At 31.4% G+C, this 144,179-nt stretch overlaps 9 protein-coding genes and 1 long non-coding RNA gene across 11 annotated transcripts in view; 8 read left to right on the top strand and 2 right to left on the bottom strand.

Moving 5' to 3' along the window:
• The first annotated feature begins 49,838 nt into the window (after window positions 1–49,838).
• LOC108453583 (G-type lectin S-receptor-like serine/threonine-protein kinase At4g27290) lies at window positions 49,839–53,397 on the top strand. The gene is given in 6 exon segments (XM_053027730.1): window positions 49,839–51,353; window positions 51,430–51,534; window positions 51,636–51,853; window positions 51,923–52,133; window positions 52,227–52,464; window positions 52,570–53,397. Coding segments are annotated over 6 exon segments (2,688 nt in total). The 5' UTR covers window positions 49,839–50,005; the 3' UTR covers window positions 53,138–53,397.
• Window positions 53,398–59,370: 5,973 nt separating this feature from the next.
• Window positions 59,371–60,802, top strand: LOC128292790 (uncharacterized). Of its 2 annotated transcripts, none has more exons than XR_008282702.1 (2): window positions 59,371–60,326; window positions 60,520–60,802. It is a non-coding gene; the product is annotated as an uncharacterized LOC128292790 (long non-coding RNA). The 2 variants fall into 2 exon arrangements; XR_008282701.1 differs by having other exon boundaries at window positions 60,559–60,802.
• Window positions 60,803–61,135: 333 nt separating this feature from the next.
• On the top strand, window positions 61,136–64,498 carry LOC108451644 (G-type lectin S-receptor-like serine/threonine-protein kinase At4g27290). Its single transcript, XM_017749309.2, has 7 exons — window positions 61,136–62,486; window positions 62,567–62,671; window positions 62,773–62,990; window positions 63,061–63,271; window positions 63,360–63,597; window positions 63,702–63,849; window positions 63,978–64,498. Exons 1-7 carry the CDS (start codon window positions 61,175–61,177, stop codon window positions 64,275–64,277), a joined length of 2,532 nt encoding a protein of 843 aa, XP_017604798.1. The 5' UTR covers window positions 61,136–61,174; the 3' UTR covers window positions 64,278–64,498.
• Window positions 64,499–68,069: 3,571 nt separating this feature from the next.
• Window positions 68,070–71,456, top strand: LOC108453584 (G-type lectin S-receptor-like serine/threonine-protein kinase At4g27290). Its single transcript, XM_017751774.2, has 7 exons — window positions 68,070–69,478; window positions 69,556–69,660; window positions 69,756–69,970; window positions 70,042–70,252; window positions 70,348–70,585; window positions 70,699–70,846; window positions 70,976–71,456. Exons 1-7 carry the CDS (start codon window positions 68,140–68,142, stop codon window positions 71,273–71,275), a joined length of 2,556 nt encoding a protein of 851 aa, XP_017607263.2. The 5' UTR covers window positions 68,070–68,139; the 3' UTR covers window positions 71,276–71,456.
• A 6,383-nt stretch (window positions 71,457–77,839) lies between these two features.
• On the bottom strand, window positions 77,840–80,812 carry LOC108453585 (hypothetical protein At1g04090-like). The gene is made up of 2 exons (XM_017751775.2): window positions 80,549–80,812; window positions 77,840–79,572 (listed from the first exon to the last, which is right to left on the bottom strand). Exons 1-2 carry the CDS (start codon window positions 80,658–80,660, stop codon window positions 78,020–78,022), a joined length of 1,665 nt encoding a protein of 554 aa, XP_017607264.1. The 5' UTR covers window positions 80,661–80,812; the 3' UTR covers window positions 77,840–78,019.
• A 984-nt stretch (window positions 80,813–81,796) lies between these two features.
• Window positions 81,797–86,694, top strand: LOC108451645 (G-type lectin S-receptor-like serine/threonine-protein kinase B120). The gene is made up of 7 exons (XM_053027731.1): window positions 81,797–84,606; window positions 84,690–84,791; window positions 84,893–85,107; window positions 85,179–85,389; window positions 85,472–85,709; window positions 85,815–85,962; window positions 86,088–86,694. Exons 1-7 carry the CDS (start codon window positions 83,274–83,276, stop codon window positions 86,376–86,378), a joined length of 2,538 nt encoding a protein of 845 aa, XP_052883691.1. The 5' UTR covers window positions 81,797–83,273; the 3' UTR covers window positions 86,379–86,694.
• Window positions 86,695–89,224: 2,530 nt separating this feature from the next.
• On the top strand, window positions 89,225–102,918 carry LOC108451646 (G-type lectin S-receptor-like serine/threonine-protein kinase At4g27290). The gene is made up of 10 exons (XM_053027645.1): window positions 89,225–89,532; window positions 89,772–91,058; window positions 91,142–91,258; window positions 91,385–91,581; window positions 93,174–93,384; window positions 93,631–93,865; window positions 94,007–94,154; window positions 94,399–94,689; window positions 99,882–101,142; window positions 102,728–102,918. Exons 1-10 carry the CDS (start codon window positions 89,478–89,480, stop codon window positions 102,916–102,918), a joined length of 3,993 nt encoding a protein of 1,330 aa, XP_052883605.1. The 5' UTR covers window positions 89,225–89,477.
• A 929-nt stretch (window positions 102,919–103,847) lies between these two features.
• Window positions 103,848–106,351, top strand: LOC128292731 (G-type lectin S-receptor-like serine/threonine-protein kinase SD1-1). Its single transcript, XM_053027646.1, has 5 exons — window positions 103,848–103,949; window positions 104,117–104,327; window positions 105,194–105,431; window positions 105,526–105,608; window positions 106,068–106,351. Exons 1-5 carry the CDS (start codon window positions 103,848–103,850, stop codon window positions 106,265–106,267), a joined length of 834 nt encoding a protein of 277 aa, XP_052883606.1. The 3' UTR covers window positions 106,268–106,351.
• Window positions 106,352–121,193: 14,842 nt separating this feature from the next.
• On the top strand, window positions 121,194–124,572 carry LOC108449984 (probable NAD(P)H dehydrogenase (quinone) FQR1-like 1). The gene is made up of 4 exons (XM_017747392.2): window positions 121,194–121,364; window positions 123,244–123,337; window positions 123,767–124,029; window positions 124,106–124,572. Exons 1-4 carry the CDS (start codon window positions 121,342–121,344, stop codon window positions 124,335–124,337), a joined length of 612 nt encoding a protein of 203 aa, XP_017602881.1. The 5' UTR covers window positions 121,194–121,341; the 3' UTR covers window positions 124,338–124,572.
• Window positions 124,573–142,839: 18,267 nt separating this feature from the next.
• The window catches only part of LOC108488746 (transcription factor bHLH123-like), a 3,459-nt gene continuing 2,119 nt past the window's right edge, over window positions 142,840–144,179 (bottom strand). Inside the window, exons 4-7 of the mRNA XM_017793030.2 lie at window positions 144,138–144,179; window positions 143,620–143,685; window positions 143,309–143,365; window positions 142,840–143,147 (exon numbers count right to left, since the gene is read on the bottom strand). The exon at window positions 144,138–144,179 is cut by the window's right edge and continues 24 nt beyond it. Coding sequence (XP_017648519.1) covers window positions 142,998–143,147; window positions 143,309–143,365; window positions 143,620–143,685; window positions 144,138–144,179 — 315 coding nt within the window. The 3' untranslated portion in view covers window positions 142,840–142,997. The remainder of the gene's footprint in view (window positions 143,148–143,308; window positions 143,366–143,619; window positions 143,686–144,137) is intronic.

Below are 144,179 nucleotides of genomic sequence, written 5' to 3' on the forward strand. Positions count from 1 at the left end.
ACGCGTTTAACTTTTGTAAGTCTTGCGATAAATGTCAGCATACAGGTAATATTGTATGTGATATTTTTGATGTATGGGGCATTGATTTTATGGGGCCCTTTATTTCTTCGTTTGGAAACGTATATATACTTCTTGCGGTAGACTATGTTTCTAAGTGGATAGAAGCAAAGCCTACTCGCAGTGATAATGCTAAAACTGTTGTGGAGTTTCTAAAACGAACTATTTTTTCTAGGTTTGGAACACTTCGAGCTTTGATCAGTGATCGTGGTACCCACTTTTGCAACAAGGTCATAGAGGCACTATTATCAAAATATGGGGTTCATCATCGTATAGTAACAGCCTACCATCCCCAAACGAACGGCCTAGCAGAGGTTTCAAACAGAGAGATCAAGTCAATTTTGGAAAAAACCACTACAGGAAAATAGGGCTTTAGCGGCGTTTTTAGCGGCGTTTCATCAAAAAACGCCTCAAAAATTGTAAAACACAGAGCAATAGCGGCGTTTTTGCTAAAAACAGAGCAATAGCGGCGCTTTCTGTAAAACGCCGCTAAAAACCAGAGCATTAGCGGCGCTTTCGGTAAAACGCCTCTAAAAGTCATATAACCCCTAAAACTCTAAACCCCAAAAAAATTATCAACATTAATCTATAACCCCTAATGCACTAAACCTCTGAACCTTAAAAACGCTAAACCTTAAACTATAACTTTTAAAACCTTAAACCCCAAAAAATATCATATGGATGTTGATGTGTATATACATTGATATTAATGTAAAAGCTTATGTTCATAATAAATTATGGAAGAAATACTTAATATTGATTAAATTTATTTTTGGGTTTAGGGTTTAATATTTAAGGTTTAAGGTCTATGGTTTAGGGTTCTATGGTTTAAGTTTAATGGTTCGTCGTAAACCTAATTGGTTCCTTCCAATTACGTAAATCAATAGTTCAAACCGCACTCAAAGGTAGGGCATTTCCATTTTATAGGAACTTCGTATGCGAAACAATGGTATCTCCAATTATAGCCCCTACGGGATGTAAAATATATCTCTTCTCACCATCCCCATAGTGTATGAGACAAATGTATGCATTTCGATTAGGGTCGTATTCTATGGTTACGATTCTACCATATATGTCTTTTTCATTTAAATGAAAATCAATTTTACATGTTAATCTCAAGTGAATCATATTCAATAATTAAATCTTAAACCCTATAATTAATTATTGTTATCGATAATAGATATCTTGATTTTGATAAAAAATATTTTTATATATTAATAAGGTGTTATATTGTTTAATGGATTGAAGGGATATTTTGTGGAAAACGTTTTAAATGATAAGTTTACCTTTAAATTTTATTAATAGTTTTTTGTTTATACGATTTTAATATTTATCTATCTTGACTAATTAAAATATATATTTATTTATCTGAACGAAAATCCTCTGCACTCATTTATGTCTCCACATTTTTTAATTGTAACTCATTTTCTTTTTATAAAATAGTGAATTTTCCTTTATTAAGTAAATCAATCTTCTTATTAAAAAGTTGCAACCCTTTTTTGTTTTTGTTTTTAAATAAGTGTTGTTTTAGTTCCAACTTGTTTTATAGAGTGTTTTTTATTCTTTTAAGGTTGATGGTTTATGTTTTATGATTTAGGGTTTGAAGACTATAATTAAGGGTTTAAGGTTTAGATAATCTCTTATATATTAAATAAAAAGCTTAAAATTTAATATTTAATATTTTAGTCCATATTTCAGTTAAAAGTTCAATATTCAAAATTTAAAAAATCCAAAAATGATAATCTCAGCACAAAAATTTTGAAATAAAAAATAGAAAAAAAATATGTTAAAAATGAAAAAAAAATCAAAATTAAGCAATAGTGGCGTTTTTAGGTAAAACGCCACAAAAAATTAAACTCTATAGTGGCGTTTTTACCAAAAACGCCACAAAAGACCATTATTTTTTATCCTTTTTTTTAAAATCCTGCTCACAATTTTTTGGTTACCCACTTCTCATCTTCTTCTCATTTCCTTTTACTCTTAAAATTTGCCCCCAAATATCCCATTTCCAGCAACACCAATTCAATACACCTACACCAATCACACTTCTTTTTCCTTTTCATTTCACTGCACTAAATTCACCCACCATAGCTACTCCTTTTCATTTTGCACTGAATTCACTTTCCCACTCTTCGATTTAGAGCTTTCAATCAAAATTGATCTAAGCATAAGTACCCATCTCCGAATAGATCTGCTTGTTTATCGCCTCTTGCTTTCGTCTCTTGTCACCAGAAAAAACTATTCCTCATAGTCCAAAGCTTAACAACGGAGGTTTCTTGAGGTTTGAGTTCTTTTAAAAGCTATATTTAAAACCATTTTTTTAGTTTTATGTTGATTCTTCTTAAAGATCCCAATTTGTTTTTTCAAGCATTCGATTTTTTTTTAGTATTCATGATAGATTCCTTTTTTAATTCAACGATTTTGGTTGTTCGGATCCGGTTTTGGAAGTTTACTTGTTTCCTTTCAAAGAACAAAAAATGGGTTATTGTTTGTTTAGTGAGAAAGTTGAAGGGAAATTATGGGATCTCATGTTCTTTTGGGTAACTCTGGGTTTTAGTGATATGGTGGGTTTAGTGTATTTTTTTCAAAATCTCAGTTTTAAGTTTCAGATCGTGAGATTTTAAGCATGTGCTTGGTAAACAAACATAGAATTAGGGTTTTGAAGTGTTTATTTGGGAACTTAAGGGATCTTTGTGCTTAGAAAACAAACTAGATTTTATCCAAGAACCTTTAGTTCTGTTTCAACTATTATCTGAATTTTTATTTTTTGCATTATTTTACTCATGGGCTTTGTCATTCCCTATCTTGTTCATTCAGTTTGTTTTTCTTTACTTGTATATGTTTAAAAAACACTATTGGCTGAATGGCGGAGAGTGCCGTAATTTAAACTAAAGTCATTTCGTTTGGATTTGTTGTTTTACAAGTCCAAAAAGCTAGATTTCTGCAGGGAAACTATTTCATATAAAATTAACCCAACTTGTTGTGGGAATTGCAAATACTGATTTCCATGTTGGTTTGGTGTAGGCAATTGTTGTCAGATATTCTTTGTGGTTATAATACTTGAGGCCATGCCTGCTACAAAGTAGGTTGCTTTACATTTTTCTACCTGCTATAGGTTTCTTTAATTCTAGTAGTTCAGGGTTTTCTTTTTCCTTTTTTTTTAATTGTTTTTCTTTTTGTTTGTTAAAACTTTTTGAGGTGCGTGCTATGAAATTTTGTCTACATTGAATAATTTTGTTTCTTTAGAAGAATATTTCTCTTGTTGAATATATACTAGTCAGTGTTTTTATAATGCAATAGAATAGTTTGAATGTGATCCTATGGTGTCTGAGATGTATTGTATTAAAAAATCTCTCTTCTTTTTCCTGCTCTAATGGTTCTGAATTTTTGTTTTAAACTTTAGTGGATTTACTTTTTACAATTTTTCTTGGGATTTGCGATATTGAAAGTGCTTCGATTAGATACTTATTTTTGTTTTCCTTGTCATTGTTAAGAAGAACTTACAGGCGTGTAAGAGTTACAACGTTTACTTGTATTAATCTTAGTCGATACATTGTGGTTCTGTACATTTTCTCTTGTGATATCTAATTTTCTATTGGATTTTTATGCAATTAAATTGATTGTTTATTAAAACCTTTTGTTGTACTAACTTGTATTAAGGTTTTAATCTTTTATATAAGTATGGATATGTTTATTAACCTTTAGACTTTCTCGTTGACCTTCCTGTTTCTTATATAGTTTTTGATAAAATGTCAAGAAAGCTTGTGATCCGGTTTTCGGTTATTCTATTCGTAGAATTTTTTAAGATATGTTGAATTTTCTTATTGGATTTTCCCTTTACGAGTTACGATTGCAGTCACATTGGCTATGCATTCAACAAGTTGATGAAGCAAATTGGACATCCGGATGAGTTTGAACCGCCGATTGCTTTAATAATTGACTTTCTGTTCCTTGTGTAGAGATGGATGAATTTGCTTTAGGATCTTATTGGTCATAGTCATGGAGAAGCTGAAACTTTCGTAGCAATTTCAGAAGAGGTATGACAAATATGCTTACGTTTAAAAGAGATTTGCTTTTCGTACTTTCAAAGATTTTCCTAACCTTTCATTGCTGCTTTTATGATTTTTTTCACATAGTTGGGTGTATTCAAATTGCTTTTGATTTGCCAATGAGGTTTAATAGTGTTTTCACCAAATTTATTTTGGTTTAAATCTTTTTCTGTGCCCTTTTTATAAAGTTATTTAGATTTGGTTCAAGATAAATTCTAATTACTATTTTCATTGTGCTTTGTGATGCTTGATTTTGATTATAGTCTATTCAGATATGTATAATTTTATAACTATAATTGTACTTGTGAACTTAAAAAAAAATGATTTAGATGTCTTCCTGCTTTTCGATGCGTATATCCCTCCAAATGATTTTTCTCAAAGACTATGGAATGTAGACAAGTTCATGCTTTGAATGGAAAAAGAAATACTTGATACCAAAGGCAAAGTCAAAAAATTATTTTAGGGGTTACAAATGAATGGAAATTTTAGTGGACAAAGTGCAATTATACCATTATACTATCTTTTAATTTCTTAAAAATTAAAAATTAAAACTAGATTGCCGTGTTTAATGATTTAAAGGTTGGAAGTTATATATGTCATTTACCTTGATTATGGATTATCATCATTTACCTTTCCTTGAAAGCTGCGGATTGTATTGATTCCTTAATTTGGTTAATTTTCTTTTAAGTAGGTTATTGGCTCCTATATATCTTCGGCATATTTTTAGAAATTTTCAAGCTTTGGATAAAAGGTCATAAGGTGATCGTTCTAGACATTCCGTTGTTCTAGCTATTCCAAGTAAAGCTTTTGATTTACCCTTTTTTCATTTCTTTATTTTTGATTAATGATTCGGTGATTTGATATTTTTTTGAATTTTTGCAGTCATTGATGGATTGAAGGAGAAATTATTTGAGGCAACGAGGTGAAACGATGTTAAAGCTATTGTTCTTCTGATGAGTCTCGAGTTTTTAATCGAATCATCATTTTATTGCATGTTGAGTCTTGAATTTAGCTCGTGACTTACATTTTTGTTTTTGTTTTAATTGGTTGTGAAGGCAAGGGAGGAAGGTTTTCGGTGGTTTTGATATCAATGTTTTCACGAAAGTTCATGGAACCGGTATGAGTTTATTAGTTAGGCAATTTAATTTGAGTGTGAATTTAGTGATTATCGAGTTAATTACTTAAATTTAGTGATGAGTGGAAATTTAAAATCTCTGATTGTGTATTTGATTAGTGGTTAAATAGGTGATGTGTCGGTCATGCATGATGTAACTGTTGATCTTGTCACTAATGCTATAGAAGGTTCCTAATTCCTTTTCTTATGTTGATTTTTTTTTAAAAAACTTTTGGCATTGCGTTAAACATATTTCTGCTACAGGTGTTTCTAGCCCACGGACTACAGCTTGAGAAATTAAACAAAGCTTTAATATTTGATTGTAAATTGTCTTGCAACGTTTAGATGTTTTGTTGTTTTTATTAATAAACAAGATCTTGTATTTGGACTTCTTTGTTAGTAAAAGACTTGCTGTATTTTATTTATATCTTTATATTTCATCTAATTTTTATTATTTATTTTAGTTTTGATTCTATATTTTATTTTTATTTTAATATTTAATAACTTGAGTTCTAACTTTTGAATTTTAATTGTGTTATTAATTTATTATTTTAAATTCTAAATTTGAATTCATCAAATTTTATATTTAGTTTTAAAGTTAAAATTTTCATAGAAAATTTAATTTGATAATGAATTTTAATAGAAAATTTTTATATTTATATCATGGATATTATTCTCCTCAATATTTTGATAATAAATTTTAATTTTTCATGACCTTTATAATATTTTATAATATATATTTTTTAAAATTTCATGACCTTTAGCGGCGTTTGGAGAAAAAGTGCCGCTAAAGGTTATGATCTTTAGCGGCGTTTGTGAAAAAAGCACCGCTAAAGGTCGTGGTCTTTAGCGGCGTTTGCTAAAAAAGTGCTGCTAAAGGCCATGGTCTTTAGCGGCGTTTTTTTATGAAAAACCGCCACTAATTTTTGCGGCGTTGCATATAGCGACGTTTTTTGCGGCGCTTGGGAAAGCGCCGCTAAAGGCAAAAAAAAACGCCGCTAAAAGTCTATTTTCCTGTAGTGAACGGTTCAACCCAACCGTAAGGATTGGAGTCTTCGGCTCAATGACGTGCTTTTGGCCTATCGGACGGCGTATAAGGGACCAATTGGCATGACCCCGCATCGACTTGTTTTTGGAAAAGCGTGTCATCTACCAGTAGAGTTGGAGCATAAAGCTTATTGGGCTATTCGACAATATAACATGGAGTTAGAGCCCGCGGGGAAGGCAAGGAAATTGGACATTCAAGAATTGGAGGAAATTTGCAATGATGCCTACGAGAATGCTCGAATTTATAAGGACAAAACAAAGATGTTTCATGACAAAAATATAGTTCAGAAGCATTTCTCATTAGGACAAAGAGTTTTGCTTTATAACTCCATATTAAAGCTATTCCCAGGTAAGCTTTGATCTACGTGGCAAAGACCTTTTATTGTGACTGAAGTATTTACGCATGGTGCAGTTGAAATAGAAAGTGAAGAATCAGGAAAGCGGTTCACAGTCAATGGTCAATGACTGAAGCCATTTTACAAGAATTTCCAGGCCCACACGGTCGAGAAAATTCAATTAAAACCACTATAAAACTGTTCAAGGCGTCGAGCTAGCGACATTAAACAAGCGCTTGTTGAGAGGCAACCCAATCTTTCTTTTTCTTTTTATTTTTATTTTTATTTTTTATTTTCCTTTTTATTATTTATTATTTTATTATTTTATTTTATTTCAGTTAAATATTAATAAATTTCTCTTCTTCCATCTAGGTGAAATGGAGCGAAAATACGAAGAAAAAAAAAAGACAGAAAGTGTGCACCAAAACAACCCTATCCATGGTACCAAACAGTTCTATTCCAGCCCAAAATGCCACATCTCTGCAGCCAAACAGTCCTATTCTAGCCCTAGAATCCCCAAAACCTGCAGCCAAACACCCCTTTTCAGCAAATAAAATCCCTAAACCTTACATTTTTTCATCAAATTTCTCCATAACCGCGGACTCTTTTCTCCTCCACCACCCACCGCCGATTTCTCAGCCACCATGGTAAAAACCCGAAGCCAGAACATTTGTTGCACACGTCACCCACCGTCTTCACCTCTTGCCGCTTCTCCATCTTCTTCTCCACTGTAATCGTCAACCGACCAGTAACTACATGGGAGTTTTTCTAAACTTTTTTCTCCACCTATTTGTTTTCCTTTTACTTTCACATTGAGGACTATGTGTTTTAAGTGGGGAGGCATTCTTCGTTATTCTTGTTATTATCTGCTATTTTTTTTGTCATATTGTTGTTCTTCTTTGTTTTGTGCTCGTTTACGCCCATTTATTTTAAGAATATCCTGCCGCTTTTCATGCCCAAGATTTTACCAGAATTGCCTCTTGTTTGACCTACAAGCATGATTCTTACCTTCTAAGGAAGTTATGATTTTCCCATAATTGATGCCATCTCCACTATTTTATTTTTATTAGGTTAAAAATAATTGTGATTAATAGGGTTAATTCTATCTTGCTTTTCGTAAAATTGATCAAGTTTAATATAAAGTGAACACTTAAAATGATTGCATGCTTAATTAATGTTCATGGCTATTAGGTGATTATTGAAACTTATTTTGACACTTAAATTTTTTCTTTCACGAGTTCTCAAGAATTTTAAATATCGTTTAATTTTTAATAAAAGTTTTCCATGGTTATGAGTACAGCTTAAATCGTGACTGACTGAGTAACCGGGGTAGGGTGCTTGGGTTGTCATTTTATTTCGCGTCAAAAGGTTGTGTGACGTGACAAGTAAAACTCCGCTAGCCGAGGTTATAAGTATGGCTCAAATCGTGGTGGTGATGAGTAACCGGGTAGAGTGCTTGGGTTGTCATTCTACTTAGCGTCAAAAGGTCATGTGACGTGTTGGGTAAAACTCCGCTAACCGAAATAAATAATTTTAGAAGTATGTTGAATTGAAATGTAACCGGTGGGGTGCTTGGGTTGTCATCTCTCTTAGCGTCAAAAGGTTTAATATATTCAAGTAAAGAAATAATAATAAAATTTAAAAAAATAAAAAATCAAAAAAGGAAAAAAAAAGAAGAAAAAATAAGTACTAATAAAGTTGCACTTGGGGACTAAAGGAGGAAATAATTAAGGTGTCTTAGTAGGTTTGGTAATTTACCTAAATAGCATAACTTAAGTCGATCTTAATTTTGTGTGAATTAATTGGAATACTTTTTCATTTTACTTAAAGCAAGCTTAGAGGTCTCTTTATTTTTCATATGCATTTTTAACTAATTTTATGAAACTTTGGAGTGATATTTCTTTTATGGTAGAATCTAGCTTCCGCAGTCGATAGGAACCATACTTGAGGGCAAGTATGGGCTAAGTAGGGGGAATTTGATAATACTCTAAAATGACGTGTTTTTATATATTAATCATGTGTTTATTTTGAGCTTGAGCCTACTAATTTGAGCTATTTATGTCTTTTTATCTTTTAGGGACTAAATTGGAGGCGAAAAGTAAATTCAAGGGAAAAAGCGTCAATTTGGAGATTAAATGGGCCAATATGCAACGTGGGACAAATATGGTGCCAAAAGTGCGAACATGGAAGGCACAAGGACTTAAATGCAAATAGAAGAGATTTTATTTTGGAAGACTCTATTTTATTTTATTTTATTTATATTAGGATAATTAATATTAAAGATAAATATGAGGATTATTTAAATTTTAGGATTTTATTTTAATTATCTTTATTTATCTTTAATTAAATGTATTTATCTTTTTTAAAATTTAAGTTAAATTAGACTATCTCCCTAGCACTATAAATAGGGGGTGAAGTGACTCTATTTAGGGGTTCATATTTTCTGTAAATACTCTCCCCTAAAAGTCTTTTGTTCTTTCCATATTTTTTCTTATAATAAAATTTCTTTTTCCATAATTTTATTTTCTTTTCCACCATTATCATGAGCCACTAAAACCCTTCTAGCCAAAAGTCGTCAATATTTCCCCAAAAGGGTTCTTGAGGCCTAGAATCCGTGCTTAGCCTTCTTGCCAAGTATTCATCGTTTCTCACTTTTCTGGTGGCGCTTCCGTCCATGGTCCTTAAGAAGTAAGCTTTTCAGCATATGCAAAGGCGGCCGCTTTGTATGTTTTGGAAAGATTGCATAGTCGGTTCGTTAACTCACTGCGTCAGAGGTTGGCGAGCCAAAGAGACAAAATGGCGTGGGATTCGCCATTGAGAAGCGTTGATCTAGCATCGATTACTGGCTAGAGTCAGGTTCCCTAAAAATCGTAAGTCTAATCTTTGGAGCTGGTGGTCGTAGGCGTCCTCTTCCACTATAACTGGCTTATTTGAGTCGAGAAGGATCATCCAAAATCCAAAGATTGAGCCCAAGGCGGAATGAGACAACCGGAGGCTGGAACTTTCCCATAAGAATTTATTTTCTCTTAAAAGTCTCTTTATTATTTTTATTATTTTCGTAATCATAATTTCAGTAAACTTTAAATTCTGTTTTTATTTTATTTTTCGCTTTCAAAATCAATTATTAAATTCTGTTTTTATTTTTTTATTTTTTTCAGGAACGCAGGTTTTCTTGGGCACGATTCTCCCCAGGATTTCGAGAAACAAGTATTTGTATAATCCGGTCCCTGAGGATTTGACCCTACTTCTCCTTTACTATTTCTTTTTCGTTATTTTACAGGGAATAGGATATTTTTGGTACTCTCAACGACGCATCATAAATTAAAAAAATTAAACATTTCAAATTAAAATCTTATTACGGTATAACTAATTCCATGTTAGGGCACATAAATTTAAAACCATATGTTAGAGTTGTGTGATCCGAATCTTATTTGATTTAGATTGAAAAGTTCGAGGTGCAACTCACTTGTTAAAGAAATAAAATAAAGAGGAAAAATTGGGGATCTGTGGGGGCGAAGGTCCGAATCCACCACTAAACTCGACCAGTATGAACCTTGCCACACAAGTTGAATCCGTATAGGACTATACTTCTTCTATTAGACTGGTTGTTTAACCCTTTAAAAACTGCGCATAGCTGAAAACCTCTTGTATTGTTATTTTTCAACATTAGTGAATTCTCCCCCTCTGCTCATGGTTTTTCCCGATAAGGGTTTTTCACGTAAAATCTGAGTGTTCTTATTTTTCCTTTCTTATTGCTTTGCGATTATTCATACTGTCATTATTGACGTATATTATAGCACCAAATATATTTTAAAAAATTTTCAAAGTAAAAAAAAAAAGGGATACATTAGTATGAAAAACTTAAATCATTAATTAGTTTATTTAGGTCCCAAAATTATTATTTTAGAAAAAAAATTAAAATTTTAACTTTCTTTATATACTCTTTAGAAATTATTTTAAAATTTTATAATTTTTAAAACTATTAGTTTTGAAATTTTTATAAATATTTTAAATTTTAAAAATTATTTTGATTATTTTGTAATTTTTGTTAATAGAGATTAATTTTTTAATTTTCAAAATTGATAGGGACCAAAGGGATATTTACACAAATCTGTTATTCGAATTGTAAAATTCAACCCGACTCGAATTTGAAACTTGAATTACTTATTTGTGTTGACCCAAAGAACTCGATTTAATTTTCGAATCGAATCAAATTTTATACATACTTAATTTATATACGGATTGTGAAATTAGCAGCCCACAAGGGAAAAAGAGATATCAAATCACACTAGCTATGGTAACTTTTTGTAATTGAAATTTTGTTTTATCTTTCCAGACAAAAGGAAGTTTCAATGCAACTTCCTTTTAACATTTCCCCTTCAAATTAAAAGTACACAAAAAAATATAGCAACAACCCAATTATTTTCATGATTTTTATTCCAATTGCCACCTCAATAAAAAGATGAAATAAAAGATTGTGGTTCTTAGTGCAAGATTTTGTTTGATATTTATAAGCTTCTTTTCATGGAATTTTCCATCACTGAAATTAACAAGCAGATGCTTCAGTTTCATCATTTTCCTTTTTGTTATCATTGGAAAGTTGATGAAATTGAGGACAGTACATTTAAAGGGACATGATTTCAGTGATGGTTAGAGAGTTTTGGTGGAGAAAGGACATCTTATTATTTATTGTTTTTAAGAAAAGGTTGGTTAAGTTTTGAACTAGGGATTAGGGATTTCACTTTAAGGTAAATATTTTATTATTGTACCATATATATGATGGATTGATTTGAAACCCAGATTCTAATTTGTTTGGATTATTTGATCGGTCAAGAACATGAAAAAAAAAACCTAGATAGATTGTTGAAGGAGGTGAAGGAAAAAAGAAAAAAATAAGTTCACTCATTTTTATTAATTTGGCTCTAATTCCTTTAAAGAAGACGAGTTAAATTTATATAATCAACGATTATCTCCGCTATTTTAAAACTCATGAATGTTTGAAAAGTGAGGTCCAATTTGAAATTTTGAACAAAGAACAAATCCGAGAAACTTTAGTTAGAGTTTGTATAATCCTCCATGAAAATCATCCTCACCTTGTTTGAAACACTAGATATCTCTAGATTTATAAAATCATTATCTGAAACAAGATCTTAAGAAAAATATAATTTATTTGAGTATAAAAAAAATTACTCAAATAAATTTTCCTAAATTTCGATGAGTAATGTACCGACGTAAAATTTTGCTTTTCGGTCGCTAAATGTGGCGATTTAATGAAAACTTGAAAACTGAAGTTTGATTTTGAAATGAAGAGGGGAGTCGCCACCGATCCTTTTTTCTAAGTGTGATCGGTCACCTAATAAATCATCTTTTTAGAAAAGAAAACTTATTCTTGAACAAAAATGAAGGCCAACTTTGGGTCTACGTCAAAAGCCAGAGAAAAATTAGGGTTCGGGAGTCGGTTACGCGCGAGGAAGGTATTAGCACCCTCGCGACGCCCAAAATTGGTATCTTGTAAAATACGTATTGTCTTGATTTTTAAAAAATACGAGTTCAATGTAACATTTAGTCGTGATCTGATTGAAAAGACGAGAAATTTCATTTTTTCGGTTTTTTAGAAGGGTGTACCATCTCTAACACGAGCCAACAAATTCCATCCAACATAGCGATGAAATCTACGGCAAATGTAGCACTCCAAACCTGGCCCAGAAGTTATGGCCGGATCCGGCATGCCACATCAAAAACGTAAAAAAAAAATTTCCTTTCTAAGTCCAGAAAATCGTACTTGATGTTCAAAAGATTAATTCATTAAGGGTTAAAGTGAATGGAAGCTATGCACCAGGTAGGAAACCGGAAAAGAGGTGGTGAGTCCATCGGACTGCTTAAGTACCAAGCTCCCTTCGGATCCAATCCTAGACATGCATACCGCCATTGCCACACCTTAATGTCATGGATATTTCTAGGAAAACCGATTTGATTAAGTCATTTTTAGGAAAAGTGATTAATTTTGGAAAAATACTTTCATTGCGGAAGCTTTGCTTGTTGTCGTGTTATTTTGAAATCAAGCTGTTGTTTTTGAAAAGCAGCTACTAAAGCTATCCAGTTTCAACGAGTTAAATATAAGTATTACCTATCTTAGTAATACATATTAAAACCATCAAAACTAATTAAGCGGCCTTATTACATTTAAAAGCCCAAAACTTCAAATGTAAATAAAAGGATGTCCATTCACGAAGAAAATCAAACTTTCAAAGCGGGTGGCCACTCAAATTCCCTCACAACTCCAAGCCCACTATGGTTGGGGATTTCTGCGTGGATGAAAATAAAAGGGTGAGTTTGGGGAAACTCGATGTGTAAGGAAAACCCTTCAAAGCCCAAGTCGGCTCAAGCCTATTGGGCCTAAGCCCATTCAGTAATGAGTGGTCTGGGCGAGCCCTTTCAAATTACAATAAACGGGCCTTAGCCCTTATTGAGATAACGATATGGCCTATAGGCCCATTTCAAAATACATGCAACATCAATAACATATGCAAGCCCATTTGGGTAGCAGTGGTCTTGGGCGAGCCCTTTTCAGATTACAATAAAGCGGGCCTTAGCCCTTATTCAGATAACAATATGGCCCATAGGCCCATTTCAAAATACATGCAACATCAATAACATATGCAAGCCCATTTGGGAGACTACTCAACCCACCAACCACTACACTCCACCCTACCACCATACACTCCATGTGGGAATAGCTCAACCCACCCATTAACACTCCACGATTCTGACCTTGCTTTGCTCAGTTAACGATAAATTGAGGCAAAGCCTCCAAGATCGTGGACAAGCCACTTTCAGTACTTCCTCCGTCAATATCCCAAATCCATGCATCGATAATAACAACATGGCATGCGATAAATAACAACGATCAAACATGCATTTAGGTAAATTTAACCTAGGGGTATTTCGGTAATTTATCTCCTAGGGGTAAAAGCGTAAAATTTCCACTTTTAAAGGTATTTCAGTAATTTATCCATTTTAGGGTTTTCATGCATATTCCTACCTTTCACGTACTAACGAATTACTACCGAGGGTTCTTACGAATTGGGCAGATTGGCCCATCATTCCAATTTTGGCCCATTAAGCCTAAAAATATCGAGGGCATAGAAATCATGCACTTTGCGGTCCAAACATTGCAGCTTACCAAAAACATTAATCGATTTACCTCACGAGCATTCGCACACGCAAATCTACAAAATACCGATTTTCGGCATTTCGCTTTTCGACTTTTGCCGATCTAGACTAAGAAAGAGGTGTTAGTTACACACATTTGCGACGATATCTTGACGAGATCCACACACGAACCGCCTACAATTGGATTACTAACACGTTAATCTAACTATTCAAATACAAACTACGATTAATCCCTTACAATATTCAGTCAACCACACCTACAGATCATAGTAAGCTTATAAGAAATCAATAAGCAACTCATTAACAAATTTTGTCAATGTTTACCACATAATCATAATTTCACTGCAAGCTGTCTTTCTGAGCAACAGTCACTAAATCATTTATAACTGGAGCTACGAAACTCCAAATCAAGTGCCGTTAATTTTCCTGAAAATAGACTCATATATCTTTTATCCATAAAATTTTCAGAATTTTTGGTATGGCCAATCAATACCAGATTTTTCTTAAAGTTTCCCATGTTTCACTGTTTGACTAATCTGACCACTCTTCATTACGAATCAAATTTATCATTGTACAGAATTTAAAATATGTTCTCGTTTATTCCATTTGAAACTAGACTTATTAATCTTTAATTACATAATTTATTCAGCTTCTAATTCATCTCCCACAATTTATGGTGATTTTCCAAAGTCACGTTACTGCTGCTGTCCCAAGTAGATTTATTACCAAATCACTCTTTCACACCTAACTTGCATGCTTGTTATTTAAACATGTATATCACCAATCAATCATCACATATCTATGATTTTACTTAAGTATAATCTCCATTTCATCATTTTAAAGCACAACATGTTAGCTGATTTTTCCCTTTAACATCTAAGGCACATGCATGCTCATTTGTTTGGCTCAACTTCACATATCTTCCATTTTTCATCAAAAGAACATGAAACAACAACCATTTCCTTCATTTTAATTCATGACCAAATGCTCACAACACTACTAAAAATAAAAATATACTTCAAGAGTTAAGGTAGAATCAAGAAGAACTCATGAACCTCAAAATAGAAGCAAGGTACCAAGAACTTACCTTCAATTTTCCTCCTCCTAATGACCAAATACTCAAGAGCTTTCTCCTCTCCTTTCTCTTCTCTAACTTTCAGCTATGATGAACAAAGATGGACAAAACTTTGTTCTTTTCACCCCTTTTTCTTTTAATAAAACTTCATATTTCATCCATTTAATTCTTTAATACAAAAGACATGAAATTCTTATCATGAAACATTTACCTAACCCATTATCATGAAACATTTACCTAATACATTATCATAAAACATTTACCTAACCCATTATCATGAAACATTTACCTAACACATTATCATGAAACATTTACCTAACCTATTATCAATTTGTATCAATTTGTACCATAAATTATGGATATCAAGTGTACATTTTGTCTACATTCAACATGATGGTTGGCCACTTCATGTAAAATGGGAGGTTTGTCATGCAAATCCTCTTATTTTGCACTCCTATTTATTTGGCCACTTCAATTTAGCCTATAGCATTTTCAAACATTTTCACATAGGTCCTATTTCATAATTTCACTCACAAATGACAAAATCAAAGCATGAAATTTTTTCAACATTCACAGAATTCCCAAAAATTGGGGCGTTACAGCTTAATGTTAAATCGATACATTGCCTTACTTATTAAAAACAAGAATAAGATTTTTGTTTAATGCAAAGCAAATTAATAAATAAATAAAAAAAATAAAAGACAAATCTAGAAGTATATTGAAGCAAATATAAGTGTGACAACAATATTGAAAACAATAAAGATATATGCGATATTGAACGTAATACTAGAATTAACATGAAATGAAAACAATGGATATATATATACATAATAATGATATTAAGAACATGTATGTAAAATATGTGTATATACATATAATAATAATAGTGTTAGAAGCATATACTTAAGATAAAAAATATTACTTGTAATGTTAAAATAAATACATAGTATTTACATATATATGTATAAAATAAATATTGAAAAATGTATGCACATAAGAAATATATACACCAATATATACACTAATATTATAACATAAAAAAAAACAAATAATACAAAATATTGAAATGAAATAATGAAAACTACTATATATACATATACACGTATATGATGAAATATATAATAGTATTAATAACAATAATAAGGATTATATAAAAATACATACATGAAATAGCATGAGGAATATATACAATTAATTAAAATATACATATACGTATTACAATACATGCATAACAATAAAAAATAAAAATACACCATTAAAAGATACATATATACATACATTAGCAATGATAATAATGTGATAGAAGGACTATTATTGACAATATTATATAAATAATATATTAAAGTAAATATATGATAATATTAAAACACATACATAATATATACGTACTATATATAAATACTATATGTAATATATATTAAAGTTGAGATATAATATACGTAGATAAATATATATATATATATATATATAAAATGTATGTAATATAATTTTAAGATACATGCGTAAGTGTATATTTATTTAAAGAATGCATAGGTGACGAACAAATATACAAAATAATAATATTAAACCATTAAAATACTAAATAACATATATAGGTAAGTTTTAAGTAAAAATGACAATGATAAAATACCAAAAATATAATAATAATAACATTAATAAAATATATTAGTATAAATAATATTGAAATTAAAACAAAATAATAAGGAAAAGTAAAAAAAGATAAAATCAAACAAAAACAAAGTATGGGTAATTTAAGAAGAAATAAAGAAGAAGGATCTAAATGCAAAAGCAGCGTAACCTAGGAGGACCAAAATAGCAATTACCCCTTCCCATCAAAACGCAGTGTATCAGTGGGGACTAAATTGAAAAGCGTGAAAAATCCCAGGGCCAAATTAAAAAATGAAAAAAGACTTAATTGTAAAAGCTTAAAAAAGCGGAAGGACTGCGCGCATAAATAACCCATTCAAACAAAAACATGCGGATCCTCTAGCGGGTCGGGTCGGACGGGTCGGGCATGGCCAAAACGACGTCGTTTTGGAGGGCTATATAAGGCCTAAATTTGACAAAAAAAATATTTGGTGAGGAGAGAAAGAAAAAAAAAGAAGAGAGAAAAAAGAGAGAAGGGAGGGGGAGGGGATTCCCGGTGGTAGACCGGTCACCGGTCCAGTGGCCGAAAATTCAAAAAAGGTTAGATTTTTTTATTTTTTTATTATATTTTTTGTATTATATTTTTGTATATTTAGAGTTTATTTAATATATATTTGTGCAAAAATAAATCTAAAACAGTAGTTAAAGTAAAATAGAATCACCTCGAGTTTTTACCACTTTTGATTCTCCGATCTTTGGTATTTGTTTGCTTTGATGTTATTCCTGTGTTTAAATGTTGATTGAATGGCTATTTCTCCTCTGAAATTGAATGTTTTCTTTTTTTTTTTTTGAGTTTTTAACTGCCGACCGATTTACATTTGTTTTCATGGCTTTTATAGCCTATAATTTTTACAAGTTATTTCCTTCCTTTTGCTGTTGCGTGTTCTCTTTGTCCTTGCAGGGTGGTTGAACAGTGGCATGGGGCTGACAGCAGTGATGGGACAGAAACGGTGGTCAGATGGCAGTGGCAAGTGGAATGGTTGGGGATAGAAGTGTTCGGGTTAGGGTTAGGGTGTGATTGGGCTGTTGAGTTTTTGGGTAGTGGTTATTGGGCTGATGTGTGTTGGGTTTAGGTATTGGGTTAGGTGGGTAGGGGTCTGGTTGTAAAAAGGGTTAGTTTAATGATTGGGGTTTGGGTTATAGAAATGGATTGGTTTAATTGTAATGTATTTGGGTTTATATTTAATGTGTTGGGTTTTGGGGTTTAGTATAAAGGGGCCAAAATTGGCCTACAACAAGTAATTGTTGATATCTAATGTTGTTAGTGTAGTGATTAAGTCTATATACTCATAAATTTTTTCTAGTTAGTTTAATATAAAACTCCATCATTATCATTAATATTTTTTTTAATATTATCCTCAATGGTTTTTGCAGACAAAACAAAATCAAAGGAAATATTGGCTCATTCGTTTTCTAACGTTTAACTAATGATAAGTTGCATTATGAGGTCGGATCATAATGCTGTAAGACAACTTATATTAGTAGATAACCTAAACTAACGAGCAAATCAATTGAAAGACTAATATGTCGTCTATCAAATCCAATTGGAGAAATACCTTATCTTGAGTATTGGAGCAGATAGCTTTTAAAAGATAGAGACATTGATGTGACTATTTAGACTGACAATACATTGGATAAGACCCAAGTAGATTAAATCTTAAATCTTTTTATGGATTTATTCACTTGTGACGTTTATAGTGTTACTTACCTCAATCCATAGTAAGTGATAGACTATGTGTGCGTGACTTGTATACTTTAATGTATTGGTAGCCTGAGTTCACTTGGTAATAGAGCCAAAAGATGGTATGTTAGGTATACGATCTCTACATGACATAATTCACTTACAATAGTGAAATTCATAGCTCGATAAAGGGTAAATGATATCATCTCATCGACATTACATGATATATGAAAAATAACATGGCCACATGTCATTTATCATAATATGAATGATTTAATTACTATTTGCTAGTAGTTGATTTTTCATGAAAGAAGATACAATGATTACCATGAGATAAAAAGAAAATTGTTCTTAATGTTTTCTTCTTTTAATTAATTTTTTGAAAAGAAAAGCATTACAGTTAACTTAAAATTTGTGGCTAGGATTAATCCTTTTTTTCTAATCTCAAATCTATGGCTAATATTGCCTCTCATTTCAACACATATTACTAATATTATAGTTCTAATTATAACTCTTAGGAAAAGTTTAAAATACCCTTATTATGGTAAATTTGCATCTTAGCCCTATTTCTCTTGTCAGCTTTCCATTTAATCTATATGTTGCTTTAATAAAACTTATGATACTCTAATTTTAATGGTTCTCTCTAACGCCTAAGTAATATTTCAAAATGTGAATTAATTAAAATTTAATTTCTCGAGAATTTTCCATGCACTTCTTAGAATATTACTAAATTATGGCATCAAAGTCTTAGGGGCGTTACAACTCTCCCCTCAACAAATTTCTCCCCTGAACTTTACTTGAATAAAAAAACTGTGGATGTTGTTATCTCATCACTTCTTCGCTCTTCCAAATTGTTTCTTGCACTTTATGATTCCTCCATAGCAGTTTTACCATTGGAATTCTCTTGTTTTAGAGTTTTTAAATTTCTCGAGCAAGACTCTTGGTTGATTCCTCCTTATAAGTTAAACCAGGCTATAGCTCCACATCCTTAGGTGTTATGACATGAGATTGGTCAAATCTATATCTTCTTAACATAGAGATGTGAAAAAATTATGAATCTTATCCAGCTTGGGTGATAAGGTTAGTCGATAAGCTGGGGGATCAATACATTCAAGCACTTTATAAGGTCTAATGAATCTCAGACTCAACCAGTCATTCCTTTAGAACCGAAGTTCTTTATTCCAAAGAGTCATTTTTAGGAACACTTTATAGCTAACATTATACTCAAATTGCTTCAATTTTTAATCTAACTTTGCATCTTCTCTTTGTGCTTTTTTTAACTCATTGGAGAAGTTGATCTAACCCTTAACTCGACCAAAATGGCATCATCACTCCCAAGGCCAAATGCACATTCATTGCATTCAATTATGACAATGATTTTCGACTCAGTGTGTCTACTATTGCATTTTCCTTCTTAGGATGAGAGTTTATAATGTAGCCATAATCCTTGAATAATTCAATTCATCTTTATCGCCTCAAGTTCAATTCCTTTTGAGAAAGCAATTGTTTCAAACTCTTGCGATCTGTGAAGATATGACATTGATCTTATAATACCCCACACCTGATTCAGTTGTTGACTCCAAATGTGTGATGTGACATTACGTTGCCAAAGCAACTCAAGCTATCTCATTCTTTTTATCATAATTTAATTCATAATTATCATTCAAACCAATTTAATCATAAATCATATTCACAATTATGCATTGATAATTTCTATGTTTCAAATTCACTATTGTAAGGAGTTATGAAAGGTCAAATTTAGAGTTAGGACTCGAATCCAAACTCAATTATCAAGTTCCAATGTTGTGTCTTGATAGAGGGGACTTCTTGTCTCAAGACAAACTTTTTTTTAATTTAGGGTTTTTTTGCTTCGAAGTTAATCTATCTCAAGACATTAGAAATTGTGTCTCGAGGCATAGTTCCTTATGTCTTGAGACCCCTTATTTTCTTATTTTAACTTTGGTGTTTGAATGTCTCAAGACAAGGGGTTCTTGTCTTGAGACCTAAAACATGGCAAAACTTAATTGGCTTCAATGTTTCCTTGTCCTAAAATAAAGGCCACTTTGTCTCGAGACCTAAATAGAATTGTCTTGAGACTATTTAAACAATGTATCAAGACATTAAACATATGGATAAACAAGCTAAAAAAAGAAATTAATATGGGCCAGGCTGTGTCGGGCTTAGTAATTTTATTTTGGGCCAGACTTAGACAATTTTTTAAGCCCATATTTCGGGACAGGCTGGGCCTGGGCCCAAAAAACGAGCCCAAAATTTTACTTAGTCCTGGCCCATGATCAGCTCTTCTTTTGGAGTAAAATTGAAATTAAAATGCAAAGAATTGGACCAAAGGTGAGAAGAAATCATGGCCAAGTCTCACTGAGTTTAGCTTGAAGCAACACAATGATGCCATGTGTGGCTATTCTTCTGATGAAATAATGTGAGAACATGGTGAAAAAAGCTCTGATCGTTGTTCACAAATGGAAGCTCGTCAATGGCTATTAAGCTCGTCCGTTTAATACAATCTTTTGTGTTTCATATATTTTGGCTGAGTATCATTTATGAGCAATAATGTTAGGAGTGGGATATTTATATAGCCTTTCCTCTCATCGTACAGATGCCTAGCTGTTGGGAAGCTAAATCATGAGGATCCCAGACATTTGCCATCCAGATAGGATTGAAAGATGTGTTGGATTGGTAAAGAATCCGATTGTGGATCTCGATGTACTCGGCAAGGGCCTACGTGTTTCTTTGTGCATGCATGCATGCAGTGCCCTATTATTTGAAGGGATTAGCTATTAATATCCTACAGTAGGGATAAGTTTGGTTGTGTATGATTGGGTGTTTTGGATTTTTTGAACTTTTTATATTTATTAAAGTTTTTTTTTTACTTTATTGTGAAAGAATAAGTTTTGTTTTATAAAATTTTAATATTATTTAGTAGAGTTTCAAAATATTTTTTATAATTTTGAAAAAATTTCAAGTAAATAAAAATAATCAATAATTTGCATATAATATTTTTTGAAAAATATTTTTAATTTATATTTATTATTTTAAATATAAAATATTTATTTTACGTTATAAAATTAAAATTAATTATAACTTTAATAAAAATATAAATGTAATTTTTAATTTAGTTCTAATATAATTTATTCAGATATTTTTATTTATTTTCTATTCCCTCAGTCCTTTCCTGTGGTTAGGCCTTAATTAGCGATGCTTTCTAATGTTAGGCCTAACAATAATAAAGATAAACATATAGAGACATTAATGATATTATATTCAAATCAAAATCTTATTTTAAATTAAAGTTTTATTTTGTCATATTTATCTCAATTAAAACAAGATAACCCATTATAATGAAATTGAGGTACATAGATATCAAAAGTAAAGATTATTATAATAAAATAGATTTCAAGATAATATATTATAAAAGTGTAAAATATAAAAGATGAATGGCTCTTTGCTTTCGACGAATTTTGTGGTAGGGAAGAGCCTTACAAGATCGAATAGCGGTGTGGGTCAGGCAAAAAAGAAGGTAAGGAGGAGGACAGATCCTTCACCGAACATGGATGATCTGATAGTGGATGAAAATGGTCAGAAGATTGAAGATGTGGGAGTGGATAAATTATTGTATAAATCTATGTTAATGGGCACTTCCCCGTATGTCTATTTGCCAGAGAAGTTGGAGGAGGAGTTTGTACGTCATGATTGAGATGTGGTCACGAAGTTAGTAGAAGGAATTTCGTCGATTACCTTTTCTGATCAGCTTCATAAGTTCATTGAGAGGAAGATGGCTAGGACTATTATTATCAAACATCTTTGTAGGAAAACTGGTTTCAATACTTTACTTAATAAGGTGATGACTTTGTGGAGCCCCTGACAACCTATACAACTTATGAACTTAGAGAATGGCTACTTCTTAGTTTGGTTCCAAGATGAAGAAGATTTTAATAAGATGTTGGTCGGGGGTCTTGGGTAATCTTTGGTCAATATTTCATTGTGCGTCCTTGTTCACGAGATTTTTTAGCATCAGATAATGAAGTGGATATCCAAGTGGTGTGGATAAGGTTTGTAATACCCTAAACTCGGTCTAGACGTCCAGACCAAATTTTGGGGAGAGTTACGTCATTCGTACTAAAGCTTCACATTGTCACATTTCAGTCAAGTTAAACCATACAATAGCATGTCATTCAACACAAAAAGCATAACATAAAGTCGTCGTAAATCCTAGAACATTGTAAAACATCGATCCCTACTAGTAATGCTTAAAGGAAAAAGAAAATTTTGACCGAGTTTTTGCGACCCTGGCTCGATCAAGATTGGGATCCACCTAAAACCAAGTCAATGAAAATGTGAGTTGTGAACTCAGTGCGTAAAGAAAATTAATTCTAATAGACTTCATTCATAGTGAAATTCCAGCGGGAACACTAATCCTTTGCACACTATTCCATAGGTAACTGGTAGGTGTTGGTTACCACTGGATAAAGGATGGATTACACTTAATATGGATGGGGTAGGGTCACCGAATGTCACTAACGCTTGTATTGGAGGAGTATTTAGGGACTCTGATGCAAACTGGTTATTTAGATATTCGATAGTAGTTGGTAAGGATTCAATCTTTAGAATTGAGGCGAGAGTAGTGTTAGAAGGACTGTGCATAGCTTGGGAAAGGGGTTTTAGACAAATTAATGTGGAGTGTGATCATGTCCTTCTAGTGGAAACTATTCTAGTTGGTGGAGCTGCTAGTAGTCGAATGGTGGAACTAAAATTTATCCATTTGTTACTAAATCGAAATTGGAAAGTCCATTTTCGTCATATCGTGAGATCTCAAAACAAAGTTACAGATCAAATGACAAAATGTGAGTTTAATGGCAATATGGGATTGTTCTCCTTTGAAGAACCACCAATTTTGGTGCGCAATTTGTTGTTGGTGGATAGAATTAATCCTTCATGAGTTAATTATGTGCTTTTTAAGGTAATCGCTTAAGGTTGTTTTTTTCTACCAAAAAAAATATTATTAATTAGAGGCATAGTGGCTTATTTAGCCCTCCAATTTTATAAAATAGTTATTTTAGCTTTTCATTTAATTTTTTGTTTCTTTTAACACTTAAATTTGCATTTTTTTTGTTAAATTACTCTAAAATAGATGGAAAAGTTAACAAATGTTCACCTTGTTGACATGGACATACACGTGGATGTCACATAAGAAATTAATTAATTTTCAATATTTTTCAATTTTAATAATTTTATAATAATTTTATATTTTTACATTTTTAATAGTTTTAATAACTTTCTTATTTTTTAGATTTTTAAAAATTAATTAATTTTAGATGTGAAATCTACATGACAATCTACGTGTATGTCCACATCAACAAAATTAACATCTTTTAATCTTTCTATTTATTTTATGGTGATTTGACATAAGAAAATACAAATTCAAAATTTAAAATAAACAAAAATTTAAACGAAAGACTAAAATAAATTTTTCTATATAAAGTTGATTTGATGTCACTTTACTAACTTTTCTAATTTTTTTTATTAAAAGGGCATTCTTCTTTTTATAATATATAAGTACATACATTATCGTAGCAAAAAGAAAAGAAAAAGACTTTAATTTTGTATATTATATTAGGTAGTATGAATATGTAATGGATATGTAAGCATTGCATCAAGTAATGGATAGATACTTGGATCAAGAGATCTTCAGTTAATAGAAATATGATCTTATCTTTCCATCTTGTCAACTTGATCATGTCTTTGATAAATTTCTAAACTAAAATACAGTTCAATCTCTACGATTGTAAGCAATGCTTATAAACACAATAATTTCTAACAGTTGATTTTTACTAATTTATTATAAATAAATTGTTGAACTGTTAATTTTTAAATGAGTGATTTAATGTTAAAGTTTAATAGTATTATCCAATTAGATTAAATTCTCGATTTTCATCTAAAAGTTGTGGAAAATTAAAATAGAGGGGCAACTTTTTCACTTTTGTAAAGTAAAAACATAAATTCAGAATTAGATCATAATTTTAAAAAATTTAGCTAAGCCTAATCATTTTAGGATTTAAAAGCTGATTTAAGTATGTTTAAAGGAAAGATTCAGATTAATCGCATAATATTCGTCAGAGTTGTTGTTTCTGAAATTAGCGATATTGTTCAGAGAGTTGAACTTCAAGGTGTGGCACACTTTTTATTTCATCTCAGTAACTTGTCCATAAGTATCTTTGAGGTGGGAGGAAGAAGCACCAAGTGGAGGTTGAGTTTGGTGTGTTGTGATTTGGTCAGGGTTGAGGACAGGTTGCTGGGTGATCGGAGCAGGTGGTTGAGTTTGCGTAGGCGTCATAGGTAAGAGGTGGTTGAGTTAATGTTTGGTTTGAGGGAAGCTCTAGGTTGGTAAGGTTTGTTACGTCTGCTGGGTTGATAGGGGTCTCAATTTTTAAAGAAGTCATGGTTCGGTCAACACTCACAACACAAATTGTTGATATTGGGTATCAACAAAGGTAAAACAAGGAGATGGTGTTGGTAACAAGAAGGTCAGTTCACCTGTTATGGGAGAAGAGCCAGAGCAAGGAAGGAGGAGGAAGAGAAGGTTGTTTGCTAAGGTGTATCGCCAAGGTTGCTGAAAAGGGAGAAGATCCCTTTATCCTAGTGTTTTGAGGTATTTATAGGTAGAGAGTCTAATGTCTAGTGTCTAGTCACTCCACATTATCGACAATCTCAAAGTATGGAAAACATATGATCAACCAAGTAGTAAGGCCGTTACACATTATTTGTCATCAAGTTTAATACGATTCTTATATTCTCTTTGCCAGGGTAGTACGAGGTTACTAGACCTCAATAATTTTCTCTTAATTATTGCATATCCACTAATAACGGTTATCACCCCTAATTTTATGGCCACTATTATAATTCAATCTATTAGCAAGGTTACGAGTTAACTTTTACATATAATATCAATTTAGTTATAAATTTTTAAAAATTAATCCTCAAAATTTACCTTCCTCTCTCACTCCACCTCCGTTTGACTTTGACTTGTAATTCATCTGTCATTAGGTTCATTCTTTGCTTGTTATTCATCTGCCATGGGATTTCTAACTGTTTCTATCTAAACTTATAATGGATTCCTTCCTCCATGATTAATAATTCAAACCGCAGTTTAAGCAGTTCAAGAATAGAGTGATGAGACTCATATGAAACCAAACCTGGGAGTACAATTTCAATACAAGAACATAGACCAGGCCCAGTTTTTTTTTTTTTTTTTGCTTATTTCTATCTTCCCCATTTTCTTCAAAATTCTTCGTTTAAGATGATAAATATTGTATTGGGTTCATATTCTACTTGAGTATCTCATAGGAATTGGTTCACATCGATATTTATATAATTCCCCAAGGCTTAGTTAAAACCAGTAAAAAGAGGTCAGTGGAGCCGATGATGGTAGTGATAGTGGAGGAAGCGAAAGAGGTAGGTAAATTTTGAGGATCAAATTGAGATAGCTTGTAAACTTTAAAGGTTAATTTTTTAAAATATGACTAAACTGATTAATATGTAAAAGTTTAAGGCTAAATTTATTATTATACTAATTTTTTAATTGTCATGTTACCTTCCCATTGGAGATTTAAACGTCACTTGGACCAAAAAAAAAAAAAATCTCAATTAGTTGAGTGTTTAGAAAAAGAAAAGAGCAATAATAAGGTGATCTGTGTCATAGTTTACCCATTTATTTATTAGTCTTAAATTCTTTATCAAACAAAATATTTTTCTTACTAATTATAGACATAATTTAATTGAATATGTTAGTTTTAACCAATAATATTTATTATTTAAATAAATAGAAATATTTAGTTAATATTTAATGTAATTGTTAGCTCGATCGAACAATTACAAGAAACAACCTACGGGTAGGAAGGAGTGACAAGAGAGTGGGCACTCCTTCACCACTACAAGAAAACATAAATAAATTGAAGACACAAGAGTTGTTTACACAGTTCGGTTCCTTATGTCTATGGAACCTATCTCAGTGAGAAATATTCATTCTCTTCAACCATTACAACAAGCGATATGTATCTATCATACATCTGTGACCATTTTCTTACCCTTATACCATGAAAAATGATACTCTTTACCACTAAATTCATTTATTGTGAATTTAACAAGTAAAACCACAACACAAAATATTTTATTATCAAAATACATTCATACAATAAGGTTCCTCACAAAAACAAATTAAGTACTTAATTCTCTCAATACCATAACTTATACAAGTCTTTTAATTATATAAAATGTCGAGACTTACTAATATAAGAAGATTTATATCAATCACTATAAAACAACAATAAAATAAATTGAATACAATATAATATAAAAGTACAAGGTAAATATAGAGGTGTGCATGGGCGGGCAGGCAGGTTCGGTCGAGCCAGACAAAAATTTTAGGCTCATTTTCTATGCCCGGGCCCAATCTCGACTCGAATTATGGGTCTAAAAATTTGTCCAAGCCTGGCCTGAAATAAAATTGTTAAGCTCGAGCCCCCCTGACCCAAATTATATTAAATTTTTTAGTTTATTTCATTAAATAAAAATGTTAAAATATAATAAATCAAATACATTTAAAAACATAAAAATAAATATTAAAACAGAAACAAATAAAAAATGAGACTAAAATAATTCTTAAAACAATATACAAATTGAAAATATAATAAAAAGTGGTTATATTAAAATTGAAAATAAAATGTAAATATGATTAAAAATAAAAGAATATGTAACACCCTTACCCGTATTAAATCACGGAATAGGGTAGGAGGCATTACCGGAGTTTACCGAATTAATTTTCCATTAATACGAGTTGAATACTATTCATTTACTAAAACATGTCATGACGTCCTTTAGATGGGCCTCCAAAGCCCAAAACATACTTGAGACCAAACCAAGATAAATCGAAACCATAGGAATTTTTCGCAAAATCCCAAAGTTTTTTTTTTGCTCAATATAACCCTTTATAAATATCTAACCTTCCCGCAAATTTTAAAACCGAGACCAATCCAACCAACCAATTCATTTCAATCAATTTGATACCAAATTATACTACTATTATAATTATACTATTTAACATATTCATCATTCTTTACTTTAATGTATATTTCTTAAACAAGTCTTAGTATTTATATAATCATCAAACCTTATACATGCCATATAAATCAAAAGAAATTTATAAAAGCTACGGAGATAATCTGGATAATGTGATCCTCTGTGTTGATCCGATCCTCCGTATACTTCCACGTCAATCTACAAGAGACATTGATTACACTCATGTAAGCTTATAGAAGCTTAGTAAGTTCATAGGCATAAAACATAACTCTTACCAAATATTTATACACTTATACAATATACACAATTATTAAGTTCACCTGTCAAACACAGCCATTGGTGAGTTCCCTTGTATAAACTTACTACTATTTATTCATTTCCTTTAATTCTTTTGGGCCCATTTGTCACATATCATTCTTTAACCAAATGAGGGAATGGTTACGGAAAATTGAGTACTTCACTTTCACTTTGTCATAGTATAACTATGGTCTTGCGTATGATCACTTATCACCTTTTGAAGTCATAGTCCTGCCACGATCTTACACTGATCACATTTATCACTTGTCACTGATCATATAAGTGTAGCTAAAACTACCACTTATCACTTATCACTTGCCACTAATCAGATAAGTGTAGCTAAAGCTACCACTTATCACTTGTCGCTTGTCGCTTGTCGCTTGTCACTTATCACTGATCAGATAAGTGTAGCTGAGGCTACCACTTATCACTTGTCACTGATCAGAAGTACTCAAATCCGACATTCCACTCAATTTAATCATTTATTCGGTTTTCGTGTTGTTATTTTATTCTCTATTTATCAATAAATATATTTCATCATACATATTACATTATATAATTCATAAAATTAACATATAATCATTAAACTTCAACCATATGAACTTACCTGGGTCGATTTGCAAAATTTGTAAAAGTTCAGGGACTAATCAGCTACTTTTTCTTTTCCTCGACTTGCTTCGGGTTCTCGATCTATCATTGTAAAATCATTCACTTATCAGTATTGACTTCATCTTCAACCCGCTTATAAGTAATATTATCTATAATTTCATTATTTACTTATGTATATTCCAATACTGTCCATCAGTGCCAAAGTCACTAAATTATTTTTATCTTTAGCTACAGAACTCCAAATTAGGATCCGCTAATTTTCCCTGAAACTAGACTCATATATCTTCTTATCATAAAATTTTTAGAATTTTTGGTTTAGCCAATAAGTACATTTTATTCTTTAAAGTCACCCCTGTTCTGCTGTCTGACAATTCTGATTCTTCTTCACTAAAAATTAATTATCTCTTCGTACATAATTCAGATGATGTCCATGTTTGTTTCTATTCAAAATAGACTCATTGAGGATTTTAAAAATATAAATTTAATCCCCTAATTATTTTTCTCCAATTTTTTTATGATTTTCCAAAGTCAAAACAGGAGAACCCGAAATCATTCTGACATTGTCCCACAAAATCTATTATATCTCATGATCTACAATTATGTTGCTTACATCGTTTCTTCTATGAGAAACTAGACTCAATAAGCTTTAATTTCATGTTTTTTTTCATCTTTTAATTTGATTTATAAAATTTATGGTTATTTTTCAAAGTTAGACTACTGCTGCTGTCCAAAACTGTTTTAGTGCAAAGGTTGGTTTCGATTTTTGCCCCAAATTTCACAGTTCATACAATTCAGTCCTTGCTCAATTAATCCCTCAATGAAGCTAATTTTTCCCAATTAATGCTTTACCTAGACATTATAAGTTATTTCACAATTATTTAAATTCATAATTTCCACATAAAACCCTAACTTCAAACTCTTTCAACATTAGGTCTCAAACATTCACTTTCTATTCAATTCTTTCAATAAAATCAGCATATAAACAATTTAAAACTCTAATTCCATGCTAAATCATCATATAATTCCAACACATATTCATAAAAACTTCCAATTTCTTTCATAGAATCAAAAACTAATGAATTCAACAAGTGGACCTAGTTGTAAAAGTCATAAAAACACAAAAATTTCAAGAAATGATCAAGAATTGAACTTAATTGCAGTAAAAATATGAAAAACCAGCTTAAGAGAACCCTTCTATGGTGTTTTTGCTGATGAGAATGCAGAAAAATAATGAGAATTCTAGATAATTCCACTTTAGTCCTAGTTTATTAAGTAAATTTTGCAATATTCCAATTTTTCCCTTAATTCATCAATTTTCCTGCTGATTTCATGCACCTTGCCGTCCAGGCCAAATAGACCTTGGGTCTATTTGCCTTTTAAACCCTCTTTCTTTTATCATTTAAGCTATTTAATCATTTCCCATAATTTTACATTTGTTACAATTTAATCTTTTTTATTCAATTAACTATCGAAACTTTAAAATTTCTTAACGAAACTTTAATACTAACTTATTAACACTCCATAAATATTTATAAAAATATTTATGGCTCGTTTTTAAATTTTCAAACTCTCGATATCTCATTTCCGATTCTAATTTTTAAAATTTTTATTTCTAGTACACTATTCGCTATTCAAAAATTTTCCTAACTTCACACTTAACTTATATTCACTAAATTATTAATATTTTCTACTCATTTGTCGGATTTAGTGATCTCGAATCACGGTTCCGACACCACTGAAAATTTAGGCTATTACAGAATATATATACTTAGTATATAATTCGGGCCGGGCCTGGGCCAAAAAAGTTTTACTTGAGGCTTGGCCCGTTTTCTAAACGGGACTCATTTTTTTACCCAAACCCATAATTCGAGCCCATATTTTTACCCGAACCCTCCCATTTTTTGGGTGGGCCTTTGGGCCGGACTGGGTGGCGCAGCCCATGCACACCTCTAGGTAAATACGTGGATTCTCAACATTCGCTCCTTTATTAATACATTCTTAATTTCGTTGGATGCTATGCTCACTTTGTTCATTTCAAAATGCTATGCAATAAATGAATTTGATTGTAATTGTTTGTAATTATACATAGTAACAGATTTGGATAATGTTAAAGTTGGCATGCATGCAAAGACATGCAACACATGAAACGACCAAGAAGCATAACAAGTCGCAAAGCCATACTTATCTTGGCTAAAGTTCAAGTCTTTGTTCATTTTGTTACTTCAAGCACTAGTTTAGTTTTTTAGTTCAAAATGAACTGAGTTGGTATAGTTTTTAATGTTTTCATAAATTCCAAAGTAACTTAGTAGTGTTAGGTGGATGTTTAGGTAATATAGTTGACTATATATGTATTGTTTTTCTAGTTGAATGAATGAGCTAAATGAGCTGAAGCCATAGCTCCCTTGCTGCACGTTTGTGAGCAAGATATTGCCTTGTTCTGTCCTGTTTTCTTCCTCTGCTCCTCCTCCAAAAATCCCCAATAGATAATAAGATTGGAAATTGAAGGAATTATACGATTAATTAACCATGATGACTTTCAAAATGGATTTTCTTTTAGACCATTTTGTCTGGGTTTCAATGTTATTTTCGTGAAAACAAAGATTCAACCCCAGTTTTGCAACGAAAGAATATAATAGGCAACTACCTCAGTTCCCGGCCTTTTTTATCAAAATAACCCTTTATTTTTAATTAAGTACTAAAATGACCCATTTTTTTAATTAAATATCAAAATCACTTGAAATCTACAGTAAAGTTGGTGGAGCCAAATTATATGACGCCACCAACTTGCCACGTCAGTAGGGAGCATAAAAAATTAATTTTTTGGTGGAGCCATGTAGAATGGCGCCACCTATATAAATACCAGGGAAATATTAAAATTTTTTAAAACATGGGAGGACTTCAAAAAAATTAACCATTTTTTTGGTGGAGCCAAATTAAATGGCGCCACCAGATTGTGCCATGTCAGTCTTTTTTTTTTACTTTTTTACTTTACTTTTGTTTTTTTTGTCTTTATTTATTTTATTTTATTTATTATTATTAACTTTAAAAATTTTGAAATATATATTTGAAATATTTTATTAATATATATTTTGAAATTATTTTTAAAATTTTAAATATTATTTTTTAATATTTAAATATTTTAAACTTTCAAATTTATTATTAGTTTTATAATAATTTAAATATTATTTAATTTATTTTTAATATTTTAAATTATGATTTTTAAATTATTTTTAAAGATATTCAATCTATTTTTAAATTCTATTTAAAAGTTAAAAATAATATTTTATTTTAAAAGTGAAATTTGAATTAATAAAAATTAAAAATATTTTTTTACTCTTAAACTTTATAAAAATATTATTTTAGTTATTTATTTAATTTTTCGTCTTTTTAATCCTTAAATTTATAATATTTGTCAAATTACTCAAAATTGACGGAAAAATTAACTTTTGTTAACTTTGTTGACGTGGCATTCACATGGAAGTTTTTGTGTATGTTATTTAGCATTTAATTAATTTTTTAAAAATTTAAAAGTATTGAAAAATATTTTTATACTTTTACATATTTTTTATATTTAAAATAACTAATAAATTGCTAACATGGCATACACGTGACAATTATATGATATTAATTTTGGAGGTGATTTGACAAACAACCTAAAATTTAAATAGAGAGCTGAAATGACTTTTTCTTGTAAAGTCATTATGCCATAAATTTTTGACAAATAAAAACTAGTTAAAATTATTTTTAAGTCCCCCATTTTTCTAAAATTTATAGTATTTCTAGAAAATAAAAATATTTTTAATATTTTCTAGAAATATTTAGTTAATATTTAATGTAATTGTTAGCTCGATCGAACAATTACAAGAAACAACCTCTGGTAAGAAGGAGTGACAAGAGAGTGGGCACTCCTTCGCCACTACAAGAAAAACATAAATAAATTGAAGACACAAGAGTTGTTTACACAGTTCGGTTCCTTATGTCTATGGAACCTATCTCAGTGAGAAATATTCATTCTCTTCAACCATTACAACAAGCGATATGTATCTATCATACACCTGTGACCATTTTCTTACCCTTATACCATGAAAAATGATACTCTTTACCACTAAATTCATTTATTGTGAATTTAACAAGTAAAACCACAACACAAAATATTTTATTATCAAAATACATTCATATAATAAGGTTCCTCACAAAAACAAATTAAGTGCTTAATTCTCTCAATACCATAACTTATACAAGTCTTTTAATTATATAAAATGTCGAGACTTACTAATATAAGAAGATTTATATCAATCACTATAAAACAACAATAAAATAAATTGAATACAATATAATATAAAAGTACAAGGTAAATATAGAGGTGTGCATGGGCCGGGCCGGGCCGGGTTCGGGTCGAGCCCAGACAAAAATTTTAGGCTCATTTTCTATGCCCGAGCCCAGTCTCGGCTCGAATTATGGGTCTAAAAATTTGTCCAAGCCTGGCCTGAAATAAAATTGTTAAGCTCGAGCCTTGCCCGGCCCAGCCCATATTAATTTTTTTTAGCTTATGTTGTAGGCCAATTTTGGCCCGTTTACAAAATACCCAGGCCCATTAAACCATTTAACCCATCCTCAAACCCAAAACCTAAAATTAACCTGGCCCAACATCCAAGCCCAATCCCAAAACCCTAAACTCCCACTTGCCTCTTCCCACTCTCCCATGCATGCGCCACCAAGACCACTCCCACTCTCCCATCTTGTCGCCACCAAGACCATCACACACCCTACCGTCCATGCCCATGCCACAAAAACAAGTAAAATGAAGCAAGAATAGAAAATAATAATAAAGTATGTAAAATTTAGGCCATATAAAAGCCACCCAAACAACAAACGAAAAAGGGGGAGGAGGTACAAAAAGTTTGTATCAAAAAACAAAAGAAAAAAGAAAAGCTTAGAAGGTGAACTTCAATTTTTTTCCTCTGTTATCTCAATCTTTCTGTTTATCTTTGCTTTGTTTTATTTTTTTTTTCATTAACTTACTTTAAAATGAAAAAGAATCAAGGAAGAAAAGAGTCTTACCGGATCTACCCCGTGGCCGCTCTCCTCTCCGTTCGGCACGGTGAACCGCCGGCAATGATGGGTGTTGAAACCTTAACTGAAGAAAGGAGAAAGAGATAAAAAGGGGGGTTTGAGAGCAGTTTTTCAGAAAAAAAATATATAAAGGTTAAATGGTTTTAAAATAAAAAATTGAAAAGTCAAAAGGAAACGGCGCCACTAACTATGATTTGTATGTTTCTGCTTTTAGGGATATTTGTCCCCCTGGTCCCTCAACCTCTCCAGTGCTTTGCAATTTAGTGCTTTAGTTACCTTTTTCCTATGATTTTGCAATTTGGCCACCTAATTCTCTGAGGTTTTCAATTTAGCCCCGTACCAAGTACTGCGTCTTAATGATTGGGGATATTTCTGTTTTCGGTCCTCCCATGTTGCACGCATATTGCAATCTGGTCCTCTCCTCCTTATTTTTTTTTCAAATCTGCCCCACAACTTTGTTTTTAGTTTAATTTTAGTCCTGTTTTCGTTTTGTTTTTCGTTTTTTTTATCTAAATATCCTTGTTATTTTCATATTATTATTATTATTATTATTATTATTATTATTATTATTATTGTACATTAGTGTATATCTTCATGTATGTATATATATATGTAGTAATGTTTCTATTACTTTATTATAATGGCTTTTGTGTTTCAATATTATTATTATTATTATTATTATTATTATTATTATTATTATTATTATTATTATTATTATTATATATCCTTGTTAGATGTATACATATATATATTCTGTTTTTAATACCTTTATTTTAATATTATTTTATTATATTTACCTTTTGGTATTGTATTACATGGTTATTATTATTATATTTATTAGTGAATGCCGCTTACCCCCGTATATATTTTTAATACGTATTAATAGTCAATTTTTTAATATATATTATATGAATAATTTATATATAATATTATGTATATATTTTAATATTATCAGTTATATATCTCTATACTATATATTTCTAATACTATTATTTATATATATATATATTTTCTTAGTACCACATTATGTATATATCATGTATATATTTATTTTACCCATATTGTATTTATTATTAATTTTAATACATTTATTTTATAATCCGTATGTATATACCTTTCTTATTTGTATTATTTGTGTATGTTGCATTATTGATTTTGTATTTATTATTTTCCTATTGCCACTAATTATATTATTATTTGGTGTATATATATCTTTTACTATTATTAGTATAAATGTATTTTCCTTGTCTATAGTATTCCTAATATTATTGTATATGTTCAATTACACTATGTGTATTTGTATCTAGTATTTATATATTTAGTAATATTGCATATATATGTCTATTAGGCATTATATTTTCATACATCATGTATATATGTCATATATTATATTTTTGCATATTATCTTATGTATATATTACCTTATATTATTATTACTAAATGTACTTTATATTTGTTTATGTTTGGTTTTATTTCCCTTTTAAATATTATTATTGTTTTACTCTTGCTCTAGTATTATGTTAATATTTTTCATTTGAAAATGTCATTGTTTGCATATTTGATTTATTTCAAATTCTTATTTCATGAATATTTTTATGTTTTAATTACTAATCGAGGCAATACATCGATTTAACGTTAAGTCGTAAATTTCATCGCTATGTTAGATGGAATTTGTCGGCTCGTGTTAAACGGTATATCCTTCTTAAAATCAAAATTGAAAGTTCTCGTCTTTTAAATTGGATCACGATTGGAATTTAAATTGAACTAGCATTTTGAAAATTAAGACAGCACATGTTTAAAAGATACCAATTTTGGGCGTCGCGAGGTGCTCATACCTTCCTCAGCGAATCGACTCCGAGCCCTACTTTTCTCTCGATTTTAACGTAGACCTAAACTCGGCCTTCTTTTTTAAAAATAAATTTATTAGGTGTCCGATCATACCTATAAAAAGGATCGGTGGCGACTCCCTCTTTATTTCATTTTTTGGTTTATGTTTCAAAAAATCAAACTTCGTTTTCAAGTTCTCAATAAATTGCCACAATTAACGACCCCAAACCAAATTTTTTTTTACGTCGCTACAGCTTATTTCATTAAATAAAAAATGTTAAAATATAATAAATCAAATACATTTAAAAACATAAAAACAAATATTAAAACAGGAAACAAATAAAAAAATGAGACTAAAATAATTCTTAAAACAATATACAAATTGAAAATATAATAAAAAGTGGTTATATTAAAATTGAAAATAAAATGTAAATATGATTAAAAATAAAAGAATATGTAACACCGCTTACCCGTATTCGTCGCCGGAATAGGGTAGGAGGCATTACCGGAGTTTACCAAATTAATTTTCCATTAATACGAGTTAAATACTATTCATTTACTAAAACATGTCATGGCGTCCTTTAGATGGGCCTCCAAAGCCCAAAACATACTTGAGACCAAACCGAATTAAATCGAAACCATAGGAATTTTTCAAAATCCCAAAGTTTTTTTTTTGCTCAATATAACCCATTTATAAATATCTAACATTCCCTGTAAATTTTAAAACCGAGACCAATCCAACCAACCAATTCATTTCAATCAATTTGATACCAAATTATACTACTATTATAATTATACTATTTAACATATTCATCATTCTTTACTTTAATGTATATTTCTTAAACAAGTCTTAGTATTTATATGATCATCAAACCTTATACATGCCATATAAATCAAAAAGAAATTTATAAAAGCTACCGGAGATAATCTGGATAGTGTGATCCTCTGTGTTGATCCGATCCTCCGTATACTTCCACGTCAATCTACAAGAGACATTGATTACACTCATGTAAGCTTATAGAAGCTTAGTAAGTTCATAGGCATAAAACATAACTCTTACCAAATATTTATACACTTATACAATATACACAATTATTAAGTTCACCTGTCAACCACAGCCATTGGTGAGTTCCCTTGTATAAACTTACTACTACTTATCCATTTCCTTTAATTCTTTTGGGCCCATTTGTCACATATCATTCTTTAGCCAAATTAGGGAATGGTTACGGAAAATTGAGTACTTCACTTTCACTTTGCCATAGTATAACTATGGTCTTTCGTATGATCACTTATCACCTTTTGAAGTCATAGTCACCTTGCGGTCTTACATCGATCACATTTATCACTTGTCATCGATCGAGATAAGTGTAGCTAAAACTACCACTTATCACTTATCACTTGTCATTGATCGATAAGTGTAGCTAAAGCTACCACTTATCACTTGTCACTTGTCGCTTGTCACTTATCATCGATCGGATAAGTGTAGTTGAGGCTACCACTTATCACTTGTCACCGATCGAAGTACTCAAATCCGACATTCCGCTCAATTTAATCATTTATTCGATTTTTGTGTTGTTATTTTATTCTCTATTTATCAATAAATATATTTCATCATACATATTACATTATATAATTCATAAAATTAACATATAATCATTAAACTTCAACCATATGAACTTACCTGGGTTGATTTGCAAAATTTGTGAAAGTTTAGGGACTAATCAGCTACTTTTTCTTTTCCTCGACTTGCTTCGGGTTCTCGATCTATTATTTTAAAATCATTCACTTATCAGTATTGACTTCATCTTCAACCCGCTTATAAGTAATATTATCTATAATTTCATTATTTACTTATGTATATTCCAATGCTGTCCATCAGTGCCAAAGTCACTAAATTATTTTTATCTTTAGCTACAGAACTCCAAACTAGGATCCAATAATTTTCCCTGAAACTAGACTCATATATATTATTATCATAAAATTTTTAGAATTTTTGGTTTATCCAATAAGTACAGTTTATTCTTTAAAGTCACCCTGTTCTGCTGTCTGACAATTCCGACCCTTCTTCACTAAAATTAATTATCTCTTCATACAGAATTCGGATGATGTCCATGTTTGTTTCTATTGAAAATAGACTCATTAAGGATTTTAAAAATATAAATTTAAGCCCATAATTATTTTTATCCAATTTTTTATGATTTTCCAAAATCAAAATAGGGGAACTTGAAATCATTCTGACATTGTCCCACAAAATCTATTATATCTCATGACCTACAATTCCGTTGCTTACATCGTTTCTTCTATGAGAAACTAGACTAAATAAGCTTTAATTTCATGTTTTTTTCATCTTCTAATTAGATTTCTACAATTTATGGTGATTTTTCAAAGTTAGACTACTGCTGCTGTCCAAAACTGTTTTAGTGCAAATGTTGATTTCGATTTTTGCCCCAAATTTCACAGTTCATATAATTCAGTCCTTGCTCAATTAATCCCTCAATGAAGCTAATTTTTCCCAATTAATGCTTTACCTAGACATTATAAGTTATTTCAAAATTATTTAAATTCATAATTTCCACATAAAACCCTAACTTCAAACTCTTTTAACATTAGGTCCCAAACATTCACTTTCTATTCAATTCTTTCAATAAAATCAGCATATAAACAATTTAAAACTCTAATTCCATGCTAAATCATCATATAATTCCAACATATATTCATAAAAACTTCCAATTTCTTTCATAGAATCAAAACTAATGAATTCAACAAGTGGACCTAGTTGTAAAAGTCATAAAAACACAAAATTTCAAGAAATAATCAAGAATTGAACTCACTTGCAGTAAAAATATGAAAACCAGCTTAAAAAACTCTTCTATGGTGTTTTTCTGATGAGAATGCAGAAAAATAATGAGAATTCTAGATAATTCCACTTTAGTCCTAGTTTATTAAGTAAATTTTGCAATATTCTAATTTTTCCTTAATTCATCAATTTTCCTGCTGATTTCATACACTTTGCCGTCCAGCCCAAATAGACCTTGGGTCTATTTCCTTTTAAACCCTCTTACTTTTATCATTTAAGCTATTTAATCATTTCCCATAATTTTACATTTGTTACAATTTAATCCTTTTATTCAATTAACTATCGAAACTTTAAAATTTCTTAACGAAACTTTAATACTAACTTATTAACACTCCATAAATATTTATAAAAATATTTATGGCTCGTTTTAAATTTTAAACTCTCGATATCTCATTTCGATTCTAATTTTTAAAATTTTTATTTCTAGTACACTATTCGCTATTTCAAAAATTTTCCTAACTTCACACTTAACTTATATTCACTAAATTATTAATATTTTCTACTCATTTGTCGGATTTAGTGATCTCGAATAATTGTTCCGACACCACTGAAAATTTAGGCTATTACAGAATATATATTTACTTAGTATATAATTCGGGCCGGGCCTGGGCCAAAAAAGTTTTACTTGAGGCTCGGCCTGTTTTCTAAACGGGACTCATTTTTTTACCCAAACCCATATTTCGAGCCCATATTTTATCCGAACCCTCCCATTTTTTGGGTGGGCCTTTGGGCCGGACTGGGTGGCGCAGCCCATGCACACCTGTAGGTAAATACGTGGATTCTCAACATTCGCTCCTTTATTAATACATTCTTAATTTCGTTGGATGCTATGCTCACTTTGGTCATTTCAAAATGCTATGCAATAAATGAATTTGATTGTAATTGTTTGTAATTATACATAGTAACAGATTTGGATAATGTTAAAGTTGGCATGCATGCAGCACATGCAAAGACATGAAACGACCAAGAAGCATAACAAGTCGCAAAGCCATACTTATCTTGGCTAAAGTTCAAGCTGCTGTTCATTTTGTTACTTCAAGCACTAGTTTAGTTTTTAGTTCAAAATGAACTGAGTTGGTATAGTTTTTAATGTTTTCATAAATTCCAAAGTAACTTAGTAGTGTTAGGTGGATGTTTAGGTAATATAGTTGACTATATATGTATTGTTTTTCTAGTTGAATGAATGAGCTAAATGAGCTGAAGCCATAGCTCCCTTGCTGCACGTTTGTGAGCAAGATATTGCCTTGTTCTGTCCTGTTTTCTTCCTCTGCTCCTCCTCCAAAAATCCCCAATAGATAATAAGATTGGAAATTGAAGGAATTATACGATTAATTAACCATGATGACTTTCAAAATGGATTTTCTTTTAGACCATTTTGTCTGGGTTTCAATGTTATTTTCGTGAAAACAAAGATTCAACCCCAGTTTTGCAACGAAAGAATATAATAGGCAACTACCTCAGTTCCCGGCCTTTTTATCAAAATAACCCTTTATTTTTAATTAAGTACTAAAATGACCCATTTTTTAATTAAATATCAAAATCACTTGAAATCTCTGATAAAGTTGGTGGAGCCAAATTATATGACGCCACCAACTTGCCACGTCGATGAGGAGCATAAAAATTAATTTTTGGTGGAGCCATGTAGAATGGCGCCACCTATATAAATACTGGAAATATTAAAATTTTTAAAACATGGGAGGACTTCAAAAAATTAACCATTTTTTGGTGGAGCCAAATTAAATGGCGCCACCAGATTGTGCCATGTCAGTCTTTTTTTTTTACTTTTTACTTTACTTTTGTTTTTTTTGTCTTTATTTATTTTATTTTATTTATTATTATTAACTTTAAAAATTTTGAAATATATATTTGAAATATTTTATTAATATATATTTTGAAATTATTTTTAAAATTTTAAATATTATTTTTTAATATTTAAATATTTTAAACTTTCAAATTATTATTAGTTTTATAATAATTTAAATATTATTTAATTTATTTTTAATATTTTAAATTATGATTTTTAAATTATTTTAAAGATATTCAATCTATTTTTAAATTCTATTTAAAAGTTAAAAATAATATTTTATTTTAAAAGTGAAATTTGAATTAATAAAAATTAAAAATATTTTTTTACTCTTAAACTTTATAAAATATTATTTTAGTTATTTATTTAATTTTTCGTCTTTTTAATCCTTAAATTTATAATATTTGTCAAATTACTCAAAATTGACGGAAAAATTAACTTTTGTTAACTTTGTTGACGTGGCATTCACATGGAAGTTTTTGTGTATGTTATTTAGCATTTAATTAATTTTTTTAAAAAATTTAAAAGTATTGAAAAATATTTTTATACTTTTACATATTTTTATATTTAAAAATAACTAATAAATTGCTAACATGGCATACACGTGACAATTTATATGATATTAATTTTGGAGGTGATTTGACAAACAACCTAAAAATTTAAATAGAGAGCTGAAATGACTTTTTCTTGTAAAGTCATTATGCCATAAATTTTTTGACAAATAAAAACTAGTTAAAATTATTTTAAGTCCCCCATTTTTCTAAAATTTATAGTATTTCTAGAAAATAAAAATATTTTTTAATATTTTTCTAGAAATATTTAGTTAATATTTAATGTAATTGTTAGCTCGATCGAACAATTACAAGAAACAACCTACGGGTAAGAAGGAGTGACAAGAGAGTGGGCACTCCTTCGCCACTACAAGAAAACATAAATAAATTGAAGACACAAGAGTTGTTTACACAGTTCGGTTCCTTATGTCTATGGAACCTATCTCAGTGAGAAATATTCATTCTCTTCAACCATTACAACAAGCGATATGTATCTATCATACACCTGTGACCATTTTCTTACCCTTATACCATGAAAAATGATACTCTTTACCACTAAATTCATTTATTGTGAATTTAACAAGTAAAACCACAACACAAAATATTTTATTATCAAAATACATTCATATAATAAGGTTCCTCACAAAAACAAATTAAGTGCTTAATTCTCTCAATACCATAACTTATACAAGTCTTTTAATTATATAAAATGTCGAGACTTACTAATATAAGAAGATTTATATCAATCACTATAAAACAACAATAAAATAAATTGAATACAATATAATATAAAAGTACAAGGTAAATATAGAGGTGTGCATGGGCGGGCCGGGCAGGTTGGTCGAGCCAGACAAAAATTTTAGGCTCATTTTCTATGCCCGAGCCAGTCTCGGCTCGAATTATGGGTCTAAAATTTGTCCAAGCACAACTGAAATAAAATTGTTAAGCTCGAGCCTTGCCTTGACCAATTTATATTAATTTTTTTTTAGCTTATGTTGTAGGCCAATTTTGGCCCGTTTACAAAATACCCAGGCCCATTAAACCATTTAACCCATCCTCAAACCCAAAACCTAAAATTAACCTGGCCCAACATCCAAGCCCAATCCCAAAACCCTAAACTCCCACTTGCCTCTTCCCACTCTCCCATGCTGTCTGCCACCAGCACCACTCCCACTCTCCCATGCTGTCTGCCACCAGCACCATCACACACCCTACCGTCCATGCCCATGCCCTGAAAACAAGTAAAACAGAAGCAAGAATAGAAAATAATAATAAAGTATGTAAAATTTAGGCCATATAAAAGCCACCCAAACAACAAACGAAAAAGGGGGAGGAGGTACAAAAAGTTTGTATCAAAAAACAAAAGAAAAAAGAAAAGCTTAGAAGGTGAACTTCAATTTTTTTCCTCTGTTATCTCAATCTTTCTGTTTATCTTTGCTTTGTTTTATTTTTTTTTTCATTAACTTACTTTAAAATGAAAAAGAATCAAGGAAGAAAAGAGTCTTACCGGATCTACCCCGTGGCCGCTCTCCTCTCCGTTAAACACGGTGAACCGCCGGCAATGATGGGTGTTGAAACCTTAACTGAAGAAAGGAGAAAGAGATAAAAAGGGGGGTTTGAGAGCAGTTTTTCAGAAAAAAAATATATAAAGGTTAAATGGTTTTAAAATAAAAAATTGAAAAGTCAAAAGGAAACGGCGCCACTAACTATGATTTGTATGTTTCTGCTTTTAGGGATATTTGTCCCCCTGGTCCCTCAACCTCTCCAGTGCTTTGCAATTTAGTGCTTTAGTTACCTTTTTCCTATGATTTTGCAATTTGGCCACCTAATTCTCTGAGGTTTTCAATTTAGCCCGTGCACCAAGTCTGCGTCTTAATGATTGGGGATATTTCTGTTTCGGTCCTCCCATGTTGCACGATATTGCAATCTGGTCCTCTCCTCCTTATTTTTTTTCAAATCGCCCCACAACTTTGTTTTAGTTTAATTTTAGTCCTGTTTTCGTTTTGTTTTCGTTTTTTTATCTAAATATCCTTGTTATTTTCATATTATTATTATTATTATTATTATTATTATTATTATTATTATTGTACATTAGTGTATATCTTCATGTATGTATATATATATGTAGTAATGTTTCTATTACTTTATTATAATGGCTTTTGTGTTTCAATATTATTATTATTATTATTATTATTATTATTATTATTATTATTATTATTATTATTATTATTATATATCCTTGTTAGATGTATACATATATATATTACTGTTTTTAATACCTTTATTTTAATATTATTTTATTATATTTACCTTTTGGTATTGTATTACATGGTTATTATTATTATATTTATTAGTGAATGCCGCTTACCCCCGTATATATTTTTAATACGTATTAATAGTCAATTTTTTAATATATATTATATGAATAATTTATATATAATATTATGTATATATTTTAATATTATCGTTATATATCTCTATACTATATATTTCTAATACTATTATTTATATATATATATATTTTCTTAGTACCACATTATGTATATATCATGTATATATTTATTTTTACCCATATTGTATTTATTATTAATTTTAATACATTTATTTTATAATCCGTATGTATATACCTTTCTTATTTGTATTATTTGTGTATGTTGCATTATTGATTTTGTATTTATTATTTTCCCTATTGCCACTAATTATATTATTATTTGGTGTATATATATCTTTTACTATTATTAGTATAAATGTATTTTCCTTGTCTATAGTATTCCTAATATTATTGTATATGTTCAATTACACTATGTGTATTTGTATCTAGTATTTATATATTTAGTAATATTGCATATATATGTCTATTAGGCATTATATTTTCATACATCATGTATATATGTCATATATTATATTTTTGCATATTATCTTATGTATATATTACCTTATATTATTATTACTAAATGTACTTTATATTTGTTTATGTTTGGTTTTTATTTCCCTTTTAAATATTATTATTGTTTTGCTACTGCTCTAGTATTATGTTAATATTTTTCATTTGAAAATGTCATTGTTTGCATATTTGATTTATTTCAAATTCTTATTTCATGAATATTTTTTATGTTTTAATTACTAATCGAGGCAATACACTGATTTAACGTTAAGTCGTAAATTTCATCGCTATGTTAGATGGAATTTGTCGGCTCGTGTTAAAACGGTATATCCTTCTTAAAAATCAAAAATTGAAAGTTCTCGTCTTTTAAATTGGATCACGATTGGAATTTAAATTGAACTAGCATTTTTGAAAATTAAGACAGCACATGTTTAAAAGATACCAATTTTGGGCGTCGCGAGGGTGCTCATACCTTCCTCGCGCGTAACTGACTCCCGAGCCCTACTTTTTCTCTGATTTTAACGTAGACCTAAACTCGGCCTTCTTTTTTTAAAAATAAATTTATTAGGTGTCCGATCATACCTATAAAAAGGATCGGTGGCGACTCCCCTCTTTATTTCAGTTTTTCAGTTTATGTTTCAAAAAAATCAAACTTCAGTTTTCAAGTTCTCAATAAATTGCCACAATTAACGACCCCAAACCAAATTTTTTTTTACGTCGCTACAGCTTATTTCATTAAATAAAAATGTTAAAATATAATAAATCAAATACATTTAAAAACATAAAACAAATATTAAAACAGAAACAAATAAAAAATGAGACTAAAATAATTCTTAAAACAATATACAAATTGAAAATATAATAAAAAGTGGTTATATTAAAATTGAAAATAAAATGTAAATATGATTAAAAATAAAAGAATATGTAACACCGCTTACCCGTATTCGTCGCCGGAATAGGGTAGGAGGCATTACCGGAGTTTACCAAATTAATTTTCCATTAATACGAGTTAAATACTATTCATTTACTAAAACATGTCATGGCGTCCTTTAGATGGGCCTCCAAAGCCCAAAACATACTTCGAGACCAAACCAGAATTAAATCGAAACCATAGGGAATTTTTCGCAAAATCCCAAAGTTTTTTTTTTTTTGCTCAATATAACCCATTTATAAATATCTAACATTCCCTGTAAATTTTAAAACCGAGACCAATCCAACCAACCAATTCATTTCAATCAATTTGATACCAAATTATACTACTATTATAATTATACTATTTAACATATTCATCATTCTTTACTTTAATGTATATTTCTTAAACAAGTCTTAGTATTTATATGATCATCAAACCTTATACATGCCATATAAATCAAAAGAAATTTATAAAAGCTACGGAGATAATCTGGATAGTGTGATCCTCTGTGTTGATCCGATCCTCCGTATACTTCCACGTCAATCTACAAGAGACATTGATTACACTCATGTAAGCTTATAGAAGCTTAGTAAGTTCATAGGCATAAAACATAACTCTTACCAAATATTTATACACTTATACAATATACACAATTATTAAGTTCACCTGTCAACCACAGCCATTGGTGAGTTCCCTTGTATAAACTTACTACTACTTATCCATTTCCTTTAATTCTTTTGGGCCCATTTGTCACATATCATTCTTTAGCCAAATTAGGGAATGGTTACGGAAAATTGAGTACTTCACTTTCACTTTGCCATAGTATAACTATGGTCTTTCGTATGATCACTTATCACCTTTTGAAGTCATAGTCCTGCCACGGTCTTACACTGATCACATTTATCACTTGTCACTGATCAGATAAGTGTAGCTAAAACTACCACTTATCACTTATCACTTGTCACTGATCAGATAAGTGTAGCTAAAGCTACCACTTATCACTTGTCACTTGTCGCTTGTCACTTATCACTGATCAGATAAGTGTAGTTGAGGCTACCACTTATCACTTGTCACTGATCAGAAGTACTCAAATCCGACATTCCGCTCAATTTAATCATTTATTCGATTTTTGTGTTGTTATTTTATTCTCTATTTATCAATAAATATATTTCATCATACATATTACATTATATAATTCATAAAATTAACATATAATCATTAAACTTCAACCATATGAACTTACCTGGGTTGATTTGCAAAATTTGTGAAAGTTTAGGGACTAATCAGCTACTTTTTCTTTTCCTCGACTTGCTTCGGGTTCTCGATCTATTATTTTAAAATCATTCACTTATCAGTATTGACTTCATCTTCAACCCGCTTATAAGTAATATTATCTATAATTTCATTATTTACTTATGTATATTCCAATGCTGTCCATCAGTGCCAAAGTCACTAAATTATTTTTATCTTTAGCTACAGAACTCCAAACTAGGATCCAATAATTTTCCCTGAAACTAGACTCATATATATTATTATCATAAAATTTTTAGAATTTTTGGTTTATCCAATAAGTACAGTTTATTCTTTAAAGTCACCCCTGTTCTGCTGTCTGACAATTCCGACCCTTCTTCACTAAAAATTAATTATCTCTTCATACAGAATTCGGATGATGTCCATGTTTGTTTCTATTGAAAATAGACTCATTAAGGATTTTAAAAATATAAATTTAAGCCCATAATTATTTTTATCCAATTTTTTATGATTTTCCAAAATCAAAATAGGGGAACTTGAAATCATTCTGACATTGTCCCACAAAATCTATTATATCTCATGACCTACAATTCCGTTGCTTACATCGTTTCTTCTATGAGAAACTAGACTAAATAAGCTTTAATTTCATGTTTTTTTCATCTTCTAATTAGATTTCTACAATTTATGGTGATTTTTCAAAGTTAGACTACTGCTGCTGTCCAAAACTGTTTTAGTGCAAATGTTGATTTCGATTTTTGCCCCAAATTTCACAGTTCATATAATTCAGTCCTTGCTCAATTAATCCCTCAATGAAGCTAATTTTTCCCAATTAATGCTTTACCTAGACATTATAAGTTATTTCAAAATTATTTAAATTCATAATTTCCACATAAAACCCTAACTTCAAACTCTTTTAACATTAGGTCCCAAACATTCACTTTCTATTCAATTCTTTCAATAAAATCAGCATATAAACAATTTAAAACTCTAATTCCATGCTAAATCATCATATAATTCCAACATATATTCATAAAAACTTCCAATTTCTTTCATAGAATCAAAAACTAATGAATTCAACAAGTGGACCTAGTTGTAAAAGTCATAAAAACACAAAAATTTCAAGAAATAATCAAGAATTGAACTCACTTGCAGTAAAAATATGAAAAACCAGCTTAAAAAAACTCTTCTATGGTGTTTTTTCTGATGAGAATGCAGAAAAATAATGAGAATTCTAGATAATTCCACTTTAGTCCTAGTTTATTAAGTAAATTTTGCAATATTCTAATTTTTCCCTTAATTCATCAATTTTCCTGCTGATTTCATACACTTTGCCGTCCAGCCCAAATAGACCTTGGGTCTATTTCCTTTTAAACCCTCTTACTTTTATCATTTAAGCTATTTAATCATTTCCCATAATTTTACATTTGTTACAATTTAATCCTTTTTATTCAATTAACTATCGAAACTTTAAAATTTCTTAACGAAACTTTAATACTAACTTATTAACACTCCATAAATATTTATAAAAATATTTATGGCTCGTTTTTAAATTTTTAAACTCTCGATATCTCATTTCCGATTCTAATTTTTAAAATTTTTATTTCTAGTACACTATTCGCTATTTCAAAAATTTTCCTAACTTCACACTTAACTTATATTCACTAAATTATTAATATTTTCTACTCATTTGTCGGATTTAGTGATCTCGAATAATTGTTCGACACCATTTGAAAATTTAGGCTATTACGAATATATATTTACTTAGTATATAATTCGGGCCGGCTGGGCCAAAAAGTTTTACTTGAGGCTCGGCCTGTTTTCTAAACGGACTCATTTTTTACCCAAACCCATATTTCGAGCCCATATTTTATCCGAACCTCCCATTTTTGGGTGGGCCTTTGGGTGGACCGGTGGCGCAACCATGCACACTGTGAGTAAATCGTGGATTCTCAACATTCGCTCCTTTATTAATACATTCTTAATTTCGTTGGATGCTATGCTCACTTTGGTCATTTCAAAATGCTATGCAATAAATGAATTTGATTGTAATTGTTTGTAATTATACATAGTAACAGATTTGGATAATGTTAAAGTTGGCATGCATGCAGCACATGCAGCACATGAAACAGCCAAGAAGCATAACAAGCTGCAAAGCCATACTTATGCTGGCTAAAGTTCAAGCTGCTGTTCATTTTGTTACTTCAAGCACTAGTTTAGTTTTTTAGTTCAAAATGAACTGAGTTGGTATAGTTTTTAATGTTTTCATAAATTCCAAAGTAACTTAGTAGTGTTAGGTGGATGTTTAGGTAATATAGTTGACTATATATGTATTGTTTTTCTAGTTGAATGAATGAGCTAAATGAATTGAAGCCATAGCTCCCTTGCTGCACGTTTGTGAGCAAGATATTGCTTTGTTCTGTCCTGAATTCTTCCTCTGCTCCTCCTCCAAAAATCCCCAACAGATAATAAGATTGGAAATTGAAGGAATTATACGATTAATTAACCATGATGACTTTCAAAATGGATTTTCTTTTAGACCATTTTGTCTGGGTTTCAATGTTATTTTCGTGAAAACAAAGATTCAACCCCAGTTTTGCAACGAAATAATGTAATAGGCAACTACCTCAGTTCCCGGCCTTTTTATCAAAATAACCCTTTATTTTTAATTAAGTACTAAAATGACCCATTTTTTTAATTAAATACTAAAATCACTCAAAATCACTTGAAATCTACAGTAAAAGTTGGTGGAGCCAAACTATATGGCACTACCAACTTGCCACGTCAGTAGGGAGCATAAAAAATTAATTTTTTGGTGGAGCCATGTAGAATGGCGCCACCTGTATAAATACCAGAGAAATATTGAAATTTTTTAAAACATGGGAGGACTTCAAAAAAATTAACCATTTTTCTGGTGGAGCCAAATTAAATGGCGCCACCAGATTGTGCCATGTCAGTCTTTTTCTTTTTACTTTTTTACTTTACTTTTGTTTTTTGTCTTTATTTATTTTATTTATTATTATTAACTTTAAAAATTTTGAAATATATATTTGAAATATTTTATTAATATATATTTTGAAATTATTTTTTAAATTTTAAATATTATTTTTTAATGTTTAAATATTTTAAACTTTCAAATTTATTATTAGTTTTATAATAATTTAAATATTATTTAATTTGTTTTATAATATTTTAAATTATGATTTTTAAATTATTTTAAAGATATTCAAACTATTTTTAAATTCTATTTAAAAGTTAAAAATAATATTTTATTTTAAAAGTGAAATTTGAATTAATAAAAAATTAAAAATATTTGTTTTACTCTTAAACTTTATAAAAATATTATTTTAGTTATTTATTTAATTTTTCATCTTTTTAATCCTTAACTTTATAATATTTGTCAAATTACTCAAAATTGACGGAAAAATTAACTTTTGTTAACTTTGTTGACGTAGCATTCACATGGAAGTTTTTGTGTATGTTATTTAGCATTTAATTAATTTTTTAAATAATTTAAAAGTATTGAAAAATATTTTTATACTTTTACATATTTTTTATATTTAAAATAACTAATAAATTGCTAACATGGCATCCACGTGACAATCTATATGATATTAATTTTGGAGGTGATTTGACAAACAACCTAAAAATTTAAATAGAGAGCGGAGATGACTTTTTCTTGTAAAGTCATTATGCCATAAATTTTTGACAAATAAAACTTGTTAAAAATTATTTTTAAGTCCCTATTTTTCTAAAATTTATAGTATTTCTAGAAAATAAAAATATTTTTAATTTTTTATTAATTTAAATTTCACTTTTAAAATAAAATTTTATTTTTAACTTTTAAATAGAATTTAAATAATAGTTTGAATATCTTTAAAAATAATTTAAAAATCATAATTTACAATATTATAAAACAAATTAAATAATATTTGAATTATTATAAAACTAATAATAAATTTGAAAGTTTAAAATATCTAAATATTAAAAAATAATATTTAAAATTTAAAAAGTAATTTCAAAATATATATTAATAAAATATTTCAAATGTATATTTCAAAATTTTAAAGTTAATAATAATAAATACATAAAATAAAATAAATAAATAAAATAAATAAAGAGAAAAGATAAAGGAAAAGTAAAAATTAAAAAAGACTGACATGGCACAATCTGGCGAGGCCATTTAATTTGGCTCTACTAGAAAAATAGTTAATTTTTTTGAAGTCCTTCCATATTTTCAAAAATTTTAGTATTTTCTTGGTATTTATACAAATGACGTCATTCTACATGGCTCCACTAAAAAATTAATTTTTTATACTTCCTGCTGCTGTGGCAAGTTGGTGGCGTTATATAATTTAGCTTCGCCAACTTTTACTATAGATTTCAGGTCATTTTGGTGTTTAATTAAAAAAGTGGGTCATTTTGATACTTAATTAAAATTAAAGGGTTATTTTGATAAAAAGGCCCCTCAGTTCCCTTTTCTTATACGCTTTCAAAATTCAATGTGGAAGACGAGTGAGTCACTTTGAATATGGAAGAACAACAAAACAATTCTTTTTTTTAATGGAAAACCCGAAAAGTCTTTGGTCAAAGCTTGGGCTACCATGGTGTTTTTTGTTACATAAAATAAATAAAAAAACTCATGGAAGAAAAGACCTGTAATACTAACTGTTAATGGCTGACTCCAATATTGTCAAGAAAAACATGGCAACCATGAGAAAATTTCCATTTATCTCCTTGCTTGTTTTTTCATGCTTTTACTTGCAGGTTTACAATGGAAGAGTTTCAGCCACTGATACCCTTTTCCAAGGGCAAAACATGACAGCCTCAGGTCAGTTAACATCTTACGGAAATGCTTTTGAATTAGGGTTCTTTTCACTAGGATCAACAAATGTATATTTGGTGATTCGGATGAAGAATGTTGCAACCAAGGATATTGTGTGGGTTGCCAATAGAGACCTTCCTTTCACTGGTTCATCTACGATTCTCACCATCAATGATGATGGATGCCTTGTGATTGCGAATGGCAGAGCAACTTATAGAGTGAGTGATGATCCATCATCAAGCCAAAACGTGAGTGCAACGCTGTTGGATTCTGGGAATTTGGTTCTAAGAGATGGGAATATGGATATACTATGGCAGAGCTTTGATTACCCTTCAAACACTTTTTTGCCTGGGATGAAGTTTGGTTACAATAATAAAACTGGAAAAGTTTGGTCCTTAACATCTTGGTTAGATCAAGCGGACCCAAATAAAGGGAATTTTGAGCTGAAAATGGATCCTAAAAAATCAAATGGAGTGTTCCTCATGAGGGGTACTGAAATATTATGGATGAGTGGGCCTTGGAATGGGTATGGTTTTGCTTTCATGCCTGAAATGCTTTCGCCCTACATCTTCAACTACTTCAACTACAGCATGTATAGTGATGAAAACGAAACATATTTTTCGTATTCAGTGTATAATTCTTCTGTTATAACTAGATTCATCATCGATGTCACCGGACATATGAGAGAACTTGTGTGGTTTGAAGAGTCTCAACAATGGATGTCGATTTGGTTTGAACCAGGACAATTTTGTGAGGTTTTAAACTCTTGTGGCCCATTCAGCAGCTGCAGTGAGGATACCACCAGTTGCAGGTGCTTGCGGGGTTTTTATCCATCGGGAAAGCAACATGGCCAGGATGGTGGATGTATGAGGAGAGTGGCCCTAACATGTGGGAATGGAGATAATAGGGACATGTTCTTCAGGATGAATGATGTGAGGTATCCTGTAAGTTCAACTCAGAAAATCAATTCATCATATAATTTCCCATCAGGCCCTCAAGTTTCAAACTCCGACGCAAAAGCATGCAGAGAAGCTTGCTTGAGTAATTGCACCTGCAGTGCATATGCATATAACACAAGTGGCCTTTGCTTGAGGTGGCACGGTGACATTCTTGGTCTCGAACAACTGTCAGCAAAGGATCCAAATGGACGTACAATCTTCATCAAACTTGCAGCTTCTGAATTTGACAATGGAAGAGGTACTTGTTACAAACTTTTAACTAAATTGATCATTAAATTGTTTCACTTTCTTACTTTCTCATAATCGAGTACTAGGAGCCAATTGGTACCTATGGATAATTGCAATTTCTATTGTTTTACTGGTGTTTCTTCCTTCATCTTACATTGTTATTCGGCGGAAGAAGCGTTTTAAAAACAAAGGTAATTTGTTTTGTGTCGGCCTTTGTGAATTGATTCGTAAACTCGTTCGGTATGCGAAGGGATGTACTTACATATGCAGACCTCTCTGTCTTTGGAAACAGGGGACAGAGAAGATCCAAGCCAGGATATACTACTCTTTGATATGGAGATGAGCATCACAACGAGTAGCAGTGATTTTTCGGGTTCCGAAAACCCCAGAAAACGGAAGAGGAAGGATGCCCCATTTCCACTGTTTAGCTTTGATAGTGTATCGCTAGCTACTGATAACTTCTCCTCGGAGAATAAGCTGGGAGAAGGGGGATTTGGACCTGTTTATAAGGTATGAAGTCTATACATTTTAAGACTATTACCAGAAATGGAGTTCAGGTTCGAAATATTTTGATTGCAGGGAAAACTATTAAATGGACAAGAAATAGCAGTGAAAAGGCTTTCGAAACGGTCCGGGCAAGGTCTCGAAGAGTTAAAAAATGAGACGATGCTTATAGCAAAGCTTCAACATAGGAACCTTGTTAGACTATTGGGTTGCTGTTTAGAACAAGGAGAAAAGATTTTGATCTATGAGTTCATGCCTAACAAAAGCTTGGATTCATTTCTTTTCGGTTTGCGGTTTCTGAATCCTTAAAGCTGCCTTTTTTTTTTTTTCTTTCCAAGATTTGCTTTTGATATGCAATATTTTTGTTAATTTGTAACAGGTTCAAACAGTGAAGGATTACTAGATTGGGGAACACGAGTTCGAATAATCGAGGGGATTGCGCAAGGTCTGCTGTATCTTCACCAATATTCGAGATTAAGGATCATACATCGAGATCTTAAGGCAAGCAATATCCTTTTAGACGGTGAAATGAACCCGAAAATATCAGATTTTGGGTTGGCAAGAATGTTTGGTGCTGACAAGTTACAAGCGAATACTAATAGGATTGTAGGAACTTAGTAAGTGAAATTTGAAATCTCCATGACTTACAATATTGTCTGCTAGTTTAAGTCTCTTTCACTGAAGAATCTAATCAACTTTTGTATGAAATAATGAAAATATAGTGGTTATATGTCGCCTGAGTATGCTATGGAAGGCCTTTTCTCCATTAAATCCGACGTATTCAGCTTCGGTGTGCTGCTGTTGGAGATAGTGAGTGGCAAGAAGAGCACTGGCTTTTACCATAGCAGTTCTCTTAATCTAATTGGACATGCGAGTGACAAGCTTTCTCCATTAAACCGAAACTTGATACTCTCATTCGAGTCTGAGTAATTTTTTTTTTTTTTCATTTTATCTCGAGTTTCACATTCAAACTTCTTGGTTTTACTTCAGGCATGGGAATTGTGGAAAGGAGATAGAGTTATTGAGTTGATGGATACTAAATTGGAAGACCAAGTTTCATATCCTATGCTGCACAGATACACTAATGTGGCTCTTCTTTGTGTTCAAGAAATGGCAGCTGATAGACCGACAATGTCGGAAGTTGTTTCCATGCTTACCAATGAGCTCACAGTTCTAAAATCTCCCAAAAAGCCTGCTTTCTCTAATGCAAGGAGTACGACAAATAGTTCAAATCAGCCTGAAAAATTTTCAGTAAATGACGTCACAGTTTCGTTAATGGAACCTCGATAGTTATTTTAGATTATAGCTCATGTAACACCTGCCATCGAGAAATTTTTGAAAGTCCCACTTAAAAAGCTTAAGTAAAACAGGTGCAGTTCAAATGCTTGGTTCCTAGTCTTGTCCATTAGAAGCCCTCTTTGCTATGAATGTACTTGTGTTACTTAAGAATTGGATATTGCACATGAAAGATATTACAGTATCTGTTTTGAATATGGAAGAATAACAAAATGAACTTTATTAATGGAAAACTAGGAAAAGTCTTGGTAAAAGCTTGGCCTTCCATGGTGTTTTTCTTTCACATAAAATAAAAAACTCGTATGTAAGAAAAGACCTGTAATACTAACTATTAATGGTTAACTACAATACTGTCAAAGAAACATGGCAACCGTGAGAAAATTTCCATGTATCTCCTTGCTTGTTTTTTCATGCTTTTACTTGTCGGTTTACAATGAAAGACTAGTTTCAGCCATTGATACCCTTTTCCAAGATCAAAACATGAGGGCCTCGGATCAGTTAGCATCTTCTTGAAATGCCTTTGAACTTGGGTTGTTTCCGAACAAATCTTTATTGTGTAGGTTGCCAATAGAGACCTTGTTGAAATTGGTCTGCATGCAGCATATGAAGCAGTTAAAGAGCAGAGAAGCAGCTCGAGCCATGCATGCAGCTGCTAAATTTTTTCCTACTGTTTTGTTTTGTTAGTTTAGTTGATGTCATGTAATCTAGTTAGTTTTGAACATAGTTGGTGATGTATTTGATGTAATTAGGTAATATTGAGCCGATAAATCAGCTTTGTCAAAGTGTACAAGTTTCATTTATCAAGTTTCAACGAAATTAGTGGTAGTAGGTAATGATTAGGTAATGTTTGTGACATTTTGACCAGCTCATGAACTGGTATATGTAATGGCTCAATGCCTTTATTCATTGTTGTTAATGAAATCATTGAATTTCATCAGAAAACTCTATCTTTTCTTTGTTTTCATTTTTGCTCTTCAAGCTCGATTCTATTTGTTTCATCTGCAAGCATCGAGCCTTATTGCTCGAGCTTTTGTCAACCTTGGTTGATTTTTGTTTTTAATCCCAACAATTGGTATCTAAAGCCCTATTCTTAGTGGACTTGTTATACTTCAACCCTTAAAACCATGTCTTCATCATGTTTCTCACCTGCAGCACCACCAGTGTTCAATGGAGAGGGCTACCACATATGGCATATGGGTAGTCAAAATGAAAACCTACCTACAAGTATTCAACTTGTGGGAGGTTGTCAACTCAGATGCTGAACCAGCACCTCTAAGAGCTAATCCAACAATGACTCAGATTAGGCAACATGCAGATGAAAGAACCAAAAGGCACAAAGCCATGTCTTGCATCCAAAATAGTGTGTATAATGTGATTTTCACAAGAATCATGACTTGTGAGTCACCAAAACAGATCTGGGATAAGTTGAAGGAGGAGTTTCAAGGAACTGAAAGAATAAGACAGCACTACTGAATTTGAGAAGGGATTTTGAAAACTTGAAGATGAAGGAGGAAGAAACAGTGAAGCAATACTCAAACAGAATCATGATTGTGGTAAACAGTATCAGACTTCTTGGAGAATAGTTTAATGAAGCAAAAATTGTGTAGAAAGTGATCTCAACCTTGCCGGAAAGGCATGAGGCAAAGACATCATCCCTTGAAGACTCGAGGGACCTGACCAGCATCTCATTGACAGAGCTGATCAATGTTCTTTATGCTCAAGAGGAAAGGAGAGCCAGTAGACTGGAAGAGCATCAAAAAGGTGCCTTTCAAGCCAAAAACAAACTAGCCTCGAGCTCCTCTACCTACTAGGGCAAGAAAACCTGGAAAGGCAAGCCTAAATCAGATGGTGCAAGAAGAAAGGATCGACTTGCAGACATTGCAAAAGGCTAGGTCATCCAGAGGCAAACTGTTGGTTTAAGCCTGATGTGTAGTGCCAAGTTTACAAAAAGATGGGTCATGTTGAGAAAGTTTGTAGAAACAAAGGCAAACAAAGGCCAAATCAACCTCAACAGCTTAGAGTTGAGGCTAGAGTAGCAGAAGAGGAAAGTGACCAAGAAGAGCAAGTCTTTGCAGTTTCTTGCTTAGCTGCAAAAGAAAAGGCCACAAAGGGGTGGTTGTTAGACAGTGGTTGCACAAATCACATGACCCCTAATGCTTTCATCTTTTAGTCAATTGATAGAAACATTAAAACAAAAGTGAAAGTTGGAAATGGACATTTCATCAAAGCAGAAGGCAAGGGAGATGTGCTAATACACACTCCCACGGGTAACAAGCTTGTTTCAAATGTCCTGTTAGTGCCTAAAATTGACAGAAATCTGCTCAGCATAGCTCAGTTGTTAGAAAAAGGCTACTTTGTGGCATTTAAAGGCAAAGAATGCCTAATCAGTGATCCAAATGGATCCAAGCTCATGTTAGTGACCATGGCTGATAAAAGCTTTGTTGTGGATTGGAACAAAAGCTTAAGCAGTGTTCACACAGCTATTTCAGATGAATCCAAGCTGTGGCACAAGAGGCTTGGCTATGTCAACTACAAGTCATTGGCTCAGCTAACCAAAGAAGACTTGGTTGAAAAATTCACTAATTTAGTTGAGAAGGAAGAAGCTTGTGAAGCATGTCAGTTAGGAAAACAAGCTATACTGCCATTTCCTTCAAACAAAGCCTGGAGAGCTTCTGAAAGGCTGCAACTGGTCCATACTGATGTGTGTGGCCCCATGAAGACACAGTCCCTGAATGGAAACAAGTATTTCTTCCTTTTCATTGATGATTACTCGAGATATTGTTGAATTTACTTTTTGAAACACAAACCAGAAGTTGCATCAGTGTTTTAGAAGTTTAAAGCTGTAGCAGAGACTGAAGCAGGTTGCAAGTTGAAGACATTGAGCTCTGGTAATGGGGTTGAGTATGCCTCAGCCATGTTTCAGAATTTTTGTAATGAAGCAGGCATTAGCACCAAGTCACCAACACCTACACACCTCAACAGAATGGTGTAAGTGAAAGAAAGAATAGAAGCCTGATGGATATGGCTAGATGTTTGTTACTTAAGAGAAATTTGCCCAAAAATTTGTGGGCTGAGGCAGTTAATACTGCTGTATACCTCTAAAACAGGCTCCCAACCAAGGCATTAGTTTAGAAAACTCCATTTGAGGCTTGGTTCAGGTTCAAACCATTACTGGCTCACCTGAGGGTCTTTGGCTGCATCTTTTATGCATATTTTCCTGCTGTTAAGAGGGACAAGTTGGCCAAGAAAGCTCAACCTGGTATCCTTGTGGGCTATAGCAGTATCAAGAAGGGCTATAGGATCTTGGATCCTTCATCCAACAAAGTACTTGTGAGCAGAGATGTTGTATTCGATGAGAAGTCAGCCTAGAACTGGGATAAGAATGAGCCAGAGGCTGCTATTGAAGATCTTGTGACAGATCAGATTGAAGCTGATCAAAATGGTCTTGAAGTGGACATTGATGATGAACCAATCAGGGGCACTAAACCATTGGCTAAGATGTATGAAAGAGCTCAACTACCTGCAGTTGAACCAAGTTGTTTTGAAGAGGCTAAAGCTTAGCAAGGCTAGAAACAGGCTATGGTTGATGAAATCAGCATGATTGAAAAAAATTAGACTTGGGAGATGGTTTCAAGACCAGTCAACAAGAAGGTCATAGGAGTGAAGTGGGTGTTTTGAGCCAAGCACAATGCTGACGGAAGTTTGAACAAGCTAAAAGCAAGGCTGGTAATGAAAGGTACTTTGAAACATTTGCACTAGTGGGCAGGCTTGACACTTTTAGGCTGCTAATTGCCTTGGTTGCACAAAAGCAATGGAAAATCCATCAGCTTGATGTAAAGGAAACCTTCCTCAATGGCTATCTTGAGGAAGAAATTTATATTGAACAGCCTGAAGGGTTCAAAGTTGAAGGCAAAAAAGACAATGTCTAAAAGCTGAAGAAACCCTTGTATGGCTTGAAATAGACACCAAGAGTCTGGTATGATAGAATCGACAACTATCTAACTACCCTAGGATTCGAGAGGAGCATTAGTGAGCTAACCTTGTATCTCAAAAGAGAAGGTATTGAAACACAAGTGATTGTATCCTTGTATGTGGATGACCTGCTAGTGACAGGGGGAAATCATGCTATATTGGCTGATTTTAAGGAGAAAATAGAGCAAATGTTTGAGATGTCTGATTTGGGAAAAATGACTTACTTCCTTAGCATGAAAATGTCACAAACTCAGAATGGAATCTTTTTAAGTCATAAGGCTTTTGCCTCAAAGATTCTAAACAAATTCTCCATGCAAAATTGCAAAGCAACAAGCACATCAATTGCTGTTGGAGAGAAACTATTGAGCCAATGTGATTTTGAGAAGGTTAATGAGTCAACCTATAAGAGTTTGGTTGGATGTTTGCTATATCTGACTATGACTAGACCAGACATCATGTTTGTTGTTAGTCTGCTATCAAGATTCATACATTGCTACAATGAAAAGCACTTACAAGCTGCCAAAAGAGTTCTCAGGTACATCAAAGGCACAATGAGTTTTGGTTTGAAGTTTACGAAAGTTGAAAGCATGAAGTTACTTGGTTATACTGATAGTGACTGGGTTGGATCATTAGATGATATGAAGAGCACTTTAGGGTATGTGTTTACCCTTGGTTCAGTCATTTTTTGTTGGAGTTCGAAGAAGTAAAATGTTGTTGCTTAGTCAACTGTTGAAGCAGAATATGTGGTAGCTACAAGAGCTGTCAACCAAGCCATTTGGCTAAGGAAAATCATGGCTGATTTGAATCAACATCAAAGGGAAGCAACAAAGATCAATTGTGACAATCAATCTCCTGTTGCAATTGCAAAGAATCCAATGTTCCATGGAAGGACAAAACACTTCAAGATTAAGTTTCATTTTGTTAGAGAAATGGAGCAAGCTCGAGAGGTGAGACTGATTCATTGCAGTTCTGAAGATCAAGTTGTTGACATCTTGACAAAGCCCCTTAGCGTGTCAAGATTCAATGAATTAAGAAGGAAAATAAGAATTTGCAGCATGCAAACCAAGGAGGAGTGTTGAAGTTGGTCTGCATGCAACATATGAAGCAGTTAAAGGGCAAAGAAGCAGCTCGAGCCATGCATGCAGCTGCTAAAGTTTTTGCTACTATTTTGTTTTGTTAGTTTAGTTGATGTCATGTAATCTAGTTAGTTTTGAACATAGTTGGTGATGTATTTGATGTAATTAGGTAATGTTGAGCTGATGAATCAACTTTGTCAAAGTGTACAAGTTCCATTTATCAAGTTTCAATGAAATTAGTGGTAGTAGGGAATGATTAGGTAATGTTTGTGACATTTTGACCAGCTCATGAACTAGTATATGTAATGACTCAATGCTTTTATTCATTGTTTTTAATGAAATCATTGAATTTCATCAGAAAACTCTCTCTTTTCTTTGTTTTCATTTTTGCTCTTCAAGCCCGATTCTATTTGTTTCATCTGCAAGCATTGAGCCTTGTTGCTCAAGCTTCTGTCAACCTTGGTTGATTTTTGTTTTTAATCCCAACAGACCTTCCTTTCAGTGGTTCATCTATGATTCTCACTATCAATGGCGATGGATACCTTGTGATTGTCAGTGGCAGAACAAGTTATAGAGTGAGTGATGATCCATCATTAAGCTGAAACGTGAGTGCAACGCTGTTGGATTTTGGGAATTTGGGTATACTATGGCAGAGCTTTGATTACCCTTCAAACACTTTTTTGCCTGGGATGAATCTTGGTTACAGTAATAAAACTGGAAAAGCTTGGTCTTTAACATCTTGGTTAGATGAAGAAAACCCAGTGGGGATTTTGAGTTCAAAATGGATCTTAAAAAATCAAATGGAGTGTTCCTCGTGTAGTGTACTGAAACATTATGTAGTAGTGTTGGTGTTTTGAGACTAAGAAAGTTAAAATGAGACAAATAACCAGCAAGATGAACTGATCTGACTCACTCTTAATTTTCATTTCAAAAGTTACAAAATATATATATCACTTGTTTTTTAAAGAATTCAGCTAATCCAACTAATGTCTTGAAAGACAGGAAAGCTTAACTTCTACACAAACTAATTGTATAAATCAACACCTAAACACGTCAAGTTAATTTATTTTCAACTAAGTATTTTACAAAAAGAACTAAACAAAAAAACTAAATCAAAAACATCAGTTTTCTAATCTAAGAAGTCAGCTAGCACTTCATCTCGTAGTTCACTTCATCGCTGGACAGTTTGCACTTTGATTGTCCGCAGGTATGCTTGCACTTAGACAGTTCGCCAATATGTTTAGACAATCCGCCAATCTTGTCGTGTAAGAACTCTCCGTATGATAGTTCGCATATTAACAGTCCGCCAGCCGTCTCATGCTTGGGTCCGCCATGTGACGTATGCTTGAACTGTCCGCCATATGTATTCGCCACTGCATGGTTGGTCATCTTGCAACACTCTCCTTGACCTCCATGCTGTGAACTCCAATGTCATATTACTTCATCTTCCCAATAGGCTTAGTTAGAATATCTGCTAATTGATATGGTGAACTGCAATGAACCAGTGTTACCTCATTTGCTTGTTCCACTTCCTCAAAAAATGATACTTTGAATGTTTATTTTTTTTTATGGAATAGTGGATTCTTTGCAATTGCAACAGTAGATTGATTGTCACATTTCATATCTGTTGCTTCCTCTTGGTATATGTTCAAGTCATTCAATAACTTTCTTGACCAAATGGCCTGATTGACAGGTACAGCACCTGCAACATATTCTGCTTCATAAACTTCACTGCATAGATCAATGTTCCTTTTGGCGGCTTTGTAATGGATTACAGTTGTACCGAATCTGGCTGCAATTAAGTAAAGCAAGCATCCAACCAAGCTAGAAAATCTTTATAGACAGTTTGTACCGAATCTTGCCTCACTCATGCTAGAAAATCTTTATAAATTTTCAAATTTTGGAAATGCGATTGTTGACGAGAGAACAGATTTTTGAAATAGGAGCTAATGAGTATCCAAATTGTCTTCTTTTGCAATCCAATACCTCTGATAATTTTTAATACAGTTGATGCCATTGTTTCGCCCATGATTGATTGTTGTGGCATTGAAGAATTAGGTATTTTGTATTCATTTAGTTCAAGATCTTTGGTACCAGTACCACTCCTCAACTTCCACAAGCTTGTTGAGGTTAAGGTTAGCCTCTTTAGTTTCGTTGATAATGGTGACATTAATCATTTGTCTTGAGTTCCGTAATTTCTTTCCTCGATTTATTGAATTTTCTATCTTCCAGCATTTCTCCGATGCTATGCAAAATTTTCAATAATCTTGTTCTATGTTGGCCAACAAACATCCAGTCTCCTCCGCTTTTTTCTTGGTTTTCGAGCAGGGAAATGATTTGATAGATTGTGATCAGATTCGATTGCAGGCTGGTCGACGAAAGACTTAGTGGGAAGAGGCGGCTCCAAAGCAGAGAGAGAAGTACCATATCAGCAGTAAGAACCGTTATATGGTTCAAACAATCTCTACAAGCGGACGGAGGTACAAGAGAGAGAAAATTTTGATTTGTGTTTTAAATGTAGTTTTTTTTTCAGAAATTCTGTAATAACACATGGGTTTGAGTTGGATTAGAAATGAAACCATGTCTGGCATTATTGGCCTATTGATTATTAGACTAATGTTAATGTTTATTAATGTTTGGGTTTCAAAACTGAAACTTGGAGCCATGACTTTATCACCAAATGGATTTATTTGAGACCATTTTGGCTGGGTTTCATTGTTGTTTTCATGAAAACAAAGTTTCAACCCCAGTTTTTTAACGCAACCATATAATAATCAGAACCCTTTCATGGCAACTGCCTCGGTCTCTTGAACTTGGAAGAACAACAAAAAAACAATTCTTTTTTAATGGAAAACCAGGAAAAGTCTTCGGTCAAAGCTTGGCCTTCCATGGTGTTTTTCTTTAAACATAAAATAGAAAATATATATGGAAGAAAAGACCTGTAATACTAACTGTTAGTGACTGTCCACAATTAGCAAAAAACATGGCAACCCTGAGAAAGTTTCCATGTATTTCCTTGCTTGTTGTTTCATGCTTTTACTTGCAGGTTTACAATGAAACAGTTTCAGCCACTGATACCCTTTTCCAAGGTCAAAACATGACAGCCTCAGGTCTATTAACATCCTCTCTAAATGCTTTTGAATTGGGATTCTTTTCACTAGGCTCAACAAATATGTATTTGGGGATTCGGATGAAGAATGTTCCAACCAAAGATATTGTGTGGATTGCCAATAGAGACCTTCCTTTCAGTGGTTCATCTATGATTCTCACCATCAATGAAGATGGATACCTTGTGATTGTGAATGGCAGAACAAGTTATAGAGTGAGTGATGATCCATTATCAAGCCAAAACGTGAGTGCAACGCTGTTGGATTCTGGGAATTTGGTTCTAAGAGATGGGAATATGGATATACCATGGCAGAGCTTTGATTACCCTTCAAACACTTTTTTGCCTGGGATGAAACTTGGTTACAATAATAAAACTGGAAAAGTTTGGTCTCTAACATCTTGGTTGGATGAAGAAGACCCAAACAATGGGGAATTTGAGTTGAAAATGGATCCTAAAAAATCAAATGGAGTGTTCCTCATGAAGGGTACCGAAACATTATGGAATAGCGGGGCTTGGACAGGTAAAGGTTTCACCTTGATTCCTGAAATGAGATTGAACTACATCTTCAACTACACCATGTATAGCGATGAAAATCAAACGTATTTTTCGTATTCGTTGTATAATTCTTCTATCATAACTCGATTCATCATTGACATCGACGGACATATGAGGGAGTTCGTGTGGCTTGAAAGTTCTCAACAGTGGGGATTGTTTTGGTCTCAACCAAGACAATTCTGTGACATTCTAAACTCTTGTGGTCCATTCAGTTGCTGCAACGAGGATACCGGAAGTTGCCAGTGCTTGCCAGGTTTTTATCCATCGGAGAAGCAACAAGGCCAAGATGGTGGATGTATGAGGAGTATGCCCCTAACGTGCGGGAATGGAGATAATAAAGATGGATTCTTAATGATGGATGATGTGAGCTATCCTCTAAGTTCGACTCGGCAAATAAATTCATCATATCCTTTCCCTTCGGGGCCTCAAGTGTTGACGAACTATGATGTGAGAACATGTGAAGAAGTTTGCTTGAGTAACTGCAGTTGCAGTGCATATGCATGTAACACAAGTGGCCATTGCTTAATATGGTCTGGTGACATTCTTGATCTTCAACAACTTTCAGCAAAGGATCCAAATGGAGGTACAATCTTCATCAAACTTGCAGCTTCCGAAATTGACAATGACAAAGGTAGTTTCTTTTTAAAAACTTTTAACTAAATTGACCATTAAATTGTTTCACATTCTTACTTTCTCGAATTTGAGTTCTAGGAGCCAATTGGTACCTATGGATAATTGCAATTCCTGTTGTTTTATTTGTGCTACTTCCTTCATCTTACATCGTTAGTCGGTGGAGGAAGAGTTTTAAAAACAAAGGTACTTTGTTTACTAACAACCTTTGTGAATTGATTCGCAAACTCTTTCTGTATGCGAATGGATGTACTTACATATGCAGACCTCTCTGTCTTTGGAAACAGGGGACAGAGAAGATCCAAGCCAGGATATACTACTCTTTGATATGGAGATGAGCATCACAACGAGTAGCAGTGATTTTTCAGGTTCCGAAAACTCCAGAAAACGGAAGAGGAAGGATTCCCCATTTCCACTGTTTAGCTTTGATAGTGTATCGCTAGCTACTGATAACTTCTCCTCGGAGAATAAGCTGGGAGAAGGGGGATTTGGACCTGTTTATAAGGTATGAAGTCTATCACATTTTAAGATTATTACCAGAAATGGAGTTCAGGTTCGAATGATTTTGATTGCAGGGAAAACTATTAAATGGACAAGAAATAGCAGTGAAAAGGCTTTCAAAAAGGTCCGGGCAAGGGCTCGAAGAGTTAAAAAATGAGACGATGCTTATAGCAAAGCTTCAACATAGGAACCTTGTTAGACTATTGGGTTGCTGTTTAGAACAAGGAGAAAAGATATTGATCTATGAGTTCATGCCTAACAAAAGCCTGGATTCATTTCTTTTTGGTTTGCGGTTTCTGAATCCTTAAAAGCTTCCTTTTTTTCTTTCCAAGATTTGCTTTTTGTAAGCAACATTTTTGTAAATTTGTCTCAGGTTCAGACAATCAAGGATTACTAGACTGGGGAACACGAGTTCGAATAATCGAGGGGATTGCGCAAGGTCTGTTGTATCTTCACCAATATTCAAGATTAAGGATCATACATCGAGATCTTAAGGCAAGCAATATCCTTTTAGACGGTGAAATGAACCCGAAAATATTGGACTTCGGGTTGGCAAGAATGTTTGGTGGTGACAAGTTACAAGCAAATACTAATAGGATTGTAGGAACTTAGTAAGTGAAAGTTGAAATCTCCATGACTTACAATATTATCTGCTAGTTTAAGTCTCTTTCACTAAGAATCTAATCAACTTTTGTATGAAATGATGAAAATATAGTGGCTATATGTCACCTGAGTATGCCATGGAAGGCCTTTTCTCCATTAAATCAGACGTGTTCAGCTTCAGTGTGCTGCTGTTGGAGATAGTGAGTGGCAAGAAGAGCACTGGCTTTTACCATAGCAGTTTTCTTAATGTAATTGGACATGTGAGTTACAAGCTTTCTCCGTTAAACCGGAACTCGATACTCTCATTTGAGTCTGAGTAACTTGTTTTTTTTTTTTTTTTTTCATTTTATCTCGAGTTTCACATTCAAACTTCTTGGTTTTACTTCAGGCATGGGAATTGTGGAAAGGAGATAGAGTTTTTGAGTTGATGGATCCTAAATTGGAAGACCAAGTTTCATATCCTATGGTGTACAGATACATCAATGTGGCTCTTCTTTGTGTTCAAGAAATGGCTGCTGATAGACCGACAATGTCGGAAGTTGTTTCCATGCTTACCAATGAGCTCACAGTTCTAAATTCTCCCAAAAAGCCTGCCTTCTCTAATGCAAGGAGTACGACAAATAGTTCAAATCAGCCTGAAAAATTTTCAGTGAATGATGTCACAGTTTCTTTGATGGAACCTCGATAGTTATTTTCGATTATAGCTCATGTAACCCCTGACATTGAGAAAATTTTGAAACTCCTACTTAAAAAGCTTAAGTAAAATGGGTGCGGTTCAAATGCTTGGTTCCTAGTCTTGTCCATTAGAAGCCCTCTTTGCTATGAATGTACTTGTGTTACTAATTAATATTATTGTGTATGTTTTAAATATGGAAGAATAACAAAAAGAAAATCTTTTTTAGTGGAAAACTATGAAAAGTCTTTGGTAAAAGCTTGGCGTTCCATGGTGTTTTTCATTTACATAAAATAAAAAAACTCATGGAAGAAAATACCTGTAATACTAACTGTTAATGGTTAACTACAATTGTTGAAAAAATATGGAAACCATGAGAAAATTACCATGCATTTTCTTGCTTGTTTTTTCATGCTTTTACTTGCAGGTTTACAATATAAGAGTTTCAGCCATTGATACCCTTTTCCAAGGTCAAAACATGAAGGCCTCAGGTCAGTTAACATCTTCTTGAAATGCCTTTGAACTTGGGTTGTTTTCACTAGGATGAACAAATCTATATTGTGTAAGTTGCCACTGGAGACCTTCGTTTCAGTGGTTCATCTATGATTCTCACCATCAGTGGCGTTGAATACCTTGTGATTGTCAGTGGCAGAACAACTTATAGAGTGAGTGATGATCCATCATTAAGCTGAAACGTGAGTGCAACGCTGTTGGATTTTGGGAATTTGGGTATACTATGGCAGAGCTCTGATTACCCTTCAAACACTTTTTTGCCTGGGATGAATCTTGGTTACGGTAATAAAACTGGAAAAGTTTGGTCTTTAACATCTTGGTTAGATGAAGAAAAACGCAAACAATGGGGATTTTGAATTCAAAATGGATCCTAAAATGAAACATTATGGAGTAGTGGGGCTTGGACTGGTGAAGGTTTCACTTTGATTCCTGAAATTAGATTGAACTGCATCTTCAACTACACCATGTATAGCAATGAAAACGAAATTTCGTATTCATTGTATGCTGATTCTATTATAACTTCATCATCGACATCTTCGGACATACGAGGGAGTTTATATGGCTTGAAAGTTCTCAACAGTGGTGATTGATTCGGTCTCTACCAAGACAATTTTGTGACATCTTAAACTCATGTGGTTCATTCAGCAGCTTCAGTTAGGATATCGCCAGTTGCTGGTGCTTGCCAGGTTTTTATCCGGCAGAGAAGCAACAAGGCCAGGATGGTAGATGTATGAGCAGTGTGCCCCTAACACGTGGGAATGGAGATAATCAAGACAGACTCTCAAGGATGAATGATGCGAGTTATCCTCTTAAGTTCGACTCAGCAAATCAATTCATCATATCCCTTCCCTTAGGTGCCTCAAGTTTCGATGAACTTCAATGCGAGAGCATGCAAAGAAGCTTGCTTGTGTAACTGTAGTTGCTGCGCATAGGCATGTAACACAAAGTGGCCATTGCTTAAGATGGTATGGTGACATTCTTGATCTTCAACAACTTTCAGGAGTTACAATCTTAATAAACTTGCAGCTTCCGAATTTGACAATACATGATCTCATGCACTTTTAAAGTTCAAAGTGAAAGAAAATTCAGTTTGACCGTGGAAAATACAGTAGATTATCGGTTATATTTTAAGAAATATGCTCTCTCTTTTTTTTTTTTTTAATATTTAAGTAAGTATACGGTTTTTTTAGGGTAAATTTAATAGTCACTTTTCTTTGTATCAGGTTACATTTTAGTCATTTATGTTTGAAATGTTATGTTTTAGTTACTTACATTCATTGAGTGTTAATTGCTGTTAACGGTGTAACTCTAAGCTGATCTGACATGTTAAATCATCATTTCAAACTAAAATTTTAGGTTAAATTATACAATTGATTCCTATATTTTTTTTCGTTTTGAGCAATTTAATTTTTTTTCTTTTATGTTCTTTGAATTTTCCTTTTATTTATTTATTTTCTTCTCCTTCTCTGTTTCTTTTAACGTAATTTTTCTATGTTTTCTATTTGTTTAAATAAAACTTTCTGTTGTGAAAAATATGAGAAGAGAGAAATAAAGTAGAAAAAGAAAATAAATTAAATTGTTCAAAAAAAGTATAGACACTAGTTTTAACAAATAGAAAATATAGAAAAAAATATATTAAAAGAGATGGAGAAGGGTAGAAAATAAAGGAGAAGTAGAAGAGAATGAAAATAAAGAAAAAAAGAAAATTAAAAGAACATAAAAGAAAAAATTAAATTGCTCAAAACGAAAATAATATGGAGACCATTTGTATAATTTAACTTAAATTTGTTGTTTGAAATGATGTTTTAATGTGCCATGTCAGCTTACCGTTACACCGTTAACGACAATTAACGGCCCAGTGACTAAAATATTTCAACACGTTAATATAAGTGACTAAAATGTAATATTTCAAATATGAATGATTAAAATATAACCCAAGGTAAACAAAAGTGACTAGTTTGTTAGTTTACCCTTTTTTTTTTTACGTGTTTTCAACTGAAAATTGACAACTTATTTTTTTGTTAGATAATTAAATGTTAGTATTTTTGTCCTTTGAGTCCTTAGTTCGGTTTTTTCTCCACTCACATTTGTATTTTTTATTTCATGTTATTTTAAGTTTTTATATTTTATATTAATACTTTTAACATATTACCTTTTTTATTATATGGTTAAATAATTGTGGTTTCATCCTTAAGTCTCGAGAATGACTTCTCTTATAAGCATTTTAATATTCTGTATTTTTTATTTCAAGTTTTTTTATTTTTAATTAACAACTCTTTTATTTATAAAATCAACTAATAAATATATAATTATTTTTAAAAACATCAACTAATTCTTTAGATATATTTTTCTTTATATATAATATTTATATGTCAAATATTTATTTTCTCCACCTATATTACGGGTATAGTGGTTTCGATATTATAAAATCAAATAATTATTTTAAATACGTAAAATATTTTAAATACCATCATGTTTATATGTGAAAGATTTCAAATACATATACAAAAATATATAATATGTTAATTTACTACACTCATGATATGGATTGAAAAATAAATATTACACATGTAAAAATTATATTTACTAAAAATAATGATATTTGCAATAATTATTTGATTTTACAAATAAAAATGTATTAATTAAAAGATGAATTAAGAATAAAAGAAACTTTAAAACAATATATTTATTAATTATAAAAATTAATTAAAAAAGAAGAAGAAGCTTGAAACAAGATGAAATAAAAAAATATAAATGTAAGCAAAAGAGGAATCAAATTCGGATTTAAGGATAAAAGCACTAACATTTAATCATCTAACTAAAGGAATTGAGTTGTTAATTTTTAGTGAAAACGTGTCAGGATGCGTTTTCAGCTGATGTGGCAGAAAGAGCCCCATGTAAGATGCGTTTTTACTTTCTCACCAAAAATAGCGTATCCCGGTAAATATAAAAAGACGGCATACTTAAATATTAGAAAAGAAAGCATATTTCTTTAATATAACCGAAGATTATCTCAATGGTTTTGGGGGGTGGCCGGGGGATTTGCCAATGATAGACAGGGGAAATTTTAGAGGGTTGAAATTAATTTGTAATTTTTATAATAGTAAAAATGTAATTTTATTATTTTAATAGCTTATAGCTTTATAATCTTTAAAGGGTTAAATTAAATTTTTATCATTTTTAGGGGGTTAAAATATAATTTTACCTTTAATAATTTAAAATTTTAAAATTTTTATAGGGCCTAAATGGAAAATTTTCCATTTTAGGGAAAAGTCTTTGGTCAAGCTTGGCGTGCACAATGGTGTTCTTTTACTTAAAATCAGAAATCCATATGGAAAAGGATGACCTGCAACAATAACTATTAATGGTTGACTTCAATATTAGCAAAAAGAACATGGCAACCATGAGAAAATTTCCATGCATTTCCTTGCTTGTTTTTTCATGCTTTTACTTGCAGGTTTACAATGGAACAGTTTCGGCCACTGATACCCTTTTCCAAGGTCAAAACATGACGGCCTCAGGTCAGTTAACATCTTCTTTAAATACCTTTGAATTAGGGTTCTTTTCACTAGGATCAACAAATGTATATTTAGTGGTTCGGATGAAAAATGTTCCAACCAAGGATATCGTGTGGGTTGCCAATAGAGACCTTCCTTTCACTGGTTCATCCATGATCCTCACCATCAATGGCGATGGATACCTTATGATTGTGAATGACAGAACAACTTATAGAGTGAGTGATGATCCATCATCAAGCCAAAACGTGAGCGCAACGCTGTTAAATTCTGGGAATTTAGTTTTAAGAAATGGGAACCTTGATATACTATGGCAGAGCTTTGATTCCCCTTTAAACATGTTTTTGCCTGGGATGAAGCTTGGTTACAATAATAAAACTGGAAAAGTTTGGTCTTTAACATCTTGGTTAGATGAAGAGGACCCAAATAAAGGGGATTTTGAGTTGAAAATGGATCCTAAAAATTCAAATGCAGTGTTACTCATGAGGGGTAGTCAAACGTTATGGAGTAGTGGGCCTTGGAATGGGCATATTTTTGTTTTGATGCCTGAAATGAGATTGAACTACATCTTCAACTACAGCTTGTATACTGACGAAAACGAAACGTATTTTTGGTATTCATTGTATAATCCCGAAACTATAACTAGATTTATCCTCGACATCGACGGACGTCTAAAAGAATCTTCGTGGCTTGGAAGTTCTCAAGAATGGGCTTTGTTTTGGGCTCAACCAAGACAATTTTGTGAGGCTTTAAACTCTTGTGGTCTATTCAGCAGCTGCAGTGAGGAGACCCACAGTTGCAGTTGCTTGCGAGGTTTTTATCCATCCGGAAAGCAACAAGGCCAGGATGGTGGATGTATGAGGAGAGTGGCCCTAACATGTGGGAATGGAGATAATAGAGACATGTTCTTCAGGATGAATGATGTGAGATATCCTGTAAGCTCAACTCAGCAAATCAATTCATCATATAATTTCCCATCAGGCCCTCAAGTTTCAAACTCCGACCCAAAAGCATGCAGAGAAGCTTGCTTGAGTAACTGCACTTGCAGTGCATATGCATATAACACAAGTGGCAATTGCTTAAGATGGTATGGAGACATTCTTGGTCTTGAACAACTGTCAGCAAAGGATCCAAATGGACGTACAATCTTCATCAAACTTGCAGCTTCTGAATTTGACAATGGAAGAGGTACTTGTAAAAAACCTTTTAACTAAATTGACCATTAAATTGTTTCACATTCTTACTTCCTCAAATTCGAGTTCTAGGAGCCAATTGGTACCTATGGATAATTGCAATTCCTATTGTTTTATTGGTGGTTCTTCCTGCATCTTACATTGTTATTCGGTGGAAGAAGAGTTTTATAAACAAAGGTACTTTGTTTCTTATCGGCCTTTGTGAATTGATTTGCAAACTCGTAGCGAATGGATGTACTTACATATGCAGACCTCTCTGTCTATGGAAACAGGGGACAGAGAAGATCCAAGTCAGGATATACTACTCTTTGATATGGAGATGAGCATCACAACTAGTAGCAGTGAATTTTCAGGTTCCGAAAACTCTGGAAAACGGAGGAAGGACCGTGCATTTCCGTTGTTTAGCTTTGCTAGTGTATCGACAGCTACCGAAAACTTCTCATTGGAGAATAAGCTAGGAGAGGGGGGATTTGGACCTGTTTATAAGGTATGTAGTCTATCATATTTTAAGACTATTACCAGAAAAGGAGTTCAGGTTTTGAATGATTTCGCTTGCAGGGAAAACTATTAAATGGAAAAGAAATAGCAGTGAAAAGGCTTTCGAAAAGGTCCGGACAAGGGCTAGAAGAGTTGAAAAACGAGACGATGCTTATAGCAAAGCTTCAACATAGGAACCTTGTTAGACTACTAGGTTGCTGTTTAGAACAAGGAGAAAAGATATTGATCTATGAGTTCATGCCTAACAAAAGCTTGGATTTTTTTCTTTTCGGTTTGTGATTTTATAAATCCTTAAAACTTCCTTTTTGGCCAAGATTTTACTTTGGTATGCTACATTTTTGTTTTTTTTTGCAAAATTTGTAACAGGTTCAAACATTGAAGGATTACTAGACTGGGGAACAAGAGTTCAAATAATCGAGGGGATTGCGCAAGGGCTTCTGTATCTTCACCAATATTCAAGATTACGAATCATACATCGAGATCTCAAGGCAAGCAATATCCTGTTAGACAGTGAAATGAACCCGAAAATATCGGATTTCGGGTTGGCAAGAATGTTTGGTGGTGACAAGTTACAAGCAAATACCAATAGGATTGTAGGAACATAGTAAGCGAACTTCAAACCTCCAGAAACTTACAATACTGTCTGGCATCTGCTATTTTTATGTCTCTTTCACTTAAGAATCTAATTGCCTTTGTGTTAAAATGATGAACATACAGTGGCTATATGTCGCCTGAATATGCCATGGAGGGTCTTTTCTCCATTAAATCTGATGTGTTCAGCTTCGGTGTGCTGCTGTTGGAGATAATAAGTGGCAAGAAGAACACTGGCTTTTACCACTGCAGTTCTCTTAATCTAATTGGACATGTGAGTCACAAACTTTCTCCATTAAACCCGAACTTGATACTCTCATTTGAATCCGAGAAACTTGGTTTTTTTTTTTTTTTTCCCATTTTACCTCCAGTTTTACATTCAATCATGTTGGCTTCACTTCAGGCATGGGAACTGTGGAAAGGAGATAGAGTTGTTGAGTTGATGGATCCTAAATTGAAAGACCAGGTTCCATGTCCTACGCAGCAGACATACGTTAATGTGGCTCTTCTTTGTGTTCAAGAAATGGCAGCCGACAGACCGACAATGTCGGAAGTTGTTGCGATGCTTACCAATGAGCTCACGGTTCTAAATTCTCCCAAAAAGCCTGCTTTCTCTAATGCTAGGAATATGAAAAATAGTTCAAATAAGCCTGCAAATTTTTCAGTGAATAACGTCACAGTTTCTTTGATGGAACCTCGATAGTTATTTTCGATTATAGCTCATGTAACACCTAACATCCCACGATTGAGTCTTAACTTAATTGATATAAGCATTGTTACTAGTGTAGAAGAACATATGTTCGAATGCATTAAAAGTAGTTTTAGGCATTGTATTGAAAAGAGCAGTTGTGATTAAATGAAATTATTTAAAGAAAAACAAAAAACCAACATCCAGAAATTTTGAAAATCTGCTATCATATATAGGTAGAGACTTAAGTAAATTGGGTGCGGTTCAAATGCTTAGTTCAAAGCCTTCGTCCATTAGGAGCCCTCTTTGCTATGAAAGTACATGTGTTAATTAGATATTACACATTATAGTATATATTTTTAATATTTAATATATTCATAGAAATAAAAAATATATTTTAATAAAATAAAAAATATTTTTTTGAAAAAAATTTTGAACAAGCTAAAAGAATTCTATATTTATTTCAAAAAGGTAAAAATGCTATCAATTCAAAAATTAAAAGATTATGTCGATTGAGTCTTAGCTCAATTAACATGAATATTGAATTCGAGTGCACTAACGGCATTATTCTTCTATTTATGGGTTTGAGAGGGACTATGAGTAGTTCTAGACATTGTATCAAAAGTTCGAATCTTAGAGACAATATTGTTCAGAGGGGCAGCCACGAACTTTGGATATGGATAGGAAAACGTATATACATAACATCAAACAATAATTAATTATAAGAGTTGGGATTATTAATAATGTAATTTGATACATTGACGGTTGAACTTTTTAATTTCACAAATGAGTGAGGTTGAAATTTTTTCACATATTTTATTTATTTATTTTAATTTTTAAATATAATTTAAAACACATAATAAAATCTTAACCCTTTTAAAATCCTCATATTAAAATGTACTCTTAGAGCTTAGTATTATATTACTAATATTTTAAAATCTATTTTTAACCCTTTTAAAATTTAATAAATTTTTGTACTCTCTTCATAAAATGGTATGTTTGGATTGGTTATATAAAATCCTATTTTTATATGTTATTTTTTTATTATCAAAACATCCAATCATATAATAAATTTGATCGAAATAATATTAAAAAGAATTAAAAATAAAATATACAAAATCATGGTATGAAAAATCACATCTTATTAATTTTCATAGTTAATGAAATGAAGGAACTCACCTTAAAAATTATTTATTTATTTATTAATAATTAAGAGAGAAAATTGAAATTACTTGAGATCGAACCCAAATTTTTATGCTTACAACATAATTAAAAATAATAATTTTAGATACATAATTGAATTAAATAAAATAATATATTGGAAGAAACTTTTCATTTATTCATAGTTATGTTTAAATTGGAAAACTTATTAAAATTTTAAGAAAAACAAATATAATAAAATAAATGAAAATCTTTTTATTTTTGCTATAATCCACTTTATTAAATAAGATAGACAACTTATAAAATGACTTAAGCAACCCATAATACTTTGAGAAATAAAAACACCCGAAAAATAAGATAACAAAAGTTACCTAATATTAGTGACTTAGGCCGCAAATCAAAATCCATGATTACACAAAGTGTCTCATGGAGGTTAATTGATTAAACGGGGCTCATTTGACCCATTGAACTTACCCGATTCATGGAACATATGGAGCAGCCCATCTACTTGAAGTCTTGGTGGTCTAATGAAGCATTTAAGGAAAACTAGAGTTGTCATGGTAAATATGAAAACTAATCTTAGAATATTTATAATATTAATAGATTTGATTTTGGAATCTTAGAGGATTGTGTAAATACCTTAAGAATCTCTATTGTAGATTGGCTTTGATCTTGGCCGTGATGTAAATTAAACTGTACCGTTGGATCTAGTGAGCTCAATTATAAATAGAGACATTCTCCCTAATTTGTAATCATCTCATTCAACCCTATTGTACTCATTCATAGTAATTGAATAATATTGAGAGAATTCACTCAAACACCTTGTGAGTGTTGCTTTATTGTGGCTTTTTTTGTTCTTTCATTGATTCTTTGTCTCTGAGTTGTTTTGGAGAATTTTTATTGTGAATTCTCACTTTTTTAAGAGTAAGGCTGACTTAGGCGAATTTGAACCCAAGAAATCACTTAAAGCCACAGGAATTAGGAGACTAAAGTTCTAGCCCCGTGACAATTGGTATCCAAGCTAAGGTTCGAAGGTGCCGGTCGAGATGATAAAATGAGTAGACAATCAGATTGAGTCAATGAAGACTAGTGGGAAGGTTAGGAAAGCTAGCCAATTGAGGGATATGCTATTAGCTTTGGAAGGTCAAGTGGTCAATCTTGAGGAATTCATGAGGGATGTGAGAGAGACACTCCGTAACACCTCATACCTGACTTGGTCTCAGGTCCAAGTTACCGATGCTACATCTAATAAATTCAAAACATCTTGTAACATATAATCATATAAATACATAAATAAATACCATTCAAGTACATAATGTATTGCACAATCATTTTTGGGTCTTACACAAGCTTACGAAAGCTCTTTTGTTAACCTAAGCTTGAATTAAGACCAAACTGTAATTTTTTGAAAATTCAGGGCTGACGTCGCGACTTCACAATCTCCACGTCATAACGTCTCCAACTCAGTAAGCCACATCACAAATTTGATCACACCAACGTCATGACGTCACTCATTGTCGGCACTACATTGCAGCGTTGGATGTTTGTGGTCATGATGAAGTCTCTGTTTTTGGTAAAAATACCATTTTGGTTCCATTTCAATATATGTAATGCTATTTTATTTATACCATCTTATACTATTGAAACCAAGTCAAATTCATACCATTTCATGTTAAACAAACTACCTAACCAATTCCAACTAAATCCAACTCAAACATGATCTCAATCTATTCAAAACCAATTCATGACATTACATGTATTCAAATACCAAAATTTACCTTTGTCAAAACATATTAAGACATGTCATTCAACATTCAGTACATACAATTTTCCACATTATACACAACAATAGCTTATAAGCCTTTAGCATGGACATTGACAAGTAAGTATAAATCACATATTACAAGTATAAATTCCAAATATATATCCATCTCAATCATTCATTAACCAAGCTACCTTTCCTACCTCAATCTATGTCATTCCACATGCCAAACATATGATTATAGATCATCACTTAATCTAGCATAAAATATAACCAATACCATACATGTACCCCAAAAACAACACATTATACAAAATGATCATGTCATACTAGCCAAGTTGTAAACACTTTTAAATACTAAGGTACACACCAAGACACTTATATATATGCAACAACTCTAAATTCAAAATGATCGCATAACTACCAATTAGGTGATGGTGTGAGCTTTTAGAGGATTCGGCTTAACAAGTTCCATAAGGCGGCTATCTACAAAGGAAAGTAAACAACAAAGGTAAGCATATAGGATGCTTAGTGACCCGTCGCCAATTATAATGGTAGTTTAAGTACATTTCAACACTTAACGAGCTTGTTTTATAAATATCTTATATTTAATTATTACATTTTTAGCTTTAGTAGCTTAGGTAAATATTTTATATTTAATTATTACATTTTTAGCTTTAGTAGCTTAGGTTTAGATTATTAGCAAAATAAGCATTTTTACGCAATAATTTATATTAGTTGACCTATTAGGCCAATACAGGCCTTAGGCAATGCTAATCAGTCTATTTGAATGTGTAGGATGGCATTTCTAAGCTGAAAAGCCTAAGAAACCATACCCAAGCTTTCTGACACACAACATGTGAAACCAGAACTCCAAGCTTAAGAAATCGGTGTCGTGTCGCGACACACCTTCCCTTATGTCGCGATATAGCACCTGTGTTGAAATATAGCTTCCCCTATGTTGCAACACAACCCCTATGTTGAGATGTAGCCTAACTTGTGTTGCAACATAGCCTGAATATAGGGCGCAAGCAGTGATGATGTTAGTAGACGTATCTTGACAGATTTTCTCATATTTTATGTATTACTAGCACCCAAAGTATAAAAGGTATTTTAGGCATAATGCACACCAAAATTAGCCTATACAAAGAGGTTCCTGTAACCTTAATGGACATCAAATTTTTAGACCTAGCCACATAGTTTTCTTTGTATTTTTTCTTTAGTAGTTTATTTTTCTGTAGTCGGAAAATCTTATTCCGACGTGAAGACAATTGTAAGCGGAGATTGTTCCAGAACTGCGCTTCAATATATATTTATGAGCATTCTCTTTACTCTTTTATTTTATTTTATTTATATTTCATTTATCTGACCAATTAACGTTTGTATGAGTATTAACATAAAATCTTGTGCTTTATTTCTATCTTGCATGATTCAGTTATGGTTCTGATTAATTAATTGAAGAATAAGAGTTTATTATAGAATTAGTTGGTATAAATTATGTGTGCCTAAACTCTAGGATTGACGACCCTGGAAAGTAATGCAGGTTAAACGAGGTTGGGAGATAAGCTTTCCAAGTTAATCATAATTTATCTCGGTAAAGAAAGCAAGGTCAGGAGATAAGTGAGTATTTTTCGATTAGTTAATTAATAGAGGCCAGGAGGTAATACTGATTAATTAATAGCTAATTCACTAAAATCCTGAAGTTCTGAAATTAGTTAATCTTCTGCATGTTAATTAGAAATTTAATTGATAATAGGTTAGAGGCTTGCATTGTTGAAACTAGGAATAGGAAATTCCATTAGGTTAATTTAGGTTTAGTAATTTAATTAGTTTAATCACTACTTTAATTTGGATTCACACTACTAACTTGTAAATCGATTAGATTAGTAATTATTATTTGTAATTAATTTAATAATAAGATTCGATCCAATCTGTAATCCTTGGGTACGAACCTCGGAATACTTCCCTATGTTTCGTTGTAACACTTTACTATATTACAATTTGACCCGTATACTTATGGATACTGCTTACTTAATTTTATATATTTTTGGTGTGGTATTTTCTAGTTAAACGTTCATACGTTTAGCGGCGGTCACTTAGTAAGTTCGTATGTATTATACAAAGCTTACCTTATTGTTACCTAAACATTTTAAGTTACCTTAACTTGACATAACTTTGGCTAGACATTGAAATAAAAACACCAACAAAGTGAACATTGTAATCAATATCATTTAATACTACAAGCACTTAACATGCCAATTCATGTCACTTTTATGTAACTTATCTCAAATGCATATTCAATCAACAACCATAAGATATTAATAGGTATACATAATTCAAATCAATCATTGGTGCTATTATCGATCATGAAAATTGTACCATTTACAATTCAATCCATTCAGTGACTTTCCAACTTGGGTACCAAGTTCATTTAATCACATTTCAAATTCTCAATTTCATTTAAACTATTTTGCCCGATAAGCCCTAGTAAACAAACTTGGATACATAGGTAACTACACCATACTAGTTGATCATTTGAGTTGTGTACATTTATATACATATGGTTACCTGTCTTGGCTAAACCAAAATCATGACATATTAGGTTATTCATATGAGCTATACCAATGTTACATAATGCCTGAGAATCGGCAACGAATGTTGGATGTCGTTAATATTTGTAATAAATCCCGTACAAGCATGCACAAAACCCTATTAGCATGCCAATCGTACCATGAGCTTTTTCTAAGTTCACACGGGCTTCTTTTACACATTATTGTCACATTTCAATTCAGTCCAATTCTAGCCTTTCTTACCAATTCGCAACCAATCAATCCATAGTCAAACATACATAAATAAAATCAAACACATAACCGCCTAAAATAATAAATTCTATATGAACTGACTGTTCAAAACACCGAACAAGTTGATCCTTTAGGGACTAATCAACAATTTTAGCTAAAATTATTACATGTTTGATTAATTAATATTTGGATGATTGCCCTCATGGTTTGTGCATGAAAACCAAAATGAATAAGTAAATATATGTTCCTTAATAACCTAAACTTTAACTAACAGTAAGTTGCATTATAAGAATGAATTATAATGCGAGAAGATAACTTTTCTTATTAGTATGTAATCTAAATTGTCCATAGTCCCCAAAATCAAATTGAGCAATTGATTCAAATAAGTAAAGGATCATTATGTCGTCTATAAGTCTAGTTAGGGAGATAGTTTGTCTTGGCTATCGAAGTAGTTCACTCCCAAAAATAGAGACATGGATATGATTGTTTAAATTGACAATACATCGGACTTGACCCTGTTGGAAAAATTGTATATTATGGGAACTTTCAGGCATATTCTCAATAGTTAACGTTAGAGAGTTGAATCATAAAATTATGATTTTATATTTTACTCCATGAGACCTTTACAACGGTATTACATATACTCAAAATAGTTGAGTGGCGAATGAGAAATTGATACTCAAAGTAAGCTACTTGGAAATATTTGTTAAGGAAAAGTAAAGCTTAGATCCCACATTGATTAAATACCAAGTGTGAGATGTGTATATATACAAGTAAAATTTTATATTTTTTTATTATAAACATAAACTTTAAGAGTAATTATAAATATCCTATTGATAAATAAATAACATATACTTGTTTAGCTGTTGTCAAATTTCTTAGTTGTTTGTTTGATGTTTATTTTATAAGAATAAAAGTAACAATTTTACATTGACATTATTAACATTGTATTGGGATTAACATAGGAAGTTTGTAAATTTCCTTATCCTTGTACAATAATTTCATAACAAGGCTGCTATAATTCAAAGCAGCATTCTAAACCTCGTCTCTGTTCCAGTTCCTTTTCACCTTAGGACCCGTTGGCCCTTCTTGCCCTAGCACTTCATCTGGAAGGCCATTAATAAATTTCTCAAAAGCAGTTTTAAGCTTTCCAGGCAATACTTTTTCCACCTTCTTGATCTCATCTGCCAAGTTATAACTAATCTTCGGACCCCATTCCCTGAAATAGTTGAGCCATGGCGGCTCAACAATGGTCGTGGAACCCAAATACTCCGCTGCAACTAATGAAAACTGGAGGCCTGTATCCATAACAATCTTACTCTTGGCAGTGTCATTTCTAATTCCTATCTCTCCACTTCCTTGCAAGACTAGTCCAGGTTTTGAATACATGGCATGGCCATGCAATGATGAATAGGTACAAGGTTTATTCCCACCTTGGAACTCAAGCTCTGATGCATTCACCCATGAACCTCCACTGTGTTCGGAGAAATACATACTATGTAATTCTCCATTAAAGTTGCTGACCCTTAAAGTCACATGCTCCCAGTCACCAACATGTTCACCTATCCTTCCTAATGAAATGTTGATGAATTCTACCTTAGCCTTTGCCGCTCCATTGAAGGGGTAAAACACCCATATCGCTATGTCTGAATAGGTTGCACCCAACATAGGTTTTACATGCAAATAAACTTTGGAGTTTTGCAAATCTCCTTTCTTTACTCTTTCCTTGGTTGCTTCGTCTATGGGAAGATCTAGCCAATAGTTACCATCATTTGCACCGCCTTGGGGAAGGTTTGAACCCGTTACCTGTATAGGAACTGGCTTGGATTCTTCTCCCTTCATGTACAGTAGTGCCCCATTCACAAAGAACCAACTGACAGACGATGGGAGGTAAGCTTCATTAGGGTGGAAATAAATCCAAGGAGAGTAAGCTTGGAACAGTGTCTCGATTTGGCGTAGGTTAGGCATGTAAGATAAATTAGCTTTGACATTTTTCAAACATGGTAGAGGAGGATTTTGGGCGACAAATGTTCCTACACGAACTCCCATATATTGGGTTCCTCTATTTTTGGGCCTTGAACTGAAAAAGTTGATCTCTTTTGCATCCACTTCTTTACCAGGTCCCCATATCCATGTCTCATTCTCAGTTTCATCCGTAAAATCAGACCGGACGCAACGTATTTTCTGCAGGGAAGGCTTGTCTTTGGTGTTGGTGATAACATGGCCAACTGCCTTGTATCCTTGTGGAGCAATAGGCAACCAAATATAACCGTTGCCATCTTGCTTGATTTTCAAAGACTCACTGCTCCAGACAAGGGTGTAATCGATGGGTTGTTTTAGTAAAGAATCATCATCACTGTCATCTTTCGCTGCAAGAACCCACCCAGAAAGCAACCTATTGTTGGGCTGCCCATAGCAGCCTAGCATGTAGTACCCATCTGGTATTGATGATGGTTCAAAAAATGAGGCCCCAAGATTTCCTGGTCCCCCTTCGTGAGTTGCCCATACTTTTGGGGAAGATGATGATATGCCGCACTGGCACACATGTATTCCACCAAGATCAATACTTCCACTCGCAAACCCTTCTCCTGTAATGTAATCCATCATGTTGCGTGCAATTATCAAATTAATATCTTGAAAGAAATGTTTAAATTCGTCAACTTAAATAAAATTTTGACAAAATATATCACTTCACATCACATGTATTCTCATGTCGATAATCATTAATCTTTTAAGGGATAATATAATGTTTAGTCCTTGAACTTGACAATTAAGCTCACTTTAGTACATATACTTTTTTTGAGTCCACTTTGGTACTTTAACTTGACAACTACGTCTATATTTGGTCCCTGAACTTGACAATTAGGTTCACTTTAGTACATGTAATTTTTTTTTTTGGTCCATTTACTAGAACTTGACAAATAGGTCTATATTTTAGTCCATGAACTTGAAAAATATAAAAGTGTAATGATGTGACATTATGATATTATGTTACATTATCACTTGAAAATTATAAAATTTATGCAAAGTTCTAAGTAATGATATGGTACAATATCATAATGCCAAATTCAGTGCTTAGTTTGATCAATTTGACCATTGGATCAACTATAATTAAATAAATAATTAAAAATTCATAAAAATCTAAAAAATTGTCAAACTAGTTCAACTTGTTCAACTCTCAATTTTTATCTTGGTTTTCAATTTTTATCAATTTTAAGTAATTTTCGAGTCAATTGATTCAACCCATTTATTCGAACTATTATATCGATCAGCTCTTAGAATGTCACATCTTCAAATCTTAATAGAACCGAAGTTCAAGAATCAAAAGTTATCTAGTTGCCAAGTTCAAGGATAAAAAAGAAAAAAAAGAAAAAAAAGTGCAGGTATCCAATTGAAGCTAGTTGCCAAGTTTAGAGGCCATAAATCATATTATCCCATGTTTTAATAATCATTAACGAAATGGATGAATTTGTAAAACTATATATCGATCCTTGAGTTATATGCAAGTGATTTAACCAGCCAAAGCCATTAGAGAGAGAGAGAGAGAGAGAGAGAGAGGGGTACCTGGAGGCCATGTTGGTAAGGGAGATGGAAGCCTGAAAGCAGTATCTATTGGCAAAGCCTTCTTCTTCTTTGAGACATCTGACGAAGAAGAGGATGTAAGACAATTCCCCATTGCAGTGTTTTCAACGATGTGTTGATTGAATGTGAAGATAAATATATGAAGATAAAAAAGGGGGTGATATTAACAAGAAGAATATTCAGTTTAGTGCGAGATGGGCAAGGGATTTTGGTACCATGCGAATATAACAACAGTAGAGAGAGGGCAGGGTAATGGATGTGAGTGACGTGCAAGGAAACTAAGCATTTGCGGGCTTTAACATGCTTGGGGACTTTGTTCAACCTCTCTTCTACACCAAGCTGCTTGTCTTTCCTTTTGGATTGCCTTTGGTTTTCTTGTTTTATGGAACTACGTCTTAATATCATTATTATTATATACATAAATAGGAGTTCTTATACAACCCAACTTAGTACTTTGTGACTAACTCTCATAAAACTATGTTTACATGGATGCTGAAATTAACCAGGTTTCATCAGCACAGATTCGAAGGTTAGGTCGAAAAGTGAGAAAATTTGAGTAAACATATAAGGTTAAAAAATAGGTTTCAATAAAAAAAAATAATACTCATTTTCTAAACGAATCAAGTCTTTGGTAGAATTTTTGGCTCGAGCTCGAATATGTTATTTTGCTGTCATTTTGCTATTATATTGTTACTATTTTGTTGTAATTGTTTGAATATTATATGATTCTTATTTTATTATTAATTTTGCTCCTATTTTAGAGGCATTTGCTAACCGAACTCCAACTATTTTAGTATTATTTAAGTTTAAAGATTTTTTAATGTATTTTAATTTATTGAGAAATACTTATTTTAATGTTTGTCTTGTATTTGATGTATTATATTTTTTAAATTTATTTTTATCTAAAAAAATTAATACAGATGGATCAGATCAGACTCAGGTTTAACATTTTTAATTTAGATCAAATTTAGACAGAATTTTAAGCTCATTTTTTGAGTCGATCCTATGCCTAGAAAATGGAGCTAAAATCTTGCACTGACCTGACCCAAACTCTGTTCGACTCATGATTAGATTTAGTAACACCTCTTTTGAGTCATGTCAGGTTTTAAAAAAATTGAACGAAGGGTCTAAGATTAAATATCCCTTTTAAGTTTTTAAATTTAAATAAAATAACAAGACCCAATATGGTAAATATCTCTTTAAATATATTTATTAAGTATTGGAGAAATTAAGTTGAAACATTAGCCTTCTTTTTGTTCTTCTCCTACTTCCTTCATTATTTTCCTTTCTATTCTCTTCTTCCATGAGAGACTCAGTCGTCGTCATCATTATGCTGCCCTCCGGCCTCCATTCAAGTCAAAATTGGGACCAAACGATTCGCCTTTTTCTCTTCTTTCTGATTCTCCAGTTAGCTTTCTTGAAAAACTTATCAAAACTTATAAAATTTTTCACAATCTTTAGAACTTTTCAAGCCACGATCTGCAAATCTGACTGTTGAATCGTCACGGAACTTCAACCATGGCTTCTCCTCACCACTTTCAACATCTTGGCCGTTCGAATTTCTGAAACGATGCTTGAATCTCAAGTACTCAAAAACCCGAAATTGATCTTAGGTTTTGTTTGCTCTGGACTTATGGTTTTGTTTGTGATGTTAATTATTCTCTACTTTTCCTCTCGCGCAATGGGTCAGGGTCAATAATAAAAATAATAGCAGTTTACACCCCATTCATATCCAAATACATATCTATCTATAGTATAATTTTATAATAATTTTTTAATTTAGTTCTTCAAATCAAATTCAAAATCATCAATTTCTCTATAATGACAACTTGTTAAATATTTACTAATTGAAAAAATTGATGCATGGGTTAGTTGATTAAGGTTCTCACAATCAAGAATCTATAGAAATTTGAAGAAAATAGCTTGATTATCTTTGCAATTTGGTATGGCCGAATAAAGCTTTCAACAATAGAATTTTTCTCCTTTCTTTTGTTCTTTTAGTGGACGGTGGAAGAAGATGAATGTTTCTCATCTTTCTTTCCACTTAGTTTAGTATATATAGGTTAATTAGTTTATTAATGATTATTCTAATTTATTACTTAATTAATTTCACTAATCAAAAACAAGTCGATATTCATTGTATTTTCACTTTTCAATTCAATTTAATGGTTAAATAACCATTTAGGTCCTTTGAATTATTACTGACTAGATTTTTAAGTATTTTTAATTTAAAATTTAATAAAGATTAAATTTTATAATTTAATCTAAGTTTTAATTAATTATTTTCTTGATTAATTAAGTAGCATATCAGCGGTAAGAACCCTTCAATAGCAGAAACAAATATGGGTTTGAGTAGTATATCATGTCTGACATCATTGACCCAATGATTATCAGACTAATGTTAATGTTTATTAATGGTTGGGTTTCAATAATTAAACTTGGAACCAGTCATATCACCAAATCGGTTTCAATATGGATTTCATGAAAACAAAGATTCAACCCCAGTTTTGCAACGCAATAATATAATAAGAACTTTATGATGGCGACTGCCTCTGTCTCTTTGAACATGGAAGAACAACAAAGAAACCTATTCTTTTTTAATGGAAAACCAGGAAAAGTCTTTGGTCAAAGCTTGGCTTTCCATGGTGTGTTTCGTTTTTTTACTTAAACTACTGTTAATGGAAGAAATTACCTGCAATAACTGTTAATGGCTGACTACGATATTAGCAAAAGAAACATGGCGACCATGAGAAAATTTCCATGTATTTCCTTGCTTCTTTTTTCATGCTTTTGCATGCAGGTTTTCAATGGAACAGTTGCAGCCACTGATACCCTTTTCCAAGGTCAAATCATGACGGCCTCAGGTCTGTTAACATCTTCTGGAAATGCCTTTGAGTTGGGGTTCTTTTCAACTGGCTCAACTAATCTGTATTTGGTGATTCGGATGAAGAATGTTGCAACCAAGGATATTGTGTGGATTGCCAATAGAGACCTTCCTTTCACTGGTTCATCTATGATTCTCACCATCAATGATGATGGATACCTTGTGATTGTGAATGGCAGAATAAGTTATAGGGTGAGTGATGATCCGTCATCAAGCCAAAATGTGAGTGTAACGCTGTTGGATTCTGGGAATTTGGTTCTAAGAGATAGGAATATGGATATACTATGGCAGAGCTTTGATTACCCTTCAAACACTTTTTTGCCTGGGATGAAGCTTGGTTACAATAATAAAACAGGGAAAGTTTGGTCTCTAACATCTTGGTTGGATGAAGAAGACCCAAATAATGGGGATTTCGAGGTGAGAATGGTATCAAATGAAGTGTTCCTCATGAGGGGTACCGAAATATTATGGAGTAGTGGACCTTGGAATGGCCATGGTTTTGACTTGATGCCTGAAATGAGATTGAACTACATCTTCAACTACAGCTTGTATAGCGATGAAAACGAAACATATTTTTCGTATTCATTGTATAATCCTGAAACTATAACTAGATTCAGCCTCGATGTTGACGGACGTATGAGAGAATTTGCATGGCTTGAAAATTATCAACAATGGAATTTGTTCTGGTCTCAACCAAGACAGTTTTGTAGCATTTTAAACTCTTGTGGCTCATTCAGTCGATGCTTTGAGGATACTCAGAGTTGCAAGTGCTTGCGAGGTTTTTATCCATCGGAGAACCGACAAGGTCACAATGGTGGATGTATCAGGAGTACGCCCCTAACATGTGGGAATGGAGATAATAAAGACAGATTCTTAGGGATTGATGATGTGACCTATCCTTTAAGTTCCATGCAGCAAATCAATGCTTCAAATCCTTTTCCATATTTAGGCCCTCAAATTTCGATCTCCGATGAGAATTCGTGCAAAGAAGCTTGCTTGAATAACTGCAGTTGCAGTGCATATGCATACAACACAACAGGCCATTGCGCAATATGGTACGGTGACCTTATTAATCTTCAACAATTATCATCAAATTATCCAACAGGACATAAAATCTTTGTCAAACTTGCAGCTTCCGAATTCAACAATGGCAAAGGTACTTTCTTATTAAAAACTTTGAGCTAAATTGACCATTAAATTGTTTCACATTCTTACTTTCTTGAATTCGAGTTCTAGCAGCCAAATGGGACGTATGGATATTTGCACTTCCTGTTGGTCTACTGGTGCTTCTTACTGCATCCTTCTTTATTTTTCGGTGGAGGAAGAGTCTTAAAAACAAAGGTAATTTGTTTCGTATTGGTTTTTCTGAATCGATTAGCAAGCTTGTTCGATATTCGAAAGGATGTACTTACATATGCAGACCTCTCTGTCTCTGAGAACAGGGGAGATGGAAGATACAAGGCGGGATATACTACTCTTTGATTTGGAGATGAGCATCACAGCTAGTAGCAATGATTTTTCGGGTTCCGAAAACTCTCGAAATAGAAGGAAGGACCCTGCATTTCCGCTGTTTAGCTTAGCTAGCATATCGATAGCTACCGAAAATTTCTCCTTGGAGAATAAGCTGGGAGAGGGAGGATTTGGACCTGTTTATAAGGTATTAAGTCTATCACATTTTAAGACTATTACCAGAAATGGAGTTTAGGTATTGAATGATTTCGCTTGCAGGGAAAACTATTAAATGGACAAGAAATAGCAGTGAAAAGGCTTTCGAAACGGTCCGGACAAGGGCTGGAAGAGTTGAAAAACGAGACGATGCTTATAGCAAAGCTTCAACATAGGAACCTTGTTAGACTATTGGGTTGCTGTTTAGAACAAGGGGAAAAGATATTGATCTATGAGTTCATGCCTAACAAAAGCCTGGATTTATTTCTTTTTGGTTTGTGATATATGAAGCCTTAAAATTTCCTTCCCCCCCACTCCCCCCAAGAATTTCTTTTGATATGCAAAATTTGTAACAGGAACAAACAATGACGGGTTACTAGACTGGGGAACACGAGTTCGAATAATCGAGGGGATTGCACAAGGTCTTCTGTATCTTCACCAATATTCGAGATTACGGATCATACATCGAGATCTTAAGGCAAGCAATATCCTGTTAGACAGTGAAATGAACCCGAAAATATCAGATTTCGGGTTGGCAAGAATGTTTGGTGATGACAAGTTACAAGCAAATACTAAAAGGATTGTAGGAACTTAGTAAGTGAACTTCAAAACTCCAGAAACTTATAACACTATCTGCTACTCTAAATCTCTTTCACTTAAGAATCTGATCAATTTTTGTGTGAAATTGATGCAATATAGTGGCTATATGTCGCCTGAATACGCCATGGAAGGCCTTTTCTCTATTAAATCCGATGTGTTCAGCTTCGGTGTGCTGCTGTTGGAGATAGTGAGTGGCAAGAAGAACACTGGCTTTTACCATAGCAGTTCTCTTAATCTAATTGGACATGTGAGTCACAAATTTTCCCCATTAAACCCGAACTTGATACTCTCATTCGAGTCTGACTAACTTGGTTTGTTTTTTCCCATTTTACCTCAAGTTTCACATTCAAACATGTTTTTTTTTTACTTCAGGCATGGGAATTTTGGAAAGGAGATAAAGTTCTTGAATTGGTGGATCATAGATTGGAAGACCTAGTTTCATATCCCATGCTGTACAGATACATTCAAGTGGCACTTCTTTGTGTTCAAGAAATGGCTGCCGACAGACCGACAATGTCAGAAGTTGTCTCGATGCTTACCAATGAACTTACAGTTCTAAATTCTCCCAAACAGCCAGCATTCTCTAATTCAAATCAGCCTTCAAGCAGGCCCGCAACACTTTCAGCGAATCACATAACAGTTTCTATAATGGAACCTCGATAGTTTTTTCGATCTTAGTTCGAAAGTTCTGAGAATCCGCCATGATATGTAGATAGAGTTAAGCAAATTGGGTGCGAGTCTGCTTAGTTCCATGTCTTATACATTAGAAAGCCCTCTTTGCTAAGAATTATGATTTTCGTCCATCATGGGAATTTTAGTCCCGATTGTACTCTATTTTTTTAGTCTAAGTCCCTATTGGGCTACAACTAAATTTGTAGTCGTGCCCAAGTTATACCGCTAAATATGGAGTTGAACTTTTTCGAGATTATTTTTTCATTCGCAAAATTCAAACTCGATATCTTATTTAAAGGATATCAAACTTTTTATCACTTGATCCAATAAACATTGATCCCTCTTATTTAGATATTCACGTTCAAATCGTTAACACATGATTAATATATATTTATTTAAGTGAAAGTTTGAAATTTCTAAGTTATTAAATATATATATATAGATATATATATATATTTATATATATATAGATATATATATTTTACTTTTCTTCTTGTTTGACATGCAACAAATATTTATGGTCTTCTTGTATGTTGTGACGATACAAACTACACAACTTCAAAATGTAGGAGGTCATGTATGTGTAAATATATATATATATATATATATATATATATATATATTATTTTCTTTATATTTTAATCCAAAATTTAAAACCCATTTAATTAACCTAAATTTGATTTAGTTTAATTTAATCATAAACAGTCATTATTCCAAATTCGTCCAATTAAAACCTAAAATCGATTGGAACTTGATTTTAGATCAAATTGGTTTCCATGAATTTTAGATTCTTTTTTTAATTTATATATTTGGTTTGAAAATTATTCAAATTAAATTATTAGATTTTCTAAGAATAATCTTTAAAGGCGATATGAATTTTTTTACCATTAATCTCATTATAGGTTTTTATTATATTTATTTTTTTTATACAATGCCTAGAATTACCATAGCCTAGACTTGTTCTTGAGTCGTTAGGTCTTGACAAATTTTAAGCCCATTTGATGGGCTCGGCCTAGCTCGGACAAAAAGATGGGTTTAAAATTTTACTCAAACCTAACCCGAATAATAATGCTAAAACACGGACTGATCATTCAGTATTAAAGTTTTTATATTATTTTTAAAATATATAATACATCAAAATACTAAAATATTAAAATAAATATTTTCCAATAAATTTAAAAAATCTTTATACTTAAATGATACTAACATAGATGCAAATTAACAAGTAAATGCATCTAAAATAGTAGTAAAATCAATAATAAAATAAGAGTTACATAACATCTAAATAATAACAACAAAATAATAGCAATATAATAGTGAAACAACAGCAAAACAGTGATAAAACAACAAGAAAATAGTAATTTTTTTTCTTTTTACAAATTCAGGCCAAGCCTAGGCAAAAAATGCTTTACCCAAAGCCTGACTTGTGTTCTAAACAGGATCTTATTTTTTTGTCCAAGCCCATTTTTTCAGCCTATATTTTTTTCCAAACCATCCTACTTTTCGAGCGGACATTTGAGCCAAACTAGGTGATTGGCCTATGGATAGGTCTACCATAGCCCTCCCCAACTCTTAAATAGGAGGATAATGTGCTTTAACGAATTCGAATTCATGTCCTCTTACACTGACAACAATGCCGCGAACACTCAATCGGCAAGGCATTATGTTTGTGCAAGAAGTGTCGTTTTAATAAATAATATATATAACAAATAACCTATAAAAAATTATTAATAATTTACATTAAATTATTATGAATTAATATTGATACAAAATAATAATTTTATTTTTATTTTTTAATATTAAATGTTTTACTATTAAATAGTATTAATATAACTAATTCTAAATTAATTAAATATTTTGTAATTTCATCACTTTTTAATTCATTAATGGTTTTTTAAAGATTTTAAATAAAAACTAATCTGATAAAATAATTATAAGTATGACTTCATAAAATAAAATATTTATATTTAGTGACCCAATTATTAAAATTACCAATTTTGGCACTAAAATTAAGGAAATAAAATTATTACTTACGGGCGCGTTTTTTTCTCTAAAAAAACTTAAAAAAACCTAAAAAAAACCTAAAAGGTCAAATAAAAAATCGACATGTATAATTAATTTAGCCAAATAAGTTCAATTATCAAAACTATTAAAATTTATTACTTGAACATATAAATAAATTTAAGTACTTATTAATTATTACAAACTACATGAGTCTAATTCACATATAAAATTCAATTGTGTTGAAATAAAATATTAATAGTTTTACAATTTTAGTGATTCAATTGTAAAAATTCTCAAAGTTAAGTGATTTAACTACAAATTTTCAAAAATAAAATGACCAAAATGTAATTTATTTAAAATGAATTTTTAAATATGTATAAACATGTTGGCACTAGTAACAAAAACGATATGCCTACGGATATGGTATTAACTATCTTTCATCATTACTGTTGTAATAATTAAGAATAGATATGTTTGAACACGCTTAAATGCGTATTGTGTTTTGATTTAAATGTTACAAGTAAAAATAGAGATAAGATTTGTATAAAAAAAAATTGTTTACTTCATCCACTAATTGAAAATAAGTTCATCATTGGTTTTTTTTTTTTCTTTTTGAAATCATCATTGTTTTGAAATCGTGCTTATTTTCAGTTGAATTTATCGATTTAAAGAAACCCATATTTTCAATGGTAGATGCATCAATCTGTTAAAGAAAAATTCCTGATGAGAAAATAAAAATAAAAATCAATAATTTGTTCTTCAAAGTCAACTAAAATCATCAACTTTGGACAAATTATTATATATCTTTCCTTCTCTGCAATTCATCTGCCATTGCTAAATCAATAAATTAAGTACCTTTCAAAGTAACCCAAATAGTTAAAGGAAGCAAACACGAAATCGGTTTGAACATATATGCAATTTTCTTTGTAGAAATCGTGGACTTTTATTTGTTTATATTTTTTTTTCTTTTAGAAAATCCCTCAATGACCAAGTCTACCAATCTTTTTCTTAGAACAATTATCCAATTGTTTTTTGCTTAGAAATAAATAATTTCAATTATCTAACTAATCTTCCATTACCTTGCCAATGGATGCTACCTACTGCCATAGACATTTATGCAACAAACAAGCTTTTGCTTCAGGTATTGTCTTTATGCTATTGTTTCTTAGCATTCAATACATACATACATACATACATACATATATATTCGATAATACGATTAAGGGTATCTCTTATTTTGATGTTCAAGTGCTTCTTAGCATTCATTTTAATGGTAGTCTATTACGTGTTTGTTGATTGGACATGATTCAAAACTTTGAACTATTGGTAAACCAGACTCTAGATGATACTAAATTCGATCCGGTTTTAATCGTCTCATAGCGGTTGGATTTGGACTACTTATCGGAAACAAAATGGTATCGAAAACCAGATTTTGGTATCCTTTTATCCTGCTGATGTTCTTATGTGCTGGTGCTGCAATGGACACAATCAGACCAGGCAACCACTTGAATAGCTCAACAACAGTGGTTTCAGTTGGTGAAATGTTTGAGTTGGGATTTTTTCAACCTACAGATTCAGAACATTACTATGTGGGAATTTGGTACAAGAATATCAAGGAAGATCCAGTGGTTTGGATAGCGAACCGGGATTATCCGGTCACTGCTTCGGCTTTTTTCTGCATAAGCGATGATGGCAACCTTGAGATTAAGCAAGGTAGGATCATTTACAGGGTGACAGATATGACATTACCTAATGCAAATGTGACTGCTACATTGTTGGATTCAGGCAATCTTATTTTGAGAGATGAAAATTCTAGCATATTATGGCAAAGCTTTGATTTCCCTTCTCATACTTACTTGCCCGGTATGAAACTCGGATACGATACAAGGATTCAGAGCACTTGGTCGTATGTCTCGTGGAAGAGCTCCAATGACCCGAGTCCTGGAAATTTCACCCTCAAATTGGATTCCGGACCTGAAAAACAGATCATGATCATGAACGGAGATGCGATATACTGGAGATCATATAGGTCATGGGGAGATAGAGACAACTTCTTTGAATTCCCTGTTGAAACAAGGTTGAACATGTACAACTTTAGCTTTGTTTCGGAATCTGATACGGCTTATCTCACTTACAACATCTATACGAATGACACGATCAGTCGATTCACGATCGACGCGACGGGACAACTGAGGCAACTCTTATGGTTAGACAACGAATGGAGCGTGTTGAACAGTCAACCGATGCAACCGTGCGAAGTATACGCTTACTGTGGTGCCAATTCGAGCTGCAGCAACATGTCATCACCAATTTGTAGTTGTTTACCAGGATTCAAACCGAGTTCGGTTGAGTTTTGGAACAATGGAGATTTCAAAGAAGGATGCTCAAGGAAAAATGAATTGCAATGTGGCACTGGCAAGAACGATGGATTTCATATGCTTACTAAAGTAATATTGCCACAAAAACATCTGACACAAGAGGTTCAAAGCTTTGGTGACTGCAGGTCATCCTGTTTGAGTAACTGCTCGTGTTCCGGTTTTTCGTATACCGATCGGAATTGCTCGATATGGACTGGAGAACTAATCAATTTGCAGCAGCTACCAGTTAATAATAGCTCTGGAACAGATTTTTATCTCAAACTAGCAGCAACCGATTTGGAGACTAAAAGTAAGATCAATTGTAACATTTTTTCATATTTGGATTCAATGGTGGAAAATGACATAATTAACTTATTTTGTTTCTTGGAAAAGAAGAAAGCTCAAGTAACACGAGGAAAACAGTTATTGTATCAGTGACAGTAACTATGACAGTTTTTACTTCAGCATTTTGCATTTGGCAAGTGAAGGTGAAGAGAGAGAAAATAAAAGGTGACACTTTAGACTGTTTAATTTTGTTTCAAGTATTCGTATCCGACACTAGTGGCACATATTTGTGTTTCATGTTATGTGTTATATGTACTCATTCATATGGTTCCTCAACTGTTAAACAAGCAGGGCAAGACTTGTTATCATTTGAAGTTACTATGAGTCCATCACATACCAAAAAGGAACAATGTAAAGGAAGATGGCAAGTGGAACATGAGAAGGAAGTGGAAATTCCATTATTCAGCTTTTCCAGTGTATCTGCTGCTACTGATAATTTCTCATTCTCAAATAAACTTGGAGAGGGTGGTTTTGGACCTGTATACAAGGTAAATTTCATAGATTTTGTTTGAAAATTCCAATAGTACCTCAATTTGAATTGGATTAATTCGGGTTTTAAGATTTTGATCCGGGTGGTTTTCGACCTAGATTCTAATAAAAATTATGATTATAGATATGTGCGTCAAGTTCATCGTGTTGGTTTTAGGTTGAGATGATTTTAATTGGGTCAATTTGGGTTTTAATATTTTTAGTTTGATTTTTGAAGTTTGGGTTCAAACCATTTATGTTTGAGACTCAGATTTTTCAATTGTCTTATTATGAGTTTGAATTAAAGCTGATTATGGGCTGAGTCAAGCTAGTGCAAGAAATCAGGCTCATTTTTTGGCCTGGGCCCGACCCAGCTCACAAATGGGTCTACAATTTTGCTCAAGCCCAACTCGAATAAAAAATATTAAACTTGGGCCCGTATTAATTTTTTTAGATTATTTTATATAAAATAAATTTTAAAAATATAATTCATCAAATAGACTAAAAACATTAAAATAAATATTTCCTAATAAATTGAAAATACATATAAAAATGTCTTTATACTTAAATAATACTAATATAGTTGCAAATTAATAAGAAAATGCTTCTAAAATAGTAGCAAAATTAACAATAAAACAAAAATTATACAATATTCAAACAATATCAACAAAATAGTAGCGATAAAATAGCAAAATGGTATCAAAACAACAACATAACAATAGTAAACAATATCAAACAGCAGCTGATTTTTTTTTCTCAAATTCGGGCTGAACCGGGCCCAGGTAAAAAAAGTATTGCCTGAAGTCGAGCTCATTTTCTAAACAAGTCTTATTTTTTTGCCCAAGCTCAGTTTTTGGGCCTAAATTTTTTTCCAAACCCTCTCACTTTTCATGCGGGCCTTCGGGTTTGGGTAAGTGACCCAACTCATGATCAAGTCTAGTTTGAATCATTTTGGTTCTAGTAACTTATACCTTAAGTCATTTCACATTCAAGTTGTTTTAAGTTTAGAGGTGAGCATGAATCGGGTTTAAGTATGGTATTAACACACTTTATACTTCTTTAAGCCTAACCCGACCTGAAATATGGGTCTAAAATTTTTATCCAATCCAACACATATTTAGAAAATAATTAATTCCAACCTATTTTAAGCATGTCTATATTTTTTCTTTGCTTAAATAAAATTTACCCATAAAACTTTACTTTGATAGGTTGACATTAATATTTCAACCATGAACAAACCATGAACAAATATATTCAAATCCAGTCTATTTGGTTTTAGGTTGCACAGGTTGAAGTTTTAGTCATTTTATGGCTATGAAGCATTGACACTTCTTTCAGGAGAGTGTCCAAGTGTCGACATATATATAACTTTGTCACAGTAGATTAGATTTTCAAATCCGAAGTCCAAAGTGATGAGTATAATTATGAAATATATGTGAAAACTTAGATCAATATGTGTAAAGCACCTTAAACCGTGACATTTTCGAATCAAATCACTATTTAAATGTTATACAAGTGATCACAATTTTATGAAATAAAATCATGTAATCTGCAATTGTTAGTATCACATTTGTGTGAGAAATTTCACTGGGAAAAGATTGTTCTTTTGCAGGGAAAATTATTGAAAGGGGATGAAGTAGCAGTGAAAAGGCTGTCAAGACAATCTGGGCAAGGTTGGGATGAGTTAAAGAACGAAGCAATGCTAATAGGCAAACTCCAACACAAAAATCTCGTCAAACTTCTTGGTTGTTGCATTGAAAGAGATGAAAAGATTCTTATCTATGAGTATTTGCCCAATAAGAGCTTGGATACTCTTCTCTTCGGTAATTACTTCTTGTTATTTCGGTATAAATATGTAACATTTCTATAATATGTTAGTCAGATTTTGAGGTGATTGTCGGATATGGATATAAGTATTTGTCTGACAACACAACTATATTTAAATACCCAATATTCATATATGAATATGTGTAAAATACGAATACTTTTATGAAAATTAAGAGGGCGTCAAATATAGGTTCTCATACTTTGTCACTTAGATGTTCATTTTGTCTATTAAATCCATGAAGGTACCAATGCAATGGTTACACTACCTTGGAAAACTCGAGTTCGAATCATCGAAGGGATTGCTCAAGGTCTTCTTTATCTCCATCAATATTCCAGGGTTCAAATTATTCACAGGGATTTGAAGGCCAGCAACATTTTGTTGGATGAAGATATGAACCCTAAAATTTCGGACTTTGGGATGGCTAGAATTTTTGGAGGCACAGAACAACGAGCAACTAAACGGATTGTTGGAACTTAGTAAGTAAATCATGTATATACATTTATAACATCAGTGAACTTAGGGTCATAAGCACGTCTTTAAACTGTGAAACATCTCGTTTATTATGATAGTAGACGTACTAAAAAAAGTTGAAAATCACCCTTTATTATGAAATGCAGTGGTTACATGGCTCCTGAATATGCTTTGGGAGGCGTCTTCTCAGTGAAATCAGATGTCTTCAGCTTTGGAGTTTTGTTGTTAGAGATTTTAAGTGGCAAAAAGAACACCGGTTTCTATCTAAGCAATTCTCTCGATCTCATTGGATATGTAAGTGTCATAACTTCAGTCACACGTAACCCGAGTAGGGATATTGTCTGTCAATGTGGATTCAATTATAGCTTTACGAAACACTGGTTTCTATTGGACAATTCCTTTAATCTTATTGGAAATGCGAGTATCGGAACAAAAGCCTGAGTTACGAGATATTGTCTACTTCAACCTTGAAAATCTTTGTGAGCCTTTTGGGTCAATGTGGATTCATTTGTAGTTTTATTGAACTTTTGTTTTTCAGGCATGGGATCTTTGGACAAGCAAGAGGCCACTAGAGTTTATCAACCCTGAAACGCATGATACGTATTGTCCAATTGCAGCAACTAGATACATGAATATTGCACTCCTTTGTGTTGAAGAACGAGCGGCCAACCGACCGACAATGTCGGACGTTGTCATGATGTTGAACAATGAACTCACTGTCTTACCTTCTCCGGTGCAACCGGCTTTCTCGAATGCCCGAAATGTCCAAGATTCAAGTCAGAGCATCCCAGAAACCTCTCAAAATAAACTTACAATCTCGGTTATTACTGCTCGATGAAACTTGTTTGTTTTCTTTATTCTATTTATTTATATGAAAACTAGAAGATCAAGAAATTGAATGTTTGATTGATTTGCTATTGAAGATCTTCCTTTCTGCCATATAAATTATATGGCAGAAAACTATAAGGGGACCTTCAAGAATGTATATAGAACGTAAAAACATTGTAGAAAATTTTGTAATTCGATACGTCTTTATATCTGTAAGTTATCTATTCAAGTTTGAAGGTTGTTTCAACATTTCAGAAGACATGGACAAAATTATTAGATTAAAAAAATTGGCTATGCAAAAATTATTAGTTTTTGTACCGTCAACTTCTTGTTTTTATTGTTCTAGATTGGTGAAATTAGAATTACGATCTTCTTAGCAATTATAATTGAAATTTAAAAATTGAATTTTGATTTTTAACGCCTTGAGGAAGTCAATATCTACCTTTTGGAAGTCTTCATTTTCATCCCTTTATTTAATTCTTTGAGTTAAAACTCACTCTCTAAGCATTCGTGAGTTAAAGAATAATGGAGAATATCAAATGGTAAAAAGCATCAAAGTTTTCAATTGGATTAGACGAATTTGAGGATATCCAAAGTACCCAACATCGAGTTTTGCAGCACTCTTCGTCTTGAAACCTCATGTACTTTATTTTATCAAATTTATTACTTAAATATTACAACAAATTTTTGTTCTTAAAATTCCATCGCCCCAACTAAATTAATTTTCAAACTAATTTTTCCAACACAGTATTCATGACAGACCTTGTATTCTCAATCTATTCTACATGGGCAACTTCATTTTTAAGTCGATTATCAATCTCTGGTTGATCTATATAACAAGCTTGTTCTTATGAGGTCACATTTTTCTTAGCCGTTGGGTTCATTAGATCATTTAAAGCCTCATTTGGTGTACCAATTTTGTTTCAAAAGAAGCATGATGGGTCATTACAATTGTGCATCCATTATCGAGTATTCAATAAGATTATTGTGAAAAACAGGTATCCAATCTCACTCATTGCAAATTTGTTTGATCAACTTGTTTACCAAGTTAGATTTGAGGTTAGAATAGTTGAAGGGATGAACCAAAGATAGATTGTGTGATGTAATATGGCTCGTACAAGTGTAATGCCCTCTGGACTAACTAATGCGGTCCAATGGCATTATGCACTTTGATGAACCAAATACTTCAGCCTTTCCTTAATTATTTTGTGATTGTTTATCTTACCGATATTGTGGTGTATAGTAAGTCACTTATAGAGCATGTGAAGCATTTGAGGAAAGTGTTCTAAACCATGCAAAAGAATGAGCTTAAGTCAAGGAGGAAAAATGGTCATTTGCACGATGTAAGGTACTTTTCTTAGGCCAAATTGTGGGAGGTGGCAGAATCTAGATGGATAGGACTATAAATGAACCAAGCTTGAATAAATAAACTTTTATTCATGTTCGTTTGTTTATTTTTAAGCTTATTCGTATTCAGTTTGTATTCGTTAAGAATTTCAAATTTTTGTACATGCTTGTTTATTTGATTAATGTTCATGAATATTTTCATTTATCTTAATCGAACATGTTCACGAACAATGTTAACAAATAATAAACAAACAAATAAACAATAAATACATACACACATATATTGTTTAGATATAAAACAATCCAATATAAATATTAACAATTATATTATAAATGAAAACAAATATAAACCAAGATAATTTGATTAATATATACTAATAAAATTTTTATAAGAAAATATCATTAATAAATAAACAAGTCATAAACGAGCTTGTTCCTGAACATAAATGAACCGAACACACCTCTATTCATGTTCGTTCATTTATTAAACGAACATAAAAAATTTGTTCATACCCGTTTATTTAACTTAATAAATAAGTATAAACAAATGTCGTACAAACAGTTCATGAACAATTCATTAACCGTTTTGTTCATTTACACCCTACGGATGGATGAGAGCAAAATTCAGACTAATGTTGATTGAAAGCCACCAAATAAGATAATAGAGTTAAAGTTATTCCTTTAGGTTGACAAATTACTACCTACGCTTCTTTGAAGGTTACTCTTGAATCATCGCACCGTTGACAAATTTATTAAAAAAGGGGAAAGTGTAGGATTGGAGCCCTTAATACTAGAAAGCCTTCAATTAAGTGTTGGATTATACTAAACCGTATGAGGTACAAACCATATTTCATTTCTCCATGAACATAATTTTGTAAGTCTCACATAAATTAGGAATATCACCATCACTATCACTAATTGCATTTGAAGTTTTGGCTGACGTTATGTCTACGTTGGAAGGTACATTTTGTGACCTTATGAATTTCTTTGTATAAAAATAAATAAATAAAAATATTTTTTGAGAGAAATAAATAAATAAACTAAGTAATGTAAATATGGTCTTTCATTTTTCTAAAGAAACAAAAACAAATTCCTACTAATATACAAAATAAAAAAAATCATCTTTGATTTTTCTAATGGTGTGCTTAGTGTCAACTTACACCTGATTTATGGTCAAGTTGAACCAAATTTGGATTAGTCTGATACAAAATTTTAAGTCTATCTTTTAGGTTCGTATCTGGTTCGGTTTGAAAATAAATTTAAAAATTTGTTCAAATTCAACCTATATTAAAAATGTTAAATTTGAACCTGACCTGACTCTTCCGTATTAAATTTTTCCCAACAAATTGAAATACATTTAAAAAAAGTCTTTATACTTAAATAACACTAAGATAATTGCAACTTAGCAATCAAATGTGTTTAAAATAGTAGTAAAATTAATAATAAAACAAGAGTTATACAATATCTAAATAATAACAACAAAATAATAGTAATATAATAGCGAAATGACAGCAACACATCAACAAAACAACAATAGTTGATTCAAGTCGAATTCGGGCCAAAAAATCTTATTCAAAACTCGACTTATTTGAAAAATAGACCTTTAGAGTTTGGACGAATAAACTAGATAAGATGTAAACCCTATGCTCAATGAAAATCAATGGCCTTGATTATTGAGAATTGATGGAGATGGAAGTCGTATTAATGTCGTAAGCAAAGAGGACTAGTAACTCAAAACGGAAACATGATGGTCAACTCAAGTGTGTAAACGCCGCATATGTGAAAATTAGTTCACATAAAATTAAAAGGAAAAAAATATTAAATAAAATGAATAATAATTCAGAATATCGAATTTATTATCGTAAAATAAATTAAATTTAAATATTAAATATTTGGAGATAGATTAATTGAATATTTTTCGTTTTGATGATTCTAATATTTTATCTTAGATAACTTATTTTTATTAAAATATTATTTATTTCTTGAGTTAAAAATTCGTTTTCTTGTCTTTTATAATTAATTTTTTATTGTGTTTGTTCTCGTAATAATTTTTTTCTATTAATTAATAATTTGCCTACGTCATAGATTGAATTTGAAGGGAGGGTTTGTGAATCATCTTATTATTGATTATCGATTTTTTTAGTGTCGCCCAATTCATATATTTCTCTAAATTTTGAAAAGTCTTTTATTATTTCCTAGAGAAATAGAATGCTTTAGTGGTCAATTTTTTGTTTCTTTTGAGGCTTTTCAAAATAAATTTGTTCTTTTATTATTTCCTATAGAAATAGGAGAAAAGATTATATGAAACTATGATTCCACGTCTCCCTTATCCCTTTGCAATGAGAGAATGATAAATTAATCAAATTCTTCCTACTGATTTTCAACTTTTTTCTCCTGTAAAAATTCAAATCAAACTAAAAAGACTAAAAATCAAGAATCTGTTTTGTCATTCTCCCATTGGAGAGAGATAAGGATGACGTAGAATCACAGTTTCATACAATCTTTACTCTAGAAATAGAATACTGGTCCATTTTTTTTCTTTTTTGTTCTTTTGTGGCTATTCGAAACAATTTTGGTTTTTTTTTAATTGTTAAAGCTATAAAACATTTTGTTTTCCATTTTTTTGGATTAATTAACATTTTTTACTAGCTCCTTTAATTTTAATTTAATTAATTAAAATTAAAAATTTTATCTAAGGAGGTTAAATTCGAATTGTTGTTCAATTTTTTTTTCAATTCGATGTAATTTTTTACCTAACAAAAGTAGAAGCATGCTCTATAGGATTTAAATCTACAACATTGGATTTTGGAGACCTACGTTCTACCGAATGAATGAAGAGCGCTTTCTTATGATAATAAATAAGACTGCAAAAAAAAGAATATTCTTTTATTTTATAACCCAAATACATTAAATTCCTACTATTATTTAATATTTTATTACTTTTTTTCTTAATTGAAGAAATAATTAGAAAATAAAACAACAAATACAAAATTGAATAATAACCCCTAATAGAGAACGGTATGATACGATTTGATTCAACATTTCGTTCATTCAAGTTTGATTGTGTCATAGCTCTATAATTAATTCAATTAGATTTACCATTGGATGAATTGCATAGGCGATATCAAATAGTTTTTAGAATATTTAAATTCAAGATCATTTAAATTTTAAAAATTCAAATATTTTAAATTATTTCAATTCACGTTATCTATTAGGTTAAAATATGCTATAAGTCATTATATTTTTTAATTTTTATAATTTAGTCCCTGCACTTTTATTTTAGCAATTTAATTCCTCTATTTTTCAGATTTTAAAATTTAGGTCCAAACTTTAGCGATGTTAAAATTATTTTGTTAAATTCAGGTTCATTACAATGTTATTTTTTAGTTAGATTACTACCATGTGTATTTTTTATTATTATTTCAAAATGTCACACAAACAAATTTAACAAAAAAAATAATATTAACAATTGAACCTAGATTTTAAAATCGGAAAGTACTAAATTTTTAAAGAAGAGTACAAATACTTAAAAATTTCTGTAGGTCAATTAAATGAGTAGATGTTACCTTGACCACGAGTTTTAAAACTTTCATACCTAACACGAGAATTAAATCTTCGAATACTAATTAAGATAAAAAAGACACTTACCGTCTCACCTAACTTCAGCGTTTATATATATTATTTTTGTCAAAACATAGAAAAAGATGTTTTGAATGATAAAAGTGTAAAGGGCCCATGCAATGACTTATATGAACCAAAAGCACACCACAAAGACTTTTCATTCTTGTTTTACGTTAAGACCCTCCTTTTTAACATATATCTTATATCAATAACTTCCATTAATGTAAAAGCTTCTCATTAATGGAGATTCTTTGGTGGTCGACTCTCTTTTTCTTCTTCATTTTCAAAGCCTCAACAATGAAAATCATCACTCCGGGTGATTTCATTAAAGATGGCGGTGAAACACTTGAATCCGAAAATGGAACCTTCGAAATGGGTTTTTTCAGTCCAGAGAATTCGAACAACCGATACGTAGGAATATGGTATAAATTTTCAAACACCACAGTCGTTTGGGTCGCTAACAGGGAAGTTCCGGTTTCAGATAATAATGGAGTTTTAAGCTTAGACAACAATGGAATCCTCACACTTTTCAACGAAACCAACGGCGTCGTTTGGTATACTAATCCAAACACATCAAGAACTCCCCATGAACCTGTTTTACAGCTTTTCGATTCAGGAAATCTCGTAGTGAAAGAGAAAAACGAGGATGATTCAAAGAATTTTTTCTGGGAAAGTTTTGATTTTCCTTGTGATAATCTTTTACCAGGGATGAAGATTGGGATAAACTTAATCACTGGTTTCGAATACTATATATCGTCATGGAAATCATCAGATGATCCATCACAAGGTCAATATTCATTAAGGATGGATCCTCATGGTCACCCACAAGTTGTTTTGAAGAAAGGATCGGAAACAGTTTACCGAGCAGGTTCATGGGACGGTCATTATTTATCAGCTCGGAAACCAGATGATAGTCCAATTCCTTTGTATTCATATAATTTCGTGATCAATGAAAACGAAATTTACTTCAAATCGGAGCTGAAAAACAGTTCGTTTATTTCCAGGTACGCAATGGATCCATCTGGTTTAATGCAGCGTTTCATATGGAACCAAAGGAATGAATGGCAAGTTTTCTCGACGGCACAAGCTGATGGATGTTCTACTTATGGGTTATGTGGATCGTATGCGAGTTGTAAATCCGGTAGGTTTCCACTGTGTTCGTGCTTGGAAGGGTTTAAACCAAAGAGCTCGATGAATACGTCGGATGGATGCAGTCGGACGACGGAGTTGGATTGTAGTGGAGATGGGTTTTTGAAGCAGAGACGGTTGGCGTTACCTGACACATCGAAATCTTGGGCTAATGGTAGCATGAATTTAAAAGAATGCGAGGAATTTTGTGTGAAGAACTGCGCTTGCACGGCGTATGCGAATTTGGATGTTACAAAAGGGAGTGGATGCTTGGTTTGGTTGGATGAATTGATTGATATAACTGAGTTTTCACAGGATGTCCAACCTCTTTACATTCGATTGCCTATATCTGAGCTAGGTAAACTTCCTTTTCAACTTCCCTTTCCACTTTCGATTTTCGATTCAATTAATTTTTTATTTAATTATTTGCGGGTCAAAATGAATTCAATTAGTCTGATTTGGAAAAAAATGTTTTTTTTTTTATCAAGTAAAATTTTGAGTAAAAAGATTTCTCTAATCATTCTCAATTTCGATATTAAGTAAATTGAATCCGTCCTAAAAGAATAGTAATAATTTAATTCCATCCATGAATATAATTAATCACATCAATTATGATAACAAATTTAACTTTAAATTTTAAACATTCTATTTATTTATATATATTTGAGGCTAGAGTATTCTTTATATATTCTTTTTAAATTTTATATATTTTTTTAATTTTATAAATTTTTAAATATTTCTTTGTAGAATTAGGATCGAATTGATAAAATATGTTTATATAAATTAAAATTATACACGATTGATTGAAAATTTTAACTACCATTATTACTTGTCTTTAATTTTTATTTTCGAAATTAATAAGAATTAAATTGTTTCGATTTTTTAAAGGATCAATTTATTCGATATCAAAATTAAGATATACTAAAAATGTCTTTTTACCAAGTTTTTGACTTTTTGCCTACATTTCGGATGAATTTGGGCTGGGGATTGTTAATGTAATACTAGCTGGGCTGAGCTTAGATTTCAGTGGAATTAGATCTGTTTGGGCCGATAGGTCCGCCCAGTTTAAGTTTAAATGAGATCATTTTACTTTGGGCTTAGTCATTTCGGTCCGAATTTATTTAAATTTAATTATAAAAAAATATAAATATTATTTTAAATATTTGTAAAGTGAATACAAGTCGGTCCGAATTTAGACTAAGATATTAAAAAATATTTTGAAATTTTACCCAATTCGATCCATAAACAAATTCAATAAGACGATAGTAACATGTAATTATTGGAGGTGTTTGCGGGTTTAATCAAGTAGAGTTTTGGATTGAAATTAGTTTATGAATGATAACAGTATCCCACATATTTGCCTTAGTCCGGTCCAGTTAAGCTCAAGTTTTGAATTTTTCATAAGTTTTGAATTTTGCATAAATTTGTTCATAACTCAAGTTGTTCATATTATTTTTATCTATTTTTTTAAAATGTTATTCTTATTTAAATTTTAATAATTAGAGATTTTTATATTTATTAAAATTTGGAACCTAGACAATTTATTGCATTTTGAAATATGTACATTATAATATCGTATATTTATTTTTTATTTGATAAAAATGATGTAATATACAAAAGTGGGATGAAATAAAATATTATAAAATTTAAAATGCTTCAAATTAAGCTCGAGTTTTGAAGTTAAAATCTTGGCCCATTTTTTTTTAACAATTTTATTATAGTTTTGATTATATGCTTTTTTTATACAATATCTAGAACTACCTATAGTTCCTCTCTAACCCATAAATAGGAGGATAATATGCTTCAACGCACTCGAACTTATATCCTCCTACATTGACAACAATTCCCATGCCAATCGAGCTAAAACTCAATTGGCAAACTCGATTCATCTTTTAAATGGACCTGTTATTTGATGAATATTTGTTTTCGAAAAAATATTTCAGATAAAATTCAAAGAAAAATGGAAAAGAAGAAGGCAGTGATAATAGCCATCTCCATCATAGTACCTATGGGATCCATGGTAACATTGTTTCTCTTATACAAACTCAAGAATAATCTCAGCAACAAAGGTAAACCAACATTTTCCCTCGACTTCTATATTCAGACACTTATTTTCGACATGTTTTACGAGTAAATTAGTCTATCTATCCACAGTTTAGTTTTTGTATATTTAATTTTGAATTATATAAGTAAAATTGAAAACAACATTAGAGTGGTAAAAGTATCTAGGTTCGAGATTATATTTTGCTCCCTCTTCTAAAAAAATGAGTAAATTAATCCCTGGACGTTAGATTAAAGAGTGAATTTATCATTTTTGTTAAAAATTTCATCCATTTGTAGTATTAAAAATTGGAGTAGTTGAAGGAATAACCATATTTGAGACATGACGTGCCATGAATACCTCATGTTGACGTATAGAAACTAATTTTTAACAATAAAAATAGATGAAAAAATTAACAGAAAGACTATTTTTTTTTAATCTAACATAGAGAGGGCAAAATGCAATCAAACTTCTCATATAGAGGCCTCTATAATACTTTTACCTATTAAAGTTGAACATTAAAAAATATCGTGTTTTAAAGTGACAATAAAGAAAAGTGAGTCATTTAGTCTTTATAATATTTTAAAAGGGTGATTATTTGGTTTTTTTTTTTTCACAAGCAGCTTAAAAAATTGACGTGTCTTTGTTTTTTAAATATATATTTTTAATAACTTATTATACCCTATAGGACACTTGTCAAACTCCTGACCCTACTTGTGGAATTTAAAAATTCTACCGACAATGTATCAAATATTTTTCTATTTTAAGAACACAAATAACATATTTCAACATTAAACCTTATTGTGTTGATAAAATTACTTGCTTTTAGGTATAAATAAATTAAACTTCTCCTAATAATATATCTTTTCAAACATGGATATGAGGTAAAATCTTTTGAATATATAAAAATTTTACTAAAAAACGTAAAATATGTTAATGAAATGCGTATTCAGCACTCATACTCGAGTTAAAATGATATAGAATTTATTGTAAATTTCGAGCCAGGTAAAACTAAGGAAAAGATGGAGATGCAAATATTCGATTTTGCAACTATAGCCAATGCAACAAATAACTTCTCAAGCAACAACAAGTTGGGACAAGGTGGATTTGGTCATGTATATAAGGTAATTATGAAGCAATATCTTATGTTAACTTGATTAAGGAAATCGGTATCAAATATAATACTTCAAATACATTTAAATAAATACAAATACATATATCTGAATTCGAGTAACATAAAAAAATTATGACTCGATTTCGTGTTTGCTGACATTTTTTTTTGAATGAAAAGGGTATGTTGAAAGAAGGGAAAGAAATAGCAGTGAAGAGACTATCAAAGGATTCAGGGCAAGGATTTGATGAATTCAAGAATGAAGTGACATTGATAGTTAAACTTCAACATCGGAATCTGGTAAAGCTATTTGGTTGCTGCCTTAAGGGAGATGAAAGCATGCTAATCTACGAATACTTGCCAAATAAAAGTTTAGACAACTTCATATTCGGTTCGTATCTTCAACTCAATAATCTCGATTCGATTTTAAGTGTTTAATATTGCTATATTTAATTTTTCTCAAGCCCGTTTATATAAGCATAAAAATTCAATTAATTTTTGTGACGGTTTAAACGGAACAAAAAATGAACGGTAACATTTAAGGCTCAAATCTCGCTATGTTAGTTTTCGATTTTTAACATCAATACTATAAATGAAATTTGATTCAATGTGTAATGTCATACATTAATTTTTATTTTCTACAATTTTAAACATAAAATTGTGATTTGGTTTAATTTTCACAAATCACTAACAATATTATCGAATTAACACCATTTTATATTGATATATTGCATATACAAATAATTATAGTAATTCGATATGAAAATATATGTAGGTTTTCATTTCTTTAAATGTGCACAATTGAACCAAAATTAAAGTTTATACATATGAACTACAATTCAAATTTCATGTGTATAGTTACACCAAATCAAAATTGTGTATCAAATTGCACATTAGACCAAAATTCATGAATAAATTTAATATTTATCCCTAAAATATAGGATGAATATTAAAAATATTTTTATTATTAAATATTAAATGAAAACATATATAGTTGAAAACTATTGACAATCCTAAATAGATTTGATTAGTATTTATAAATATAGAAGGATTTTGAAAAATTGGCTAATATCTATATGGTTGATTTTTATAAGGGTCTGGTTTGATCAATGAATACCTCTATTCTATACTCATGTTTGGATATAAATCAAATACGGATATCAAACAGAATATTTCATAAAAACTGAAGAGTCGAAGTTATATAGGTTTTGGACATCAATAAAAAAAAATAGATAAGATTGATCATATTCGTTGCAGATAAAACAAGAAACAAATTGTTGAACTGGGAAAGGCGATTTCACATCATAGATGGGATTGCTCGAGGACTTCTTTATCTTCATCACGATTCTAGATTAAGGATTATTCATAGAGATTTAAAAGCAAGTAATATATTATTAGATAATGATATGAATCCCAAGATTTCAGACTTTGGTTTGGCTAGGATGTTTGGTGGAGATCAAATAGAGGACAAAACAAGAAGAGTTGTCGGAACATAGTAAGTTGCTTTTTAGTAGATATTTATTTATAAATTTTTCGATGTTCTTAAGGTTTTTAATCTGAGTGATTCTTTCTCTCTCTATTTTTTTCAGTGGTTATATGTCTCCAGAGTATGTTTTTTATGGACGTTTCTCAATGAAATCTGATGTTTTTAGTTTTGGAGTTTTGATTTTGGAGATTATTACCGGGAAGAGAAACAGGGGATACTCGGATATTAACCATAATCTTCTCGAACATGTAAGTATAAATGTGTCCTATTAAATTGTTATTTCTAGCTACAAGGGTCTCTAAGTCAAATCGAACTCGAATATATAAGTATAAATATTTTGTATTAAGTTGTTATTCAAAAGTACAGATGTTCGTGAGTTAAATTAAATTTTTTTATTTGATATTATGTTGAAATACTTTTTAAAATTAATTCACATAATTCGATTCTCGAACAATTCTATCATGCTAACAAATCAATTGTATTAAAAAAAAATTCAGGCATGGAGATTGTGGACAGAAGGGAGACCAGTGGAACTAATCAATAAAACAATAGGAGATACTGACGGAGGCAACGCCACCACCAGCGATGGCACCTACATTACAAGTGAAATTTTAAGATGTATTCATGTGGCTCTCTTATGTGTGCAACAACGCCCAGAAGATAGACCCAAGATGTCATCGGTGTTGCTTATGTTAGGCGGCGAAAGTACATTACCTCAACCGAATCAGCCTGGTTATTTCATTGAAAAAGATCAGCTGCCATCAGCGACGGTAGCCGATTGTAGATCCAGGAAACAATCAACTTCATCTAATGAAGTCACCATTACAATGTTAGATGCCAGATAGAATTAGAGGTTCATGACGCTAGAGGCGACTCTGTAATTATCAAAGAGCAAAAAAAAATTTGAAATATGTTAATATTGTAGAAAAGTTTTGCATCTTTCATCATTATTATTTCACATATTGTACCAAGGTGGGCTCTAACAATTAACCAATTTGTCCATCACCAAAATTTCTCCCAACAACAAAACAGAGACTTCATCTAACTTAAATCTCTTGAAGAAGATTCATATTAACAAGATTACTTTCTGCTATTAGTCCTTGTATTTTAATTTGAATATTTTTAATTCCTGTAATTTTAAATTTTCAAATTTCAGTCATCACTAAAGAATAATTGTTAAATTCATAATGTCATGTCAATACTGAAATTTTAAAATTCAAAAAGTATAAGGACTTAGAATTATCCAATTAGAGAATATGAACCAAATCTACAATTATATGCATAGTATAAGACTGATAATTGAATTTAACTAAATAGACTCAACTGCTATTATTTAAGTTAAGACTAAAATTTCAAAATTTAAAAATATAAAACTAAAATTAATAAATTCAAAAATTACAAAATTACAAAATTAATTTTCATCAAATTAGAGTATACACTTCCAAATCCAAATCATTAATGCTTCTTTTGGTTTCAAAAGCACTGTAATTGCGCCAGTTTAGTGCCTTTTATTGCTCAATTGGAGTACAGCAAGGTGTTTTGGATTAGGCACTTTAATGAGACACTGTTGTTGGTAAATTATTTGATTTCGACTTTAAAAAATACTTGAATTTGATTTGATAATTATCAAGTCAAGCTCGAGTAACTTAAGTTATCAGTCAAGCTGAATTCGGATTCAATAATATTTGGCTTGATCAGATTGCTAGTCTTATCAAGCCTTTTTCTATTTTTTAATATATGTTTTAAATATTTTTATATTATTAAATGAAATTATTACTCTTAATAGATATTATTAACCCTAAGCTTAATCATCGAGCTAAACTTGAGCTCAAATACGTATGAGCTTAATCAAGCTCGAGTTCAAGCTTAAATATAAAAATTAATAAACGAGCTTAATCAAGCTCAAGTAGCTTGAGCTTAAAAATAAATGTTTGATTAAGCTCGAGTCAAGTATCAAGCTTTGAATTTCAAGTCAAGCTCTAGCCTAACAGTATTCGGGCTTGGCTCAACTTGGCTCAATTACACCCCTAGTTTGGATGATTAAGGGTCAATTAATCTTTAAAGTTAAAAATGTTGTGAAAAAAGTACTTTCAAAAAGTTTGACAATCTTTACTATTGTTGTCAAGAAATACTTTTGGAAAAATAATCTATTTTAGATACAATATTGTAAAGTAAAATATTTAATGAGATAAAAATAATTTCGTTAAAAAAAAACACTTTCAGCTAAGTTGAGGAGTTAAAGTTATAATCGTACCTAATTTTTTAAGAGAGTTGACCAAAAAATTCATGCAAACATTGAAAATTAATGGATCAATTTTAAGCAAATAAAAGTAGAAAGATTAAATTTGTAAAAATTGATAAATACATAGATTAATCTATATATTTGGTTGAAACCATGACATAGGCAGGGGCGAAACTAGGGGCTTGTAAGAGCTTCGACCCTCTTAAAATGAAATTTTTTTTATTTAGGTCCTTTAAAATTTTTAAAATTTTAAATTAGTAAAAGTAAAATTATGCTTTGACCTTTTAAAAATATAAAATTTAATTTAATCATTTAAAAATTATAAAGATACGTAAAAATTACACATTTATACATTATATTTAAAGAGAATTATCTAAATAAAAAATCTATCATTTATTCTCTCGAAAATTTAAACTCCAATAAATTTTATAGAAGAATTTTCGTTATTCACTAAAGTAATCAGATGTTTAATGTCAATCACGTTCATAAAAAAGGAACTTCTCTTTATGTCAAAGTCTGGAGTCTTTTTATCACTTCATAGATTGCTTGAAGAGGGGTTTTTCAATCATCACCCTCAAAAGGATAATGCCTGGATGTGACATGGAATTGAATGATAATGTAGGATATAAGCATCTGTCGTTATGGGTATATAATACTATATATATATATTTGAAAAATCTTTGAAAGATTAGATCAAGTTGAGTCAATTGGGTGGGATCAGGTTAATTTTGAATAGGGTTCATTTGGAATGAGTGATTTTGGTTATGGTAAATTTCAGGAAGCTAATTTTGTGTCGTTTAATTTTTTAAATTGAGTTAATTTAAGTTTGAATTTGATTAGTTCAAATTATTACTTTTTTATTGTTAAATAAGATTGAATTAAATTTGGGTTCGAATTCATATCTATATGTAAGTCGAAAATTAATACTAAATACAAGTATATCAAAAACAATAGAAAAGGAAGCAACCTAGGTTGATATAAACATTTAAAAACACACTTTTTCACACACAAACAGGGGTTGGTAGGGGACCGACCTCTAAAATAGAAAAATTTTTATTTAGGTCTTTTAAATTTTTTAAAATTTTAAATTAGTAATGGTAAAATTACATTTCGACCCTCTTAAAAATGATAAAAAAATTTAATTTAATCCTTTAAAAATGATAAAGATATAAACTATTCAAATGGTGAAATTACATTTTAACTATTATAAAAATTAAAATTTAATTTTTAACCCCTAAAAAAATTGCCTACCTTCACCCCTGCACACAAAAGGTCCTTTTAAGGCTCATGGGGATATGTAATTTTTGTTGTGAATCCAGGACCACTTTTGCCTGCTAAACGTCTTTGTTTTAATCATATAAGTAGTGCCAATTTATAGATAAGCTAAAAGAGAGATTGCTTCACAATTTCTTTTAAAACTTTGTAAACAAGACACCAAAACAGAAAGCAAAGAAGAAACATTAAAACATTATGGAAAGAGCTATATATTTGTAATTAATGGTTGTCACCTCACATGCATGTGCTTTAAATGGTTTGAAAGTAGTTGCTGATTTCTCAAAGCTTTGTCACCCGAAAATGTATTTTTTTTAAACTTGAAGTAAGGATTTTTTTTTTATCACACTAGATATCTTTTTGCATGTCAAATATCGATTGAATCATATATGAAGTGATAATTATATCCCATACGATAGAAAGAGACGTCTTGAAACTCAATTGTGTTACCTAATGAAAGGGTGAAGAATCCTTGAAGCAATAGCCAATTTCCATTCTTAGGTGGGCCTTTTATCCCTTCTGGAAAAAATTATGAAGATATATACGATGATGATGATGATTTTTGGTATGGAGGTTACTGTTTGTTCAAGGGAAAATAAACTAAAAACACCATAACCCCATGCTTTCTTTTCAATATGTGGAAAGTTTGTCTTGTTTTTGGAGGACATTGAAAAAGAATAAAAGAATGAAAAGAAGAATTAAATTTTGCTATTAGTCCTTGTACTTTGTGAATGTTGTGGATTTAATCCATATACTTTGATTTGGTCATTTTTAGTCTCTATATTTTTTCTAAATTTTAAAATTCAGTTCTCACCAAACGATAGTTGTTTAAGTTATGCCCCAAACATAATGTGTAATGCCATGGCATATTACAATTTCTTTATATTATTCACTAAAAATCTAGTTATTGGGTTAACTATGACATGCATCAAGGTTAAAATTTCAAATTTTGAAAAACATAGTAATGTGGACTGGTCCAATACCCACAACCGTGCATATTATATAGGACTAGTAATTGAATTTAGCCGAACAGATTTAACGACTACTGATTGATTCAAGACTAAAATTGACCAATTCAAAAAATATATAAACAAAAATTAATAAAATTAAAATATAAAAATGTAGTTCATAACTTTTACAAAGTCATAAAAAGTTTAGTCCAAAACATAAGTTTGTAAAAGAAGTGAATTCTTGAAGAAACATCATCATCTCCATCTCTTTTTTCAAAGAGTTGTGTCGTTAAAGCCTAAGGAGTAGTCAGGGATAATGTCGGGCATAATATCATTATATGATAAAGAATATAATATTAAAAATATATAATAAAAAATTATTTGATATATCGAAAATGAAATTTTTAAATTCCATGCATAAATGAATTAAGAATATAACAAATGTCATATTTTATTTATTAAAATCATCATGCTTTTTATAAAAAATATATTAATATGATATAATTTATATAATATCAACCGTATTTATCAAAAAAATTGTGAAACTTTTTCAATACTCAAATTATTTAAATATCACATATAGTTTTAATATATTATTTTTCTTACTTTATATTAATTCCTTAACAAAAATGAAAAACATCTCATTGTATTAAATTCACCTTTAATTCAGCCTCTCTCGTTAATAAAAAATCAATTAAATTTCTCTATTAATGGTTTTCGCCTTTGACCCCATTGATGTTAAAATTAATTGACGGATCAATCAGATAGCGATACATGGTAGATTTTAATTTATTGTTATATTTTTCACATAAAAATATTAAAAATTTATATAAACTTATAAAATTATAAAAATTCATAAAACCTTATGAATATTATAAAACTTATAAATATTTTAAAAATTATAATTTTAAATAAACTTATAAAATTTATAAAATTTTATTTATTGGTTCCTCATTTAGAAATTAATCCCTTAAAATTAAAATGAACACGTGACATTAAACCAACCGTTGGATAATGATAATAGTTATCAGAATCAATGTTGTTTGAATTGGACAAGATTGACTAGTTGGACCAGTTTGACATGGAATCAGCAAGGGTGTTGGTCCAAACAAAGCCATTAAATTGGTTGACATGAAAATTGGTACGGACAGGTTGAACTGGGCAATTGAACAAGGTTTTTATTTTTTTTAAAAATTTTAACAAATTATTTAATTGAATTAAACAAACCAATTGAATTAATGGCCTGATTGGTGTGGCCATTGGTCCTGTTCTAAAAACCTTGGTAAGAATCTTTCATGCTACCATATGTTAATATTTGCAACTATTGGATAATGAAATTCTGGTTTGATAGTATCTAACAATACCAAAAATACTTTATATCATATAATACTTAGAAAACTATTTCTATTGTACTATACCTAAAAATTAGAAATACAAATTTTATAATAAAAATAACAATTTATCAATAAAAATAAGAGCAGCAATTATTGACTATTCCCATTATTCAATGGTTGATATGATGTCATGTGTTTATTATGATTTTAGGGTTTAAATGACTTTTTTTATAATTTCTATTTTTATTTTAATAATTTTATAATTTATTAGATATTTTATATTTGTTTATAATTTTTATGATTTTTAATTTTTCATAAAATTTTAAATATGTTTTTATTAATTTTATATTATTTTTATAAAGTTTATATCAATTTTAATTTTTAATAATTTTGAAAAAATTATAATTTTTAATATTTTTATGAGAAAATATAATATTAAACTAGAAGCTAGTATGTGTCATAATTTGATGTCCATCAATTGATTTTAACAATCAATATGGTCAAATACAAAATCATTAATAGAGGAGCTTAATGAATCCTTTTTGCTGACCACGGAAGTTTAATAGGGTGTGAATTTAGTATAATGGCTTAATTATTATTATTATTATTATTATTATTATTATTATTATTATTATTATTATTTTCTTAAGGCCTTTTGTTTCTATAACTCTATTAATTATAGATCTAATTTAATTTTAAAATAATAATATAAACTAATTTAATATATTTTAGCATTAAATATTATAAACTCTTGACATTTTTTAAAACTTTTGACTAAAGCTAGGGACCTCTCCATAATTAGTCTTAAACACTTTTTATTTATTTATTTATTTATTTGTAATATAAGAACCATCAAACCTCATCATCACCCAACACGTGCCAATGTCTCATAGAAACCACCCATGTTTTACTTTCCCATCTCTATCGCTCCTCACTCCGCCACCCTTGCACCATAAAAACCACTTTACACACGGTTTCTCCAACATGTTTATTCAACCTAGGCTTACCATTACAAAAATTTGAAAATGAAATTTACTTTAAAATATTAATTTAAGTAAAGGGTAAACTACACCGCAGGTCACTCTAAAATGGTATTGTTTCTATTTTGGTCACTCTATTTTTTTTTTGTCAATTTAGTGGCTTTAATTAAGATAATTGCTCGAATTGATCATTGATATTAAAAATTCAGTTAATTCATTAACGGATTGCTAACGTGACAATTTTCATTTACTTTTGATTAAAGCTAGGGACCTCTCTATAATTAGTCCGAAACACTTTTTTTTTTGTTTATTTGCAACGTAAGAACACCAATCCTCATCATTGCTAAACTCCTACCATAAGAACCAATCTTTATCACCTCCCATCCTCTACTCCTCCATCTCTATCTCTCCTCACTCCACTGCCTTCATACCATAATAGAGAAAAAGCATCCAGTTTTCAATTAAGAAATGGTGAGGATCTGGGTTTAATTTTCTTCTAGTTTATATCATCTATTGTTGTTGTTGCTGTTGTTGTTATTGTTGTAGCTTCTGCTTTGTGCTCTCTTTTTGTTTGAAAGTTGAAACTATATATAAATCATGTTCATGTGTGGAGACATATGCAAGTCAACATCTAAGCAAAGTTGGAACTTATTACAAAAAGTTGGTAAAAAATTGAAGAGATTCACTTTAAAAAAAAGTGTCATATCCGGTTCATGAATCATCTTTGTAACAAATTCAAAGTTTAAAATTCAACATTTGCAACCCTCACCTCTTTGTAATGGTAAGCTTAGGTTGAAGAAGCATGCTGGAGAAACAGTTGTATAAGGTAGTTTTTATGGTGTAGGGGTGGCAGAGTGAGGAGCGATAGATGTGAGGGAGCAGAGGATGGGTGGTGATGAGGATTGGTGGTTTTTATGGTGAGTGTTGGGTGGCAATGAGGTTTGATGGTTCTTATGTTGCAAATAAACCAAAAAAAGTGTTTAGAACTAATTATGGAAAGGCCTCTAGTTTTAGTTAAAAGTAAAAAAAAAAAAAATTCATGTCAACAATCTGTTAGTGAATTAACGAAATTTTTAACAGCAATGACCAATTCGAAAAAATTTTAATGGCAACGATTTGCGGTGTAGTTTACCTTAAATAAATAATAATCTTTCTTGATTCCATATAGCTTTAAAAATCTCTAATTTTTTATTTTCTTTTTAAATAATATTTTATTTTATTTTTAACATTCATCACTTTTCTTCCACCTTCCTTGTTTTTAGGTTAATAAGAAACTTTCCTTCTAAATTTTAGAGACACATCATATGTACTCTCCTAAATTATGATCAAAGAGACAAGATTCTGTGATAATCCTATATGGGGTGGTAGGAGCGTTTCTCCACATGATGTGGTGAAGTAACAGATCTAAGACTTTGGATCTATCTTTAGTGGAGCTTTTATCAGATTGTTGCTTGATATTTTGGCGAAATCTTGTTGCTACTTTTTTTACTTAACTATTCTATGATTTGGCACCAAGAATTTTGTGTCTTTGTGGGTTGAAGTGAGGATTGATTTTCTTCTAGGTATCTTATCAACTTTAATGGTTTAGCGTCAAGCTTGGACTATCTAATTTATAAAACCTAATCTTTATTTCTAAGTTTGTGATTAACAAGTTTAAATTGTGTTTGGGAGTGGTTATGCTTTATGTCGCGACAACAACCTCCTTTTCATATTAGCCTTCACACGACCTTACACACGATTGTGTTGCCCACACGACTCAATTGATCCAGACCGTATGGCCTATACGATTGTGTGACATTAACATAATACATTTCGGCTTTTCGTCGTTCGCTATTTTTCGAGTTTTGTGTTACACACCTTTCTGATTTTCGAAGCAAACACCACGACAAGAATTCCATAGCCTTAAATTGACAATTCATACGAATTAATTAACACAATTTTACTAAACCTAAAACGCTAATTCAAAAGGAACAAAGTCAATAATCAAACTTCATTATAGTGAAATCATCCTCTAACAACGATTAGCCACTTACCCTTGAAAGAACAGCATCACTCTAAATCGCAATTAGCTCACTAAAGGAATTGATGTACACACGCATCACCTAGAAAAAAATTAGTAACAATAGAAAACGTGGCTAGAACCGAATTAACAGAAACATCAAAAATAGACACACGCTATGCAAAGAGGAAATCAACAACACTTACACAATAACGAATCCTTCAAACTCCTATCGAATACGCACAACACGAAAAATAGTGATAATGAATTACGCCGTAATGAAGTAGAGTTAACGAAAGAAAAGAGTCGAATATGATGTTTGATTATCCTTCTTTCTTGTTTTTTTAAGTTGCGCAACCAACAAAGGGAGAAAACAAAAATCAAAATTGAGGAATGGCAATATGGGAAAAACTAAAACTTGAAAGAAAATGACCATGATGTGAGGAACTGGGAAATAAAGTGGAAACAATTATTTTTGTTAGTTTTTTTAAACTAATTAACAATAATATAAATATTATCGTATTATTTTTTTATAAAAAAAACTAACCACTAAACCCTCTATTTAATAAGTTAATAGATTAATCATAATCCAATTTTAACAGTACCACATCCACTTAAGCGGCACAATGCATGGGAAATAAAAAAAATATTTCCATTTGCTCGCGCAGGAAATCAAACACGGAACCAAGGTAAGTTGAAACCTTACCATTGAACCAACAAGCTCATTCTGTTATAAATTAGATATAAAATAAATTTAAGTAAAACCACCAAGGGGTAGGAATTGAATAAAAAAATGACAAAATTTTAAAGGAAGGAATTGAACACAGAACCTCACACACATATTCAAAACACTTAACCATTGAACCAGATCAATTCACTTTACAAAATTTTCACAGTCATAACTTAAAAATCAAGACGCGACCACTCTTGATTTCACTAATCCAATTTCTTCTAAGCTGAATTTTGAGATGTGATAAAGAAGAGATGAAATCACTTCAAAAGAACGAGAATTGGTGGCTAGCAAACCACCCATCGGTAAGAATATAGTTGGTTGCAAATAGATGTTTAAGAAAAAGGAAGGTTTGGGTTCGAACAAAACTAGGTACAAGGAAAAATTGACCGTAAAGGGCTACAATCAAGTGGAGGGTTTTTATTTTCATGATGTTTTCTCTCCCGTTATGAAACATACGGGCGCTTTTGGCCCTTGTTGCATCAAACAATCTTGAGTTAGAACAATTAGATGTAAAAACTACTTTTTTTCATGGTGACCTTGAAGAGGACATATACACGCAACAACTGGAAGGCTTCAGAACTGTAGGTAAGAAAGATCATGTTTGCCTTCTTAGAAAATCATTTTACAATTTGAAGTAGTCTCATTGGCAGTGCTATAAAAAGTTCGACTACTTCATGATAAGTATTGGTTTTTCACAAAGTAAGTATGAAAGTTGCATATATTTACAATGTCTTGATGATGGTTCATTCATATATTTGTTGCTTTATGTTGATGATATGTTGATTACAGCTAAGGATCCATCCCAAATTGTAAGACTTAAAATTATGCTTAACTCTAAGTTTGAGATGAAGGATTTAGGTGGAGTGAAGGAGATTTTGGGAATAGAAATTTCAAAGGATAGACATTCCGAAAAATTGTTTTTATCACAACAAAGGTACATCAAAAAGATCCTTGAGCGATTTGAGATGCAAGAATCAACACCGGTAAGTACTCCCTTAGTTGCACATTGTAAATTGTTAATTTCATTTTCTTCCCAAAACAAAGAAGAAGAGAGTTACATGTCAAAAGTAACTTATTCAAGAACAGTTGGAAGTTTGATGTATGCAATGGTATGTACTTGTCCTGATATTTCACATGCAGTTAGTGTTGTTAGTAGAAACATGGCCAAACCAAGTAAGTTACATTGGCATGAAGTTAAGTGGATATTCAAATATTTACAAGGTATTTCTATCATGTGTTTAGAGTTTGGAAGAAGCAAAAAGGCTTAGTCAGATATGCTAATTCATATTATGCAGCAGACTTAGATCGAAGGAGGCCTCTCACAAGTTATCTATTTGCTTTTGAAGATTGTGCCATCAATTGGAAAGCAACACTTCAAGCTACAATAGCCTTATCACTTCAAGCTACAATAGCCTTATCTACTATTGAAGCAGAATAAATGGAAGTTACCAAGTTGTAAAAGAAGAGATTTGGTTAAAAGGTCTATTTAGTGAACTAGTAAGTGAAAAAGGGGCAATTGTCGTATATTCTAATAGTCAAAGTGTCATACATCTCATAAAAGATCAAATGCATTACGAAAGGATGAAGCACATAGGCATTCATTATCACTTTGTTTGAGAAGAGATCATTCAAAGGGATGTTCAGATTCTTAAAATAGGAACAGAACATAATCCGCCTGACATGATGACAAAGAGCCTCCCAGTTTTAAAGTGCGAGCACTGCTTGGACTTGGTGAGTTTTCAACAAATATCAAACTAGGCCCATAGTAGGGCTTGACAAGGGACTTAAGTCAAATACGAGTCAAGGTGGAGATTTGTGGAGTTATGTCTTGCATTTTCAAACCAAACAGTGTGTGACGTCGCAACGAGGAAGTGTTCTTCGTCTCGGTGAACAGCCTATGTCACGACGAGAAGAGAGACTTCGTCCTGACGACATGAATGCCATGTGATGACATGACGGCATACACCTCAAGTTTTTCAGCTTTTTTTTCCCAATTAAACTCTGTTTTTAGTTTCCCACTTGTACTCCAATTAACCTAGGCGTATTCTAGTCATATATGCTATGAATTTTAGCCTATAAATAGGCCTTAGTTACTCTAGGTTTTACATAACAGAAATATTGAGATTGAGAGAATTTTGTTCTTTATTTTGGAGGGTTTTTCTTTTGGGGCTTCGAGTTTTCCTTTAATTCTCTCAATCTTTTGTACTCTCCTTTATTATAGTGAAATCTCTTTTTACATGTGGTTTTTTATCCTCTTTTGAGGAGTTTTTTCACATAAAATTTGTGTGTTCGATCTTTTCGATTTTACTTTATTTACTTGTTTGTTGCATAACACGGGTCATTTCCCAATAGAGATCTATTTGAATAAGATTGGCATAATCCCCAAAGTCATTAAGCAACTCCAAGATAAAGCAACCCCATGTTTTTCATATTAGAATTGAATCACATTAAATCCCCTACACCCATCCAATTTTTCTCATAGTAGGAAAGTTGAGACCAAAACCTAACATAATAGGACAACAAGAGAAAAAAAATCATCACTAACCTTGAACAAATCTCAGCAAGAGAAGGATATTGAAGATAGAAAACCTACTTAACCAATAATTAATACATTTAACCATATTAAAAATTAGGTTATAGAGTAATATTATTATGAATTAGGATACATGACTTTGCTATGTATATCTATATTATATTTAGTTATCCGATTGAATTGGTGTTGCAAGTTAACCGAATAATAACTTAATTTAGAATGACTAAAATCCATTATTTTTACAAAATAATAAATATTATTATAAAGATGATTTTAATATTTTATGTAAAACCTATAAAAAGAATTTAAATAAAAAACCCTACACTAAATGATATTTGAACCTCAAATTTATCATTTCAACCAAAATTACATTATTTTTATATTAATTCTTTTTAGATACACGCGCATGCACACACATAAAGAGAGACTCATGCTGAAAGCAATTGAATTTTTTTATAATGAATAAGGATTAAAATTATTCAAGAATCAAATTCGAGACTCATACGGAATGAAAACTAATTAAACATACATTTTTATTACTTTACCAATAATTAATGAAAAATTAATTAAATTAAATTTTAGATCAGACCATTGAAACCCATATATAAATACAATACAAGACCTGAGAAATATTTGTAAATTCAAATTTTATAAAATTACAAACAAACAAATTTGTAAAATTCAAAGTTTAGGATTAACCTCTCACCTCAATTTATATTATAAAAATGTGTTGAAAGACCTTGTTGATTATCTAAAAGAAAAGATTACATCATTCTATAAAATACTATATGATATTAAAAAAATAATAACAATATTACATAAAAACATAGGTAAAAATATTATGGAGGTTATTGTACTAAAAATTAAATTGTATTTTGCCTCTTCTACTAAAAAAATAGACAAATTAGTCTCTATACGTTACATCAAAAAGCAAATTAATCTTTCTGTTAAAAATTCATTCAATTATATTGTTAAAATCTTGTTCATGTATGTTAGAATGAGGTACCCACCATGGTAACTGTTTGGTTATTCTGTCAGCTAGACCAATTTTTAACAGTAAAAATGGATGAAATTTAAAGAGCAGTTTGTTTTTTTTATCTAATTTATAATTTACTCATTTTTTGAGCAAAAAAATAAAAAGAAATCTAACTAATAGTATAGGAGCCTCCATGGTACTTTTACCAAATATAATACATATAAAAATTCAGAGAACACAAGTTATTAATATCATATCATAATGACTAATATGGCCCTCAAACTTTACAAAAAAATCATTTTTTAGCCCTCCATTTTATTTTTCACTTCTTTTAGTCCTTAAACTTGTGTTATTTACCAAATCACCCCAAATTGGATAGCAACGTTAATGTATGTTAACTTTGTTGACGTGGATACCCGTAAATGCTACATTAACAATTAATTAATTTTTAAATTTTAAAATTTCAAAATGATAAAATTATTTAAAAAGTATAAAATATAAAAAATATTATTTAATTTTTAAAATTAATTAATTACTAACATGACATACATATGAGTCGCCACGTAGATGCCATGTTAGTAAAATTAACAGACGTTAACTTTTCTATCCATTCTGGAATAATCTAACAAATAATGTAAATTTAAGAATTAAAAATATAAAAAATTTAAATAGAGAATTAAAATGAAATTTTATAAATTATTCAGATGATGTATAGAGGAATTTAGTTTTGATCAGCATGTAGCATGAGGGACGTCATACACATTTTTGTCAGGCAGCCATTTGTTTGATTTGGCAAAGTCAAAATGCCATTGTGATTTCGAGCCACCTTAATTTTACATTTTCCTTTTCCAATTTCCACTTTTTTTCTAATTGGACCCTCATTTCCATTAATCCTCTTAAAATATCCTAATCATAATAAGTCAATTCTAAATCAACGGCTTTACTGATATTAATTAAGGATTTAATTCACTTTATTTCTAAAATCGACCACTATAAGCTAGGAAAAGTCAATTTTGGTTTTGGATTAGATTAATTTAGATTGGGTCTAACTTAAATTTCGAAACTTTTGGAGATTATTTCGAGTTTTAGATCATTTCATATTTGAATCAATTCATATTCAAATCGTTCCGTATTGGGTTATCTTCAGTTTAATTAATCATATTATACGCAACTATTTAGTCTCTGTATATTAACATAAGATACATGTAGCATATTAGGTGTAACTGGTTTGTTATTTCGTCAGTGACGTCAATTTTTAATAGATACATACATTAATTTATAAATTTTTAAAGTAAAAAAAGCAAAATACAATCTGATTCTTAAAAATAAGGGATCTCTTGAATACTTTTACCGACAATGTATCAATGTATCATTGTCATAAGAATATTTAAAAGCTCAACTATCATACAATTAATGAAAATTAAAATTGGGTACACCTATAACAATCAAACCCAACCTTATAAAATAAAAGAAATTTAATTGACCAACAAATTTTAATAAATTAAAGTAAAAGATCAAAAAAAGTAAATTATGAAATCTTCTAGATAAGTAGTAGTGTTGTTGTATTTATTTTATCAACGACAAATAATGATGAGCGTGACAACAACATGTCATCATTAAATTAAATTAAATTAATATTATTTCTTAATCCTTTACATAATTCATAATTAAAGTTATTAAATTATTCGGATTATAAAAAAATTATTGGATTAATATGTAAATTTATCGTTATACTTTAAGTGAAAATTGAAAATTTACCACTATACTTAATTCTATATTAAATTTCGTGTAATTATTTTTATTTGATTGGATTGTATTTAAAATATTTGAAGAAAAAATTAATAAAAATATTATTTTTATATTTTACTTTGATGTTTAACAATAATAATTTAATTAATATAATATTAAAAGTAAATAAAATTGTTGTTTTTGTAAAAAAAATATTTTTTTTCTTTTACTATATATGTATTTTCATTTTAATTTTATTTCATTAAATAGAAATTTTAATTTAATTTGCTGATTTTTAATATTTATAAATAAATTATTGTTAACTAATAAAATAAAATATTTGAAAGAAATCATCAAAATTAATATTGAGTGGTAAAATTTAATTAAAAATTGAAGATGATGGTAAAATTTAATAAAATTCAAAGTTTTTAGTGATAAAATTTAATTACGTAAGAGTTAACTTATAGTTTCAAAATATAATGACAAATATCAATGAAAACAAAATACAGTGGCAAATTCTGATATTCACCTATAGTATCCAGCAGATCTGCACTTTAACCGAAGTTTATTAAACCGAAACTCCATTTACTTAAAATCATTGTTTTCAAATTGAACCAAACCCATAGATCGGTTTGGTTAGATTGAGAATAAGTCGAGGTATTGATACGGAATAAGAGGTTGGATTGGTAAACCCATGAATCAAGTTAAAAAAAATGATTCAATTGATTGAGCTAATTCAAGTTAAAAAAAATGATTCAATTGATTGAGCTAATTTTCTCTATTTTTTTAATTTTTATTTTTTTAATAATTTATTCAATTTAACCGAACAAACCAATCAAATTATGAATAAATAGTCTAATTGATTCGACCACAGATCTCTTTCAAATTTAAAATCAAACAAATTTCATTTTAAATTTAATAATTCATAATAATATAAAATCCAAACCCTAGAAGTCAAATAAATAATTAAATAATAGAAATCAATTTTAATATATATATATATATATATAAATATCAAACCAACCGTGTGCAACTATAAATACAGCTTTTCGGCTTTCCCATTTTGCCTCATTCGTCAACAAATTTTTTTAGATTAAATAAAAAAAGAAAGAAAAAATATATTTTTTTAAAAAGAGTATATTTTTGGTGGAGATTTTCAGAGGAATTCATCCATGGCAACCAAAGTGTATATTGTGTATGTATTATATTCTCTTTCGTTCTATCTTTTTTTTTTTTTTTAGGTGTGATTAACTTTTGGGTTTGATCTTTGACTGATTTCTACTTTGGTAGAGTTTGATTCGTGATTATTTTCTTTTTTTTCTGATATTTTCTTTGAAATTTTTATATAAGTTTCTTAGTTTCTTTTTTTTTTTCACTCTGCAACTGTATTTTTCTATACTTTTTTAGCATATAATTTAACAGAAAGCTAGGATTTTCAATTAGTTTTACAAATTAATTTTCGATCGTATAGTTGGGATTTGATAATCTGGAAAAATTCGATGTTTAATTTTCTGAGTTAGAAATTAATTTCCAGTTTGATGCCGGGAAATGCAGTGTCAATTTAGGGGTTCTTTTAATTTTTTTGTTCTTCCCGTCCGTTGATTTTTGTAGTCATATTGAGAAATAGCCTTTGAAGTGACAGATGCTAGTAGTTTCAATGTATTTTTCAATCTAATTTGTTTTGGGAATGTGATCAATGTAGCTATTTTATGATCAATAAGGTCAAGTCTTAGATTAAATCGTAGTGTTCAAATCGATTCTCATTATGCTCAATTTGATACGTTAGGACAGCTTTTAGTCAGGAAACCATGATTTATTAACCGGATCCAGCTTTTCTTTAATCAGTTTTGTTCCTTCTTTCTTGAAAATCTGTGTTGCATATAGATTTGAGTTGTTAACAAAAGCAATATATTTTGTTCTGGTTTGGAGATTTTACCTTTAAAATCCTTGTGTTTTCTGGGTTTTTCTTGTAATCATTAATTGTGTGTTAGTTACCTGTATTAAAAATGAAATTTTATGTCCATTAACAAGGGATTTGTGTTCAACTGTCTGATATGGTTTGATAACTAAACCATATAACCCTTGTAAAGAACTTTTATTTGTTGAACAATAATATGGAGGTAGTCAGGTAGTTGTCGGTTTTGAATGGATCCTTTTGTTTACTCACCGACAAGTTGTCCGTTGTTCTTTAATCTTTAAATGCATGATGGTACTTGTATTAAACATGAAACTGTATGTGCATTAACAAGGGATTTGTGTCCAACTATCTGAGGTGATTTGATAACTAAAACATATAGGCCACCTCCCAAGTCACAGCTATTCCCTATATGTAAAATCATGCAATGTAGATTGTATATACTTGTAGACCTGTGGATGCTTTCGTTATATGCTTATAGAATTACATTTTATGTGGTTTGCCATGTCTTAGAAAGTACCAAATGTTGGACTTACATTTGTTATGCTTATAGAATTACTATATTACTGTAGAATGTAGATTGTATATACTTGTGGACCTGTGGATGCTTTCGTTATATGTTTACTTTGTGTCCATCTGTTCTGTCAGAGCTTACAAGCAATGGCATTTGTACTTTTCCTTTGCAATTAACTTGAGATAAATTTCATACCATCATTTGCATTCAATATTTGGCGTCTAATCGTTATAATAAGCTATTATGCAAGGCATAGCTTGTTCTTTAATTTAGTGATTAGGTCCACCCTATGCAACTATTATCAAACACTAAATCTTCTGGTTTGATTTTGCTTTGCTATCAACTAGTAGTTTATGACAGCATTCACCCTACAGTCCTCTGCCCTGTATTTTTTTATAGTTGAATAGTGGTGTAAGTTAAGCTGGGTGAGTGGTACTGGCTTTATCTGTTATAGGAGAGTAGTAATGTGAGATGTTATCTGATATTAGGAATATATAGTATAGTTGCACCACGTTGGTTGCCTGTGTTAGAAAATGAAGTAGGTGTTGAGAGGACAAAGCTATTAGGAGAGATTTCAATTGTATTGCCTACCTATTGCAGCAGATTTGGATAAATTTTGATAAAATCTTCTCATTGCTGTTACAGATACTATTCCATGTACGGACACGTAGAAAAACTTGCAGAGGAAATAAGGAAAGGGGCTGCATCTGTTGAAGGTGTTGAAGCCAAATTATGGCAGGTAATAATGGTGCTCCATATGCTGCTCTGGTTTGAATAACTTGCTTTCTTTTGTTGATTGACTAATGTCTATTTACAATTCATTACATAAACATGGTCTCAACTGTTTCATCTCGATCGAGATATATCTCATTTAGTTAGTTTTTAAAAAAAATCATTGAACTCATTCCCTGTAAGAAATCTTTGTCAGCAGTCTTGTTACTTGTATATGGTACCGTCCATTAGTTATTAGAACTTGTGGTTCACTTGGTTTGCTTGTTTTTGTAGATGAAATCATTGCAAATATGCTTTAGGTTTTGCACGGCCCTCCTTGATTCGAGTCGTTGCATTTAATTTGTTTAACCGAGTTTTGTAAAGCTCGGCTGTTGCAAATTCAGTTAGATAAGTGATTATGTTTGATCATCTGTTAAACATCATTTATGTGGTATAGGTCTCTGAGACTCTATCGGAAGAAGTTCTTGGAAAGATGAGTGCACCACCAAAAAGTGATGTACCAGTTATTACACCGAACGATCTTGCTGAGGCCGATGGGTTTGTTTTTGGTTTCCCAACAAGATTCGGAATGATGTCCGCACAATTCAAAGCTTTTCTGGATGCAACCGGAGGTCTATGGAGAACTCAGCAACTTGCAGGAAAACCTGCTGGGATCTTCTATAGCACCGGATCACAAGGCGGTGGACAAGAGACTACAGCGTAAGTTTTCTTATATCGAAATGGAACAACGAAAACATAACTAGTATCTGAATCTATTTTTGGATTTTAACCACAGGTTGACTGCAATCACTCAACTCGTTCACCATGGGATGATATTTGTTCCCATCGGATACACCTTCGGTGCTGGCATGTTTGAGATGGAGCAAGTGAAAGGTGGAAGTCCATATGGCGCTGGAACATATGCCGGGGACGGATCAAGAATGCCGTCGGAACTTGAGTTGGCACAAGCTTTCCATCAAGGTAAGTACATAGCTGGCATCACAAAGAAACTCAAGGCAGCTGCCTGATTTGGATTTACTATAAAAACCACAATTTGTCTTTTCATTTTATTTTATTTTTTACATATATTGTACAAGTTTGAAAACAATAAATTCTTCATGTATTGCATGTATGTGTGTTACACCTTTTAACCATACATTGGTTTCGATTAATGCCAAGTTTGCTCATATATTTTGTATTATTACTCGTCCGGACTCTGGTACGACAGTTCTTGAATGTAATGTGGATTTTTTTTTTCCTTTAGTATTTCTTTAGTTAAATTCTCCTATTAGTTCATATACTTTGTGAAAGTTGTGAATTTAGTTCCTTTACTTTAATTTGGTTGTTTTTAGTCATTTTACATTTTAAATTTATAACTGTGACAAACATATTATCATGTATAATACTATGTCAACTTGTTATTTTCATATATTACTCGCTAAAAAATCAGTTAATTTATAATCAATTCATCATCAATTAGAAATTAATTATTGGGCCGATTAAGTTTTGACTCAGTTGGCCTCCGTATTATTGCCAGTGCAAGAAGACGTGAGTTCGAATGTGCATTATCCTCTTATTTAAGAGGTGGGAAGGGACTATGGGTTTAGGGTTTAGGCTAGGCATTGTATCAAATCACAATGTCATTTTCTTGCTTTCGTTAATTTTTTTATTCTTTTTTTTTCATTTTCTTGCTTTCGTTAATTTTTTTATTCTTTTTTTTTTTTTAGGTTTATGCTCTACTCCAAGTAAAGATTTGCATAATTTTGATTTACCCATATAAGACAAATGACCCAATACCACATCTTTTTGCTATGATTTCACTTCTTCTTCTTCTTTTTATTTTAATTTAATTCCTTTTTCTTTCATGTTTTCCACCAAATATTCAACGTATTTCTCATATTATTTGATTAATTAATAGTTTGAAATCATTCTTATTTCCATTTCAATTTGTAAATAAAAAGATTTATGATTATGATATAGGTGTTATAGGCCAATTTTGGCCCAAATACAACCAAATACCCACCCCAAAAACAAAGAGCCCAACTTCCACATCAAATGACCCAAATAATAAAAAACCTAAAGCCCACCTAGCCCAACAAACTAAACATTTTCAGCAGAAAAAAAACCCTAGCCACCAAGTTTTCACCGCCACCCCTCACCCTTGGCCATCACGCCGACCACCCACGACGCCTCACCTCCTCGTGAGCCACCCACATCCGACACACCAGCAACAGACAAAAACAACAAAGAAGAGAAAGCATGCGAGGATGGGGAAGAAATAAAAAAGAACGAAAACAAAAAATAAAAGAGGAATGTTTTGTAGATCGGCCTTAAAAAGCCAAAATCTATCATTTGTAACGGGGAGGATGTACAAAAGTTTGTATCAAAACAAAAGAAAAAGAAAAACTTAGAAGGTGAACTTCAATTTTTTCTCTGTTATCTCAATCTTCGCTTATCTTTGCTTTGTTTTTTTATTTCATTAACTTACTTTAAAACAAAAGAATCAAGGAAGAAAAGAGTCTTACCGGATCTACCCTGGGTCGCTCCCTCTCCGTTCGGCACAATGAACCACGGCGATGATGGGTGTTGAAACCTTAGTCAAGAAAGGAGGAAGAGATAAAAGGGAGGGTTTAAGAGCGCTTTTCGAAAAAAACATATAAAGGTTAAAATGGTTTTAAATAAAAATTTGAAAAGTCAAAAGGAAACGGTGCCACTAACTATGATTTGTATGTTTCTACTTTTAGGGATATTTGTCCCCTGTCCTCAACCTCTCCAAAGGTAATCGCAATTTAGTACTTTAGTTACCTTTTTCCTATGATTTTGCAATTTGGCCACCTAATTCTCGAGGTTTTCAATTTAGCCCTGCACAAGCAAATGCGTCTTAATGATTGGGGATATTTCTGCTTTCGGTCCTCCCATGTTGCGCGCATATTGTAATCTAGTCCTCTCCTCCTTATTTTCTTTTCAAATCTTCCCCACAACTTTATTTTTAGTTTAATTTTAGTCTTGTTTTTGTTTTTTTCGTTTTTTATCTAAATATCCTTGTTATTTTCATATTATTATTATTATTATTATTATTATTATTATTATTATTATTATGTGCTTTTGTTATATGCGTATATATATATATGTATTTGTATTAGGTTTTTTATTTATTCTATTTTAATATTTCTACTGCTATACTTGCCTTTATATTTCAACATTATTATTATTATTATTACCAATGTTTATATATGTTTTATGTATATATGTATATATATATATATATATATTTACGTATAGGCTTATTTTTTACTTTAACGCAATATCTTTATTGTTTTTGTTTTTGTGTTTCAATATTGCTATTATATTTATTATTTATTTTTAACATATTATTATTTTATTTTCTTTATATCATTATTATACTTAGTTTTTGTGTATATATTATATTTTCTTTTTTACTTCTATATTTACTATTTTCATTATATTTATCCATTACTTATTATTATTTATGTATATATTTTTAATCCCATATTATGTATAGACATTTCTAATATGTATTTCTTTAAATAATATTATTACGTGTATGTTTTAATATATATATATATATATTCTTATGTGTATATTCTTTTTAACAAATGCTGTACATATATTTTTATTTTTATATTATGTATATGTATATTCTTATATACCCTTATATATTATATGTATATTTTAATATTATATTTTTATATCTATGTTTTAATACCATACTATGTATATATTATATTTTATTATATATTAGTACACATATTTTATTATACGTATGTATATATACTTGTATATTAATATTATTTTCAGATATCATATTATTCATTATTATACTTATTATTTTCACTATTGCCACTTATTATATTATTTCAATATTATGTACTATTTGGTGTACATACATCTTTTATTATGATTATTAGTGTATAAATACATGTTTTTTTATATTCCTAATATATATCGATAATGCTCATCTCATACTATGTATATATACATATATATATTTAATATTATTACACATATGTATCTTTTAGGCATTATATTTTCATACGTCATGTATATATATCGTACATTATATTTTTGCATGTCATCTTATGTACATATTATTTGCTATTATTATTACTAAGTATGTTTTGTATTTATTCATGATTTGTCTTTATTTCTTTTGCAAATGTCATTGTTATTGTTATTCAATGTTCTAGTATCCCATGTTAATATTTTTTATTCATAATGTCATTATTCACATCATTTATTTATTTTAAATTCTTACTTTTGGAATCTTTTTCTAATTAATTTTAATACATAAGGCAACATGTCGGTTTAACACAAAGTCATTGATTTCATCGCTATGTTGGATGAACATTAATCGACTCGTGTTAAAACGGTATGTCCTTCTCAAAATCCAAAGAATTGAAAATTTCTCATCTTTTAATCGATCTCGACTAAATGTTACATTGAACTCGTATTTTGAAAATCTAGACAACACATGTTTACGAGATACCAATTTTGGGCGTCGCGAGGGTGCTAATACCTTCCTCACAGAATCGACTCCGAACCCCAATTTTTCTCTGGACTTTCACGTAGACCTAAATTTGGCCTTTTTTTGTTTTAAAATAATTTTATTAGGTGTCCGATCACACCTATAAAAAAGGATCGGTGGCGACTCCCTTTTTAATAAAATCGAAAGTTGGTTTCCAAATATTTAATAAATCGCCACAATTAGCGACCAACCGAAAGATAAAATTTTTACGTCGCTACAGCTGGCGACTCCACTGGGGACCCTTTTTGAGAGTCGAGTCGAGTTAAGCATGTGTTGTTAAAATTTGAAAAATTCCTTGTTCAAAAACATATTTAGTCGTGATCCTTAAAATTTTAAATTTCGAAGAATCATTTGTATCGTGTTGTAAATATTTTCCTAACTTGTTTATCATCCGTTTTTCAGCTCTAAGTTTTTATGATTCTAGTTTTTAGTTTTAAATAAAAAGAAAAGGTTTGCAAGTTTCTCCCCACACACCGTGCACATGCATTTTTGTTGCATAACATGAGCTCTATACCCGGGCTCCGTCCCTGTTAAGTGAAAGTAAATGCTACGCCTTCGTGAGTTAACTTGTCCTCCATACAAAGCTAGTGAATACTTTTGGGTTACATATGACTTATGCTTTCGTGAGTTAACTTGTCCCTCCGCATAGGCATAAGTAAATGTAATCCCTCGAATTGATCTCGCAAGCCTATGATGGGCCATGACTGAGGCTCTGTACTAATCTTAGTAGATGACAGTACAGACGATTTGAGTACCCATCTAGAACCAAAACCGCATATAGTGAACGATACGAGCCATCCAACTAGAGCCGTGCCAAACCTCCGTCCGTTTACTAGTCACCGAAATAAGTACAAAAAAAAACACATCTTACCTTCTGTTTCTTTTAACATTTACCCTTTCTATGCAAGGGAATCGAGTCCATTTTTATTAGATTGTCTACAGTTTTTCTCTGTTCATATGTGTTGTGCTAACCAAGTTTGTTTGTTTTTATTCTTATTTTACATCATGCATTATAGGCATCTTGTTAGGAAGGTGTTGATTAGAGATTGGTTGCCAAAAACGGGTTTCGGATGGAGGAGTCAATTATACGAGTGACCGAAATGTTGTGTAATAGACTCTTTTGATTAAAGAAATGCCTAAATAGGGGCTATCTTGAAATTAACACCAAATTTTTGCATATTCATTCATGACTGACATTCATCTGCCATTTATTCATTCATCTATTCATTGCATGTACATGTCCCTTAATCATTCACTGAGGCTGAAACCGTATGATCTACAGTTGTGACGCTACAAGTCTGGAATCATGCCATTCGTATAAGACGCAGATAAGAGCTAGAACTATGGAGGCCGAATTCAACGAGAGAATTGAAAGAATGGAAAAGGCCCAAAGAGAATTGCAAGAACAGTTGGCTAAATCACGGCAGGAAACGAGAGATCTGATGGTAAGGTCTCGAGAGGAATCACTCAAGCAAAGGGATCAAATGGCCAAAATGATGGATATGATGTCAGCTTTTGTTAAAGGGAAGGGACTTATGCAGATCCCTGACATCGAGGAATCTCGGTCAAGAGTTAATCACAATCAAGACCCGCTCTATCCCCTCGGATTCACTCCACCATACGCCCGCGCAGCACAAAGAGGGTACATCCAAGAAGAACCCACAGACCCAGAGCAACGGCCGGTGCCACATACTCATTTGGGGCAAGGAATATTCATATCAAATTCTGGGGCTAATCCTGCCCATCCAATTGTTCCAGATTTGGACGATCCAGCGGAAATAGCCAGGTTGAGAACGGACGATTATGAGGCTCAAGACAAGTATAGGAGTTTTGAAGAAAGGCTCAAGGCAATCGAAGGCACTAAAGTCTTTTCTGCATTAAGTGCCAAGGAGCTCAGTCTGGTGCCTGATCTGATTCTGCCTCCGAAGTTTAAAGCACCAGATTTTGAAAAATACGACGGAACGAGATGTCCAAGAATGCATCTTGTCATGTTTTGCCAAAAAATGACGAGTCACGTGAATAAAGATAAGTTGCTAATACACTGTTTCCAAGACAGCTTGGTCGGATCGGCTCTTCGATGGTATAATCAACTTAGTAGAGAAAGGATCCGATCATGGAAAGACTTAGCATCAGCATTTTGTGAACAGTACAAGTATGTGTCTGACATGGTGCCTGATCGGTTGACTCTGCAGATGATGGAAAAGAAGTCGACGGAAACTTTTAAAGACGCTGCAGAGATGGAAGGACATCTCGGCACAAGTAGAACCCCTTTAACCAAAACTCAAATAGTGGTTCTCTTCATCAACACTTTGAGAGCACCATTCTATGACAAGTTGGTAGGAAGTGCTACTGACAGACTTTGCGAACATTGTGATATCCGGGAACTTATAGAGAATGCCATCAAAATGGAAGGATGGAATGCCCCGAGAGCTCAAAAGGGCAGCACCCATGAAGAAAAAGAGCCGAAACCCATGTGGTGGGAATAGGAAGCCACTATGCTTCTAATTGCACCCAACTCAACCATGACCTCGATATCACCCACCTCAATTTCACATACTTGGGAGTGTTTTGAACAATGGGACAATGGAAGAGATCCGTGTACTTTTAAAGCTAATCTAGAGTAATATTCAAAACATACTTATTGCCTTAAGACCTAGAGGTGATAAGATTTCTTTTGAGAAATAGGTTTCGGTCCAAGATTTTTATTTCAATGAAATGCATCTTTCTGAGTAAATTTTCTTCTATTTATAGATTCTTTTATTATTTGGACTTTTATTCTTTTATTTTACATTCATGATCATCCTATACAAATAATCATCCTTAGAATCATTTATTCTCTAGAATTTTCCTTTATACCCACAGTAGGTCCCCAGATATCAATGGCACGAGCGACGCTGTTACTAACTCCCTTTGGAGCAAGATGTGTGTCTAGAGGAATCTCAGACTTGAAGATGACAGAGATGTGTCCATCTTCCGATTCGTGAAGGATAACAGATAAGATGAAAAATGACCCTAACCTACAAAGGGTCACCGACATTGTGAGCTTGGGAAAGTGATGAAGATCGAAACCTAGCTCACCGCAAAAATAAGGCAAGACTATTGAGTTATTTTTAAGAATTCAAGGATGTTTTTGCACGATCATATTAAGACGCACTTAGGAACATCTGGAAAGAGGTCCATAAGGGTGTCTAGAGAACACATGACAATGGTTCTTCAATAGTCAAGCTAATCAATGAGGATCGGATGTTGTTGGTCCACCATGGGAAGGGAATAGCATCAGTTATGACGTCAAGACTCACGTGCTTCTTTCATCTCTTCACAAACTTTTCAATACGTGGGGCATAGATGTTCTGGGGATGATCTCGTCAAAAGCTTCCAATGACATCATCATCGTGGTCATCAATTGCTTCACTAAGAAGATGAATGTAGCTTCATATGCTAATATTATAAAGTCGACAGTCATGAAAAGAAAAAGAAAAAACAAAAAAACAAAAATAAAAAAATAAAAGACAAGGAAAAAAAATAAAAAAGAGAGATCAAATGCCAGAAAGAATCATGTTTTAATGCGTAACTGTACAATGTCATATCACAATGCAACAAAGGCTGCCAAAATAAAAATACAAAAATCAAGAAAAGTTATAGAAGGTGACCGAGACTTGTAAATATTGGCATAGGAAGCTACCTTTTACTCTTTGTGCTTATTAAAGTTGACCAGGACCTTCACTGGGGCATTAGAGGTGGTTCTGTCCATGGAAATTAAGATTCTTTTTCTCCAAGCTTTGATTGAATCAAGAATTGGATGAAGTAAAATGCCTTCATTAAACTTGACTGCAGAAAAGGGTTTGAAGGTCAAACACATATGATGCTGAGTTATGATGGAAATGGTTCACCCAAAGGAATTTCATAGTAGGAACTTGGTATTGCAGAAGATCCTTTCTATACGAAAGGATTTCAAAGGGAAATGGATGCTTAAGAACTTTATGAGGTAAATGAGGTTTTCCCCGAAAGAACACTGATCCTATCCTAAATTCGGATTCAGTCCAGAAATACTTGAAAAGGAGTGGCCAAGGTGAAAACCCGCAAAGGGCGCCTTGTGACCTTCATTCATTCAAAAGTAAAAAAAAAAAAAAAGAAAGAAAAGAAAAGAAAATGGAGAGGTCAATGTGAAAACCCGCAAAGGGCACCTTGAGACCAAAGGGGTTTTGAGTTGAAAACCTGAAAAAGGCAGCTTAAATCTTGTTCAAGGGTGGGGCATATGGTAGTCTTGCTATACTTGAATTGACAGTGAAGAAGTATGCTACGTCTTGGGGCATTGACAAAGTACTCTGAATCCCCTAAACACATGTTGAACTCAAAATTGTCTCAAAAGGAGTTTGTACAGAGAAGCTTAGGCGGCGATATTTGGGGCACTTAGCTTTCCATTTTACCCATTTCTGAATTTATCTTTGATTATCTTATTCTTTTCAAAATAAGCTTCCAATAAACTTGCATTTACTCTCATTGTTCAACTTGTTTGTTTCGAGCTATGCTCTTAACCAATTTTCTTATTGTCCATCAATTCGATCCTTTTCAAGCATTTCGCATTGAAATAATGATTAATGGACTAATTATACTTTTATAAAAGGAATTTTGCATATTACTCTGAAAGCTTCTAAATAGTACAGGAACCTGAAACTAGTCGGTTGTTCAAGAGCTTACCAAGTGTAAGGGTTGGAAATATTTGAGCTCAAATTGAGTTTATCTCCTCAGATTTTCTGTCAAAAATATCAGTCAATGGAACAAATTACAGATCATACACCCTTGAGTTACAGTAGGATACAGATCCTATAGCCAGGAATTGCAGTGGAATGGTTTAAGGATAGTGCCAACCTTGTATCCCAAAATTACAGTGGAATGGACCCTGAAATTACGGTGGGGCTGAGCAAAACGCGATTATTTCTTCGGATTTTGGGTCAAAATACCAACCGAGCATTAGGGCAGCGTACTACGTCAGTAATAGAGCCCTGATGGGCAATGAGTAATGACGCTTTTAAAAAAAAAAAAAGAAGAAGATCGAGATGAAAACCTGAAAAGGGCATCTTGATAAACAAAAATTAGGATGAAAACCCGAAAGGACGTCCTAATGAAGCAGGTTTGGGCCCAAGGAGTAAAAAGATTCAAGAAGTGAGTCAAGCAGCAAGACTACAGTATTTGAAGGATTTTCAACAGCTCGAAAATTTATACGCAAGATGACATACTCAAAAAGATTCTTGATTAAGAAATGTGGAAGAATTCATGCGTTGAAGATCTAGAGTATTTTGAAATGACATGCTCCAAACAAAAGAAATGTTGAGCATTACCCGGATGAGAATTTGATAAGTACAAGAGCCTCAACGTAAGGACAAAGCTCAACCAGGGGTAAGAGAGCGATAACTGAGAAACGCAGATTACTCGTGAAGCTAGAGGACGGGTACAGGGCCTGAAGAGAAAGTCGAGAATCAAAGCAATGGACGCAGATCATGAAAGCTCGTGACGAAAAGGACATATGACAAACATGCCTAAAAGCTCATGATCATATAGGCATAAATGCATTTAAGACAAACATGTGCATATCATGATAACATCATGCATGACATATACAGGTACTCCAGTAGAGTAAGAAGATGTGATGATAGTTGTATTGAATTAAAGGAAAAGACACCTGAGTTCCACCAGATAACATGTTTTGGTATTCTAATGCTTTTATTTCATTTCAAAAATTCAACTCATATTGCGAGAAATGAGTTGAGCCTCAAGACACGTTGAGGTAATTTCAATTTCTGTTTTCAAAATTCAACTCATATTGCGAGAAATGAGTTGAGCCTCAAGACACGTTGAGGTATTTTCAATTTCTGCTTTTCAAAATTCAACTCATATTGCGAGAAATGAGTTGAGCCTCAAGACACGTTGAGGTAATTTCAATTTCTATTTTCAAAATTCAACTCATATTGCGAGAAATGAGTTCAGCCTCAAGACACGTTGAGGTAATTTCAATTTCTGTTTTCAAAATTCAACTCATATTGCGAGAAATGAGTTGAGCCTCAAGACACGTTGAGGTAATTTCAATTTCTATTTTCAAAATTCAACTCATATTGCGAGAAATGAGTTGAGCCTCAAGACACGTTGAGGTAATTTCAATTTCTGTTTTCAAAATTCAACTCATATTATGAGAAATGAGTTGAGCCTTAAGACATGTTGAGGTATTTTCAATTTCTGCTTTTCAAAATTCAACTCATATTGCGAGAAATGAGTTGAGCCTCAAGACACGTTGAGGTAATTTCAATTTCTGTTTTCAAAATTCAACTCATATTGCGAGAAATGAGTTGAGCCTCAAGACACATTGAGGTATTTTCAATTTCTGCTTTTCAAAAAATCAATTTGTATTGCGAGAGGCGAGTTGAGCCTCAGGTCACACGCCGAGGTATTTTCAATTTCTGTTGTCAGAAAAATCAACTCATATTGCGAGAGGTGAGTTGAGCCTTAGGACACGCTGAGGTAATTTCAATTTCTGTTGTCAAAAAAATCAACTCGAATTGCGAGAGGCGAGTTGAGCCTCAGGACACGCTGAGGTAATTTCAATTTCTGTTGTCAAAAAAATCAACTCGTATTGCGAGAGGCGAGTTGAGCCTCAGGACACGCTGAGGTAATTTCAATTTCTGTTGTCAAAAAAATCAACTCGAATTGCGAGAGGCGAGTTGAGCCCCAGGACACGCTGAGGTAATTTCAATTTCTGTTGTCAAAAAAATCAACTTGTATTGCGAGAGGCGAGTTGAGCCTCAGGACACGCTGAGGTAATTTCAATTTCTGTTGTCAAAAAAAATCAACTCGTATTGCGAGAGGCGAGTTGAGCCTTAGGTCACACGCCGAGGTATTTTCAACTTTCGTTTTTCAATTTCTGCCTGTCAAAAAAAAAAACTTGACTCATATCGCGGAGGTGAGTTGAGCCTTGGCTCACGCGCTGAGCTATTTTTAATTTCTATTTTTCAAAAATCAACTCATATTGCGATAGGTGAGTTGAGCCTTTTAATTCCTGTTTTTCAAAAATCAACTCATATTGCAAGAGGTGAGTTGAACCTTTTAATTCATGTTTTTCAAAAATCAACTCATATTGCGATAGGTGAGTTGAGCCTTTTAATTTCTGTTTTTCAAAAATCAACTCATATTGCGAGAGGTGAGTTGAGCCTCGGGTCACATGTCGAGGTATTTTCAAAATCTGCTTTTCAAATTAAGTTTCAAAAAGATCAACTCACATTGCGAGAAGTGAGTTGAGCCTTAGCTCATGTGCTGAGCTATTTTCAATTTCTGTTTTAATGTCTGTTTTTAAAGAATCAATTCATACTGCGAGAAATGAGTTGAGCTCAAGATCACATGCCGAGTAGAGAATAAAGATTGAAGCTGGTTGAAGGCGCCAGATTTTGTCTTTCTGAAGTTGCAGTGGAGCTGATCGAGGATATAAGATCTTGCCTTTCTGAAGTTGCAGAAGAAAAGACCACAAACCTCACTTCCCTGAAGTTGTAGCGGAACATATTGAAGATATCAGATCTCATCTCTCTGAAGTTGCAGAAGAGCAAAACACGACGGATCTTACAGCCCTGAAGATGCGAGTAGATTGAAAATACAAGTTTCTATCTCTTTGAAGTCACAGTGGAATGAACTAAAGCTACAAGATGCGAGGGACTGGAAAGAGACTACCTGAAGAAGAGAAGCGCCAAAGAAGTCAACAATTGGCAAACCGGCAAAATTGGCCTTTCATTATGTCTTTGCTCTATTCTGTTACGATAATGAGCAAAGAGGGCAATATTATAGGCCAATTTTGGCCCAAATACAACCAAATACCCACCCCAAAAACAAAGAAGCCCAACTTCCACATCAAATGACCCAAATAATAAAAAACCTAAAGCCCACCTAGCCCAACAAACTAAACATTTTCAGCAAAAAAAAAACCCTAGCCACCAAGTTTTCAGCCGCCACCCCTCACCCTTGGCCATCACGCACACCACCCACGACCCTCACCTCCTCGTGAGCCACCCACATCCGACACACAACAGAGACAAAAACAACAAAGAAGAGAAAGCATGCGAGGATGGGGGAAGAAATAAAAAAAGAACGAAAACAAAAAAATAAAAGAGGAATGTTTTGTAGATCGGCCTTAAAAAGCCAAAATCTATCATTTGTAACGGGGGGAGGATGTACAAAAAGTTTGTATCAAAAACAAAAGAAAAAAGAAAAACTTAGAAGGTGAACTTCAATTTTTTTCTCTGTTATCTCAATCTTTCTGTTTATCTTTGCTTTGTTTTTTTTATTTCATTAACTTACTTTAAAACAAAAGAATCAAGGAAGAAAAGAGTCTTACCGGATCTACCCCGTGGCCGCTCCCCTCTCCGTTCGGCACAATGAACCGCCGGCGATAATGGGTGTTGAAACCTTAGCTGAAGAAAGGAGGAAGAGATAAAAAGGGGAGGGGTTTAAGAGCAGTTTTTCAGAAAAAAAACATATAAAGGTTAAAATGGTTTTAAATAAAAAATTTGAAAAGTCAAAAGGAAACGGTGCCACTAACTATGATTTGTATGTTTCTACTTTTAGGGATATTTGTCCCCCTGGTCCCTCAACCTCTCCAGTGCACTGCAATTTAGTACTTTAGTTACCTTTTTCCTATGATTTTGCAATTTGGCCACCTAATTCTCTGAGGTTTTCAATTTAGCCCGCACCAAGCAATGCGTCTTAATGATTGGGGATATTTCGCTTTGGTCCTCCCATGTTGCGCATATTGTAATCTAGTCCTCTCCTCCTTATTTTCTTTTCAAATCTTCCCACAACTTTGTTTTTAGTTTAATTTTAGTCTTGTTTTTGTTTTTTTCGTTTTTTATCTAAATATCCTTGTTATTTTCATATTATTATTATTATTATTATTATTATTATTATGTGCTTTTGTTATATGCGTATATATATATATATATGTATTTGTATTAGGTTTTTTATTTATTCTATTTTAATATTTCTACTGCTATACTTGCCTTTATATTTCAACATTATTATTATTATTATTACCAATGTTTATATATGTTTTATGTATATATGTATATATATATATATATATTTACGTATAGGCTTATTTTTTACTTTACTTGCAATATCTTTATTGTTTTTTGTTTTTGTGTTTCAATATTGTTATTATATTTATTATTTATTTTAACATATTATTATTTTATTTTCTTTATATCATTATTATACTTAGTTTTTGTGTATATATTATATTTTCTTTTTTACTTCTATATTTACTATTTTCATTATATTTATCCATTACTTATTATTATTTATGTATATATTTTTAATCCCATATTATGTATAGACATTTCTAATATGTATTTCTTTAAATAATATTATTACGTGTATGTTTTAATATATATATATATATATATATTCTTATGTGTATATTCTTTTTAACAAATGCTGTACATATATTTTTATTTTTATATTATGTATATGTATATTCTTATATACCCTTATATATTATATGTATATTTTAATATTATATTTTATATCTATGTTTTAATACCATACTATGTATATATTATATTTTATTATATATTAGTACACATATTTTATTATACGTATGTATATATACTTGTATATTAATATTATTTTCAGATATCATATTATTCATTATTATACTTATTATTTTCACTATTGCCACTTATTATATTATTTCAATATTATGTACTATTTGGTGTACATACATCTTTTATTATGATTATTAGTGTATAAATACATGTTTTTTATATTCCTAATATATATCGATATCGTTCATCTGTACTATGTATATATACATATATATATTTAATATTATTACACATATGTATCTTTTAGGCATTATATTTTCATACGTCATGTATATATATCGTACATTATATTTTTGCATGTCATCTTATGTACATATTATCTGCTATTATTATTACTAAGTATGTTTTGTATTTATTCATGATTTGTCTTTATTTCTTTTGCAAATGTCATTGTTATTGTTATTCGAATGTTCTAGTATCCCATGTTAATATTTTTTATTCATAATGTCATTATTCACATCATTTATTTATTTTAAATTCTTACTTTTGGAATCTTTTTCTAATTAATTTTAATACATAAGGCAACATGTCGGTTTAACACAAAGTCGCTGATTTCATCGCTATGTTGGATGAACATTAATCGACTCGTGTTAAAACGGTATGTCCTTCTCAAAAATCCAAAGAATTGAAAATTTCTCATCTTTTAATCGGATCTCGACTAAATGTTACATTGAACTCGTATTTTTGAAAATCTAGACAACACATGTTTACGAGATACCAATTTTGGGCGTCATGAGGGTGCTAATACCTTCCTCACGTGAATCGACTCCGAACCCCAATTTTTCTCTGGACTTTCACGTAGACCTAAATTTGGTCTTTTTTTGTTTTAAAATAATTTTATTAGGTGTCCGATCACACCTATAAAAAAGGATCGGTGGCGACTCCTTTTTTAATAAAATCGAAAGTTGGTTTCCAAATATTTAATAAATCGCCACAATTAGCGACCAACCGAAAGATAAAATTTTTACGTCGCTACAATAGGTGGTAATCATAAATGTATTACCAATTGGGTTACATTAATTGATCAATTAAAAGTCTTTAATAATAAATTTAAAAACACAAAAGGATTTATTGAACATATTTTCCTTTTTCAAATAGTTTACAAAGTAATTTACAATAATAAAAAATTGAATAAAATGAAACATAAAAAAAAATTAGGAATATAATTTACAACATTAACATACATTAAAAGAAACGTAACACTAACCAAAGTGGAAGCATATGGTGCTAGTTGTTGAAGTACTAGCCACCCATAAATAAGAAGATAATGTGTTTCAACGCACTCAAACTTAAAATTTATGTCAATCGAGTTAAAATTCAATCAACTGATATACTTATTTTTACTCCAAATGCAACACGAGTTAATTCTTCCTTCAATGAGTTTTGTTATAACTGTTCCCGAGATGACGAATATGAGGAGGAGATGATCCTTGCATGAGAAAAATATTGCATCCATCCAAACATTTTCATTAGAAGGGAACTTGAGGAGGAAGACTATACCTCCTTATGAGTGGGCTAATTGTTATCTAGAATCTTTTTGAAATGCAGAGATAGCGTATTAAAGAGTATCTCTTGCCTATTTCATTACTATCTTGGAATTTGATTGAATGTTCTCACACATATAAAGGAAAAATTCAAGCTGCTACCAAAATTATTTTGATGCTGAATGGTTTATTATAATTTATAAAGGTAATTAAAGTGAAGAAAATAGAAATATTTGATTCAAATATTCACCCAACATTTTATATACGTTGATTGAGTCTTAGCTCGATTGGTATTGACATTGTTATCCGTGTAGGAGGATGTAAGTGCGAGTACGCTTAAACACATTATCCTCCTATTTAAAAAGGGAGTAATTCTTAAGTTTTAATGAATTTACCAATATAATATATAAGGACTAATTATGTAATATTAAAAAGCGAAATACTTTAAAAATATAAACTCGAAAAGACTTATGTTGCAAATAACCCTTTTGTATTTCCTTTAAATACAAGAATGTAAAAGTTAAGATTATAAAATACCTTGAATATAATGTAGATGATTCTTCTTCTTAATATAAAATGTAAGGAGAAATTAAGTTAGAAAATTGTAAATTAGTAAATGTTGCAAATATCCCATTTATTAAGAATGATTGTTTTGAAATTTTTAAGTTCAAAATAAATTTAGTCAAATTATTAATAGTTTTACCCATTTATTTATTTATTTTGTTCTTATAATCTTAATTTTTAGTATAGTTTTATCATCTGTGGATTAATTTTAGATATTAAATTTAAATTTGTTGTTTTAAGATAAGGATAATATATGATTAAATGACATCGTTTCGAAAAATAGGTATCATTAGTGTACTAAAACTTTTCTCTCGTGTAATCGTATTCCTAAACCTAATAAAAGTTAATAAAATATTTAAAATTATAAAATTAAAATAAACAATAAATAATTACATCAATAAAATAATGACAAAAATATTATATATTATTTTATTGATAAAATTTTTATTTTATATAATTTTATTCATTAAATTATATTTTAACAATTTAAAAAAATTATAAATAACAAATAATTCAAAATTTTAAAGGTAAACTACTAAAATAGTCACTTTTGTTTCCCTCAAGTTACGTTTTAGTCACTTATGTTTGAAATGATACGTTTTAGTCATTTACGTTATCGTGTTGTAACATTTTAGTCACTAAGCGTTAATTTCCGTTAACGGTGTGATAGTAAGTTGACGTGGCACGTTAAATCATCATTTCAAATGAAAATTTTAGGTTTAATTATACAATTGGTTCCTATATTTTTTTTCGTTTTGAGCAAATTAATTTTGTTTTTTACGTTAAAAGAGATGGAGAATGGAGGAAAATAGAGGGAGAAGGAGAAGAGAATGGAAAAAAAAGAAAAAAAAGAGGAAAAACTAAAAGAACATAAAAGAAAGAAATGCTCAAAACAAAAAAAATATAGGGACCAATTGTATAATTTAATCTAATTTTTTTGTTTGAAATGACAATTTAACATGTCACATTAGCTTACCATTACACCGTTAATGGAAATTAACAACTTAGTGACTAAAATGTCATAACACGTTATCGTAAGTGACCAAAATGTAACTTAAGGGAAACAAAAGTGACTATTTTGATAGTTTACCTAAATTTTAATTATATAATGTCCTTAATAATTATTTTTTTTTATTTTTATCTCACTGCTATAACTGCACTTAAATTCGAATACACATCTCACTGTTGATTTCACTACTATAGTAATTAATTTTACTATGATCATTATTTTGAACTCCACAAAAAACAATTTCACTAATAAGCCTAAATAAATAAATATCTACCAATTCAACTACTCTGTGAGATTAAAGATTCTTTTATTTTATTTTATTTTATTTTATTTATTTATTTATTTATGTATTTTATTCTTTACTTTGAAGTAAAAGAAAGAAAAGGAGATTTATTAGACCATAGAATCTCATAAAGCACTTCATGATTACTCTATATGTCAAGCTTTTCTTTTCTTTTTAGATTAAATAGTGGGGTTTCTTGCAAATTTTCAATTAATTAATTAATTTTGTTAAACATGAGGTAACCCAAACTTTATACTCAAGCTATAGAAATTAGAGTGAATCAAAATATGACACGTGGCACTTTTTTATTTTTATTTCTTCATTATTTTCTTATTTATTTGTTATTTTGAGATATTTAATAGATATTTTTCTCTTCATCTTTACCTTCCAATAGAAGCTCCTCAATGTGTCCACTGAATTGGAAAAGCATAAAAGCATGATTGATTCCTCCAACTCTGTATGTATTATCATATAATAGTAATAATGTTATAAAATTAAAAAAGAAAAGGCCTAAAAGGAGGAGTTGGTGTGGGTCACCTTGTGACTTCCACTAACTTGTATATTCCAAAAATAATAATAGTAATAATAACAGAATTAAAAGCTAGATTTCCAAAATCAAATGCCATAACCCAACCCTCACTTTTTTCTCAATTCAATTTTTCTTTTTTTTTTTCTCTTAAATTAAAGCCCTAAACTAACACTAGAACTGTTCATAGGTTGGGTCGAGTCGAGTTCGAATCGGGTTTTGTAAAAAATTTAGGTCTGCTTGTTAAGCACAAGCCTAGGCTCGAAAAATAGGCCTAAAAGTTTACCTAAACTTAACCCGAATAAAAATGTTAAAATTTGATCCCGACCTAACTCGCCTAAATTATTATTTTATATAATTTTTTAAAAATATAATACATCAAAAATACTAAAATAAATGTTTCCCAAGAAATTAAAAATATATTTATACTAAAATAACACTAAGATAGATATAACTTAGCGAGCAAATGCTTCTAAAATAATAACAAAATTAATAATAAAACATGAGTTATATAATATCCTAACAATAACAACAAAATAGTAGCAACATGATAGTGAAATAGTAGCAAAACAGTGAGAAAACAACAAGAAAATGCAACAGAACAAGAAAACAACAAGAAAATAACATTTTTTTTGTCTTTTTGCTAATTCAAGCTGGGTCGGGTCGAGTTTGGACAAAAAATCTTTACCCGAGACTTGATCCGTTTTTTAAACGAGCCTTTTTTTTTTGCCCAAGACCATTTTTTAAGCTTATATTTTTACTCAAACTCTCCCACTTTTCAGGCAGACTTTCGGGCCAGACTGAGTCACCGTGCTCTAGGTAACACAAAAACTTTTTTTTTCTTTATAAATTAATCTTGAATTTCTTTTCCTAAACTCAGAAAGTACTGTTTCTTTAATTCACAGTATTCCTAATCCAGTATAACTATGCTCATAAAAACTATTCTTAAATTATTACAAACAGATTACTATGTTTCCTAATGGTCTCCTATAGTGCCTAAATCTTTGCATAATATTACCTCTTCTTAGCCTTTTTCTTCTTTTCCTTTTCGTTTCCTTCCCTTTCTCTCAATTCTACGATGGTCTTCACAGTTTTTTCCTTCATTTTCCATCTTGGATTCAACATTGAAATCTAGGTTTTTTTTTTTTTTCCTTTTCCTTTCAATTCGACTGGTTCAAGAGTGGCTTGGATTAATTTTGAGTATGATAAATTTGAATTAGGTCCATTAGAATTTTAAATTATCTGTTTATTTTGATTTGGATCAATTTCGGGTTTGGATTATTTTTGAATTTGGATCATTTAGATTTAAGGTTTAGGTTTTATCTAGTCGGGTCATTATAGGTTTGGATCATTTCGGGTTTTGATCACTTCAATTATATCACTTCGAGTCATTAGTTCTAATCATTTTGGGTTCGAATTGTTTTAGGCTTGAATTAATTTTAGGTTTCGATCAATTGAGGTTAAGGTCTGGGTTGTTAACTTTTTATAATCAAATCAAATTAGATCGAATTTCTAGCTTCAGGTATCCTAATCATCTTCGACCAACTTGTCGAAGATTCCTTCCTAATAAATATTTATAAACAATATCTCTTCCATTTCCATATCTATGCCCCTTTTCCCCACCATTTCTCTTCCTTTCTACCTAAATGTTCCTCCAAATGTTGGTGTCCAAAAATCAACTGTCGACTCATGTGTCATCGGGAACGTGCTCGAGACCGGTACAAGGCATAGTCCACGACTTCTTAGATCATGCTTAAATCCTTCAAAGTCCTTGGACTTCTCACAATTCTACATAAATATTGAAAAATAAAACCATAATCAATTACGTACCAAGAATTATAATTGCCATCACAGATATATTTTCGATCATATCACATCTATCACAATCAATTACAATGAATAACAACATTAACATGAGTCAAAAAATGATTGTTATGAATTATTATTACCTGTTGTTGTTGTTGTTGAGCGGTAGCTCTAGTTTTCTTGTATGGGGTACTTAAAACCTGAAAAATACAATAAAGAAGAGAAAATTTTAAAATTAATTATATATTAAATAAAAATATAATTTAATTTTGTTCAAAAATAATAATTGCGATTTCTTAATTTGTGAATAGCAAACAAAACAAAATATATTTAGATAATATCCTAAATGAATTAAATAAAACCAAACTAAATCTGAATAGGATAAAACTTTAATTTAAATCAATTTTGGAATTTTCTTGCTTAATTCCAAGAGTATGTGTTAAAAGGAACTTACATTGATTTGTTCATGGAGAAATTTAATGTATTCAATGACTTCAGACAACACCGATGCTGTATCAGTCTACAATAATGAAAAAGTAAAATAAATAAAAAATAAGTATAAACTTCCACGAAATTTGAATCAAAATATGAAATTTTTTATGAACACCATATAAGGGAAAAAGAATCAGTCTCTATACTTTAATTTGGTCGTTTTGGTCTTCGTATTTTTATATTTTAAATTTTTATCGTTACCAAACAATAACTGTTAAAATCATTAAGTTAGGTTTTTTATTTTTAAAATATGATGTGGTAATCATATTATCATATATGTAACGCCATATCAACTTTTTATTCCTGCATTTTACTTACTAAAATTCTAGTTAATAGATTAATGATTGATATTTGCCTCAAAATTGAAATTTTAAAATTCGAAAAGTATAAAAATATAAAGACTAAATTAACAACTTTTATAAAATACAGAGACTAACATAAGAATTTAACCAATAAATTAAGATGATAAAGAAAACTCACTTTTCCAAAAGGTGAAACCAATTGTTGGAGTGCACTGATTCT

The sequence above is a fragment of the Gossypium arboreum genome, chromosome 5 (genome assembly GCF_025698485.1).
Source record: "Gossypium arboreum isolate Shixiya-1 chromosome 5, ASM2569848v2, whole genome shotgun sequence".
Taxonomy (NCBI): Eukaryota; Viridiplantae; Streptophyta; class Magnoliopsida; order Malvales; family Malvaceae; genus Gossypium; species Gossypium arboreum.

Excerpts from the sequence above, each read along its gene's own strand:
- LOC108451644 (XM_017749309.2), top strand. The coding sequence starts at position 61,175 with ATGGCAACCCTGAGAAAGTTTCCATGTATTTCCTTGCTTGTTGTTTCA. Across the intron at positions 62,487-62,566 it reads CGAAATTGACAATGACAAAG|GAGCCAATTGGTACCTATGG; the intron begins GTAGTTTCTTTT and ends TTTGAGTTCTAG. Across the intron at positions 63,598-63,701 it reads AATAGGATTGTAGGAACTTA|TGGCTATATGTCACCTGAGT; the intron begins GTAAGTGAAAGT and ends ATGAAAATATAG.
- LOC108453584 (XM_017751774.2), top strand. The coding sequence starts at position 68,140 with ATGGTTGACTTCAATATTAGCAAAAAGAACATGGCAACCATGAGAAAA. Across the intron at positions 69,661-69,755 it reads GAAGAGTTTTATAAACAAAG|GGGACAGAGAAGATCCAAGT; the intron begins GTACTTTGTTTC and ends CTATGGAAACAG. Across the intron at positions 70,586-70,698 it reads AATAGGATTGTAGGAACATA|TGGCTATATGTCGCCTGAAT; the intron begins GTAAGCGAACTT and ends ATGAACATACAG.
- LOC108453585 (XM_017751775.2), bottom strand. The coding sequence starts at position 80,660 with ATGGGGAATTGTCTTACATCCTCTTCTTCGTCAGATGTCTCAAAGAAG. Across the intron at positions 79,573-80,548 it reads CTTACCAACATGGCCTCCAG|GAGAAGGGTTTGCGAGTGGA; the intron begins GTACCCCTCTCT and ends ATTACATTACAG.
- LOC108451645 (XM_053027731.1), top strand. The coding sequence starts at position 83,274 with ATGGCTGACTACGATATTAGCAAAAGAAACATGGCGACCATGAGAAAA. Across the intron at positions 84,607-84,689 it reads CGAATTCAACAATGGCAAAG|CCAAATGGGACGTATGGATA; the intron begins GTACTTTCTTAT and ends GAGTTCTAGCAG. Across the intron at positions 84,792-84,892 it reads GAAGAGTCTTAAAAACAAAG|GGGAGATGGAAGATACAAGG; the intron begins GTAATTTGTTTC and ends CTCTGAGAACAG.
- LOC108451646 (XM_053027645.1), top strand. The coding sequence starts at position 89,478 with ATGGATGCTACCTACTGCCATAGACATTTATGCAACAAACAAGCTTTT. Across the intron at positions 89,533-89,771 it reads CAAACAAGCTTTTGCTTCAG|CGGTTGGATTTGGACTACTT; the intron begins GTATTGTCTTTA and ends ATCGTCTCATAG. Across the intron at positions 93,385-93,630 it reads CTTGGATACTCTTCTCTTCG|GTACCAATGCAATGGTTACA; the intron begins GTAATTACTTCT and ends AAATCCATGAAG.
- LOC128292731 (XM_053027646.1), top strand. The coding sequence starts at position 103,848 with ATGGAGATGCAAATATTCGATTTTGCAACTATAGCCAATGCAACAAAT. Across the intron at positions 105,432-105,525 it reads AGAAGAGTTGTCGGAACATA|TGGTTATATGTCTCCAGAGT; the intron begins GTAAGTTGCTTT and ends TATTTTTTTCAG. Across the intron at positions 105,609-106,067 it reads TTTTGGAGTTTTGATTTTGG|AACAACGCCCAGAAGATAGA; the intron begins AGATTATTACCG and ends TCTTATGTGTGC.
- LOC108449984 (XM_017747392.2), top strand. The coding sequence starts at position 121,342 with ATGGCAACCAAAGTGTATATTGT. Across the intron at positions 121,365-123,243 it reads GCAACCAAAGTGTATATTGT|ATACTATTCCATGTACGGAC; the intron begins GTATGTATTATA and ends TTGCTGTTACAG. Across the intron at positions 123,338-123,766 it reads TTGAAGCCAAATTATGGCAG|GTCTCTGAGACTCTATCGGA; the intron begins GTAATAATGGTG and ends TATGTGGTATAG.